The sequence below is a fragment of the Oncorhynchus kisutch genome, linkage group LG12 (genome assembly GCF_002021735.2).
Source record: "Oncorhynchus kisutch isolate 150728-3 linkage group LG12, Okis_V2, whole genome shotgun sequence".
In the NCBI taxonomy this organism is placed as follows: Eukaryota; Metazoa; Chordata; class Actinopteri; order Salmoniformes; family Salmonidae; genus Oncorhynchus; species Oncorhynchus kisutch.
This window is the reverse complement of record NC_034185.2, coordinates 28,572,256-28,695,472: the sequence shown is the minus strand read 5'-3', so window position 1 is coordinate 28,695,472 and position 123,217 is coordinate 28,572,256. Positions and strand designations below refer to the sequence as shown.

The window sequence follows — 123,217 nt, the reverse complement described above, 5'->3', positions numbered from 1 at the left end:
AGCAGAGCTCTCCCTGTCCTCTGCCATGCCTTGATTGTATTACTGCTGATGATATCTGGAAATGTGCATGTACACCCTGGCCCATCTACTGTTACTAGCCCCAATTCTGACTTGTGCTCTGATATCTGCTTCACTGATTTCTGCTCTTGTAAAAGCCTGGGTTTTCTGCACGTTAACACTAGAAGCGTATTACCTAAAATTGATCAATTGAAAGTATGGGTTCACAGCTCCTATCCAGATGTGTTTGTCATTACTGAGATGTGGTTAAGGAAGAGTGTTTTGAATACTGATGTTAACCTTTCTAGTTATAACCTTTTTTGGCAAGAAAGTCTTCCAAAGGTGGGGGAGTGACAATCTTCACCAAGGATCACCTTCAGTGCTCAGTTGTCTCCACCAAGTCTGTCCCCAAACAATTTGATTTGTTGGTTTTAAGCATTCAACTTTCAAATAGCTCTTTGTTGACTGTAGCTGGGTGCTGTAACCGGCCTGTACCCTACCTGCCCTAAGCTATCTCCTGGCCCCTTACACTAAGTCTGAATTTGTCCTGCTAGGTGTCCTAAACTGGGACATGCTTAAATCAACTGACCAAGTCCTAAAGCAATGGGACTCCCTAAATCTTTCTCAAATTATTACCAATCCCACAACGAATGACTCCAAACACCCAGAGAAGGCTACTCTCCTCGATGTTATCCTCACAAATAATCCTGATAGGTATCAGTCTGGTGTTTTCTGTAATGACCTTAGTGATCACTGTTTTGCAGCCTGTGTTCAAAATGGCTGCTCAGTGAAACAACCTGTCCTGATTTGTCATAGACGCTTGCTAAAAACTTTAATGAACAATCCTTCCTTCATGAACTAATCTCTGTAAAATGGTATAGAACACCTTGATCCCCTCTGTCGAAGACGCTTGGACAATATTTTAATTTTATTTTCAGTGGTATTGTTAACAAACACGCTCCCATCAAGAATTGCATTTGGCGAAAGGCTTGGCACAAGCATACTCAGGCTGACTGGCTCTCATTCAAGCAAATGAGAAATAAGTGCACTCAGGCTATCTGGAAGGCCAAAGATAATTTAATAATTCAAAGATAAATTTAATTTAAGGAGCAGTTCTCTCTCTGTGGGTCTAAGCCCAATAAGTTCTGGAAAACAGTCAAAGACCTGGACAATAAACCCTCCTCCTCATAGCTGCCAATGTCCCTTAATGTTGACGATGTGGTTGTTACTGATAAGAAGCACATGGCTGAGCTCTTTAATCACCACTTCATTAAATCAGGATTCCTATAGGCTCAGCCATGACTCCTTGCCCATCCAACACTTCCTCATCTCCCCGTCTAATGCAACTAGCCCTGATGCTCCTCCCTCTTTTTCCCCTGCCCCGCAACACAGCTTCTCCCTGCAGGCGGCCACTGAGTCCGAGGTGCTAAAGGAGCTCCTTAAACTTGACCCCCAAAAAACGTCTGGGTCAGATGGTTTAGACCCTTTCTTCTTTAAGGTTGCTGCCCATATCATTGCCTATCTCTGACCTTTTTAACCTGTCTCTCCTCTTTGGGGAGGTTCCCATTGCTTGGAAGGCAGCCACGGTTTATTTAAAGGGGGAGAGCAAGCTGATCCTAACTGTTATAGGCCTTTTTCTATTTTGCCCTGTTTTTCTCTCATCCATGTATATGCAAATGATAGTCTTATACTCAGCTGGCCCCTCCCTGGATTTTGTGTTAAATCCTCTACAACAAAGCTTTCTTGGTGTCCAACAAGCTTTCTCTGCCTTTAACCTTGTTCTGAACACCTCCAAAACAAAGGTCATGTGATTTGATAAGAAGAATGCCCCTCTCCCCACAGGTGATATTACTACCTCTGAGGGTTTAGAGCTTGAGGTAGTCACCTAATACATGTACTTGGGAGTATGGCTAGATGGTACACTGTCCTTCTCTCAGCACATATCAAAGCTGCAGGCTAAGGTTAAATACAGACTTCTTTTCCTCTATCGTAATCGCTCCTCTTTCACCCCCAACTGCCAAACTAACCCTGATTCAGATGACCATCCTACCCATGCTAGATTACGGAGACATAATTTATAGATTGGCAGGTAAGGGTGCTCTCAAGCGGCTAGATGTTCTTTACCATTCAGCCATCAGATTTGCCACCAATGCTCCTTATAGGACACATCACTGCACTCTATACTCCTCTGTAAACTGGTCATCTCTATATACCCATCGCAAGACCCACTAGTTGATGTTTATTTATAAAACCCTCTTAGGCCTCACTCCCCCCTATCTGAGATATCTACTGCAACCCTCATCCCCCACACACAACATCCGTTCTGCCAGTCACATTCTGTTAAAGGTCCCCAAAGCACACACATCCCTGGGTCGCTCCTCTTTTCAGTTCGCTGCAGCTAGCGACTGGAACGAGCTGCAACAAACACTCAAACTGGGCAGTTTTATCTCAATCTCTCATTCAAAGACTCAATCATGAACACTCTTACTGACAGGTGTGGCTGCTTTGCGTGATGTATGGTTGTCTCTACCTTCTTGCCCTTTGTGCTGCTGTCTGTGCCCAATAATGTTTGAACCATGTTATGATGCTGTCATGTTGTGTTGCTTCCATGTTGTCATGTTGTGTTGCTACCATGCTGTGTTCTCATGTGTTGCTGCCTTGCTATGTTGTTCTTAGCTCTCCCTTTATGTAGTGTTGTCTTGCTTATCGTAATGTGTGTTTTGTCATATATTGTTTTTATTTATTTTTTATACCCGCCCCTGTCCCCGCTGGCCTATTGCCAGGCCGTCATTGTAAATAAGAATTTGTTCCTAACTGACTTGCCTAGTTATAGGTTAAATAAATAAATAAAATAAAACTTGAGACATCTGTGGCATTGTGTTGTGTGACAAAACTGCACATTTTAAAGCAGCCTTTTATTGTCCCCAGCACAAGGTGCACCTGTCATGACCATGCGGTTTAATCAGCTTCTTGATATGCCACACCTGTGGATGGATTATCTTGGCATAGGAGAAATGCTCACTAAAAGGGATGTTAACAAATTTGTGCAGATGGAACATTTATGGGATTTTTTATTTCAGCTCACGAAACATGGAACCAACACTTTACATGTTGCATTTATATTTTTGTTCAGTGTAATAAAGTCTTGTCGCTGCCGTTCCAGTGCTTATCATTGTGTCGCTGATACAGGTAAGGCAGAAACCCATATCCATCACTTTGTTCTGCAGAACACGGAAGAGCGCATCAGTTTAATTGAAAATTCCATCCTAGGCCATGAGCAAAAAGCAAACAGGGTGGCGTCTCAATGGGTTGCTAACTGTAAAAAATTATTCAGCAAAGGCATGTATTAGTTCACATAAACTCAGCGAAAAAAGAACCGTCCTATCACTGTTAACTGCGTTTATTTTCAGCAAACTTAACATTTGTAAATATTTGTATGAACATAAGATTCAACAACAGACAAACTGAACAAGTTCCACAGACATGTGACTAACATAAATTGAATAATGTGTCTCTGAACAAAGGTGGGGTCAAAATCAAAAGTAACAGTCAGTATCTGGTGCAGCTGCAGTACATCGCCTCCTCATGGACTGCACCAGATTTGCCCGTCCTTGCTGTGAGATGTTACCCCACTCTTCCACCAAGGCACCTACAAGTTCCTGGACGTTTCTGGGGGGAATGGCCCTAGCCCTAGCCAGTCTCTCGATGTGCAAAACTGATAGAGACATACCCCAAGCGACTTACAGCTGTAATCGCAGCAAAAGGTGGCGCTACAAAGTATTAACTTAAGGGGGCTGAATAATTTTGCACGCCCAATTTCTCAGTTTTTGATTTGTTAAAAAATTTGAAATATCCAATAAATGTCGTTCCACTTCATGATTGTGTCCCACTTGTTGTTGATTCTTCACAAAAAAATACAGTTTAATATCTTTATGTTTGAAGCCTGAAATGTGGCAAAAGGTCGCAAAGTTCAAGGGGGCCGAATACTTTCGCAAGGCACTGTAGGTATGTGTATGTATATATGTATGCATGTGTGTATGGATATATATACACTGCTCAAAAAAATAAAGGGAACACTTAAACAACACAATGTAACTCCAAGTCAATCACACTTCTGTGAAATCAAACTGTCCACTTAGGAAGCAACCCTGATTGACAATAAATGTCACATGCTGATGTGCAAATGGAATAAACAACAGGTGGAAATTATAGGCAATTAGCAAGACACCCCCAATAAAGGAGTGGTTCTGCAGGTAGTGACCACAGACCACTTCTCAGTTCCTATGCTTCCTGGCTGATGTTTTGGTCACTTTTGAATGCTGGCGGTGCTTTCACTCTAGTGGTAGCATGAGACAGAGTCTACAACTCAGGTAGTGCAGCTCATCCAGGATGGCACATCAATGCGAGCTGTGGCAAGAAGGCTTGCTGTGTCTGTCAGCGTAGTGTCCAGAGCATGGAGGCGCTACCAGGAGACAGGCTAGTACATCAGAAGACGTGGAGGAGGCCGTAGGAGGGCAACAACCCAGCAGCAGGACCGCTACCTCCGCCTTTGTGCAAGGAGGAGCACTGCCAGAGCCCTGCAAAATGAGCTCCAGCAGGCCACAACTGTGCATGTGTCTGCTCAAATGGTCAGAAACAGACTCCATGAGGGTGGTATGAGGGCCCAACGTCCACAGGTGGGGGTTGTGCTTACAGCCCAACACCGTGCAGGACGTTTAGCATTTGCCAGAGAACACCAAGATTGGCAAATTCGCCACTGGCGCCCTGTGCTCTTCACAGATGAAAGCAGACTGTCCAGGAGTTGGCGGATGCTTTATTCCAGGTCTGGGAGGAGATCCCTCAGGAGACCATCCGCCAACTCATCAGGAGCATGCCCAGACGTTGTAGGGAGGTCATACAGGCACGTGGAGGCCACACACACTACTGAGCCTCATTTTGACTTGTTTTAAGGACATTACATCAAAGTTGGATCAGCCTGTAGTGTGGTTTCCACTTTAATTTTGAGTGCGACTCCAAATCCAGACCTTCATGGGTTGATAAATTTGATTTCCATTTTGTTGTCAGCACATTCAACTATGTAAAGAAAAAAGTATTCAATAAGAATATTTCATTCATTCAGATCTAGGATGTGTTATTTTAGTGTTCCCTTTATTTTTTTGAGCAGTGTATTTACCCCAAAAATATGGGGGATTGGAAATTATGCAGACAATTACATTGATGGAACCAATATTCTTTCCACAATATTTATCTGGTCCACCCCTTTAAAAAAAGAGTTTTTTAAAAGACTGAAAATAAACTCCAAATTCATTTCCCACTTTTACTAGTCATAATACAAAAGCCTGACATTTCTAGACAGCTCAGAAACCCCTCTGTCGAATAATAATATTTTTGGACAGCTGCGTCATCAAATCAAATCAAAAATCAAATCAAATTTATTTGTCACATACACATGGTTAGCAGATGTTAATGTGAGTGTAGCGAAATGCTTGTGCTTCTAGTTCCGACAATGCAGTAATAACGAACAAGTAATCTAACTAACAATTCCAAAAAAACTACTGTCTTATACACAGTGTAAGGGGATAAAGAATATGTACATAAGGATATATGAATGAGTGATGGTACAGAGCAGCATAGGCAAGATACAGTAGATGATATCGAGTACAGTATATACATATGAGATGAGTATGTAAACCAAGTGGCATAGTTAAAGTGGCTAGTGATACATGTATTACATAAGGATGCAGTCGATGATATAGAGTACAGTATCTACGTATGCATATGAGATGAATAATGTAGGGTAAGTAACATTATATAAGGTAGCATTGTTTAAAGTGGCTAGTGATATATTTACATCATTTGCGTCATTACACCCCACAAATGACATCACTGCCGAGGTTCCTCGTGTGTGCGTTCCTTATAAAATGTATTTTGCAGCTCAGCCTGTTCCTCTCACACATGATGTGTAAGTGACATGATACTACGTCATACTTCTGGGGTCATCTCCCAGGTCTTTCGAATGGGCTTCAATATTATATAATCAAATTCATGAAAACACTATCATTTAAGATTTACAGTGGGTTTCAACATTTTTGACACCCTTAATAAAGATGAGCAAAACCGACTAAATAAAAAAATTGCTCAAATACTGAGCTACAGGTAACTGCCAAAATAATGGAAACACGAGTAAATGAGGGATGACGTATATTGTAAGCAGGCACTTCCACACAGGCGTGGTTCCTGAGTTAATTAAGCAATTAACATCCAATCATGCTTTGGGTCATGTATAAAAATGCTGGGCAGGCGATTATTTTGGTTACCATAGCTATGATATGATGACAATGCCCCCATCCACAGGGAACGAGTGGTCACTGAATTGTTTATGTAAGCCATATTACATGGCCATATCAGTCACCAGATCTCAACCCAATTGAACACTTATGAGAGATACTGTGAACTTGATGCTGCATTTTTCTACCACCATAGCCGTGGGAAGTAGGTGTAACGGATGTGAAACGGCTAGCTAGTTAGCGGTGGTGCGCACTAAATAGCGTTTCCAATCGGTGACTTCACTTGCTCTGAGACCTTGAAGTAGTGGTTCCCCTTGCTCTGCAAGGGCCGCAGCTTTTGTGGAGCGATGGGTAACGATGCTTTGTGGATGACTGTTGTTGATGTGTGCAGAGGGTCCCTGGTTCGCGCCCGGGTATGGGCGAGGGGACGGTCTACAGTTATACTGTTACATAGGGTTGCTGAGGGTGCTGCAGTAAGATATTTTTTTTGAGCTTATCGGATTGGTCAAAACACCAATTAATAATTGAAAAAAAATTGGGCTGCCTTAGACAAGCAACCCAATTCTGATATTTATTTCATGAATTGGTCTTTTGACCCATCTGACCAGCTCTGAAAAAGACTTGATGTGAAAAGAGCTGATGTGATTGGTCAAAAGACCAGTTAGTGGAAAACATTTCTAAATTGGGCTGCCTGTTAAAATGCAGGCAAAACACAGCCACGCTGACATCCCTGAGCAGTTTCTATTTTCTCCTGTAGCTCAGTTAGGATGGTTAGCCAGAGCCTCACAGCATGGCCGCGGGAAGATGTTTTGGGTTGGTAGTGCTTATCAGGGGATGCTGCAGCACCCCTACTTCCCTCGGCTAAGCCTCACAGTGCCAGGGTGACATGATACGCCATCCACAGATGAATTACCGTACCTGACCAAGCTTAAAGGAATATTCAGTTTCTTGAAAAAAAATTGTAACCTCCCCTAATCTGTGTAAATTGGAAATGTATATTTTACAACAAAGACAACATGGACACGACCAGCGCTATATATGATCTCAGAATGTTCAGTAAATAACTTTATTTCAATCATAGCAAACATCTAAAAATGACATCACATTTGTCTACATTTCTGATATTTGGATATACAAGTTCAAATAAATCCTTCAAACTAACTTTTAAGACCTTGGAATGAGCTTTCTGAAGACATCACCATCTTACATATAAAGCTATAGACAACACAGTCTGTATAGATGGCAGGGGGAAGTCTTTTCAAATACATGTATTCCTTCATCTTACAAATGTTATGCATGTTCAATGAAAAGACAGTGCCTATTTCCTTTAGTGCTAAAAAGAGTTCATGACACAGAACCATTAATGGGTTTGTTCACTTACTTTTAGGCTGTTGTTTATTGACCCAGACAGATTTAAATACATAGTTGGGTATTTCTTGTGTTTCAGCAACCTCTGACTAGCGTTTTAGAATTTCCAAAAAACGACTGCTTTTCCTAGGTAAAGCATTATTCAACAAAAACTATTTAACCAAAACGCATCCAATCTAATCACTGTTCCTAATTGCTCTATCAAACACGACCTAACTGGAAGTATTGCTAACAGAGATTTGATTGGAGGAGAATGAAATCAGGTAGAAACTGCATTTAAGCAAATTCTTATGAAAAACAGATGTCTGAAGTACATTATATATGATATACTAAACCCAAATATTATATTATTACATAAATGTAAATACTCATAAAGGTCTATGATGTAAAAAAATAAAATAAAGTCTACTGCACATAAGCACTTTATGTCAAGTAAAATAATAAAATAACTTGAGATTGTAAATAAAAAAGAAATGCTTACTTATGTGCTAGTGGCTGGTCAGGGAGAACTCTGTCCTCTGTTATTTGTGTAGTAGGCCTACTACTGTGGAGCCTGTGTTTTTCAACCCCTCCAAACAAGAAGGGAAAAATACATCTCTTATTATTATTATTCACAATGATAAAATGTTGCAGAGTGCACATACAGTATAAAAACTGTTTGGGTTGATCGACAACAGCCTAGAGAAGTGTAAAAAAATCATCCAAATGTGTAATTTTGGTGAAACTAACCCTGAACAATGCTGCAGTAGATGCGTACCAATCAAGACAGTTTTATTTAAGACAACAATAATAACAAAGAAAATAGCCTAATCAATTTCTTTCTTTGCATTAGACGTGCTTTAAAAAATAAATGTATATGTTTTGTGTAACTGAGTGCATGGACAGTCTACTATGAGTGCGAATGCAGGATACATAAATTATATTAATAAATACATTACATGAAATTCAATGAGTTATTGCTCAGAGGCATGTATAGGCCAATATGCAGCTAGCCATGTTCTAAATGAGGTAGGCCTAATTGCAGTCATAACAACAATCCCTTTGCTACGCTCTAGATAGAAACCTTGGGAATGTGGCACCATCATTGTGCTAGTTGGTACATAGGATAAAACATTGATATGACAGCTTCCAAGAGCAACCAATCCATTTACACCACAGATCTCCAAAAAACACTGGCCAGCTTCAATGCTACAACATTTGCAAAATGGGATAAACACTAATAGCTCAATGAGCATGGTCCCAAGAACCAATGGGCTGCGACAGAGCCAGAACACATGTGGGTAAAGCAGAGTTTTGAAAATGTGTCATACTCTGATCGGTTAGAGATGATCCAATCACCGATTTATTTTTAACAACACTCCTCATTTAGACATCACCACAAACAACGTCAAAGATGGCAGTCTCAGACTGAAGTATGCAGCAAATGATAAGGCAGCTGAAGAATTCTGATTTAGTCGTCAGGCAAAATATTGGTACCATTGACTTTGTGCCACAAATGCTCAAAAGTTAGCATTTGGAAACAGTGGCCAGGTAAACAAAACTAAAGCATGGATAGCTGTCGAACCTTGTCCATAGACTGATCACAGGTTAAGGAAACCTATATAATTTTGTCATTTGGGCAAACTATCCCTTTAAGTTAAATGGAGCATTGTGTGTCACCTCTTTCTTATGCTTCTCTTATGAGAGTTTTGAGTAATGTCCGGCATTTTCCATGCACCAGTATCACAGATGGAACAATGAGACTGATATTTCACCAGATGTATAAATGTGAAGCATCCGCTTAGTGAGAGGAAGCCCAGTGGCAGGCAGTGGGAGAAGATGGAACGAAAAGGATTTTGTCCGGCATTCTGCTAATTTTCTAATCGGTGAAACATTTGATCTCAATACAGTTTTCTGTTCCCAAAACTAGAATCTACTATGAACAGAGTGGACAAAGTTTTTTAGACTTTTACCCTTTGCCAAAATTAAAAATTAAAAAAGTGTTCTCAAAGGAGTGCAAAGACAAATTGAGTTATTGCACACGCACACTTCACAGTGTAGGCGTTCCCTAACGGAAATACGCTAATTCATGCTAGAATGCGCCAATAGGATCTCACTAGCTCATGCTTGGCTCTGCCCACCTCCTTGCTTGTTCTGCCCACTATGACTCATTTGTTCCCATTTGAAACGACATGCTGTGGTCTACCTTGGTTTAGTTATAAAAAATCTTTGCCGGTATGCTCAGAACCAAAACATCATTACTCTACAATATACATGCATTCAGATGACAAGATATATGCTCAATCTGGTACAGTCCAGAAGTAGTCTGATTAATGAGGCTGCTCAAAGTTTGACTTAATATAGAAATAATACTGAAAGAAGATGAGTTATCTTAAAATAAAAGATTTGGGAACCCCTGAGGTAGGCAACACAAATGTAAGCCAATGTTAAATCAGTGATGGAATTACAATCAATGTCAAACTGCAGTCTTGTAACACACAGGGCAGTTAAACAACATTCCTCTTAGTCTGATCTGTGAGTCTTGCTCTGACCTGAATATGGGACTGGAATGGGAACAGGAACTGGTGAGTAAAGTGAAGGGAGAACATAAATTAAGGATCTGTATCCAACTTTGTAAAGGCCAGGTGGTATATCTATGCGACTGACACTTCTCCCTCCCTGTGCTATCAACGCTCCCTCCGTTACTACTGCCTTTCTGAACTGCCTCGACACCTTGGCCTATCAGCTGTGGAAGACCATCGCCAAGTCAAGACCTGCCACTGCAAGAACCCTGCAAATCATGCCTGAAATGAAAGGCCTCTCTGAAAATTAGCTTTCCTGACAATGACCAAAACAAAGAAGTTAGAATAGCCTAAAGAATGAAACTAACATCCGTTTCTCACTGGTCAGCCAATTACAACTGCTCTTGGACATGACAGTCCTCCCATTTTTACCTGCCCTGCAGCATTCCTAAAGCCTGGGAGGTTTTATGATACGCTGACTGTGATCAAAACCAACAAAGCCCCAGGTTCCGACGGTATGCCATAGCAGATCCTCCAAGAATTTACCTGCGAGTTGAGCCAACCCATGTCTGACATCCTCAACATATCATTCCAGCAGGGGAATTCCTCTCCCAGTGGAAGACATCACGGTCGAACCAATCCCAAAGATACACCCCCTGTCAGTCGACCAACAAAACAAAGGAGTAACAAAACCTTATATTTTGGGTTATGATAAAGACAGACAGTTGTGCTAAGCTCATCATACTCTTTAAGAACCAAAGGGTACATAACAAGAATTTAAATAACCGTCAAACAGCTTTCCAAATTCCAAACTGTAGCTTTAGATGCTCCCAGGCTATTTACTTATTTTTCTTTGTATTGTTAGAATAAGTCCCTTGTCTGCCCCTTCATCAATGTATTTATATAGGCCTATGCCATTTGTATGGTCATGGATTTCTGTTTGTTTTAGAATAGGGGTGTAAATTAACTTTGACTAAATCATGCAGGTGGGGGTTATTGTGTTCAGTGCAAAAACTAAACGCTATCAAGATAGAAACACAGTCTTTGCAACAGGTTGAAACTATTAACTTTGTTAAATCGTGCAGTTGGTACCATGCATGCCAATGTACTACACTTCATGAATATATATATAATTTTTACTTTAAGATTGGGGACCAAGACGTTCATTCAAAAGGTAAAGTAGCCAAATGATGCACAGTTGACGTCAAACTGGAGAGGAAATTACGTTTTTCATTATGGTTGCCTGACATGCAAAAGTTCAACTCAGTGTTTCCCCTAGGACTTTTTTCAGCAGTGGTGGCAAAGTTAGCGGGTGGTGGCCGTGGCCAATGGCGTGGTTTTAGAGGCCCTCCAATTAGCCGCAGAGATAGCATTTAGCTTTTTTAAAACACATTTTCACCAATTCTACACATTTTGTCATGGGGCCCGAGAGAAAATGTACCATTTTAAAGTTAATTTCCTAAAAATATACAAATGTTTTATACACATTTGTTCTTATGCTATCGGAATGACTCAAACATTATAAGAAATTCAATGGGGGCCCCATTCCATTCCATTATTTGAATTTTAGATTATTCCTGACTGTCTAGTTATACTTTTGGTGATTGTTAGTTCTCAAAGATTATCTCATAAACAAATACACTGAGTGTACAAAACATTAGAAATCGCTTCCTAATATTGAGTTGCACCCCCTTTTGCCCTCAAAACATCCTCAATTCATCGGGGCATGCACTCTACAAGGTGTCAAAAGCGTTCCACACGGATGCTGGCCCATGTTGACCCCAATGCTCACCACAGTTGTGTCAAGTTGGCTGAATGTCCTTTGGGTGGTGGACCATTCTCAATACACACAGGAAACTGTTGAGCGTGAAAAACCCAGCAGCGTTGCAGTTCTTGACACACTCAAACCGGTGCACATGGCACCTATTACCATACCATGTTCAAAAGCACTTACATATTTTGTCTTGCCTATTTACCCTCTGAATGGCACACACACAATCCATGTCTCAATTGCCTCGTCAGTGGAAAGAGCATGTTCTGTACAATTACTGTATATTGCTCCATTATATTTTCTACATACTTCATATCTCGCATTGGTCGTTTAAGTTAACACTGAAAATGTTCTAGCATCCCAAAATTATTTTCAAATAAAAATACAAATATTCTAGTATTTATTTTTTTGCAGTGGCGGCCACGAATGCATATAGGGGAAACACTGATTTAACTTCAAAGCAAACCAGCAGACATACAGATACCAATGTAGAAATATAGCATCAGTCTCTGTGACACATTATGCTTGCTTAATTTATCTTAAAAACACAAAGTTGCAAATCTTTTAAAGGGACAATTCAAGATTTTGGCAATTAAACCTTTTTCTACTTACCCAGAGTCAGATGAACTCATGGATACCATTTGTATGTCTCTGCATGCAGTTTGAAGGAAGTTTAAGGTAGTTTCTGGAATTTGCAATATCTCCAGAAATTACCTTCAACTTCATTCAAACTGCATGCAGAGCAGAGGATGTGACTGGAGTGAGTAGCGGTGTGTGTATAATTTCGCCGAAGCATATTTAAAAAATGCTCAGGTACCGCTCATCAACAAGCTCTGGGCATGCTCTGCCCAGCATTTTTTATTTCCTTTATAACTGTTCTTTTAATAATACATATTCTATTGTATTTATTAAGCCTACCCCACCACTAATGAGCAGAGGTGTTGATATGACTCAACCAAGAAATAGGACACACTACCTGAGTAATTGATAGCAAGATAAAGAATGAGCACATTCAGCAGCATCAGAGATATTTAGATGTTTAAATAGGCTATTATTAAAAAAAAATAAGAGTAAGTTTGGAACAGTGTTAAAGAAAGTTGTCTATCAACTGTAAAATGTGAGCACAACAGAGCCACAGTTACAACTGATCATCAATAGATTAGAGAAAAAGCAAGTATTTTTATTTTATTTATTTTTTTACACAGCAGCCGCATATCATCAGGTAGGTAGGTCCTTGTTAAATAGCCTACGACATGTTATTGAAATGCTGAAGCTTCTTACAATATAGCCTACTTCAAAACCAAATGTTACATAGTTACAAAAGTAGATGGGGTGTTTGCTAAATCATCTTTTTTTCTGTGAGCGCTGAGTGATTTTGTTTTACGGAGCGGGGAAATGACATTGTGTGCTGGCACAGTGTGCAAATACTACTTTGTGAGCGATGATTGGGATTTCCAACCGCTCTGCTCACATACTCTGATGCAGAAACATAAAAATGGTATCCATGGGTTGCCCCTGGGTAAAAAAAATGGCTTAATTGCCAACATCTTGAAATATCACCTAGAGAAAAAAAAGTGTTTGACAAACTTGTCATTCTTGTGCAAATAAAATGGATGACTAAGTCAAACATATGCATGCAGAACAAGGTAGCCTACTCCACACTAAGGCAGAGGAATGACACACTAGTGCATTCATTGTCTTAATAAGAAGTATAGGACAAGACACAGCCAAACACCTCTGATCAACCTTTCAGACATTGTAATATTTGTTTGTTCTAAGGTTGGCATATGTGGTATGAGAGGCAAGAATTTGTATTTTTGCTCCAGGAGGTGCCGATTCAAACCGCTAGGGGAACTTGATTTATTTTGTATTTTATCTGAAATAATAACTTGCTTTCATCAGGGAAGGGTTCTAAATTTGCAAAAATTTAATTAACTTAAGGTGAAAAAGTATATAAATACAGGGCACATCAAGTTGTGTTACCTTTTAGTAATAAATTGTGTTTGCTATTCAGTGAAAATGCAAATTATTATTGCTCAAAATATTAGATCATTAATAAGGACATTTTAAAACAAGGCCCAACTTCACCAAAGAAAGTGAAGGCCCACTATTGAAAGAGTAATGCAACTATTTGTTATGATGCTTGCTGTTCTTTATTAAATCACTTAAAGCAATCTCTGGCCTAATATAGAGTGCCTATGGAAAGTTCTCAGACCCATGGACTTTTCCCACATTTCGTTACATCCTTATTATAAAATGGATTATATAAATCAAAATCCTCAGCAATCTCCACACAATACCCCAGAATGACAAAGCGAAAACAGATGAGCAAATTCATTAAAGATTAAAAAACTGATCACATTCACATTAGTAGTCAGACCCTTTACTCAGTACTTTGTTGAAGCACCTTTGGCAGAGATAACAGCCTTGAGTCTTCTTGGGATTGACGCAACAAGCTTGGCACACCTGTATGTGGGGAGTTTCTCCCATGCTTCTCTGCAGATAATCTCAATTTCTGTCACGTAGGAAAGGGAGCGGTGCTGCACAGCTATTGTCAGGTCTCAATTTCTTCAACCTCATGGCATGGTTTTTGCTCTGACATGCACTGTCAAATGTAGGACCTTATATAGACAGGTGTGTGCCTTTCCAAACCATGTCCAATCAATTGAATTTACCACACCTGGGCTCCAAGGATGATCATGGAAACAGGATGCACCTGAGCTCAATTTCAAGTCTCAGAGCAAAGGTTCTGAATACTAAGATATGAGTTTCGTTTTTTTAATGAATTTGCAAACATTTCTAAAAACCTGTTTTCGCTTTGTCATTATGGGGTATTGTGTGTAGATTTTTTAAATCAATTTTAGAATAAGGCTGTAATGTAACAAAATGTGGAAAAACTCAAGGTCTGAATACTCTCCGAAGGCGCCGTATACTCTACACTTATCCAAACTGAAATTCGGACAATTAATTTAGAATTAAAGGCACATGCTTTTAAATGGAATTACTGGAGACTGAAAGCACAATTGTATTAAAAGTATTTGAGCAAATGTATGGCCATCAGAGGGCAGACATTAAAAGAGGGAGTTAAAAAGTTCATAGCTACATACATGTATGCCTGAGTTCAACAGCACTTGGCCCGAAGATAGTCAAAAATGGCAAAACTACATAGTAAGAAAAAGCTAGCTCCAAATTATGTTTTTGTAAGCATTTTCTTCTGGGAGTTTATTTTTAATTGACATTCCTCAAATGACATGCTATGATTTATAACATGATAATATGACAGCATGTAGGCTAAAATTAAGACTTCAGAATAGATAGCCACAGGGAAAACCATACAGAACAATATTTGATTTCAAGAATTTCCCTGCCATCGAGTAGCCGTGCAGCTTTTAAAATAGCTGAGACATGCCTTTGGCGCATGAGAATGCGTACATACGCTACTTTTTGCATTTATTTGTAAATACCCTGTGTAATTAAATATCTGTACAGAGACTTTTGAATATGTGCTAGAGGGGAAAAACATGTGAATGCATGCATCCATAATGACATCCAGCATTACATTTATTATGAGGTCAGTAAGTAAGGTGGGGATGTTTGTAAAACATTCTTACATCTTAAAACCAAAGTTTAGCCTACTGTCTGTATTTAATGTTTTAATTGTGTTCAATTGAACGCAGTATAGGTGTCACAGAAGTTCAGTGATGCAGGCTCTATTATTGTTAAAGGATAAGATCACTTGTTTTTTTCACCAAATCTGTATTTTGGATGTAAATGACATGTATAGAAGTACCCTGACACTTTTTTTTGCAATTTACTTGTTATTAAGAAACTTACGCCACCAGCGATATAATTCCTCATGCTCATTCAGCAATTGCAGGGACATGATAAAACATGAACAAAGGCTCCCACACCTAACGACTTGGTTTTTAAAATGATATGAGCAAAACGTATTCCACTTTACTTGGAATGGCAAGCCAGACAAAATTAAAGGCCTATTTATAATTATTAAATATTAAAGCATTGGACCTCTCACTAAAGGCTTCAGTCATACAAAAACTATTTTTATATCCAAACTGGTTCTCTAGTAGATTAGTAAGAAATAGTTCACCCAGAGTTCAATAACAGCCTTTTTCCCTTCATTCACATTACAACCTCTCACTTTCGGTTATTTGAAAATGAAATCTCCAAAATAATGCTATTTTTAAAACAAGCAATATAAAGCTGGTTGAAATTTCAGCTTAATCCACCAGAAAAGACACACCAAATATTAGAACAAATATTATGGTTAAACTCAAAATGTACTAATTGATTTAAATATATATATATATATATATATATATATATATATATATATATTTGGGTGGAAAAAAAATAATATATATATAATCTTTGTAAATTATATAATAAATTGGACTGGTGTAGTTGTCACACATGCAGTTAACAAACAATATATGTAAATGTCTGCCCTATCCAAAATTACAAACAACTGATTGCAGCATTACCCCAAAAATGGAGGAGACAAGTTGGAAAGGGAAGAAGGTACAAAACTTGTCTGTCAGTCCTGCATTAAAGACCAAAATTGGCTAAAGAAAATTCTAATAAATAAAAGGGTGTATCAGTTTAATTTATGGACAAAAAAAACATGGACAGCTGCGCCATACAGGTTTCAAAATAGCTTGGAGGAGATGTTCTATGTACCGATTCTATGGCACGTGGTCTATGAACTGATACACAAAATGACACAAGATTAAAAACATAGTTTTTCAATGTAAATTATTATACAACAATTTTGCAAACAATAGAATGTTATATGTATGGGGGATACACAAATCGCAGCTCTGCAGATTTTGCTGCGAAGAGTCATCCATAATCATTAGATTACTTCTTTTGGTACTGCCCACATGGAGCTTGTTTTTGGTTGCAGGTTCAGGAATGGCAGAAAAATTGCAACATTTAATTGGAGCCAACTCTGCAAATAGCACTGCTGGGTGTTTGAAAAGTCAGAGTCAATAGTCCTTTCTCTTTGCTTATTTGAGCTGTTCTTACCATAATGTGGTATTTTACCAAATAGGGCTATCTTCTGTACACCACCCCTACCTTGTCACAACACAACTGACTGGCTCAATAGAAATTAAGAAGGAAAGAAATTCCACAAATGAACAAGGCACACCTGTTAATTGAAATGCATTCCAGGTGACTACCTTATGAAGTTGGTTGAGAGAATACCAAGAGTGTGCAAAGCTGTCATCAAGGCAGAGGGTGGCTACTTCGAAGAATATAAAATATATTTTGAATAGTTTAACACTTTTTTGGTTCGTACATGATTCCATGTGTTATTTCATAGTTTTGATGTCTTCACTATTATTCTACAATGTAGAAAATAGCACAAAAAAATACAAATCCTTGAATGAGTAGGTGTGTCCAAACTTTTGACTGGTACTGTATATATTTACAAAAAATATATATGGGGGATTGGAAATTATGCAGACAATTACATTGCTAGAAACCACAATATATCTGCAATATTAAAGCAGTAAAGTGACTATGCGCAACATTACATTCTCCAGCGATACTTCTCTGTGTAGCCCGCACATGCGCACACAGAAAAGTATAGCTCGAGTCACACAACATGGAATATAACGTTGCGGATACATTTCGGAATGACACAATTGCATGTGTATAACATCTAAAGACCTGCATCACTATACGGGTCACTTTTAAAAGGATGTATTTAGGTGTTTTTGGAGCCTTTGTTCATGTTTTATCATGCCCCTACAACTGCTGAACAAACATGAGGAAGTATAATCGCTGGTGGGACATGTTTCTCAAAACCAAATGAATTTATTTTATAGTGTCTCAGTGCTTTTTTAACATTAACGTACATCCAAAACACAGATTTGGTTAAAAAAAAATATTTAAAAAAGTGAACCTTTGTTCATGTATGTAGTAATATAACCTGCCCAGTAGATGGCATGGTTTACACATATTCAAAGCACAGGTCATCTAGATTCTTAACATTTTTATATGTAGATCAGAATGGTCCTTTCCTACCTATTTCAGAAACACTGATCAAAAAAATCTGTTGGATTTATATGATCCTGGAATGCAAAATAAGGGATTACAGAATCCGTATCATTCTGATCAAGATGAAATGTTTTGAAAAAACGGGTCCAGAAGATACAATATTGAGCTTGCTTCATTGGAAAAGCTGTGAGAAAAAATACATTTTGACAATGAATATGATTTTATATATGTATATATGTTAAGCATTCTAAAGTTAACATTTGCTAAATTTCCCTTGAGGACATTTAAGTCCAGGATAAACCATATTAAAAAGTATGTTGCCTATAAAGACACTCAAGTGCCTTCACACTTAAAATTGGGCTTCTGTGAGTACTTTTATATTTAGTTTCTGTTTTGGTAAGTAATAAGTACTACCATAAGTTTACGCAACAACAATCGGTGTCTCGCTCTTTTGAAATGTGTAACATAACTCATTTCTTTTTAGATGCTCCACCTTCTACCCTGCTCTGCAGGTACTTATCCAGCTCTGCCTGTCTCTTCACAGCTTCTTGCGAGATCTTGGGAGCACCTGGGAAACACACCAGCACCACACTCATGTTGTCCCGGCTTCCCTGTTCAGAGAGGAGAGTTGAGCAGAGGAAATGCAAGTTACGCATTTTGCTATAAAACATGCTTTTGTAAAAACTCTGAAATTATGCTTATTTGAGTGGATTTACATGGACATACTGTATGTAGCGTGAACAAAATCACAAGACGTCTCTTGAATGCTTTCAATTGACCCTTCTCCAAGCCCCGCCCCAGAATTTTGGGCAACCAACCGTGAACAAAATCACAAGACGTCTCTTGAATGCTTTCAATTGACCCTTCTCCAAGCCCCGCCCCAGAATTTTGGGCAACCAACCGTAGCGCTCTAAAGGATAGCAACGACTGACACCTCAGACAAGCTCACATTTCGATGGCATGAATGCCAGAGGGCTATGGCAACAAAAAAAACATCCTCAAAAGATTTACGTTTGAATTGCTAAATAATTTAACAGTGCACCAGGAGTACTTGCTACTGTGATTCTTGAAAAGCAGAGCCTGTAGAGAGTATTGTTTTCAAATCTGAAATTATACATTTGTTACATTATTTGCTAGCTCAGCTGGTCTCATTGACAACATGTTGATACGCTAGTTAGCTAGCCACGTAATTGAACTTGTGTTCTCAAAATGTTAGCTAAGTTAGCAATGTTATGAATACAACTCCCATCAGCTATCGCCATCACAACACGATTTGAGAGCACTAGTTAGCTCCAAAAGTGGTTATGGCTTTGACTGAATGCTTACAGTGAATTGTGAAGCCATTCAGTGCCAAGTTACACTACAAACATAATTTTAAGTTACCGTGAAGCAACTTTAATGACAGTCCACCACAACTTACCAAAGACTTTCCTGATTAGAAAGGGGTAGTCTGAATTTAATTTATTTGTGTATTAGTAGCACCGTTTCACCAGTGCTTGAATGGGGAATTGGGCTTTCTGGGAAAATGTTGTCCGAGGTTGCAAGGAGGGCGGGCCTTAGCGAAGGGTCAATTAGTAACTCTAGAATGTAATACATTCAAGGCATATATTAAATATAAAGCACATTACATTTTCTAACTTTTCATTCAAAATTTCAGGCAAACACCAAGCCAATGTTTTTAAGTTGAAATTGTGTGGAGAGGAGTGCACATTTAAATAAAAAAGGACATAGAATTGGGATTGAAAGCAGGGTTAACACGCCTACTCTCGCGACAAATGCCATCGGATCTTTAGTGAAGAGTGGAGGGCCCGCCAACACTACTTCCAACAGCAGTGGGTCCCGTCCTAGGACTGACCAGGCCCAACACTGCTTAGCTTAGAGGCAAGACAGCAGTGGGATGCAGGGTGGTATGGCTGCTGGACATCTAATTTGATATCTGATTTTTTAAAGTATTGAAATTGAAGCTGGCAAACACTTTAATTTATCTTGATAGCTGTGTGAGGTACCACTAACTATCTGTGCTTGACTGTCTGTCTGATTTACAATCATTATTTAACTGAGCCATTTACACTGAACAAAAATATAAACGCAACATGTAAAGTGTTGGTCCCATGTTTCATGAGCTGAAATAAAAGATTCCAGAAATATTCCATATGCACAAAAAGCATATTTCTCTCAAATGTAGTGCACAAATTTGTTTACATCCCTGTTAGTGAGCATTTCTTTGCCAAGATAATCCATCCACCTGACAGGTGTGGCATATCAAGAAACTGATTAAACCATATGATCATTACACAAGTGCATCTTGTGCTGGGGACAATAAAAGGCCACTAAAATGTGCAGTTTTATCACACAACACAATGCCACAGATGTCTCAAGTAGAGGGAGTGTGCAATTGGCATGGTGAATGCAGGAATGTCCACCAGAGCTGTTGCCAGAGAATTGAATGTTAATTTCCCTACCATAAGCCGCCTCCAACATTGTTTTAGAGAATTTAGCAGTACGTCCAACCGGCCTCACAACCGCAGACCAGGTGTGTGGGTGAGCGGTTTGATGATGTCAACGTTGTGAACAGCATGCCCCATGGTGGAGATGGGGTTATGGTATGGGCAGGCATAAGCTATGGACAACGAACACAATTGCATTTTATCAATGGCAATTTGAATGCACAGAGATACTGTGACAAGATCCTGAGGCCCATTGTGAGGAATTTTTTTTAGATGCATATCTGTATTCCCAGTCATGTGAAACACATAGATTAGGGCATAATGAATTTATTTCAATTGACTGATTTCCTTATATGAACCGTAACTCAGTCAATTCTTTGAAATTGTTCCATGTTGCGTTTATATTTTTGCTCAGTATACTAAAAAACAATACAGTCTGCAGCAAATCACAAAGTTGTTTTGTAGTCTAGTCACTAAACCTCGAGTCGAGTCCCAAGTCCCCTGTGCTCGAGTCACGAGTCCCTATGGTTAAGTCCGAGTCGAGTCCAAGTCTTAGTCACCAATGGTTGAGTCACGAGTCCAGTCAAGAGTCCCTATGGCTGAAGTCCAGTCCCAGGGCTCGAGTCCTGGTCCAAGTGCTTTGGAGTTTTGAAGTTCGACGTGGTTCCGGTCTCTTCTATTTTTCTTTTACATATTTGACATTGCGCCACAATCTTTGCACCATCGGTTGAAAAACTTTTGAAAGCTAAACTAATGATTTGGCGTGCTTTAGACATATTTGGCATTTTAGTTACTGCTGTTTTTTTGCTCGCTCGTACTGCCATGTTGCTGTCTCGATGCTCGTCTGTTGCTAGATTCGCGCCTCTATTGATTTGGCTTGGATTTGGTATAAGAAATCTACCAGAACATACTAGTATCCGGCTGGTGAGAAGATTTTCATGAAAGCATTGAAGTAACGCAAATATTTTTCTCCTGCTGGCCAATGGTCATAATTGCCTGCAATATGCATTAGCTTATGAAACAAATACGTCCTTCATACACAAGCTCACACACATTTAATTTTTTATATAATGTTGAAGTTATGTCAAATCAATAATGATGTTTTGAAGGGATGAATGGTATCTAAACAGAATTGGCTATTGCTCCTGTTAGATTTACCAGATTACTATTTACATTAATTGTAACATGCTATCAGCTACTTTTTTGTAATCGGCAACTGATATGTGTGTTTTTTAATGCAGAGGGAAAACTAACAGGAGTCCTGTCAGAAACGGTCTATGGTATGCAGGTGGGAAATTGGGAGGGTAGAGTGAGACAACAAATTCAAAGACAGCCTACTTTTCTATACTCAAGGGAGGAGAGAGACAGACTGTTGTTTTACTATTAAACTCAATACTATTGTTTTCAATTTCGTAAAACAGTTTGTATTTCTTAACCAGGCAAAGATATATAGTAGGCTGGTGCCTGGTGGTTGCGGGAAGCAAAAGAGTAGCTTGCGCGATGTGTAGCTTTTGATCGAAGGCGGAGCGGAGCCTGCCTGTCTGCAAACACACATTGCTTGCTTGCCCCACAGCTCACCAACTGATGTGGGCTGTGTGTGGCGCATCCTTCCCACTGCTAGAGAACAGAACCCTCACTCCACCCAGTAGTGCTAATATTCTGCTTATCATAGTAGCCTATCCAGTTCAAGTGCAAATACAAGTGACAATAAGTCATAAAAATCCAGGAAAACTCTTGGACTCGAGTTCGCCCATAGTGTTCCATCTCTGGGAAATATGCTGTAGTAGCCAATTCAACAGCAAAGCACACTTAAGTAGACTATTCAAATCTCCTCTCCATTGTAAAATCTTATCTAGCTGACCTTACCTTGTATAAACATGTGTCAACAATCTCATTGCACACTCTCTCCAAGTCCTCTGTCACCTCTAGACGTAAACGCACAAAGTCACATAGCTCCTCATTGGCCATCACGTCCCAGATGCCATCACACGCCAAAACAACAAACTCGTCCTCCGCCTCAGATCTTTCAATCTCATACACCTCTGGCTCAGGCGACACAAGCTGCTCTGTGGGGCCCTTGCCATGTACACATTTATAGTCAAAGTCACCAAGGGCCCGAGACACAGCTAGCGAGCCATTAACACGTTGAATCATGACAGAGCCACCGGCATTCTGGATGCGCTCCTTTTCCAATGGATTGCTGGGCTTGTGATCCAGCGTAAAGAAATGGACCCGGCCTCCCCTGCTGAGGAGTGCCCGCGAGTCGCCACAATTAATGAAGTACATGTGGCGAGGTGAGATCATGACTCCCACTGCAGTAGAGCCGCTGCGGTCCGCACCATGCTTACGCTCCGAGATAACTCGCATCTGCTCATCAATCTGCAGGAAGCCAGTGCGAATGCCACTCTTCACACTCTCCACTGATGGCTCGGGTCCATGCCTGTCCAGAATTGCCCTGCCCCCCTCCTCTCCACCTCCTGGTCCTGCACCCCCACCCCTGAAATCTGGGTTGCTGGTGATGTGCTCTAGCAAGTGCTCGCAGCAGTAGCGGGCCACCTGAGAGCCAGCATGGCCATCATACACGGCAAAAAAGGACCAGGGGTTGAGGCCATGGGGCAGGCCAATGACAGCCGTGTGTGTATCCTCCATCTCTACCCGCCAGCCCTGCATGCTGCTCAGGCCATATCGTAGGCCGTTTCCTTCTCCGTGGGCATTGAACTTCTCCATCTTTGGCTTGTCCAAAAATGCTCCCATTTCTTTTTTGGGGTAGCTTTATCCTATAAAATGACAACAAGAAAAATGTGCTAATCAATTAAGTTGCCTTTGCAGAACAATAAAAAAAAATAAAAAAATGTAAGTGATCATGTTTGTAACTATTTCTTTCCTATGACTGTCTAGGCCAGAGGACAGATTTACTTTTGTGGTAGCACAAACATAATTTCTTCTTTGCCTAGAAGGCAATTACTGCTGAGCAAAAATGTGTCAGTAAACATCTGTCTAACGATTAACATGCAGTAAACTAAGCATGTAATAGTTTTGATGTGTGCGCAATGTTAATGCACAGCACAATCACATTCTTCTCTTACTACTGACAACGGTCTGTAAATCAAACATTCAATTGAACACTGTCATTCCACATTCACGCAGTCTGATTAAACAGACTGTAATACAAAATTAATTGGTACAGTATATACAGCCTGAAACTAATGCCTGCAAAATCATATAAATGTTTCTTACAAGCCAGAATGTTGAATAAAATGACATTTAAACATACTCTTCTGGTTGTCTTTGCGGTTTGCCCTTCAACTGCCCAAAATTTTTGACAAAATATTCACAGGAAAGTATTGTACAGTTTTATATTGGATATTTGTTTTCCTCTCGCCAATAGATATTGAACCAAGCATGCCATGACAATAGTATATTCTGATTCAGGGGAGGCTGGAGAACAATCCACACATTTTTTGTTTTGAATTTAAAAACATTTTGAAGATTGAAAAAGGTTGATTGTTCTCCATCCTCTCCTGATTCAGAATATACCATTTTCATTGTCTTGTCATGCTTGGTTCAAAAGCTATTAATTATAGAACCAAATATCAAACATTAAACGTTCTCTCATCAATAGCTAGTGAACCAAGCATGTCATGTCATGGCAATGAAAATGGTATATTCTGAATCTCTTCATATTTATACATTTTTTAAATAAAAAAGTCTGGATTGTTCACCATCCTCCCGATTCAGAATATACCTTTTTCATTATCATGGCATGCATGGTTCAATAGTTATAAATGGGTTAGCTGACAACATCACGAAAATGATGTGTGTGCTTCCAAGATGCAGAAGTCAGCATGTTGTGATTCTGGATGGCCAGATTGCTAGCAAGAATGACAAGAAACTGCCATGTGGGGAATCGTATATTTAAAAAAAAAAAACATTATTTAACTAGGCAAGTCAGTTAAGAACAAATTCTTATGACGGCCTACACCGGCCAAACCTGGACGCCGCCCTATGGGACTCCCAATCATGGCCGGTTGTGATATAGCCTGGATTCGATTCAGGGTGTCTGGAGTGACGCCTCTAGCACTGAGATGTAGTGCCTTAGACTGCTGCGCCACTCGGCTTGATTAATCTTGTTATTGATAGCATGTCTTGTTTTGAGGTGTCTTGACTGATTTCAGGTCAATGCAAATATGGCTAAAATTCGCTAGCTAGCTAACCAAAACCTGTAACGATGTACACTACATGACCAAAAGTATGTGGACACCTGCTAGCCGAACATCTCATTTCAAAATCATGGGCATTAATATTGAGTTGGTCCCCCCTTTGCTGCCATAATAGCCTCCACTCTTCTGGGAAGGCTTTCCACTAGATGTTGGAACATTGCTGCGGGGACTTGCTTCCATTCAGCAACAAGAGCATCAGTAAGATCGGGTGTTGGGCACTGATGTTGGGCAATTAGGCCTGGCTTGCAGCCGGCATTCCGATTCATCCCAAAGGCGTTCGATGGGGATGAGGTCAGGGAACTGCGCAGGCCAGTCTAGTTCTTCCACACCGATCTCGACAAACCATTTCTGTATGGACCTTACTTTGTGCACAGGGACATTGTCATGCTGAAACAGGAAAGGGCATTCCCCAAACTGTGCCACAAAGTTGGAAGTACAGAGTAGTCAAGAATGTCATTGTATGCTGTAGCGTTAAGATTTCCCTTCACTGGAACTAAGGGGCCTAGAGGGAACCATGAAAAACAGACCATTATTCCTCCTCAACCAAATTTTAGTTGGCACTATGCATTGAGGCAGATAGAGTTCTCCTGGCATCCACCAAACTCTGATTAATCCGTCGAACTGCCAGATGGTGAGGTATGATTCACTGCTCCAGAGTCCAATGGCGGCGACCTTTACACCACTACAGCCAAAGCTTGGCATTGTGATCTTAGGCTTGTGTGCTTCTGCTTGGCCATGGAAACCAATTTCATGAAGCTCCCGACTAACAGTTATTGTGCAGACGTTGCTTCCAAGGCATTTTGGTGAATGTTGCAACCAAGGACAGACGAGTTTTACGCGTTACGCGTTTCAACACTCGACCGGTCCTGTTCTGTGAGTTTGTGTGGCGCTCCTAGACGTTTCCACTTCACAATAACAGCACTTAACGTTGACCAGGGCAGCTCTAGCAGGGCAGAAATTTGACAAACTGACTTGTTGGAAAGGTGGCATCCTATTATAGTGCCAAGTTGAAAGTCACTGAGCTCCAGTAAGGCCATTCTACTGCCAATGTTTGTCTTTGGAGATTGCATGGCTGTGGCTTGCATGGCTTGATTTTATACAGGGTTGGGCAGAAATAGCCGAATCCTCTAATTTGAAGGGGTGTCCACATAGCTTTGTTAATATAGTGTATTTGAGAGACAAGTGCTCATTGTGCAAATGTATTTATGTTTTCAATAATTGGAGACTAAATAAAGCTCACATGTTGTCAACAATCTAAGCCAACCCCATCTGTTTTGCCCCATAGTTGCAAATGGCTCAGTTTTGTTGCTAAACAACCAACATGTCTATTGACAAGAGAAAAAATACTAACTTTACCTGGGTGCTGAACCAACCATATACAGTGAGGGTCAAGAACTACAGGAAACGTATGATCTCTGTAATTGCAAACAAAGGTTTCTGTACCAAAAGTTCTGCTTTTCTGATGTATCAAATACTTATGTCATGCAATAAAATGCTAATTAATTACTTAAAAATAATACAATGTGATTTTCTGGATTTTTGTTTTAGATTCCGTCTCTCAGTTGAAGTGTACCTATGATAAAAATTACAGACCTCTAGATACTTTGTAAGTAGGAAAACCTGCAAAATCAGCAGTGTATCAAATACTTGTTCTCCCCATTGTACCTACTGGCTCTCTAAAAAGTCAGGTAAACAATACTTTCCAGTAGATATTTTGTCTCAATTTTCAAGCAGCTGAAGGACAAACTGCACAGACCATTGGTAGAGAAAGTTTAAATGTAATTGTATTCAAAATTATGTCTTGTAAGGGACATTAACACGATTTTGCAGGCATATGTTTCAGGCTGTGTATAACTGTGTATAACAGCCTGTTTAATCAGACTACTACGTTCACAGCATCCTGAATGCACCGCTAGATAGGTGGAGGTTGATGGGAGATGGGTGGGATAAATGGATGAAGGGAAGTTGGAGGGATTTATGGATAAAAACGGGATATAAATGTTTATGGATGTCAGGTTTGAGGGGTTAATGGATGGGATAGAGATTGGAGGGTTATGCTTGATGGATGACAAAGCTTCAGCATACAGTTTAATAAGTAGCTAGCTATGATATTAAAACTGAATAACAGAATATAGGCCTAGCATACACCTAGTGGTGTGTTCTTAATGAAACAAACATACTGATGATGTAATGCACAGCTTCAAATCAAGTTAAAAGTAACGTAGTTAGCGAACGTTAGCTAGCTAATGTTGCTCTCATCATGACTTGTAATGTATTGATAATTAAATATATCAACAGTAATGCTTATTACTGTACCCAGCTTTGAGACGATTTCGAATGCATTTTGCCCCACTGCTTAGTAGCTCGCTAGCTACATTTAACTCTTGCATGGAAATATTACATCACAAGCTCTGTTTTGTCACAACGCCCCTAGCTAGCTCTAGCTAGCCGGTTAGCTAGCTATCTGACGTAAGTTAGTAACCTTACGTTGTAAGGTAGAGCTAGCAAGCTACCTTGGTTGGCATGCAACAACAAAGATGCTGCGTAACGCTAACTAAAATGAACTAGCTACTTACCAAATCCTCTAGTACCTATAGCTATAACGTTAATGAACTGGCAGGTAAACAAACTGCTAACTTATTGGTTAAAAAGCTAGCTAAAGTAGAATCTGGAAAAACAGATAGTAGTGGAATACTGTGAATGAAACGCGACGTCAGTGCCTTGACCACGGTCAAGTGAGTAGCTTTAGCGACGAGGGGCAATAGGCGGTTCGTCTTCAGAATAAAAGTCCCACATTGAACCCAATGACGTATAACCCATTGTCTTCACTGTGAAGGCTTATGACTCATTTTGCTGCATCTTTATTGGCATTGTATTCATGTAAGAAAACTGTGTCAAGACATCAGTAGATTTAGAATTGAACACATTTAGGAATATCTTACACTATTGTGGAGAGGTGTACTGCTTGGATTCTTTACCTACGATATAAATAAGATGAAACATTTTTATGTAATACATTTTATTATTCTTTTGGCCAAATTTCATTTACACAAATGTAAATTTACAAACAAAAAAAACACATTTTCTTACCGTACAAAAATTTATTGAACTGTATTTTAAGACAATTAAATACTCTACTAATAAAAAAGCTGTTAGAATTATAAGGTTCTTGTGTAATGTGATATTGTACCCCCTAGCCCAATGGTCCATTGTATATTACTCATATATACTTGTGTTCCCACATGTACTTCTTGTATTGATTTGTTGTTCATAAAAAAATAAATGGCTAATTTAATCAATATACACATTGATTCACTTTTAATAAATAATTCATAAAAATTAAAGGCATGTAAAATAAATAAAAACATTTTAAGACCAATAATGAAAAATACAATGTTGAAACTGGTATGTTCAGAATATTGGCCTGTAAATGAAAAAAAAGTGCTTTGTAAAGTAGCATTCAAAGTACTCAGTAGAGTCTGTACAACAGATACAGTGGCATGATTTGAATGGGTCATGTTGCCAAGGAAACGGGTTTCCTCCATTCGAATGCAAAATCTATAATTTGCATTCTGGAAAATCTGAAGAAAGATTTAGAATAGCTGCCAGTGGGCAGCTGGAAGCTGTAGTTGGAGAAGGCTACTGTGGTCCAGTGTGCCAGCTCACAATCATGTGGAGGAGGCTACAGCGTATCTCAAGGGAATTATTATGTGGAATATAATCAACGGACATAGGGGTTGATTCATTTCACGTCAGGGCAAATCAAGTCTGACATTTTTAAGTGGAAATTACAAACTTTAGAAGCTTTATAAATCCTTGAATACACTACAAGTTAGCCTAGCGTTGGTGCTCCTACAAACAGCCTACTACAGTATAGGCTAGTGGATCTATGAAATCAGGCTGGTTTAGACTCAAAATAATTAGCTCGCTTGTTAGTAATGCAGTAGTATAAAGCTGTCATTTACAATCAACAATGTAGTTATGAACACAAGTGGTCTGATTTGTTTTTGAGTAACAGAGCGAATGTTTAGTCCATTCACACTTTTCTGATGATGGAATAAATCTTTACTGGTCATTAGTTGGCCAAAATTCGGCTACATGAAAAGTTATCAAAATATATTAACAGCATTACCTTTTTTTAACAGCATTACATTTTTTGGGCTGACTAAGGCTGTGCGCTTTTGCGGTCGACAGACAGCTGTATCATGCAGACATCCTTAGGAAACTGCCAGAGCAACCCGTGCAAGTAGACAGTTAAACAAACCAACCTGCACTTCTCCCAGGCCATCTGGGCTCATGACATCAGAGCATTAATATAAAATGTTAATATCTTCGTCTGTGAGTGATGGAAGAAAAATAGACTTCGGCTACAATTATTTGAATAATTCAATGGATGTTTTGTGCATTAAGGTGATTAAAGTGTCTTATTAGGAAGTTTGACTTCACTATAGGGCCATCTATAGGAATTCTCTTTTTGGGACAGAGTTCAGTTAAACTGCATTACCGAAGCTGGCCTGTAGGTACACTTCAAAGCGTCTTTCCAGATCAGAACCCTGGGGCCTTGCTAGAGAGATGACGTTTTGTTTTTACAAAGTTCTCACTGTCGCAGTGTGCGTCTGTCTATGTGTCATAGCAAATCATGCTGCAAGATAAGTCGCAGCAGACAATGCTCTCTAATGGGTTTAGAATTTGGGAAAATTGAAAAAAAAGTGTATGCATGTGTGCATCTTCTAAATTCAAATTTTGCCCAAAACAGTGGTAGACTCAAGTGATCACTGTCTAACACATTAGCAAGTGGCCACTCGACTGTGTTAAGTTTGAGATTCAGCCTATATCTTCTTTTTTTTAGGAATAGGCATAGAATTACTTCTAGAAATAAATTCCGTTGTAGCAAGTGAAGAGGGTTAATCCAAGTCCTTATACCTTTTAAAGGGTTAATAAATTATGTTTTGATAATCTGTAAGGTCTCCTCCTCAGGAGACCATTCTGTGTGTGTTAAAACCAGTTTTTTGAGTGTTGTGACCTGCAAACACTATCAGAAGGCATCTACATTTAGACTCCCCTTGTCTGGATCCCACTGTGGTTATCTGGTTTTCTGAGAACACAAGGCTGCCACAGACCTGATGAAACCAGCTACCTGTCAGAAGATGCTTACACTCGTTCACATTTGTATGATTCTATACTTGTGATGAAAGGTCAAGTTTCTGTCAAACCCACTTATGTTGTTGCCAGGGAAACTCACACAAGGAGGACTGGGAGAGGATATATGAGGTACAGGATGTCTTAGACATTTTGCAGAACTTGGGGAGAACTATCATTTACTGTTATTCTGTACTCTGTACCGACTTCTGCCTACAATTGTATTACTAAAGGAGTATCTTAATACTTTAAAAAAAAGAGTATGTGTTTCCTTTCCATTACTAATGTATGTTTGATAATTATAAAGACCTGATCCTTTGTTGAAGAAATTGACCAACACAAGTTGGATAAGATAGCAAACATATAGTAAACACATAGTAAACATATGAACAGCAACATTGACACATAAAGGATACAAGTGCAAGATAAATGTGAGAGACGCATTTTTATTTTATTTGAGTCCTTAAGAGTCTATTGACACACATGTGCATCAATCTAAGTAACATAATACAAATATATATATTTTGCATGGGCTGAGTCTCAATCCACTGCATCCGCCTATGTCAGCCTTCTGCAGCTGCTGTGGAAAGGGATCGAGCTACAGCGGTGTTTGTCAGGCCATGAGACATCCCGAAAATTGGTCTTCTCACAAAAATGTCTGTAGAGTCCAAATTGTTTGGGCTACAAACTAATACCCCACTATGAAAAAAATAAGTGTTAAACAAATCAAAATATATATAATATTTTAGATTCTTCAAAGTAGCCATCCTTTGCCTTGATGACTGCTTTGCATACTTTTGGCATTCTCTCAGACAGTTTCACCTGGAATGCTTTTCCAACCGTTTTGAAAGAGTCCCATATATGCTGAGCACTTGTTGGCTGCTTTTCCTTCACTCTGCGGTCCAACTCATCCCAAACAATCTCAATTGTGTTGAGGTCGGGTGATTGTGGAGGCCAGATCATCTGATGCAGCACTCCATCACTCTCCCTCTTGGTCAAATAGCCCTTACACAGCCTGGAGGTGTGTTGGATCATTGTCTTGTTGAAAAATAAATCATAGTCCCACTAAGCGCAAACCAGATGGGATGGCGTAATGCTGCAGAATGCTGTGGTAGCCATCCTGGATAAGTGTGCCTTGATTTCTAAATAAATCACTGAGTGTCACCAGCAACGCACCCCCACACCATCACACCTCCTCCTCCATGCTTCACGGTGGGAACCATACACGCAGAGATCATCCGTTCACCTACTCTGCGTCTCACAAAGACACGGCGGTTGGAACCAAAAATCAACATTTGGACTAATCAGACCAAAGGACAGATTTCCACTGGTCTAATGTCCATTGCTCGTGTTTCTTGGCCCAAGCAAGTCTCTTCTTCTTATTGGTGTCCTTTAGAAGTGATTTCTTTGCAGCAATTCGACCATGAAGGCCTGATTCACGCAGTCTCCTATGAACGGTTGAAGTTGAGATGTGTCTATTAATTGAACTCTTTGAAGCATTTATTTGAGCTGCAATTTTTGAGGATGGTAACTGTAATGAACTTATCCTCTGCAGCGGAGGTAACTCTGGGTCTCCCTTTACTGTGGCTGTCTTCATGAGAGCCAGTTTCATCACAGCGCTTGATGGTTTTTGGGACTGCACTTGAAGAAACTTTCAAAGTTCTTGACATTTTCCAGATTGACTGACCTACATGTATTAAAGTAATGATGTACTGTAATTTCTCTTTGCTTATTTGAGCTGTTCTTGCCATAATATGGACTTGGTCTTTTACCAAATAGGGCTATCTTCTGTATACCACCCCTACCTTGTCACAATACAACTAATTGGCTCAAACGCATTTAAGAGGGAAAGAAATTCCACAAATTAACTTTTAACAAGGCACACCTGTCAATTGAAATGCATTCCAGGTGATTACCTCATAAAGCTGGTTGAGAGAATGCCAAGAGTGTGCAAAGCTGTCATCAAGGCAAAGGGTGGCTACTTTGAAGAATCTCATGTATAAAATATATTTTTTATTTGTTTAAGACTTTTTTGGTTACTACATGATTCCATGTGTTATTTTGTAGTTTTGATGTCTTCACTATTATTCTACAATGTAGAAAATAGTAAAAAATAAAGAAAAAGCTTGAATGAGTAGGTGTGTTCAAACTTTTGACTGGTACTGTACATGTTATGTACATGTAGGTAGGTGTAAAAGTGTCTAAACAACATGCACATGTAAGTAGAGATAAATGTGATTTGGCAATCAGGATAGATAAACAGAGTAGCAACATCATATGTCAGTGTAGTATGTATGAGTGTGTGGGTAGAGTCCAGTGAGTATACATAGAGCCAGTGCAAGTGCAACAAAAAAGTGGGTCAATGAAAATATTTTGGGTAGCCATTTGATTAACTGTTCAGCAGTCTTATGGCTTGGGGGTAGAAGCTGTTCAGGAGCCTTTTGGTCCCAGACTTGGCTCTCCGGTACCACTTGCCGTCCGGCAGCAGAGAGAACAGTTTATGACTTGGCTGTCTTGAGTCTTTTTTTAGGGCCTTCCTCTGACACCCCCTGGAATAGAGGTCCTGGATGGCAGGAAGCTCGGCCCCAGTGATGCACTGGGCCGTACACACTACTCTGTGTAGCGCCTTAACATCGGATGCCAGGCAGTTACCATAACAAACTTCGATGCAGCCAGTCAAGATGATCTCAGTGGTGCAGCGGTATAACTCTTTGAGGATCTGGGGCCCCATGCCAAATCTTTTCAGCCTCCTGAGGGGGAAGAGGCGTTGTCGTGCCCTCTTCACGACTGTGATGGTGTGTTTGGACTATGATAGGTCCTTAGTGATGTGGACACCGAGGAACTTGACGCTCTCGACCTGTCCCACTACAGCCCTGTCCATGTGAATGGGGGAGTGTTTGGCCCTCCATTTCCTGTAGTTGTCCCTCCGTGTACTGTTTTTTAAACAGACCGTTATCAGACAAGCACAGAAAATGATTTCAGACCCCTCCTATTTGTATTTCTATTTATTAGGGATCCCCATTAGCTGCTGCTACTCTTCCTGGGGTCCAAACACATTAAGGCACTTACATCACACATAAAACAAAACATAAAACAGTACATCATATAACATTATTACATCACTACATACTGTATCTACAATACAACATGTATAATACCACCAAACATGTGTAGAGTGCTTGTGCTAGCATGTGTGCATATGCGTGATTGTGTGTGTGCATGTGTGTGTGTCTCTTCACAGTCCACTTTGTTCCATAAGGTGTAGTTTTATCTGGGGGGGGGGGTTTCTTCCGATTTTACTGTTTGCTTGAGTTACTTGATGTGGAATAGAGTTCCATGTAGTCATAGCTCTGTGTAGCACTGTGCGTTTCCCAGAGTCTGTCTGAACTTGGGGACTGTGAAGAGATCTCTTGAGGCATGTCCTGTGGGGTATGCATGGATGTCTTAGCTGTGTGCCAATAAACAGACAGCTCAGTGCTTTCAACATGTCAATACTTCTCACAAAAACAAGTAGTGATGCAGTCAATCTCTCTTCTAATTTGAGCCAAGAGAGACTGACATGCAGTCTTGAATTTTAAGACCCCTTGAAGTATCAAACAAATATATACAAACATTATTTTTGGCCTTACTGCTATTAGCCAATTCAACAAATAGTCCCACCCAAAAATCAAAAGGAAATTTGTTCTGAAGTGTCTGTCCTATATCTGAGAGATATAAGAAAGATCAGGAAACATTTGTTATTGTTTTGGACATGTATTTAACCCCATACTGTATATACTTCCATAATGTTTTTCAACTGGTTCCCGGGGGACCTTCAGGCGAGTCTTTTGAGGCCTGTGGGCATCCTAGAGCAAAACAATCGACATGTACGTTCTGACGCAACAGACAGAATTTGCCAGATTAGCTGTACCAACTTTAGACGAGTCCCAAGACGCTTGTGGGAGTCGTAGAGCAAAACGGACCAGCACTTTATTACTGGACAGACCTCTCCCCATCTTCGTTACCGTTGCATCAATATGTTTTGATCATGACAGTTTACAATCCAGGGTTACACCAAGCAGTTTAGTCTCCTCAACTTGCTCAATTTCCACATTATTCATTACAAGATTTAGTTGAGGTTTCGGGTTTAGTGAATGGTTTTTCCCAAATAAACAGATAGTAAACAGAGTAGCAGCAGCGTGATGAGTGTAAAAGAGTGTGAAAGTGTCTCTGAGTGTTTGTGGTTTAAATAATGCAAAAACAAAGTGTTGGAGAAGAAAGTAATATGTGCCATGTAAAAATGTGTGGTATGTAAAAAAGCTAACGTTTTAAGTTCCTTGCTCAGAACATGAGAACATATGAAAGTTGGTGGTTCCTTTTAACATGAGACTTCAATACTCCAAGGTAAGAGGTTTTAGGTTGTAGTTAATATAGTATTTATAGGACTATTTCTCTCTATACCATTTTTGTATTTCATATACCTTTGACTATTGGATGTTCTTATAGGCACTATATTATTGCCAGTGTAACAGTATAGCTTCCGTCCCCTCCTCGCCCCTACCTGGGCTCGAACCAAGAACACATCGACAACAGCCACACTCGAAGCATCGTTACCCATCGCTCCACAAAAGCCGCGGTCCTTGCAGCGCAAGGGGAATAACTACTCCAAATCTAAAGAGTGACGTTTGAAACAGTATTAGAGCACACCCAGTTAACTAGCTAGCCATTTCACATTGGTTGCCTGCTAAACTGGATTAGTAGTTATAACTAGTGATTATGATTGATTGTTTTTTATAAGATAAGTTTAATGCTAGCTAGCAATTTACCTTGGCTTCTACTGCATTCGCGTAATAGGCAGGCTACTCGTGGAGTGCAATGGTTAGAGCGTTGGACTCGTTAATTGTGCTGTTGCAAGATTGGAACCCCTGAGCTGGCAAGGTGTAAATCTGTCGTTCTGCCCCTGAACAAGGCAGTTAACCCACAGTTCCTATGCAGTCATTGAAAATAAGAATGTGTTCTTATTAACTGACTTGCATAGTTAAATAAAAGGTACAAATAAAAAAATTAAAGAATCGATAATCGGCTCCCAAAAATACAGATTTCCGATTGTTATGAAAACTTGAAATCGGCCCTAATAAATCGGCCATTGGACCTCTAGTCCAAACACACCAAGACAGTTGTGAAGAGGGCACGAATGCACCTTTTCCCCCTCAGGAGACTGAAAAGATTTGGCATGGGTCCCCAGATCCTCAAAAAGTTCCACGTCTGCACCATCGAGAGCATCCTGACCGGTTGCATCACCGCCTGGTATGGCAGCTGCTCGGCATCTGCCCGTAAGGCGCTACCGAGGGTAGTCCTTATGGCCCAGTACATCACTGGGGCCAAGCTTTCTGATACCCAGGTCCTATATACTAGGCCGTGTCAAAGGAAGGCCCATAAAATTGTCAAAGACCCCAGTCACCAAAGTCATAGACTGTTCTTTCTGCTACCGCACGGCAAACAGTACCGGAGCACCAAGTCTTGGACCAAAAGGCTCCTTAACAGCGTCCCAAGCCATAAGACTGCTGAACAATTAAAACTATTTACATTTCCCCACCCCCCTACTGTTTATTATCCATGCATAGTCACTTTACAAATTACATTGACAAACCTGTATTTATTTTCACTTTAGTTTATTTCGTAAATGTTTTCTTAATTCTACTTCTTGAACTGCATTGTGGGTTAAGGGCTTGTAAGTGAGCATTTCATGGTAAGGTTGTATTCGGCGCATGTGACAAATAAAATTGGGTTTGATTTGATTTGGTTCTCTGCTTATATTCCCCCTTTATTTATCCTATGGTTCTGACTTGGTGTACAGGGAGAATACTGCAAGAGCTGCCCATGTTCTGAATTGTGTCGTTGTACATTCCAAAAGTGCTGAACAAATAGTTATATAGACTACGTCCGTTCGAACTGACTCATTAATGTCTTAATCGAAATTACAGATTGCCTCTTATCCACTCATCATCCCGTTATGCCATAGTTTGTACATCTCAAATGGCAGTAGAAACCACATTTGTCTAAGCAAGTCAGCCATATCAGCTATGTTTTTTTTAAAGGCAGTAAATTAGGCTGAATGTTTCGCTGCCAGACAACGCTCCGCGTATAGCCAGGTGTGGCAGTGGTATGGTGCTGGGACTGCTGTTGGGACTGGCATGCATCTAAACCATTTTTGGGGAGTTTGCCCCACCAAGATTTACATGCTAAAATCACCACTGATTCTACCTTATTTTAGCCAGCTCGTATTATTATTTTGGATGTCTAGGTTTTTCATGGAACGACAGATGTGATGATGCCGGTGACCCTTGTATTTAGAAAAATGTAAGTTGTTTTCCTGTAACAATTGCTTGTTTTCCATTTTATTTTAATCAAAACCAAGCCTTCAGTAGGTCAGCAAAAAAAGAAACGTCCTCTCACTGTCAACTGCGTTTATTTTCAGCAAACTTAACATGTGTAAATATTTGTATGAACATAAGATTCAACAACTGACACATAATCTGAACGAGTTCCACAGACATGTGACTAAAAGAAATGGAATAATGTGTCCCTGAACAAAGGGGGATCAAAATCAAAAGTAACAGTCAGTATCTTGTGTGGCCACCAGCTTCATTAAGTACTGCAGTGCATCTCCTCCTCATGGACTGCACCAGATTTGCCAGTTCTTGCTGTGGGATGTTACCCCACTCTTCCACCAAGGCACCTGCAAGTTCCTGGACATTTCTGGGGGGAATGGCCCTAGCCCTCACCCTCCGATCCAACAGGTCCCAGACGTGCTTAATGGGATTGAGATCCGGGCTCTTCGCTGGCCATGGCAGAACACTGACATTCCTGTCTTGCAGGAAATCACTCACAGAACAAGCAGTATGGCTGGTGGCATTGTCATGCTGGAGGGTCATGTCAGGATGAGCCTGCAAGAAGGGTACCACATGAGGGAGGAGAATGTCTTCCCTGTAACACACAGCGTTGAGATTGCCTACAATGACAACAAGCTCTGTCCGATGATGCTGTGACACACCGCCCCAGACAATGACGGACCCTCCACCTCCAAATCGCTCCAGAGTACAGTCCTCGGTGTAACACTCATTCCTTCAACGATAAACGTGAATCCGACCATCACCCCTGGTGAGACAAAACCGCGACTTGTCAGTGAAGAGCACATTTTGTCAGTCCTGTCTGGTCCAGCGACGGTGGGTTTGTGCCCATAGGCAACGTTGTTGCCGGTGATGTCTGGTAAGGACCTGTCTTACAACAGGCCTAAGCCCTCAGTCCAGCCTCTCAACCTATTGCGGACATTCTGAGCACTGATGGAGGGATTGTGCGTTCCTAGTGTAACTCGGGCAGCTGTTGTTGCCATCCTTTACCTGTCCCGCAGGTGTGATGTTCGGATGTACCGATCCTGTGCAGGTGTTGTTACACGTGGTCTGCCACTGCGAGGAAAATCAGCTGTCTGTCCTGTCTCCCTGTAGAGCTGTCTTAGGAGTCTCACAGTACGGACATTGCAATTTATTGCCCTGGCCACATCTGCAGTCCTCATGCCTCCTTGCAGCATGCCTAAGGCACATTCACACAGATGAGCAGGGACCCTGGGCATCTTTCTTTTGGTGTTTTTCAGAGTCAGTAGAAAGGCCTCTTTAGTGTCTTAAGTTTTCATAACTTTGACCTTAATTGTCTACCGTCTGTAAGCTTTTGGTGTCTTAACAGCTGTTCCACAGGTGCATGTTCATTAATTGTTTATAGTTCATTGAACAAGCACCCTTTACAATGAAGATCTGTGAAGTTATTTGAATTTTTGTGAATTATCTTCGAAAGACAGGGTCCTGAAAAGGGGACTTTTCTTGTTTATAACGAAGTTTGGTTCAGCGGCAACGCGTCATTGTGTCTTTTTTATCCTGTCCATGCATTGGCCAACTAGCTTATCAGTAAAATAATTTGAAATTGTCTATTCGTGAGAGTACTTTGAAATGTTTTGGATGCTTTTACAATTCACATGCCTGCATACTTAATTTTGCATGTTCAAGTATCCACCCAATTTCCAAAGATGTGCTCCTCCAAACATTTACATTATTCAGTCCTATAATGCCATGTCAAAAGCGGATTTATCTTGCCTATTTAGAACGAGCCTCGCATATAAAATACAATTTACATTTTTGAATGAAACATTTTTAGTGTAACGCAAAACTAATGGGAGTGTATGGTTGAACGTGCCTCGCATATAAAATACAATCTATAGGAGCCTAGTATTTTTTTCTTACTTCTTGAGAAGCGTGAATCTCTTCTTCTGAGGAGGAGTAGCGAGAAGGATCGGAGGACCAATGCGCAGCGTGGTAAGTGTCCATAATGTTTAATCAAACAGAACACTGGAACAAAACAATAAATGTGAATAAACGAAACAGTCCTGTGTGATAATAAACACTGACATGGAAGACAAACACCCACCACTCAAAAGTGAAACCAGGCTACCTAAGTATGATTCTCAATCAGGGACAACGATTGACAGCTGCCTCTGATTGAGAACCATACTAGGCCGAACACAGAAATCCCAAATTATAAAAAAACGAACATAGACAACCCACCCAACTTAAGCCCTGACCATACTAAAACAAAGACATAACAAAGGAACTAAGGTCAGAACGTGACAACTTGAAACATGCCAAACCTCTTTAGCGAAACTTGGGTGCATTCTAAATAAAATCTTGTTGTTTATTTTCGACTTCACAAAGTTATTGTTGTTTCAGCCAAAACGTTTTAAGTGTTAGCTGGTTATTTAGCACCCTCCATAATAATTTGGCTAATATTTTTTGGAAAGGTAACAATCAAGTTCAAGTTTTATTACAGGAACATGGCATTCAATACAAACTGAAATCCATGAGCATGCTAGTGGAAACGGATTGTATCAGAGTTAGCTGATTTTGAATGCACTGTTAACCCGCGGAAGACACATTTCAGTTGAATACATTCAGTTGAACAACTGACTAGGTATACCCCATTCCCATTAAAAAACCCACTGGACAAAACTGGTTGAATCAAGATTGTTTCCATATTATTTCTACCAAAAACATCTATGATGACATTGACTCAACATGGAAAACTGATTTGCAAAGAATCATCAACATATGGCCATTTCTTTTTTTTTTTCACCCAACTTTTAACCTAAATCCAATGACATGGTGACCTTTTCGTTGATTTCACATTGAATTCACATTAGTTGAAACCTCAACCAGATGTTGATAAGATGTCTGTGCCCATTGGGAACTGATACAAACTGTTTCCACTAGCATTGCTACATTCTCCAAAAGTCAGATTCTGGACATTGCTATATGACCAGCTAACACATTTCTAAATGGTTTGGTTGAAACAACATCCTAGAGAAGTCTAATTAGCTAAAACTGGCTAAAATCAAACATTTTGTTTGAAATATTATTGTGCTTGCTCATATTTCAGAGCACACGGTGAAGGTTCAGATGACACCAATACAGACTAAATGTGTCTTAAATGAGGCCGTGATAAGACCAAATGTCCCAACAAAAATAATTGCTCAATAATCCTTCAGCAAACAAATGTCAAATATGCCAAAATGTTTTCCTCCAAAGTACCTTTTAAATGTCAGAAATATCCAAAACCCAATGGTATATTTTTGTTCCAGTTTCTCTGTCACTTGTGCTCCCTCTCCGGCCTCTAGGTCACCAGGCTGCTCGTTATGGTGCACAACTGTCACCATCGTTACGCTCACCTGGACTCTATCACTTCCCTGATTACCTTCCCAATATATGTCACTCCCTTTGGTTCCTTCCCCAGGCGTGATTGTTTCTGTTTCAGTTTCATGTCTGTGTGCTGTAGTGTTTCTTGTTCTGATTATTTTATTAAAACACTCACTCCCTGAACTTGCTTCCCGACTCCCAGCGCACAGCGTTACGTTCACACTGAATGACCCATAGTCGGGAATTCTATCACACTTATTCTGCAGAAATCACATTGTTCCTGTGCAACAGCTAAAAACATTTTAATTCATGTAATTAGACAAGATAAAACAAAGTCATTCTGATTTTAATGAAAGTTGTACATTTTTGCAAACACAAACAATAAATGTATGTGCGGACTGAATCAGCATCTTGAATCTGGCCTAGTCATGCTTACATAGTCTTTATATAGTGTCGGCTCTGTGTTCGTGTTTGTTATATAAGGTGTCTTATCAAGGCAATTTCTGTAGATATGTTAACTTTCCAAAATGCATTCAATCAGTTGTGAACATGGTAACTCTCTACACAAAGTGGTAGCTAACAATATGATATGGTAAACAATGAGGATGCTTCCATTCATTTCCATCTGGGAAAATAAATCTCAAGCACATGCATGAAAGTCCTCTCTATGCAAGCATAATCCACAAACAGTTTTGTATCTTTGTAAAACTGGAATTAACATTTTTGTATGAATTCTTTTTAGTATAACGAAAAACTAAGGGGAGTGTATGGTTGAAATCACTTTGTATTAAAAACCTCTGCATTAAACAGCTTAGTGAGTTCTAAACACTACCATTTGGTCTATGAGCATAACTAAATCATGTTGTACTGGAGGTGGTAATTGAGAAACTAAGGCACAGATTTAATCACGCAATAATATCAAATTTAGAATACATTTGTGCTAATCATTATCTCATGAAGACTTACCTTAGGTCGGGTTTTTTATTCATCTCTACATGCATAGTTATAATGTGCTTGTAGTTTTTATAGTGTAGTCTGTAGTTTTTAGCTTCATTGTTCATAGTGTACGTACATACAGTATATTCTGTTTGTCTGCCTGCATATTCTGTTTATTGTCTGCCTGTATATTCTGTTTATTGTCTGCCTGTATATTCTGTTTGTCTGCCTGTATATCCTGTTTGTCTGCCTATATATTCTGTTTATTGTGGCAGCACCATTTCAAATCCCTGTTGCAAATTGTGGTGGCAGAATTTAGGGTGAGCTGTTGTAACTTCTCAATGGATATGTTCTGTGTCGGACTGTGATGTTATGCCTTTCATAGACTCCTGTTATGTCTACATCCTAAAAGAATGTTGCTTGTATAAAATAACTGTTGCTTAACATTATGATTGTATTATCACCTCCCACTATATAATGGACATGGAACCATTTACTCTTTGAGTTCTTCCCTGTGAAATCAGAGATACATCTCCCCTGCAGCTGTTTGGTTAAATATTTTTCTATTATATCATTAAATCATCTCTGCCTTAATCTTTGGATCGAGTTTTCCACAGCAAAATGTATTTTTTTGCGAATAAAGGTGATTCTGATTCTGTCAATTAGACAGTCACAGAGGCTATTTGCCTAAACAGGGCCTGTTTGCATGTCATTCTGCATTGATGTACTGAATATTTGATCAATTAAAACAGTTTTAGATCTTATCAATACAGGTTTGTAGTGTTAGACTGTACCTGTGTATCAAGCATTTCTTTGTTTTGGGCCCACACTGGTAACCAACCTTCTGTCAATTGGTACAGTCAGGTTGAACATCTGATTTATTTGTATTTATTTATTTTACCTTTATTTAAACAGGCAAGTCAGTTAAGAACAAATTCTTATTTTCAATGACAGCCTAGGAACAGTGGGTTAACTGCCTGTTCAGGGGCAGAACGACAGATTTGTCAGCTCGGGGGTTTGAACTTGCAACCTTCCGGTTACTAGTCCAACACTCTAACCACTAGGCTACCCTGCCACCCCATAATAAAACAGCTTTAGATCTTATAAAGTTGTGTAATAACAACCAGGAAGTCTACAAGATGATTATTGACTACTCTAAGCATTGCACTTTGCAATCACAATATGAATCAGTGATTTTCAATCTTCTGACCTACTAGTGGATCACGATATGAATCAGTGATTTACAACATTCTGACTTACTAATTGATCACGATATGAATCAGTGATTTACAACCTTCTGAACTACTCGGGGGCCTTCTGTCTGATTCTTATTGTCAGATTGTTCATTATTATATTGACAGATTGCTTCTGTATGGGGTGATCACAACAACCCTTAAATCCAGGGCTGCCAACACAAAAATAAGTCAACAAAATGGAAATCTTTCATTTCCAATTCAAATGCTAACTAAAGATTAACCATGATTAACCTAAATGAGGGAAGTTGCTAAATGAGGGAAGTTTTCTTCGGTAACATGTTTGTTTATGTGACCCAAGCTCTTACAAATCGCTTTACTGCTTAGCTGTTTGTGCTCGGTATAGAAGGTCTATAGACTGGACCTGGGAAGAGCAGACTCAATGTGAAAGTACATCAACAAAGTCAGAAACTGTTAAATCCCTGTGCTACTGTACTGATACTGTACAGTGAAAAATCTGTATCTTAAAATCATTTATGCATGCAGTCAACTGCATAAATGTACAAGCAATTGCAATCCAGAGGTTTCTTTAAAATGTATTTGGCAGGCCAGAATCCAGCTGGACATGCAAATGGTTATTTACACTAAAACAATTTCCCACCTAAATTCTGTGTCCAGTTTCCTCAACTTGTCCATTAAAGAAAAAGATTGGGCACGGAAGTTGGCGCAAATAAATACATCAATGTTTTTTTGTCATTCAAAAAGGTCCATCGTCTCTCTCAATGTCCGGTGTGACAGGTCTTGACACGGTGAAGATGTCCTGGCATTTGATCTTAGCCTTGGGGGTAGAGGTCTGCGGCAGTGAGAGCCTCCTCTTCTCAGACAGCAATCTGAGGATCTCACTAACTTGGGCTTCAAGTGTTGATAAACGGCCACTCAGCATCTGGATATCTCCCTTCAGCTCTAGCTTGGCCTCCTGGAGAGTGGACTGGAGCAGCACCTGTTCAGACATGGGTTGGAAGGGGTGGCCAAGCACACCCACACTCCCAACCCCGAGGCTGTGATCAAAAGGACTTCTCCCCATTGGACTCCGCTCATAGGGGCTTGGTGCGTCCCCTGCCCTGTCGATCCGAAGATCACTCTTGGTAATGCCACTGTCGCAGGAGTCTGTCTTGTGGAGTGCGCTCTTCTCGTCATCCCCCTCTCCTGTGCTGCTGACGCCACCCCCGCTGCTGCTCTCCCCACCTTCTGCCTCCTGGCTCTTGCTGTCATCAGTCAACTGTTCTGAGGATTGGGACACATCACCCCATTCCTCCTCTTCTTTCTGCTGTGGCACTTCAGGTTCATCGGGGGCCAGTGGCACCGCCACTGTAGCATTCTTAAACCTCATCCAGCCTTGACCACCACCTCCACCCCTGGGCCGTACCAGACTGGTGACCCTCAGGCAGTTCTGGTCCACCACACTGGGCTTCAGCTCCTTGACCTCGTGACAACCAGTATGAATGGGCTCCCCAGTGTGGACATAGGCCAGTGAACTCTGCAACGGGGTGATCTGGGAGACAGTAACTACACTGGAGCCACCGCTTGTAGTCCCTCCACCTGTGCCAGGTGCCCCATTCTGCATCGGGGAGCCATTTTGGTGCTGCAAGGGGTGAGTCTGACACTGTTGGTGTGGGAGATTGGTAAGGGGGTGGTGGTGCTCAACCTGAAGCCGGTTGCGCTCCAGGTCAGGCTGAGCTTGGATTGGCATGCGAATCTCTTTCTGCTGCTTGAACTTCTGGAAGAGCTTGCGAACCGGGTGGTCAATAGGAATGGAGAGCATTACTTCATTCTTCTGCTGCCGGCGCTCTTCCTCCTCCTTCTTCACATCGGCGATCTTTCGGAAGATTATCTGCAGAGATATTGCGAGAGGAAGAGAGATCTATGCGTAAGGACAGGCTGGTGAATCAGAACATGCCTTAATCACAAGTATACTGTCTTGCATATACTACGCTTCTGGCAGGGCATGGTTTTCCAACCACCATACAATAAAAAATATAATGCTATAATTTAATGGGATGAACACAAAACATTACAATTGTGATAAATATGTCGACAACTAGCAACTAAACGGAGCACCAAAACAACTCATGCACATACTGAACTGAGCAGTGTTACTGATTGCATGTTCGCTATATACAGTTTTGCCATTACTTGCAAATTAAAGCTAACATATAAACCTGAAGAGGCATAAACTTGTGCTGCATAGACCTAGAGAAAAACAAATCACTGTTAACAAAATAAGACTTAAGTTTATAGATTTTTCAGTACTAACGTCTAGCGACATTACAGACGGACACCAAATTGTATTGAGAGAAAAAAAAATCTAAAATGCACATCTATGATAGTTACAGATGTAGCAGATCTGTAATTTCCAATCACCGTATAGTGCACTGTCAATATTGTTGCACGCAGTGTAAATCTGCTAGTAAACATCTCATAATAATGCTCACAATGCTGATGCACCTGAAGTAAAATGAAAATACAATCATAGCAAATGATAGATCATTTGATCTAATAACTGTTGAGATTGTCACATATATATTTTGTTATATACACAATGGTAACACCTTGAGTTTAAACAATGAAAGACTGACACCTAGTGGCATTTTTAATATGACATCAGCAACGTCTGATGACTCCCAACGTGACATCTGTGATAGGCTATTGGGTAATGCATATCTGATAGACATACATGTAATACAATCGTCTTCACCCCCTTCTCTCCATCTCTGGACCCTTTTGACTCTGGGTTTCTGTGCTGCCCTTAATGATGCTTTGATTACATACAGTATTAATTTGATGGTGTTAATACGTTTTTCAGTCCTCTTACTGAAAACCCAGGCAGGCATAACCAGACCAGCTTCACAAACTAGAGAGGGCACATAGTTGCTCCTTGGCTTTCTACTCTTTATATTAACGAGGATAAGAGCACCTTCTCTAGGAACAATTTGGGATTATTGTATTTGATAATACCACAATAGAACCTGAGGCATCTCATTATGAGGGATTTATTTTTTAAATTTGTGTTAGGTCTCGTTTCTTTATCTATCATTTAAGTTAATACACAGAGGCTACTACTCAAAGTAATGTTTTTCTCACTGTCAGTTCAGGCAACACTGGACTATCTTGGTGGGACCTTCAGGCACTCAAATAGAGGTAAAAATAGAGCAGCACATACCGCTTGTTATCTACTCTGGAGAAAGGGTTCTACAAAACGCCCAATTTTTCAGTTTTTGATTTGTTAAAAAAGTTTGAAATATCCAATAAATGTCGTTCCACTTCATGATTGTGTCCCACTTGTTGTTGATTCTTCACAAAAAATACAGTTTTATATCTTTATGTTTGAAGCCTGAAATGTGGCAAAAGGTCGCAAAGTTCAAGGGGGCCGAATACTTTCGCAAGGCACTGTAGCTCTCAATTTCATACATACAGTAATACATGAAACATGGACTTTGTTTAACCTTACATTATGTATTGGAATCTACCGTCTTTACTGTGCTTTACGTTGTTCTACTGTCAAGTAGTAACAGTAGTAGATAGGTCCAATGTCTGCAGTACATATCTATTATCATTTTGGAACGTCCAGATGATGGACGCTACGGTGAAGCGGCTCAGATTGGGCTGCACTCTCTGCCCAACCTCTCTCAAGGTCAAACCATGGTTGACGACATGGTCCACCACGGTCGCCCGAATTTCTTGGTCTTCCTCCACCTTTACCTCTACATCCATCTCTACCCCTACCTCCACCCCTACCCCCACCTTCACCCGCATGTCCACCTCCAGCTCGATCTCTCTCTGCCAATTTTGCTTCCATTGTTCTCGAAATACAGAAGTACTCCCCTGTGGCCTTTTTATCCATACCAAGGGTGTGATTGCAAAGTGAACATTTACGCATTTAACGTTTGCACATGTGAAGAGTGAAAGTGATCAATTGGTAATTGAACTTAGCTTGTTGAAGAGTGTTGCTTTTCATTTGCACACAATATATTTTAGCTGTGAAGGTTATGCCAAAGGTAGAGAATTGTGTGTTGTGTTTGGTCAAATATTTGGTATAGAATTGCAATCTGAGTGTAAAGCAAAACATGTGCCAGTAGTATTGCAGATCTGGTGTATGGTTCTGCTAAATGAGTTACAGGCATTGTGCCTCATGGGCCAGTTTTAGTGTGTAAAGAATTGAAAAAAAAAACTGTAATAGAGGTAAAGAATAGAGCAGTGATTGTCCCTGGTTATACCTTCACGGTCTTTTAGCACCCCTACATGTTCTGCCATTGCATGTTACTTCTCATCAACCAGGGAGCCTCCTGGGAAACAATAAATTCAGCCCCCCCTGCCACTTCAAATGGATTAAACTGCCACGTTTTTACTTAGTCGCTTTAGAGACTAACTGTGGGAGAGAGAAAGATCAAAAGACAGTGGCTGCCGAGGGTACGTTGGGATAACTTGTTTCTGCATTAAATCGGCGCAATCAGAAACGAGAAAACACTTCTTTTCTTTCTTGTATATAAAACAAATCTACTGAAAAATGGCTTGTTTTTGCATATAAACCCCCAAAATACTTAATCTCCCTTACAAAATAAGAGTTCTAAATCCATTCTATTAATCTATTGTCTATTAATTAACCTATTAATAGCTGTCCATTAAGGTAAGTAAGTAAGTGAGTGAGTGAGTGAGTGAGTGAGTGAGTGAGTGAGTGAGTGAGTGAGTTGCCGTGATGCCCAGGCCCTGTCCAGAAACAAAAAAATTCTGATCTTGGATTTGCTATTCTTTTCTACATAATGCTGCGTTCGTAACCAACTGGGAGGTGGAAATTTACCACCTATGAAGTTGTAAATTCCAGTTAGATGCATTCACGTGCTTTGTTTTATTTTTATTTAACTTTTATTTAACTAGGTAAGTCAGTTTAGAACCAATTCTTATTTACAATGACGGCCTACCAAGAGCCAAAAAAAGCCTGCCAGGACGTGGGCTGGGAAAACTCTTTGAGAAACGTTGATTGGCTAATGGCCAACAATCTGCGTAAACCGTAACTAAAAGTACAGCTATCATTCTTGTAAAGAAATTATAATGAAAAAACAAACATTAATTGATTTTTTTTATAAATAATGTTTTGTTGTTGCATTTAACTGCTTAACTGATGTTATCGAGGTCATTTCCTTAGTAGGCGACGTCAGAGGTCACCATGTGGGAGAAGTGGGAACTCAGGATCCATGTTCCCTCAATTTTTTTCCGGCACTGAGCAAATTTCAGGTCTTCTGAGCACAAACTTGAACATTGTGAAAATTCTGTGCAACTTCCTGCGGCGGTTTACTGCGAACACTGAGGCTGTATTCGCTTTAAGTTACAGTATTAGACCGTGGTCAAGTAAGGTACTGTGGTATTTGATCATAACGTAGGCTGACCAGAGTGGCTTAGCATCAAAAACTATGGAGAAAAATACCTTAACATTTTAAAACCTCTTAAGGATCGGACCCAATATATAAATATTATATATGGGTGGTCCCGGGAATTGAACACACTACCCTGGCATTACAAGCACCATGCTCTACGAAACTGAGATATAAAGGACCACTGTTGTTTGATGCAAGAAACCACTTTACAAAATATAATGCATTATTATTCCCATACCATTATTACAGAGAATCAGACAAAATCATGCTATCCTCTGCCTATTGGCTATTTAGCTTCTTCAAGCCTTTTTAAAAATACAACAATGCCCCTTCAAGACAAAAAAAAGCTATTTTCATACTCACTTGTGAAAAATGTCTAGAAATGTACAAAGGACAAGAACAAATGTGCACACTTGGCTACATGCAGCTCTCACTTTGATCTCAAAACAAGGGTATCTACTCATGACCGCTCATGCTGTAAACACAGTCCAGTTCAACATGAATGGCACAGATCCATATATGGCAATGGTCTATTTGCATATAGTCCTACTGCAGCTCTGATTGTTTTTTCTGCACTGGTCTGTGTAGAGTACGGTCTGAGTCTTGAGTGTCAATGCAATAGAATCCTGCTCTTGCATAGTTAGTTCTGCGAACAAAATCTTGCATAGTTTGTTCTGTTTCGGTATGTTGCATTGAAAGTGGATAATATTGCGTTGATTCCATCACAATTCCCACAGTAAAGGGAAACGTAGTGTGTTCACTAAAGGGGAAAACTCTAGAAAGTTGAGTGAAGTAGTTCAATCTCATGCATTTTTACCTTGTCAACTCTGGGATTCAATCAAGCAACCTTTCGTTCACTGGCCCAAAGCTCTAACCACCAGGGTACCTGCCGCCTCATTGACTCTCCCATTTAACTACCCCTAATTTACACTTTTTTTGCTACAAGTTTTGAGTCCATTGGAGAGGATCGGTTTGAGCAAAGTGAGGTGTAGAATCACTGATCTACAAATAGTATTCCTTGCCTGATAATAGATTTTGTGCAGTCAAGATTCGCAGAGCTATGCCGCCCCTGACCCCGCCAAACACACGCACACCAGGAGGCTGAAAGCAGTATGGGTCAGCCGCAGAACAGTGCCCCTGGAGCAGATTAGGTAGTTAAATTACTTGCTCAAGGGCAAAAGGCAGAAGGTGGCACCTGAAACTCTGATTCCAGCAACCCTCCAGTTGCCAGCTCACTCCCGCCAAATTCTTCCTTGTCCGTTATTGGGTCCAAAACAGCAAGGCTCTGGTTACTGGCCTACTGAAATATCCAACAATTCACAGACGTGACATCTGTGATAGAATATTGAGTAATATATATCTGATGGGCGTACATATAATGAAATCGTCTCCATCGTCTTTTTCTCCATCTCTGGACCCTTTTTGACTCTGGGTTTCTGTACTGCCCTTAGTGATGCTTTGATTATATACAGTATTACTTAGATCAGGGAATTCGGAAAGTATTCAGACCCCTTGAGACTTTTCAAATTTTGTTATGATACAGCCTTGTTTTAAAATTGATTTGTTTTTTTCCTCATCAATCTACCAATACCCAATAATGACAAAGCGAAAACAGGTTTGTAAATGTATTACAAATAAAAATCAGAAAGAACTTATTTACATAAGTATTCAGACCCTTTGCAATGAGACTCAAAATTGAGCTCAGGTGCATCCTGTTTCCATTGATCATCCTTGATATGTTTCTACAACTTGATTGGAGTCTACCTGTGGTAAATTCAGTTGATTGGACATGATCTGGAAAGGCACACACCTGTCTATATAAGGTCCCACAGTTGACAGTGCATGTCAGGGTACCCCAACAAATTCTGCAACATTGAAAGTCCCCAAGAACACAGTGGCCTCCATCATTTTTAAATGGAAGAAGTTTGGAACCACCAAGACTCTTCCTAAAGCTGGCTGCCTGGTCAAACTGAGCAATTGGGGGAGAAGGGACTTGGTCAAGAACCCGGTGGTCACCTTGATCGAGCTCTAGAGTTCCTCTATGGAGATGGGATAACTTTTCAGAAGGACAACCATCTCCATAGCACTCCACCAATCAGGCCTTTATGGTCGAGTGGCCAGCCAAAAGCCACTCCTCAGTAAAAGGCACATGACAGCCCGCTTGGTGTTTGCCAAACGGCACCTAAAGAACTCTCAGACCTTGAGAAACAAGATTCTCTGGTCTGATGAAGCCAAGATTGAAATCTTTGGCCTGAATGCCAAGTGTTACGTCTGGAGGACACCTGGCACCATCCCTACAGTGAAGCATTGTGGTGGCAGAATCATGTTGTGGGGAGGTTTTTCAGCGGAAGGGACTGGGAGACTAGTCAGGATCGAGGCAAAGATGAACGGAGCAAAGTACAGAGAGATTCGTAACAAAAACCTGCTCCAGAGTGCTCAGGACTTCAGACTGGGGCAAAGGTTCACCTTCCAACGGGACAACAACCCTAAGCACACAGCTAAGACAATGCAGGAGTGGCTTCGGGACAAATCTCAATGTCCTTTAGTGGCCCAGCCAGAACCCTGAATTGAACCCAATCGAACATCACTGGAAAGACTTGAGAATAGCTGAGCAGCGACGCTCCCTATCCAACCTGACATAGTTCGAGAGGATCTTCAGAGAAGAATGGGAGAAACTCCCCAAAGACAGGTGTGCCAAGCTTGTAGCATCATACCTAAGAATCCTCGAGGCTTTAATCGCTACCAAACATGCTTCAACAAAGTACTGAGGAAAGAGTCTGAATACGTATGTAAATGTATTATTTCCGTTTTTTATTTTAAATACATTTGCAAAAATATATAATACAATACTCCATATATATGGGGTATTGTGTGTAGATTGATGAGGGACAACCCCAATTTAATCAATTTAGAATAAGGCTGTAATGTAACAAATGTGGAATAAGTCAAGAGGTCTGAATACTTCCCGAATGCACTGTATAGCGTATTTTTCTTAAAGCTTGATGAGAGCATGGTTGTTCAGGGAAGGATGCAGGATAGTTGCTTAGCTTTGGAACATTCTCAGCACATTTAAGGAACTTAACAAAATAAATGTCATTACTTTAACTGAACATTTCCTAAAAGTTCAAATGTGGTTACATTTAATTTAAATGTTGGTAATGTTCTGTGAATATTCTCCCACTGGTTTGACATTGAGAATGTTCTCAAATAGTTCAGAGAACTTTAAGAAACAATGTTCTTCTGTGGAAATGTCATTACTTCAGCATAACCTTTCCTACAGGTTCTCTCATGATTCTATTTAAAGTCATGTTCTCAAATTGTTCAGAGAATGTTAAAACGTTAGTCATCTCCAGGTGTCCTGTAGGCCTGCCACTTAAGGCCTGCCACTTAAGGCCTGTGATCAGTTTGTAATACCTTGTCAATGAAAGTATATTGGCTGGTGGGGAGAGTGGGTGCACCGAAAGGCCAGAGTGAGATGAGTTGAGAGGCACCACATGCCCTCCCAGCTACCCTGTCCCAATCCCTCGGATAGAGCACATCTCCACTCTAAGCAATGACCACCATTAGATCTTAGCTATAATGGCAAAAAATGAATAATAATGACTCAACGTCCTCTCCTAATCGGGCCAGAACTAATTAATTTTACAGGTTTGCAAGTCACAAAAATCAACATAATTACATTGTAGTATAGATACATCCTTCTTTTCGCCCCTCTCCCAAGTCAAGCGTATCCCTCTCCACCTCCCCCTCCCAGTTTTCCTCCCCCCTTTATCTCACCTAAGCCGAGCTTCCCCTCTTCCCTAACTGGATCAAGTACCCTCCCCCTTCCGCCCCCACCGCCTTACCCACCCAAATCACACATACACCGGCACACACATACACTTGAGAGAGTATTTAATCTTTCTGTAATAGAGACCATGTAATATCTAACAAAAGGGTATTTTTTCATTTAATGATCTCTTATGCTTTATTTGTTGGTCCTAGATGCTTCCACTTCACAATAACAGCACTTACAGTTGACCGGGGCAGCTCTAGCAGGGCAGAAATCTTACAAACTGACTTATTAGAAAGGTGGCATCCTATGACGGTGCCCCGTTAAAGTCACTGAGCACTTCATTAAGGTCATTCAACTACCAGTGTTTGTCTGTGGAGTTTGCATCGGCTGAAATAGCCGAATACGCTAATTTGAAGGGGTTTCCATATACTTTTGTATATATAGTGTATCTTAAAATGTTCAGTGATGTAGAATTCACTACCAAATGAGCCTGGCGGGCCAGAGATGTTAAAGATGTTAAAATTTTCACAGGATTGTGGTAAGAATGTGTCAGAATTGCTTATTTCTGAAGATGTTATTTCGTCCCATCTGTGATTGTAAAAAAAAAAAAAAAAACTCTCCAGAGTGGCGCAGTGGTCTAAGGCACTGCATCGCAGTGCTGAAGCTCCACTACAGCCAGGGTTTCGATCCCTGAACAGCTTGCCCCTCAGTGACTGCCAGCAGCAGCAGCTCCGCCTCCGTGGTTAGATGGGCCATGTGAACATTGCTTGGATTCTTTTGCCAGCTATTTGCTATGAGGGAGAACTGACCAAATGAAATGAGCAGATTTTCATAGCATACATTATAATAGCACAATGTAAATAGACATCTTGAAGGTGCTTAAATGTGCATCACTTCAGTCAGAACTTCTGGGTCTGCTCTATTCTCCATCCCAATGAGGCTCTTGTGCCTGACGGTTTACTTCCTCATGTGAGACTAGATCTGTGCCATCAGGTACAGATGGCGCAAAAGCAAAAAACAAATTGTTATCAACTTCTAAAGAAACAATCTTAACAGTCATGGGAGCATGGAACCTGATAAACTGGACAACTAGATCCAACAAGAGTCAAAGGAAAGAGGCCAAGGGATACCCTAGCTAGAACCTTCTCGCGAACGAAAAAGCATAGCAAATTTTGCTTCCCCGTGTTTTTCATCAGGTTCTACTGAAGGTGATCAGGCCACATGTTGTGTGGACTAAAACAGCATGATGAAATGAATTAGCCAGATACAGTAATTTTGAGAAACATTGATAAATACTTTGGTATTTTTTTGGGTCAAATTAACCTTTGATAAGCATAGCTGAAGCTTGCTAGCTAGTCTTTCTAAACAAATATCTGACTAAATCGGGAAATATAAAATAATTTCTGAATTAAAGTTAACTGGCTAGCGCATCATGCTTTGTGACATTATGTTAACTAGCTATCCCCAGTTAGACAATGTAGTTTCACTTATTGCATCTGCATGCTTGTTGCGTTCTCCCTGGTTTCCACTAGTTACCACAAACATAAAGTCAAAATTGGCTAAATCGTAAAAATTAATGAAAACAAAAGTCTTAATTTAAGGTTAGGCATAAGGTTAGCAGTGTGGTTAATATTAGGGTTAAGGTTAGGGTTAGGTTTAAAATCAGATTTTAAGAAAATACATTGTAGAAATATGAGGGCTATATGACTTGGTAGCTGTAGTAACTAGTGCCAACCGTTCTCCCTGGTGCTGGCTGCTCCTTCTAAATAGTATAATTTAATCTGTTCAAAAAAGTGGCAGCATGTGCAGCAGTCATTCGGTTTTTGACATACACCTCCCGCCCTGGGAATTCAGCCAATCAGAGGCCGCAGTTGTCAATGTAAATATCCATTTGATATGTTTGAAGATTCAATTTTGAGTTGTAAAATTCCATAGGAATGCATATCGTAACACATAATTACTCAAAATTAAAATATATTCTTACAATGGGACCATAGCAGATTGGTCTGATACTAGAATACTGAATGTATCAAGTAATATAATTGGCCTCAATAAACCCAACATGGGATTTTACTACATTATAATGGAATGTATGGAGCAGGTTTAATCAAATCAAAGTTTAATGGTGGCGTACACAGTTTAGCATATGTTAAAGCGGGTGCAGCGAAATGCTCGTGTTACTCGCTCCTAACAGTGCAGCTAAAATGTAAAAAAAGTGCACAAATAATCATCAAGAATGTCATAACGAATCCAGTTGACAACCCAAATATCTGTCACACCCTGATCTGTTTCACCTGTCCTTGTGATTGTCTCCACCCCCTCCAGGTGTCGCTGATTTTCCCCAGTGTATTTATCCCTGTGATTCCTGTCTCTCTGTGCCAGTTCGTCTTGTATGATTTTCCAAGTCAACCAGCATTTTTCCCATTCTCCCGCTTTTTGCTATCGAAATGCAATCTATGCATATATACACCAAAAATATATACTAAGAATAACACAGCAGTAGATATATTACAGTGAGCTATGTTGAGAATCCAGTGTATAAATAAGCAGTGAAACAAAATGCAAGATACAGTAGTAGATACAGTGCATTCGGAAAGTATTCAGACACCTTGACTTTTTCCACATTTTGTTACGTTACAGCCTTATTCTAAAATTGATTAAAATGTTTTTTTTCCTAAGCAATCTACACACAACGCCATCTCCTCCCAAGGAGCCACCATTGGAATGTACGATGAGTTGCTTCATGGTCTCATGGAAGGGTTCCAGACCTTGGCCGAACAACATGACCTAGCGTTGAACACATTGCTGGAGCAATTCCGCAGGTTTTCTGTTAGGGAGCCTACCACAACGGGAACCCCACTTTCCTCCCCCAGAACACCTTGATGGAGAGTCGGCACCTGTCAGGGGTTTCTCCTAAGTGTTCCCTCATCATCGAGCTGCAGCCCTCCTCCTTCCCCTCGGACCGCTCTAAGATAGCGTACCTCATCACGCTGATGTCCGGGAGGGCTCTCGCCTGGGCTACGGCAGTATAGGAACAACAGTTGTCCGTATGCTTCAGTCTGGAGGAGATGGTGGGGGAGGTAAAGATGGTTTTCGATGCTCCATTGTCCCGGAGAGAGGCTGCCCAGAAGTTACTCCAGCTTCGGCAAGACTCCCGCAGTGTGGCAGACTATAAGGGGGATTTCCGCATGTTGGCAGCTGAGAATGCCTGGAACCCTGAAGCGCTGTTCAACATGTTCCTGCGCGACGTATCGGAGGAAGTAAAGGACGAGCTCGCAGCCCAGGAACTACTGACGGATCTCGACTCGCTCATCGCCTTGACCATTTGGCTCGATGGGCAACTATGGGAACGAAGGAAAAAGAGGAGATTCAATTTCACTTGCCTGCCCAAGGATTCCACCTCGCCTCCGAGGCATCCCGAAAGGCCCCGACAGCACCGTTGCTGAGAGAACCCGAGGCTACCAGAGGTCCCATGAGAGTCTCCGAAGTCTTCCGATTCACCTCTTCCAGAGCCAAAGCAACTAGGCAGAGCTAGGCTGTCTCCAGACGAATACAGGCTTCACACTAAGAGTTGCCTGTATTGCAGGACTAGTCATTTCGTCTCCACCTGTCCACTAAAAGACCGGGCTCACCAGTAGGAGCGAGTACTCTGGTGGGCCATATGGAGAACATTTCCTCTCCCCTTACTCGCACCCCTTTTCATGCCATTTTGGTATGGGAGAACCAGTCAAAATCTCTACGGGTACTCATCGACTCCGGGGCCGATGAGAGTTTTATGGATGGTATCCTGACGTCCGAGGTGGGCATCCCCAGTCAGCCACTCTCCATTCCCGTGGACATTAGAGCGCTGGACAGGCTCTCTATAGGCCGGGTCACCCACAATACCACCCCCATCACCCTACGTGTGTCAGGGAACCACAGCGAGACAATCCAATTCCTGCTCATTAAGGTTACCGTGATATTGGGATTCTCTTGGTTCCAGCAACACAAATCCTCTTATTGATTGGTCTGCTGGTGCCTTCACGGGCTGGAGCCCATTCTGCCACGTTGAAGTCAGCTCAGCCTGCCCCGGGACGTCTTCCTGGGAGCTCGGAAGTTGCCCCGGACCTGTCCGCCATTCCCGCGGAGTAGAAGGACCGCTTCTCGCTGTGAAGATGGCGTTGGAGGAGTGGAGGCACAGGCTGGAGAGGGCGGAACATCCATTCATTGTGTGGACCGACCACAAGAACCTGGAATATCTCCGCACTGCCAAGCATCTCAATTCCAGGCAAGCTAGGTGCGCCCTGCTTTTCCCACAGTTCAACTTCTCCCTCTCATATCGACTGGGATCCAATAATGTAAAGCCGGATGCGCTGTCATGCTGCTATAGTCCCATGGCTACAACCCCGGAACCCAAGACCATCCTTCCCACCTCGTGCCTGGCGACAGAACCTTGTGCCTGGCGACAGAATAGGGAAGCATGTTTGTGAGGCGCAGCATTCCCAGCTGAACCCCGGGGGGGGCTAGATAACTGGATGTTTGTTCCTGATGGGTCCTCTCCTCGTTCCTGGAGTGGGCCCACTCCTCCAGGCTTGCCTACCACCTGGGCTCCCGTTGGACCCTGACCTTTGTGCAACAATGCTTTTGGTGGCCTACCATGGTTCCTGACATTCGTCACCGCATGCACGATCTGTGTGTAGAACAAGACTCCTCGGCAAGCTCCGGCTGGTCTATTTCAACCTCTGCCTGTCCCTCACCATCCCTGGTCTCACATATCCCTGGACTTTGTCATGGGTCTCCCCTTGTCTGATGGCAACACCGCCATCCTGACAGACAGTAGTGGACCGGTTTTAAGCCGCCCACTTCATTCCTCACCCCAAGTTACCCTCTGCCAAAGACACAGCCCAGCTCATGGTGCAGCACATCTTCTGGATACATGGACTCCCAGAGGACATGGTCTCTGACCAGGGTCCTCAGTTCTCGTCCCGTCGGCCAGCCTGTCCTCAAGGTTCCACCCCCAGTCCAACAAGCCAACCAAGATCTCATTGGAGCGAGCCAACCAAGTCCTGGAGACGACTCTTCGCTGCCTCGGTCCCCACTAACCCCACCGACTGGAGCCAGCAACTAGTGTGGGTCGAATACTCCTGCATCACCCTTCCTTTCTCTGCCACATGTCTCTCGCCCTTTGAGCGTTCCCAGGGTGATCAGCCCCCACTCTTCCCTGAGCAAGAGGAAGAGGTCGGCATACCTTCAGCCCAGATGTTTGTCCACCACTGTCGTCATACCTGGAAGAGAGCCCGGTCGGCCCTTCAAGGCCATCTCCAGGTATTGACAACAAGCGGACCGCCACTGGACCCTGGCTTCCCGGTATCGTCTCGGGCAGAAGGTATGGCTGTCCACCCGGGATCTGCCCCTCCGGGTGGAGTCCCGCAAACTTTCCCCCTGGTTTATCGGCCCTTTTCCCATCTCCAAGGTCATTAGCCCCTCTGCTGTTTGTCTTCTGTTGCCCCGTACCCTCTGTATACATCCCACTTTTCATGTGTCTAGAATCAAACCCATGTCTCACAGCCCTTTGTCTCCTGTTTATACAAGTTTTCCACTAGTGTGTTTGATTTGTACAGCAGCATGTCCGAGTTGGTGGAAGCCAACACTGGCTACACTCATGAACTTTTCAGCCAGGTTTGCTGTCATGACTGACTTAGCGAGGTCATCTACAAACCACAGCACTGACCATTTCTATATCAAATGTCAACTGTATTGTAGAAAATAGTTAAATGCACCCGGATTGAATTACACAGACCAACTCAGACCAAACAGTATCCCTGGGAAGTATTTTTGACAAGTTAAATGGTCTCTCTTCCAATGTGACACACACTCGTAATACTGCAGGCTTTCTGACATTCATGGATTATTTTTGAATCGTCCATGGACCTCAATTTGAAAACATAAACTCAATGCATTCATGCTCGAGTAGAATGTCTTACGAACCGTAGGAAAGGAGACATGAGACACGAAGAAAGACATTGACAGGAAGAGAGAGTACACATTCTGGACACCTTAGACTGAGTTCACCTACAGTAAATGTGCTCACTTCAGCCTAAGTCACTGAAACTTCATAATGTGTTTACAATTTTTTTTAAACAGTTTTGATTTTCTCATAACAGTGTTCTGTAAGGGAGAGAAATTAAACAATGATGTGCATTCATGCATCCCCCCTCCCCCCCCCCCCCGCCAACACACACACCCTTACACACACACATAAATATGAAATTATCAACTGAACCTGCCCCAAAAACTCTAAATGTGCAGAAGATGAATTGCAATATAGAACGTTCTACCAGCTGAGATAGGAATCGGGTGTGCTGCTGTCTTGTCTGTTGTGTTAATGAATGTGCATATTCCTTACCCGTTTGCGCAAATTGCAGGTGAGAATTAGGTTGCGGGAGAATGTGTTGGCAAAAGCTGTGTAGAACTCCAACACCTTCAGCAGAGCATCTCTCCGAATTACGTGCAAGTCGCAGTAGGTGAGAGCCCGCACATTGGCACAAGCATGTGCCAGATTGGCTTCCTTCCAGAAGACATCCCCAAACACATCTCCCTTACCTGGGGAACAGGAAAAGTAGCATTACTTTGGAAAAAAACACCCCAAAACAATTTGTTACTAGTTAGGTTTCCCTGCAATTGGTGACAGATTTTCATGCAAATATTCTAAAATTGGCATAAAGAAAATATGCAAATTCTCCCACCAGTGGTGTGTTTCCATCAAACTGACTTTTTGCTGATAAAAACCATTACCTGATGATGTAATGCACACAAATGTCAAAATCGAATGTTCAATGTGTAATATCGTCACAAAAACTGTTGCATTAATTAGCAAATGTGCCTACTCTGACAAATGATCTGTTTGCATTTATAAAATGAATTGGTTAGTGTCATCAACAAAGTAACTTAAGGAAAAGTGTTGCTTTGCCACCCTCTCCATCCTTTCAAACTTAAAGGCCTGGTGTAGTCAAACACGTTAATAGATCAATAAGAAACAGCGTTCCAAACCTCTCTGGCAATAACATTTTGTTTTCAGTTTTCTCCTCCCTGCTCAGGCCACTCTAAGAGCAAAATTTTTGCTTGAGAAATGATTCTTTGCTCAGAAGCTATAGACAGCTTACAGGTCAATAGACAGCTTACAGGGTAAGGACATTTGGGTGAACTATCCCTTTAAACACTGCTGAACTTTGCCTTGAGAGCATAGTATAACTGTCCTTCCCTATAATAACAAAAATCGATCTATTGCTTCAAAATGTCAATTTCATAGATTGTCATTCAATGAACAGCACTATCAGACAAACTATAAGACAAACATACGTGCCCCTCTCAGTTTAATCCTTAATTGATTCAGAATTAATCAGGGGTGCCACAGATCCCAGCGGTGCTTACCGAGAATGGCAATGACCTCGTCGTCCTGAATAACTTCCAATGACCCGGATACTACAAAGCAAAGGGTGTCCACACTTTCGCCAGCGTGGAATATGAGGTCCCCTGGGGCGCAGTGTGTGGTTTGGAACTCAACCGCTAGAGAGCGCAAGCAGCCATCACTGGCCAGTCGAAATGCTGGGTGCTCATTGAACACCTGTCTATTAAGGTGGACACAGATGTCTGCTCGCATATCTTTGGGACAGATTGACAGGACCTAAAAGAGAGGGTACAAGAGCACAATTTGGTCACACTAACACTGGGATAGTGTTAAAAACAAGTTACAGAGCATCTTCAACAAGAGCAAGCTCAAAAATGATAAATAAGCTATAAGTCAGGGGTGTCTAATTTATATTGCTCCAGGGGCCGCGTTCTTGGCTTGCCACCAAACTGTAAAAACAAATACTCCTGTGTCTATTATTTTGGGGATTTTCAATGCTCCCTGACTGTTTAGATGTTTTATGGCTTGTTAGAGGCTGAGACACAGTGAATAGATATACTGTATGGTTCCCTGATATTACACACTGAAGCCTGTACATTTTACTATGTTGGTGAGAATCACATTGGCGTGTTCCATATTACCACACCAGTCTTGAAAAGAAAACAGTTCAATTCAAGCAAGTTTATAGAACAGTGACTGGTGTAACTGTAACTGACTTTAAATGTACCTTTCGTATTGAGCCGGCATTTGCAGAATTTATCATGAATGAGATCACTGCAAACGCGAGAACATTGCCTTTAAAAGCTTTATAAAAGAATCCCAGCCTATGTTTTTTTTATTATTCAATGGAATCCCAGTGTCCTCATGTTGTAAAACCTATATTTACAGTTATTGATAGTAAAGTGTCAGGAAAGTTGTGCCCAAAATTTAATTGCTTACAGACCTGGGTTCAATTACTACAATATTTGAAATAATAAAAAATACCTCAGCTGTGTTTGATTGAGATTGCCTAGACCAGGGGTAAGCAACAGGTGGGAATTCAGCAATAAAACTTTTTGGGGGGGAAGTCTGTTCCAAGTATTGCCACAAATAAAAAAAAAGATACATTTGATTCTAGCTCGAGTCTCTACTGTTATCCAATGTAAAAAAAAAAACATTTCACATTTTGCAACAGCTGCCCGAGTTACACTAGGAACGCACAGACAGGACTGGCAAAAAAGTGCTCTTCACTGACGAATAGCGGTTTTGTCTCACCAGGGGTGATGGTCGGATTCACGTTTATCGTTGAAGGAATGAGCGTTACACCGAGGCCTGTACTCTGGAGCGGGATCGATTTGGAGGTGGAGGGTCCGTCATGGTCTGGGGCGGTGTGTCACAGCATCATCGGACTGAGCTTGTTGTCATTGTAGGCAATCTCAACGCTGTGCGTTACAGGGAAGACATCCTCCTCCCTCATGTGGTACCCTTCCTGCAGGCTCATCCTGACATGACCCTCCAGCATGACAATGCCACCAGCCATACTGCTCGTTCTGTGTGTGATTTCCTGCAAGACAGGAATGTCAGTGTTCTACCATGATCAGTGAAGAGCCCGGATCTCATTCCCATTGAGCACATCTGGGACCTGTTGGATCGGAGGGTGAGGGCTAGGGCCATTCCCCCCAGAAATGTCCAGGAACTTGCATGTGCCTTGGTGGAAGAGTGGGGTAACATCTCACAGCAAGAACTGGAAAATCTGGTGCAGTCCACGAGGAGGAGATGCACTGCAGTACTTAATGCAGCTGGTGGCCACACCAGATACTGACTGTTACTTTTGATTTTGATCCCCCCCTTTGTTCAGGGATTATTCCATTTCTCTTAGTCACATGTCTGTGGAACTTGTTCAGTTTATGTCTCAGTTGTTGAATCTTGTTATACAAGAATTATCCAAGAATCTTGACATACAAATATTTACACATGTTAAGTTTGCTAAAAATAAACGTGGTTGACAGTAAGCTAAAAATAAACGCGGTTGACAGTAAGAGGACGTTTCTTTTTTTGCTGAGTTTATTTATAATTTTAAAGTATTTATCATGGTTGTAAAGGCGAGGGATGCAAATGCCACAGCAATTCAAGAACATCCCATTTATTTCTGGAATTATTCCTAAAGTTTGGAAAGCAGTACATGTATTTCCTCGTCATAAGGGCGGGAACCCTATTGACCTAAACATCTACCGCCCTATATCAAAGCTTTCATGTTTGACAAAAATATTAGAAGCATTGATACTCTCAACTTCTCTCCTTGATATTTTTTTACCTCCTTTTCTCCCCAATTGCTCTATATCTAATTGGTAGTTACAGTCTTGTCCCATCATAAACAACTCCCAATAGGACTCGGGAGAGGCAAAAGTTGAGAGACATGCATCCTCCGAAACACGACCCTACCAGGCCGCACTGCTTCTTGACACACTGCTCGCTTAACCCGGAAGCCAGTCGCACCAATGTGTTGGAGGAAACAGCATACAACTGGCGACCGAAGTCAGCGTGCATGAGCCCGGCCCGCCACAAGGAGTCCCTAGAGTGTGTTGGGACAAGGACATCCCGGCTGGCCAAACCCTCCCCTCACCCAGACGACGCTGGGCCAATTGTGTGTCGCCTCATTGGCCTCTCGGTCGCGGCCGGCTGTGACACAACTTTTCCCCTTCTTAACCAGGAAGTGTATCTTAAATACAGCCTTATTCTAAAATGGATTAAATAAAACTAATTCCTCATAAATCTACACGCAATACCTCATAATGACAAAGCAAAAACAGGTTTTTAGATAAAAAATGTATTAAAAATAGAAGACCCTTTGCTATGAGACTCGAAATTGAGCTCAGGTGCATCCTGTTTCCATTGATCATCCTTGAGATGTTTCTACAACTTGATTGGAGTCCACCTGTGGTAAATTAAATTGATTGGACATTATTTGAAAAGGCACCCACCTGTCTATATTAGGTACCACAGTTGCATCTCAGAGAAAAAACCAAGCCATGAGGTCGAAGGAATTGCCCGTAGAGCTCCGAGACAGGATTTGCGTCAAGGCACAGATCTGGGGAAGTGTACCAAAACATTTCTGCAACATTGAAGGTCCCCAAGAACACCGTGGCCTCCATTATTCTTAAATGGAAGAAGTTTGGAACCACCAAGACTCTTCCTAGAGCTGGCCGCCTGGCCAAACTGAGCAATCGGGGGACTAGGGCCTTGGTCAGGGAGGTGACCATGAATTTGATGGTAACTCTGACAGAGCTCCAGAGTTCCTCTGTCGCGATGGGATAACCTTCCAGAAGGACAACCATCTCTGCAGCACTCCACCAATCAGGCCTTTATGGTAGAGTGGCCAGACGGAAGCCCCTCCTTAGTAAAACACACATGACAGCCCGCTTGGAGTTTGCCAAAAGGAACCTAAAGATTGGGCAAAGGTTCACTTTCCAACAGGACAACGACCCTAAGCACACAGCCAAAACAACGCAGGAGTGGCTTCGGGACCCGATCGAACATCTTTGGAGAGACCTGAAAATAGCTGTGCTGCGATGCTCCCCATCCAAAAAAACTCCCCAAATACAGGTGTGCCAAGTTTGTAGCATCATACCCAAGAAGACTCAAGGCTGTAATTGCTGTCCAAGGTGCTTCAAAAAGTGCTCAGTAAAGGGTCTGAATACCTGTGTAAATGTGATATTTCAGTTGATTTTTTAAATACATTTGCCAACATTTCTAAAAACCTGTTTTTGCTTCGTCATTATGGGCTATTGTGAGGGGAAATAAACAATTTTCTATTGGAAACCGGTAGAAAAATATCTATATCCACAGTAAAGCGAGTCCTATATCGACATAACCTGAATGGCCGCTCAGCAAGGAAGAAGCCACTGCTCCAAAACCGCCATAAAAAAGCCAGACTACGGTTTGCAACTGCACATGGGGACAAAGATCGTACATTTTGGAGAAATGTCCTCTGGTCTAATGACACAAAAATTGAACTGTTTGGCCATAATGACCATCGTTATGTTTGCAGGAAAAAGGGCGAGGCTTGCAAGCCGAAGAACACCATCCCAACCGTGACGCACCGAGGCGGTAGCATCATGTTGTGGGGGTGCTTTGCAGCAGGAGGGACTGGTGCACCTCACAAAATAGATTGCATCATGAGGCAGGAAAATTATGTGGATATATTGAATCAACATCTCAAGACATCAGTCAAGAAGTTAAAGCTTGGTCGCAAATGGGTCTTCCAAATGGACAATGACCCCAAGCATACTTCCAAAGTTGTGGCAAAATGGCTTAAGGACAACAAAGTCAAGGTATTGGAGTGGCCATCACAAAGCCCTGACCTCAATCCTATAGAAAATTTGTGGGCAGAATTGAAAAAGTGTGTGCGAGCAAGGAGGCCTGCAAACCTGACTTACTTACACCAGCTCTGTCAGGAGGAATGGGCCAATATTCAAACAACTTATTGTGGGAAACTTGTAGAAGGCTCCCTGAAACGTTTGACCCAAGATGACCAATTTAAAGGCAATGCTCCCAAATACTAATTGAATGTATGTAAACTTGTGACTTACTGGGAATGTGATGAAAGAAATAGAAGCAAAAATAAATCACTCTCTACTCTTATTCTGACAATTCACATCATTAAAATAAAAGTGGTGATCCTAACTGCCCTAAGACAGGGGATTTTTACTCTGATTAAATGTCAGGAATTGTGAAAAACTGAGTTTAAATGAATTTGGCAAAGGTGTATGTAAACTTCCGATTTCAACTGTATCTCTGTGATCTGTATCAGAAAGTGGGCTGGCTCTCTCTCACAAGTCATAGAACTTAACATTGGTTTATTTACAAAGTTCTCATGCTAAAACTGCCATATTACCTCACATCGCTCCTAACCTACAGAAGTTCAAAATACCTTAACTTGCTCACAGAAATGGCTAACTGTGGGGGGTGACATTCATCTTGTTGCCACTGATTTACAGGTAACTGACATAATAAAGGAAACACTTCAGTAAATGAGCGATACAATTTATATTTAAAGCAGTTGCTTCCACACAGGTGTGATTCCTGAGTTAATTAAGCAAATAACATCCTGTCATGCTTAAGGTAATTGTGACGAAGCTGACTCAGTAGCACTCGTTACGAATGCTCATTATTTAATTACTCTTACAAATTGTTTAGCGCATTCATGTTTCCCCATATCTAGTAATTCATTTATCATAAATGTTCTGTATATACTGTTGTTCTTTTCCTCTTTTGCCAGCATCATGGCAAGGCTAATTATGTGTTGAGGAAATGTTTAGTCGAGTTGCATTGTGACGCATTTCAGTTTCATATTTAAATGCAGAGATCGACCATTTTGCAATTCACCCAGTGGATGCGATGTTCTGGTGCACATGAACACTTGCTATACTGATGGGAAAGAAGTTTGTTTATTTCCATATTGTAATGTGTGCGGCTCCGTAAGTAATACGTTTTGCCGTCTGTTGGCCTTCAGAACTATTGTTTTTGAAATGTGTATTCATTCATGTAAAGTATTCCCTCCTTGAGGATAAGCCAGGAATGTTTAAGATGTTAATTTAGACGGAATATGTAAATGTGGGTACAATGTTACATGATTTAACATGTCATATTTGGGTAAAGAGCTCCATGGTTAATGATATGGTCCATAGGGAGGAGCCATAGGTATAAAGGTACCTGTTCAACCTGTGAGCAGGAGGGATGTTCTAGCTCTGGTATGTGAGCTGGGTGGGGAGGTTGTCCATAGCCTGGTATACCCTAACTTGATTTAGTTGGTTTGAAAGGGTAGGCCTGATTGAGGCTTAACCTTTTGATTTATATTCAAACCTGCATTTTAGTGTTTACTTTATTTTGTCAGTTACTTGTAGGTGAAACGGCCTTCAGGTTTTATGTGCCGCATACATGGAATGAATTTCAGGACACTCTGAGATCAGACTGCCTAGTACCTTTCAGTCATTTCAGGGCATTGGTGGGAGACATGTTCACAGAGTAGCGTATGTGTTTTTTGTCATTTACTTCTGATATCTTGATGGGCTGGGGAAACTGTAGGGGGAAACTGTTTGGTTGATTCATTTCGTATTAATACTGTGTTGTCATGATCGTTTAGAGATGGATTGGACCAAGATGCAACATAGTATGTTTCCATCCTTTTATTTAGAAGAGAAACTTAAAGCACAAAATCAATAAAGAAAATAAATGAAACGTGAAGCTACATGCTGTGCAGAAAGCAACTACACACAAACATAGTCAAGATCCCACAAATCACAATGGGGAAAATGGCTACCTAAATATGATCCCCAATCAGAGACAATGACAAACAGCTGCCTCTGATTGGGAACCATACCTGGCCAACATAGAAACATAATCGCCTAGATGACCCACCTTAGTCACACCCCGACCTAATCAACATAGAGAATATAAAGCTCTCTATGGTCAGGGCATGACATGTACGTGTTTTAATTTTTTTTTATTCAGGGCTCATTTGTAAAGAGACTTGGGTATCAATATGACTCTCTGTTGAAATAAAGGTTAAATAAAGTCTGGTGAGTTAGCGGATAAGTCAGGTTGCTGCCAACCAAGTGGTTGTGAGTTCAAATCTAAGGTGAGGTTGAGGTCCCAAGTGTGCTCACTGTTTAATTGAACATACACAATGTATGCAAACCAATGCTTTCTAAAAAGGCTCCAGTAACCTAATGTTGTAGGAACTTACTGTTAACTTAACTTCAAAAAGACGTCACACAAACATTAGCCAGTGATGTTCATATGATGTCCTGTCAAAAACAAACATTCTTGGAACTTTCTCTCTCCAAATGTTCTTATATCCATTGTCTGTGTGCCATGCAAGAAATGTTTTTCCAATGAGATTCTAAAAACACGAATGTGATGTTCCCGCAGTAACGTTACTTGTAGACCAAGTTGTAACCTGATTGGAATGTTCCCTAAAGGTTTGGGAGTTTGTCCAAGCCACTACTTAACCCTAACTAACTTAACCGCAATAAACCATCCATTTGATTCATTATGACCATTGGCTGTGCCCCACAGTCCCTCGTCAATCCGTAAACTTAATGGAAATGTACAATATCTACAACCGCTGTTCCATGCGGAATGAGACCATCAGCTGGACAGCACTTTATGTTAAATCAATACTGTCTGTTCTGTTTAATGTAGACTCCTTCAGGGTGGCAATAAAGACGATGAATTAGGAAATCAGTCACATTCTGACTGGATTAATTATGTTTAATAATAAAATCATGACCCAAGAGTTGACCTTACCCTGCATTCAGACACGATAAAAGCGTTCCTGTCATGCTTATCAAAGCTGAACCAGCATTACCAACCATATACAGTAGACTTGGCTATCCGACACCTGCTCCTATTGCCCAGCACAGTGAAATCAATGGCCAAAACGGCCATGGAAGCGATAGAACACTACTGCCTCCACTTATCCAAAGACATTAAACTTATTTTATGATCATGTTTTGTATTTCGTAGTTGTATATTATGTGAATATTTTTGTAACTACAGGGCTCATCTGTAAGAGAGACCATGATCTAAGCATGACTCCCTGTCACGATGTTCGTAATAATAATGGTCAGACCAAGGCGCAGCGTATGTTGAGTTCCACATATTTTAATGAAAGTGAAACTTTAAGCAAACACAAAACAAAATAAAGAATAAACAAACCGTGATGACAATGCAGTGCTAACCAGCAACTAAAAATAAACAATACGCCATAACCCACAGGTGGAAAAAATGTAACTTAAGTATGATCCCCAATTAGAGACAACGATTACCGGCTGCCTTTAATTGGGAATCATACACAAACACCAACATAGAAAAATAAAACTAGAACCCCACATAGAAATAATAAACTAGACTAAACACCCCTAGTCACGCCCTGACCTACTCTACCATAGAAAATACAGGCTTCCTATGGTCAGGACGTGACACTCCCTGTCAAAACAAAGGTAAACATAAAAAAAGAATGATTGATTGAATAGATGTAATATGGTCTTAGCTATCTAATCATATTTTTCCACTGTGGTGCGGAGCTAGAATCAAACATTATGTTTTCATGAAAAGCCTGGTTCCACATCATTCAAAATAAAGTCAAATCATACTTTATTTTTCACATGAGCCGAATACAACAAGTGTAGACCTTACCGTGAAATGCTTACTTACATGCCCTTAACCAATAGTGCAGTTCAAGAAGAGTTAAGAGGGGGGGGGGAGGTGTCAATATAAATTACCAGGACATTTGATTAATTGTTCCACAGTCTTATGGCTTAGGGGTAGAAGCTGTTCAGGAGCCTTTTGGTCCAAGACTTCTCCGGTACCGCTTGCCGTGAAAGAGAAAACAGTCTATGACTTGGGTAACAATTTTATGGGCTTTCCTCTGACACTGCCTACTATACAGGTCCTGGATTGCAGGAAGCTTGGCCCCAGTGATGTACTGGGCCGTACACACTACCCTCTATAGCGCCTTACTGTCAGATGCCGAGCAGTTAACATACCAGGCGGTGATGCAACCGGCCAGGATGCTCTCGATGGTGCAGCTGTAGAACTTTTTGAAGATCTGGGGACCCATGTCAAGTCTCTTGAAGGGGAAAAGGTATAGTCGTGCTCTTCACAACTGTCTTTGTGTGTTTGGACCATGATAGTTCATTGGGGATGTGGACACCAAGGAACTTGAATCTCTCGACCCGCTCCACTACAGCCCTGTCAATGTTAATGGGGCCTGTTCGGCCAGCCTTCTTTTGTAGTCCGCGAGCAGCTCCTTTGTCTTGCTCACATTGAGGGAGAGGTTGTTGTCATGCCACCACACTGCCAGTTCTCTGACCTCCTCCCTATAGGCTGTCTCATCATTGTCGATGATCAGGCCTACCACTGTTGTGCCGTCAGCAAACCTAACAATGGTGTTGGAGTTGTGTTTGGCCACGCAGTCGTGGGTGAACAGGGAGTACAGGAGGGAACTAAGTACAAACCCTTGAGGGGCCCCAGTGTTGAGGATCAGCGTGGCAGACATGTTGTTGCCAACCCTTACCACCTGGGGACGGCCCGTCAGGAAATCCAGGATTCAGTTGCAGAGGGAGGTGTTTAGTCCCAGGGTCCTTAGCTTAGTGATGAGCTTCGTGGGCACTATGGTGTTGAACGCTGAGCTGTAGTCAATGAACAGCATTCTCACATAGGTGTTCCTTATGTCCAGGTGGGAAAGGGCAGTGTGGAGTGCAATTGAGATTGTGTCATCTGTGGATCTGTTGGGGTGGTATGCGAATTGGAGTGGGTCTAGGGTACCCGGGAGGATGCTGTTGATGTGAGCCATGACCAGCCTTTCAAAGCACTTCATGGCTACCGACGTGAGTGCTACAGGGTGGTAATCATTTAGGCAGATTACCTTCACTTCCTTTGGCACAGGGACTATGGTGGTCTGCTTGAAACATGTTGATATTACAGACTCGGTCAGGGAGAGGTTGAAAATGTCAGTGAAGACTTGCCAGTTGGTCCGTGCATGCTTTGAGTACACATCCTGGTAATCTGTTTGGCCCTGTGGCTTTGTGAATGTTGACCTGTTTAAAAGTCTTGCTCACATCGGCTACCGAGAGCGTTATCATACAGTCATCCAGAACAGCTGGTGCTCTCGTGCATGCTTCAGTGTTGCTTGCTTCGAAGTGAGCATAAAAGGCAATTTGTTCATCTGGTAGGCTCACATCACTAGGCAGCTCCCGTCTGGGTTTCCCTTTGTAGTCCGTAATAGTTTTCAAGCCCTGCCACATCCGACTAGCATCAGAACCGGTGTAGTAGGATTCAATCTTAATCCTGTATTGACACTTTGCTTGTTTGATGGTTCGTCTGAGGGCATAGCGGGATTTCTTACAAGCATCCAAATTAGTGTCCCGCTCCTTGAAAGCGGCAGCTCTAGCCTTTAACTCGATGCTGATGTTGCCTGTAATCCATGGCTTCTGGTTGGGATATGTGCAGACGACGTCGTCGATGCACTTATTAATGAAGCCGATGACTAAAGTGGTATACTCCTCAATGCCATTGGATGAATCCCGGAACATATTCAAGTCTGTGCTAGCAAAACAGTCCTGTAGCGTAACATCCGCGCCATCTGACCACTTCCGTATTGAGCGAGTCACTAGTACTTCCTCCTTTAGTTTTGATGTAAGCAGGAATCAGGAGGATATAATTATGGTCAGATTTGCCAAATGGAGGAGAGCTTTGTATGCATCTCTGTCTGTGGAGTAAAGGTGGTCTAGAGTTTTTTTTTTTACTCTGGTTGCACTTGTGAGATGCTGGTACACATTTGGTCAAACTGATTTCATTTTGCCTGCATTAAAGTCCCCGGGCACTAGGAACGCCGCTTCTGGACAAGCATTTTCTTGTTTGCTTATAGCATTATAGAGTTGGTTGAGTGCGGTCTTCGTGCCCGCATCGGTCTGTGGTGGTAAATAGATGGCTACGAATAATATAGATTAAAACTCTCTTGGTAGATAGTGTGGTTCACAGCTTATCGTAAGGTACAGGCGAGCATTGCGCACCAACTGTTATTGACAAATAGACCCCCAACCCTCGTCTTACCAGATGTAGCTTGTTCTCTGTTCTGCCGGTGCATTGAAAATCCCGCCAGTTCTATATTATCCGTATCGTCATTCAGCCACAACTCGGTGAAATATAAGATATTACAGTTTTTAATGTCTCACTGGTAGGATAATCGTAGGTCATCAATTTTATTTTCCAATGATCGCATGTTAGCAAGTAGAACGGATGGCAGTGGGAGATTACTCGCTCGCCTACGGATTCTCAGAAGACAGCTCGACCTGCGCCCCCTTTTCCTCCGTCTTTTCTTCATGCAAATGACGGGTATTTGGGCCTGTTCTCGGGAAAGCAATATATCCTTCTCGTTAGAGGAAAAAGCTTCTTCCAGTTCGTGTTGAGTAATCACTGTTCTGATGGCCAGAAGGTATTTTCTGTCATAATGTTGCTGCAACCGTCTCTTATGAACCAAATAAGTAAAAAAACAAGTCACAAATAACGCAAAACAAATTACACAGTTGGTTAGGAGCATGTAAAACGTCAGCCATCCTCTTCGACGCCATCTTACTTGTATGTAAAAGCAACCAGTACATATAGGAATACAAGCTCAGACTGGTATTCAAAGGCTGCGTTTAGACGGGCATCCACAATTCTGAAATGTTCTCCACTAATTGGTCTTTTGACCAACCACATTCCCAAGACTGCTCTAATTTCCCCACTACAAAATCTACACCTTGAGCAGGAATGAGATGGGCAGTGTTCAGCCATAGTCTTTGCATATTACTTTCACAGTGGAGACCGCCCTCGATGAGCCTTAAGGTAAAGTTTGTGAAATTCCATAACCATTTGAAAGAGGAAAACCATGCACCAGCATAACTTTTTCCAAGACTGCTCCAACAATGATTTAGTTCTAAGTCCCATTCCTTGTAAAGGAAACACAAAAAAAGGACCAACAAATGAGGCTGTGAGTCCCATTAAGATGCCACCAATGTGCCAGTTTCAATATTGGTATCACAGTGGTATCACAATCTCTCTACACAAGACCCTGAAACAGAGACAGGAGATCTAGGACTGAAAGAGCAATATGGTTTCTGCCCACTTACCCTATCTGTGTCAATGCCCTTGGACATGGCCCAAGTAGAGACGATGTAATCCATGACCCTCTCGCTCAGTCCCTTTGGCACCTGGTAAAGTTTGAGAAAGTCACGCACATTGTTGAGCATCTCGTGGTAGCGGTTAGTGTTGGTGTACATCTGCTGGAAGATGGTGGTGACGTTCCCAAAAATGGTGGCATACAGTAGGGCTGGAACACAAATGGGCAGAGGGAGGGGTTATTTGCAACATGCATTGCAAGAATGGAGTGGTGTCTGCTTGAGTGTTCCAATGCTAACAGGAGTGCTGCTTCCATAGGTGGTAGTGAAGCCATTTGTAGTATATATAAACATGTTAGCACATTAAGTAATCATGGGTTATGGCACTTAGCTCAGTCATTACTGTAAGAGGAAGACTAGGTTATAAATAAATACATTTACTTTGGTTTTGGGATCATAATTTGTCTGTAAGAGCTGGATTTGGCTGGAGTTGGCCTAGCTCAGGTCTAAACTCATCGGCCACTAAAGGCCAGGCTTTAGTTTTTAGGCCCAATCAAAACTCTACTCCACTTTTGATTGTCTAATTGAATGTAAAAGGATCCAGTACATACAGGGATACAAGCTCAGACTGGTATTCAAAGGCTGCGTTTAGACAGGCAGCAGAAATTCCAATATTTTTTTGACCAACCACATCAACCACTTTTTGACTAACCACACCAACCACTTTTTCAAAGCTGATCAGATTGGTCATAAGATCCATTTGTGAAAAATATCAGAATTGGGTTGCCTGTCTATACGCAGCCAAACAACCCGTAACAACTGACATCGAACTGCACTTGACTTTTAAAGGCAATTTCCCTGACATTTGTGGAGATACGATCGTAGGTAAACAGAGGATGGCTCAAGCATCAATTACTTTTAAAAATCAGGTGCAGTGTGGTTTTGCGTATTGCGGTTCGTTTGAATCCCGACTTAATGTATTCCTCCCACAGCCAAAATGACTAGCTTTGTTTCATGTCTGCCTGTAAAAATGTTTTAGTTAACCTTTATTTAACTAGGCAAGTCAGTTAAGAACAAATTCTTATTTACAATGATCCCCTGATCCCTGAAACGTTCCCACAACGTTCATGGAATGGTGCGGGATAGTTGTTTGGCTCTGGAACATTCTCAGCACATTTAAGGAACATGATGAAAACATACTTCTCTTGGTATTTTATTACTTTAACAGAACGTTTCCTAAAAGTTCAAGCATGGTTACCTTTCAATTACATTTTTGGTAATGTTCCAGGAACATTCTACAACTCATTTGACATTGGGAATATTCTTAAATAGTTCAGAGGACGCTAAGAATTTCAGTACTTCAATATAACGTTCCCTACATGTTTCTTATGGTTCTATTTAAAGTTATGTTCTCAAATTGTTCTTACGTTAAGAAACAACGTTCTTCTTTGGGAATTTCAGAGAACGTTCTAACAATGTTATTTAAAAACATACATTCCATTCTCAATGTCAACTAAACTCACTCTATCCTCTATCGTGTTAAGTGTGTTCAGGTGTGTTGGCCATGCCCACTAAATGGCCACACATGATCTTAATGAGCGAACATGTGTTTCCTTTGAAATGGGGTCTGTTTGAATACTAAAATGACTAAAATGAACAGCTTTTCTGAGGGGGAAAAAAAACATTGCATGCTAGCGCCATCCTGGTGGCACAGTGGACTGATTCCATGGATAGAGAACAGAAGAGCATTGGGTCAAATCTCACTGACACCGTGTGCTTGGAATTAAAAACAGTTAACCTAAGCAAGCAGTATTATTGAAACATTGTCACGTCCTGACCATAGAAAGCTTTTATTTTCTATGGTAGAGTTGGTCAGGGCGTGACTGGGGGGTTGTTCTAGTTTATATTTTCTATGTGGCGTTCTAGGTAAATTTTCTATGTTGGTGATTTGTATGATTCCCAATTAGAGGCAGATGGTTATCGTTGTTTCTAATTGGGGATCATACTTAACTAGCATTTTTTTCCACCTGTGGGTTATGGGATATTGTTCATGTTCAGTTGCCTGTTAGCACTGCATTGTCGTCACGGTTCGTTTATTCTTTATTTGTTTTGTATTTGCTTAAGTTTCACTTTATACATACAAATTATGTGGAACTCTACGTACGCTGCGCCTTGGTCCGACCATCACTATTACGAACGACGTGACAGTTATTAAAAAACATCACAAAATGTTGAGAATGTTCTCAAAGTTATTTAACTACCTTCAAATAACCTATAATTTCGGTTCTAAGGAACGTTAATTTCACCTCCCAGGAAAACATTCAGGGAACCATAGTAACCTCCCTGCAACCTAAAAATGTACGTTCTCAGAACAAGCTACATTTTCACTTCTGTTCTCAGAACATTTAAAAAAACATTCCGTTTTACCTGTCAGGAAACAAATGGCTTCATTCCCAGAACCAATGGGAAACCAAAAATGTACATTCCCACAACTTCCAAGGAACCAAATGTGATAGCTGGGCATTGTTGTCTATTTGCACATCCTTTGCAATAGGAAGCAGAAGACACAATAACAAACTGCCTCCAATTACATGAGCTAAAATGAGTCAGTAGTGCATTTGCAAGCCTTGAGCATAAATAAACCTCTTGGGAACTGTATTTTAAATAGACAACAATTAGCTTTTCCATTACACTCTGTAACTCCCCTGTGAAGTACAAACAAGTAGCCGTTAGATATAGACATGTCCTAATATGGAATGCACATTTGCTCAGCAGGAATACTGCATGCTGGAAGTTGCAATGACCCAAATGAGTCAGTTAGTATTGCTTATCATGAATTCTATCCACTCTGGGGAAAGAGGATAACCTCTACTCTGTTCTTTGGGTGGTTTATCTATCTAACTTGAGGAGTCTATGTTCATTCATCACATCTAGGCCTCCAGGCAGCCAGGCACAATCCACTTCTGCACCTTATTTTCTCCTTTCCTTCTTTCCTCCTCTTTCCACCCTCACATCTTGCCAGGCCGTCATTGTAAATAAGAATTTGTTCCGAACTGACATGCCTGGTTAAATGCAATGCTGATGACAACTGCCTCTGTGGATTTCTATACATTTGTAATGCTTCGGACATGGGGGACGATAGGTTATTAATGTGCTTGCTGAAGGCAAGGCCACTCTAGATTTCTTACATATTTTTTAAAATTATTATTCTGCCCGCTCTAGCACTTAAAATATTTAAGCTATAAACATGAAACCAACTATTAAATGTGCAGATGGCCCCAGCTTAGATTGTTTAAGAAAATATTTTTGATAGCCATTCTAAATGTTAAAAAACTTTAAATTCTTAATTAATTGATATAATTCTTACTAATAACCCTCAAATACATGCCTAGGGGGGTCTTTGCTTATGATCTCAGTGATCACTGCCCTATAGTGTGTATTAGAGACACTATGCAAAAAAAGTGTGAACCTTGTCTAATAAAGAATAACACTAAAATGTTGCTAGTTTTGTTGCCAAACCCTTATTTATTAACTTTTTAAGGCTGTGAAGTTTCTTTTTGTGTTTGATTAAAAATGACTTTGAGTCTTGCGCTCTGGATCGGTTTGATTGGTTTAGTTACGGACACATAGGGTTGGGAAAGTGTTTCTCTTGTCTTATTCTGATCTTTGAGACAATATCATTTTGAGTTAAGCAAATATTATACCAGTGTGATTATTTTGTTCCGATTACATTTATAAGGGACACAAACAAACAACAAAGGCTTCAGTTCTCTATAGTTATTTTCAGTTTTCTACAGTTTGAACCTGTTTTGAAATAACTCGTCGCCTCCGATTTAGGTAAAACAGCCTTTCGTTTTTAAGAGCCGTACACTTGGAACACATTCCTGAATACCCTACGTTTGGACGCTCTTGTGCCTTTTAGGCATTTTAGGGTATTGGTAAAGGAACTGTTCTTCGACAAATATACCTGTTGAATTTTTTTAAATGGTATTTATGTATTGTTGCAGTTCTCGTGCTTCTGCCTTTGTTTGTTGTAATTTGTATCACTAGTTCCTTATTATGTACCTAATATATTTATTTTTTTGTGAAGCAGGGCTCCTTTAAAGTATAATTTTAATGCTGTGAATCAGGGTGAACATTACACACAGATTGAGAAGACATGCTACAATTGCCTTCTCTTAGCTGGACTGGCATATGACTTACTGATCTGAACTGGCAGAATTACATTCATCCTGCTTTCTTGTAGTTTCAATTGAAGTCCCATTCCAAGTCAATAACACACTCTCATCACAGTGCAGTAACCGGGACCCTGAGGCAATGGAAACTAAAGCACCATAGTCTCAGATTATTGTGCAATTGCTCTGTAATGGCGGATGATTTGTATGGATTGCAGTGCAACTCCTAATACATTGGTGGAGAGTCTTTCGGCACGCCAGTAAAAGTACTCATATCCGCCTTGGACAGACCTCAAGTGGTCCATCAGTAGACGACAAGTGATTGCTTTGAGAATAGAGGCTGTGCTGACTAGCCTGCAGCATCCTGTCTTCCTCACAAAGAATGAGCATCCTTTTAGATTTGGTCAATTGTATTACTCTTTCCGTGAGACCAGAGACGCATGTGACTATAAACTCAGAGAAACTAATGTTCTAATGTAGATGAAACTTGGGAATTTGGGGTAAAGAATAGATTTGGTAAAATGCTCTACTCTTTATGTGAGACCGGAGACCTGTGTCTAGAAACTCCAAGAAACTCAAGAAACCATTGTTGTAAGAGAACAATGGAAATTTGTAAAGAATACAAATGTTGCAGTGAGTATTGATGTTGTAGATAGACCTGAAATAATCAATAGTTCAGTGGGGGATGGTGAGGAAATTGGGTAATAACCTGTCATAATATGATCATAACACTGTCATGGCGCATATATTTAGACCTGTTATGACATATATTGCTTTATTTTATGGCTGGTTATGACCAATACATAAGATTGTAAAAAGCGGCCTCCCGAGTGGCGCAGCAGTCTAAGGCCCTGCATCGCAGAGCTAGAGGCGTCACTACAGATCCGGGTTCGATCCAGGGCTGTGTCCCAGCCGGCCACGACCGGGAGACCCCTGAGGCGGCACACAATTGGCCCAGCGTCATCCGGGTTAGGGGAGGGTTTGGCCGGCCGGATGTCTTTGTCCCATTGCGCTCTAGCGACTCCTTCTGACGGCCGGGGGGCGCATGCACACTGACTTCAGGTCGCCTTCTGTACGGTGTTTCCTCCGACACATTGGTATGGCTGGCTTCCGTGTTAAGCGAGTAGTGTGTCAAGAAGCAGTCCGGTTTGTCGGGGTCGTGTTTCGAAGGACGCATGCCTCTCGACCTTCGCCTCTCCCGAGTCCATACGGGAGTTGTAGCGATGGGACAAGACTGTAACTATCAATTGGATATCACACAATTGGGGAGAAAAAGGATAAAAAAATAATAAATACATTTTTAAAAAGTGTAAAAAGCAACAAAACCTACCACGGTAGTTATTTTATGGCTGGTTATGACACCTACACAAAAGTATCAAAATTTACCACACAAGACAAAACATTCCATTCCACCATAGCCTATAGGGTTCTGAAATTGGCCATATTAAATCATTATTGTACAGTGCATTTGGAAAGTATTCAGAACCCTTCCCTTGTTCCATATTTTGTTATGTTACAGCCTTATTCTAAAATTGATTAAATAAAAACATTTCCTCATCAATCTACACACAATACCCCATAATGACAAAGCGAAAACAGTTTTTGCCAAAGGTGCTTTAACAAAGTGCTGAGTAAAGGGTCTGAATACTTATATAAATGTGATAGTTTTTTTATTTGTAATAAATTAGCAAACATTTGTAAAAACCTGTTTTTGTCATTATGAGGTATTGTGTGGAGATTGATGAGAAACATTTTTTTAATCAATCAAAAATGTGGAAAAAGTCAAGGGGTCTGAATAATTTCCAAATGCACTGTAATTGCGCACACATTGATGTCACACATGCACCTACCCCAATGCTCTGTTTCTGATGGCTGGGATGAATGCAAGAGCAGATTACAGGAGCAGGACAAGACACCCTCTTTTTGACTGATGACTGATATAAGGGCATGTACGTGATAGACCTATCTGGCTTATATGGTTATGATGGTCATGATGCTTCTTGACAGTGTCATAAAGGGCATGTTCTTAGTCAAAGTCAAGTGACACAGAATGGTCATAATGCTTTTCACAAGTTATTTAAAAAAACTGAAAAGAATTCTTCACAACAACAACTAAGGTCTTAAGAAAAAACTTTCAAATGAAAGGAAACTTCTTGGCAGGGAAAAAAAATGTAAATGTGGGTTTTGACATTCTTGTAGGTGTCATAACCAGCCATAAAATACTGCAATACATGTCATAACAGGTGTAAATATATGAGTCATGACAATGTTATGACCAAATTATGACAGGTTATGCTACTGTTATGACATGGTTATGACCATAACCACATAACCACATAAGGTGTTATGACTCTCGGTGTCAAGTAAAGTGTTACCGGAAGTTGATCAAAACCAATGGCCAAACAACCTAGAGATGCATTACCCAACATTAAAAGGTTCAATATGTTGAAATTGCTCCGCCATGAACTGGTTTCTAAAATTCTAAAATGTTCGCCCTATTTCAGGTTATGTTAAAAAACAAGCAATGTACAGAGTAGATTGGGCTTGGTGGGCCAAAATATAATCTGAGTGATGGGCTGCGAGCCAAATAAATAGACATTTTGTATTTAGTAATATAAAAAAGGTAAACGATAACTTTTTAGTAAGAAATCATAGTCACACTTCAAACAGTCAAATTGTAGCCATATAACTTAACACATAAAAACACATTGAGTACCAGTATTAAAGACACAATGTAAAAAATGTAACCATTGTGGCACAGAAACTGCAACCACGTTTCTATGTTCATAAGGCTATTAACTTAATATATGTTTCAAATGACTTGAATATGGGAAAGGTGTAACAATTTGTATTAGCAGCAGTAGGTCACTGAAATGCATCAGAAAGGTATTGGAAAGTTAATAATGGAAGCTCATTGGGTAGAAGCGACTCTAGCCTTTTAGGGGCCCTAGGCAAGATTTGGTTGGTTAGTGAAAGTAAAAAGATTCAAAAACAAAACTTAAGAAGGGGAAGCATAGAAATAGCACATAGAGAATGGATCTACTGCTTATCAGACTTGCTTTCAATGAGAATGACAGACCTATAATTCCCAATTACTGCATATCTGAATTATATTGGGCCGCGCACAAAGCAACATAATGCAGCGTTTGCAAGTTAACATCCGCGTTCCAGACCATCTGCAAAGCTGCACAGTTAACTAATGATTGAATGAAGTCATCAAGATCATCAACTTTCTATTTTCCAGGGACCACCAAATCACCGTCAAAAGCTCATTAAGACTACCATTCGCAGAGTCAAATAATTTCATTACATAAAATGTCTTGCCTATCAAATGTATAGTCAATTTTATCAGTGAATGTAGCAAAACGATTATTATTATAAACAATTGGCATTGCGAAAAGTATCGTAAAATTGCTTCTAATACCAATAATACTACCAACAATTATTATTGTTTGATGAAAAACAATCTATTAAAAAGAAGAATTTGCGGACCACCTGCAGTACCCCGGGTCTGTGGACCACAGGTTGAAAGCCACTGATCTAGATTGCAGTTGGGCATCAGACTGCAATGCCATATTGATGTGGTAACTGACATGTTAATCACTTATCCAGGCATTATGAGAGTTGGGGCACGACTGCAATGTAGGTAGAAACGACCAATCGCGGCTGATCTTTTGAGTGGATCAGGGCTTCAAATCAAATGGACCTCTGTCCTTGTCGGGGCTATATTTATGTGCAGAGTAGTGGGCTGTTCAATGTATAGCTAATGAAATGGGTGGGTTGAAACTCCCTCCTCTCCACCCAGAACATTCCAGCCCCTGGCCTCAGACAGCTCCTGTTGTCTAACTCTTCATTATTCAACTTCCCCTTTCAGTCATTTAATAGACAGCAGTCCTTACACCGCTGTCTAATTACGTCCCATCAGGCATGAAGCATGAATCCAATCATGCCACTGAGAGCTGGAATGTGGCAAGTCACAAGGGACCCAGGGGAACTACTGGTGTCTGGGTCAGTGTGGTGATGATTGGCTGATAGCGTTCTGCATACATGTCCAGAGAATTCAGCGTCAGTGTGACCCACCTTGGCAGGCAGGGCAAGAGAAAATAAATATAAAGAAAATAAAGTGGGAAATTGCTCAGAAGTGCAGACAGTGAAGGTTAGAAGGTGCAATGTGAGAATGATGTGGAGAGAAAATAAAATATTACATTGTACAAAATCTTGAAGAAGCTATGTCTCAACACTGACAGAATTGCCAAGTAGGTTCAAATTTGATTGACGCATTTCATGGCATGGCCCTTTTGGGGTGTATATTGTGGCTCCCCCCTCTCTCACCCTCTCTCCCACATCAGGTTTTTACAAAGGTCATTACATTCCTGCTAGAAACATTCTCTCTTCCCTGCCATGGAGTATAGAGGGAGAGAGCCTATGGAGAACAAAGAGCTCCTCTTTAGAAACTCCTAATATAATATTTATATTTTTGAGAATGTGGGACTGGTCCGTGGCCACTTAAGGGACAGTCATGTCGAGTGTGTTTCATTTGGTGATCTCATGAAGGACAGGAAACACACATACCTATATCTCTAAGAGTGTACATTTCCCAGCTGTCAGGTTTACTTCTGAATGTTGTATAAGATGGATGAATAAGTATAAGTATACTTTTGAAAAGATATCAATGTGATTTAGTCTTCTAAATGAGAATTGGTTGTTTTATGGTAACTAATGCACAGTCAGTAGCCACGCCCAGGTGGGCACAAACATGATAAGACGGCCCCTTTTCTACCCAAATATAAAAGCTCCTGTGACGCAATTCACACCAGACCACGCAAACCACGGTGTAAGCTGCGGTTGCAAATGGTTGAATTTCTAAGACCAAAACATGCCTGGTGACACTGGTGTGTGAAGTGGTTTAAACTACAACTCTACCAGAGGACAAGACCAGAAAATGTGGAGATTATTCCCACGTTGAAATGGCAAAGAAATCTACAAAGTAAAGAATCATTATTCAGACTGCAGCTGAGTAAATACTTTAGTCTGGTAAATGCATCTGATTCTAAGAAGATTTCCGAATGGTGCTCTGACGTAACTATTCCAACAACCTTCGACTTTGATCTCTTATGAACACAACCAGAGACTTTCTGTCGACTCTCTCCAGCAGACGGACCGGCGACCACAGAGAGAGACAACAAGACATACACTCGTAAATATGTAAATTGCTATTTATTTTCGAATGAGTTCATGTAAGGTATTAGCTATTTCTATGAGTTATCAGCTATGAGTTTCCCACTCTTGAGCGGTCCACACCCCATTTCATTTGTCTACCAAGCCATCATATCAGTTTCATCCGCTAGGGACTTTTTCTTTGTATCATGTAATACCCCATGTATGAACTAATTATGTGTGTTTTCATGTATTTCTGTGACCTGATTAGTGAGTTAATAAATAAATAAACCAATTTGTATATAGCTGATTCATAATTTATGGGTTCGTAGAGATATCCAAGGGTTTGCGTCATTCAGTAATGAGAACAGATGAGGTAATAACAATTCATTAATAATCGACTGTGTGATATGATATGAAAATATCTGAAGAGTTATATTCAGGAAATTGACACTCTATAAACAACATCTTTATGTGGTGCCCTGACTTCCTAGTTAATTAAAGTTACATATTTAGTTTAGTCACTTAATTAAATGACACATAGAGAATTGATTTTGATAATATAGTCTTCATATTTAATGATATTTAAATGATAGTCACAGTAAAATAAATCCCCATCAAAATCCATCTGTTTAGGGCCTCCCGAGTGGCTCAGTGGCACTAGAGATTCTGGGTTCGAGTCCAGGCTCTGTCGCAGCCGGCCAGAAGGCATAAATGACAGAAGTTCGCAATTCTAAAACCAAAGATTTTTTGGCAAAACCTTTGCAGTGGTTTTAGTTAAGGTACACTACATGACCAAAAGTATGTGGTCACTTGCTCGTCAAACTTTTCATTCCAAAATCATGGGCATTAATATGGAGTTGGTCCCCCTTTTGCTGCTATAACAGCCTCCACTCTTCTGGGAAAGCTTTCCACTAGATGTTGGAACATTGCTTTGGGAACTTGCTTCCATTCAGCCACAAGAACATTAGTGAGATTAGCCGATTAGGCCTGGCTCGCAGTCATTGTTCCAATTCATCCAAAAGGTGTTCGATGGGGTTGAGGTCAGGGCTCTAAGCAGGCCGGGCTCGACAAACCATTTCTGTATGGACCTCGCTTTGTGCACGGTGGCAATGTCATGCTGAAACATTAAAAGGCCTTCCCCAAACTGCTGCCACAAAGTTGGAAGCACTGAATGGTCTAGAATGTCATTGTATGCAGCAGTGTTATGATTTCCCTTCACTGGAACGAAGGGGCCTAGCCCGAATCATAAAACCCAAACTACCCAAAGATTATTATTTCGCCTCCACCAAACTTTACAGTTGTCACTATGCATTGGGGCAGGTAGCGTTCTCTTGGCATCCGCCAAACCCAGATTAGTCCGGCAGATTGCCAGATGGTGAAGCGTGATTCATCACTCCAGAGAACCTGTTTCCACTGCTCCAGAGTTCAATGGCAGCGAGCTTTACACCACTACAGCTGACGCTTGGCATTGCACATGGTGATCTTAGGCTTGTGTACTGCTGTTCGGCAATGGAAACCCATTTCATGAAGCTCCTGATGAACAGTTCTTGTGCCGACGTTGCTTCTAGAGGCAGTTTAGCTGAATCCACTCATTTGAAGGGGTGTCCACATATTATTGTATATAAAGTGTTGTTGATGCATTAAAAATAACCTCCATCATGCGAGCTACTAGTCTGTATTTTATTCAAGTGAACAAAGTAGTGATGTTGTTCCTCTATGCCAAAATAGTCTGTAATTGAAACCAGACTGTCGTCACAACATCTGCGGATGAAAGAGGCAGTGCTACAGCGGTGTTTGTTAGATCAGGAGACATACTGAAAATGGGTCTTCTCATGAAAAAGTCTGTAGGTCTGAATGGTTTGGGCTAATATGACCCCTCTATGTAAAGATGAGACTCTCATGAATACGATGTTGTTCTCTGTTTTTCTCTAAAACCCCCACAGGTGTTACGAAACTCATCTGAAGGTAACCTGGTACCAGGCCGAAAAATCTATAAAATTGAATAGGGCATTTCCACGTCAAAGCTAACATACGGTTCAAAACATACCTTCTTTTGATTTATTTTGGACTATCTGATTTCTATGCATGAATCTGTTATTCAATGTATTTTTATGGGCTAAAAGCAGTAAGGCCAAATTAAATGTTTCATCAAATATGTTTTATATATTTGTTTTTGATACCTACAGGGGTCCTAAAATTCTAAATCAAATAGCTAAATTATCCTCGGTCTGACATCATAAAACAATTCCATATGTTAGCTTAGTAGAAACTCAGCCCAGGACCCTTAGACTAGGGGGTTCATTTTACTTATTAGGTCATAGGTAGCCTAGTGGTTAGAGCGTTGGACTTAGAGCGTTGGACTAAGAGCATTGGACTAGCAACCGGATGGTTGCAAGATCAAATCCCCGAGCTGACAAGGTAAAAATCTGTCGTTCTGCCCCTGAACAAGGCCCACTGTTCCTAGGCTGTCATTGAAAATAAGAATTTGTTCTTAACTGACTTGCCTAATTAAATAAAGGTAAAATTAAAAAAATAGCCTGGGCATTGGGCAGAAACTATACGATTAGCATCCCCTCCCTGGGTAATTCTCATTCTCTTCCTCTCTCTTCTATTTCTCTTACCACAGCTCACTGAAGAGTCCACACAAAGGAGCAGCATCCCCTGACCCGAGAAAAACTCTTGCATGATGCTACAGCACTTAATTAATGCAGTGCCTTCACCACAGAATCCAATCGACTACTTGGAGCTGATCCTCATTCGAATGCAGCCTGACAGGAAGCACAGTGAAATTGGAGTAGGCGTCTCACAAAGAAAAGACTACAAAGCAGAGTAGGTTATGGACAATTTCAATTAACATGCACTGCACTGATCTGGAAAAACATTTTAAATATATATACTCACTCACACACGCACACGCACACACACACACAGTACACAACTTTGGACACAACTACCCATTCAAAGGCTTTTCTTTATTTTTACTATTTTCTACATTGTAGAATAATAGCGAAGACATCAAAACTATGAAATAACACACATGGAATCATGTAGTAATCAAAAAAGTGTTAAACAAATCAAAATATATTTGATATTTTTCAAAGTAGTCAACCTTTGCCTTGAAGACAGCTTTGCACACTCTTGGCATTCTCTCAATCAGCTTCATGAGGTAGTCACCTGGAAGGCATTTCAATTAGCAGGTGTGCCTTGTTAAAAGTGAATTTGTGAAATTTCTTTCCTTCTTAATGCTTTTGAGCCAATCCGTAGGGTTGGTATACAGAAGATAGCCCTATTTGGTAATAGACCAAGTCCATATTATGGAAAGAACAGATCAAATAAGCAAAGAGAAACGACAAATCCATCATTACTTTAAGACATGAAGGTCAGTCAATCCGGAACATTTCAATAACTTTTAATGTTTCTTCAAGTACAGTTACAAAAACCATCAATCACTATGATGAAACTGGCTCTCATGAGGATCGCCACAGGAAAGGAAGACTTAGAGTTACCTCTGCTGCAGAGGATAAGTTCATTAAAGTTACCAGCCTCATATATTGCAGCCCAAATAAATGCTTCACAGAGTTCAAGTAACAGATACATCTCAACATAAACTGTTCAGAGGAGACTGCATGAATCAGGTCTTCATGGTCAAATTGCTGCAAAGAACTACAGTCCTTTGGTCTGAATTTGAGATTATTGGTTCCAACCGCCATGTCTTTGTGAGATGCAGAGGATTATCTCTGCATGTGTGATTCCCACCGTGAAGTATGGAGGAGGAGGTGTGATGGTGTGGGGGTGCGTTGCTGGTAACACTGCCCATGATTTATTTACAATTCAAGGCACACTTAACCAGCATGGCTACCACAACATTCTGTAGCGATATGCCACCCCATCTGGTTTGTGCTTAGTGGAACTACAATTTGTTTTTCAACAGGACAATGACCCAACACACCTCCAGGCTGTGTAAGGGTTATTTGACCAAGAAGGAGTGATGGAGTGCTGCATCAGATGACCTGGCCTCCACAATCACCCAACCTCAACCCAAAACCCAATTGAGATAGTTTGGGATGAGTTGGACCGCAGAGTCAAGGAAAAGCAGCCAACAAGAGCTCAGCATATGTGGGAACTCCTTCAAGACTGTTGGAAATACATTCTAGGTGAAGCTGGTTGAGAGAATGCCAAGAGATCAAAGCTGTCATCAAGGCAAAGGGTGGCTATTTTTGTTGGTTACTACATGATTCCATATGTGTTATTTCATAGTTTTTATGTCTTATTCTACAATGTAGAAAATAGTAAAAATAAAGCAAAACCCTTGAATAAGTAGGTGTTTCCAAACTTTGGACTAGTACTGTATATTTACAGTACTTCCATCAGGGTGCAAACTGAGGTCTTAACCTCTTAAAACCATGAGAGGCAATAACAGTTTAGCACTGGCATCGGTAGGCTTTTAAATGGAAATAGATGTTTATCTTGTATATATAGTAAGCATTTGTATATGTCATGTGTGAATGTTGCTGTTTATATATTTTCATATATCTTTATCTTATTCGACTTGCCACACCTGACGTTCATTTGGAGAAAATAAAGTATATCAATCTATTTATGGTATAAAAACATTTGCCTCTTTGCCCAACCTTTAAGGGTATTTGACATTTATTTTGGGAAAAATAGTTGAAAATAGTTTAAGTAGTATTAGTATTAGTATTTTTAATAATTCATTCTAAAAATGTATTGGTTTTACAAGTAGGCATTGAAATACTGCAAATAGAAGTATTTGATTTGGCCAGTCTATTTGAAACTACTAAATTACAAAGAACAAGTATTTAAAATACAAATATTTAAATAATAATAGTATCTGAACCTAGGTATGGGCAAAAGACATCACACAACATTGAATGTGTGTGAAGTGCAACTGACCTGTTAACTGATGTGCATCCAAATAAAGAAAGTCGCACACTCCATATATAATCTCCCAGTAATTTATGGGTATTTCCCAACATTTCGGCATCACTGTGCATCCAACATAAAACAAAAAATGTGCTTGCTAAAATCAATTGTGAATATTTTCTAGCTTAACATATAAATGGTCTATAGGCCAGTATTGACCACATATTGACTGAATTAGTGACTGCATCATGTCTACCCCAAAACATGGGGACTGGATTCAAACATGTAGACTCAAGCAGAAATCATCTTTTAAAGTAAATTGCAAAGTACAGGTTTATCTCTCCATTCTTTGTCTCTAAACCTTATTTGGTTCATTATGAACAGAGAACAGCGCAGATACAGACTATATTTTACCTCAACACAGTTTTATTAGGAATTTCAAGAGTTAGCCAACCCTCTGAGTGGTTTTGTTTTCCCGTACTTCTTCTATAAGTTAGTAACAATGTTAGGTAATGAGGGAGTTTTTGCATAAAAGCTTTATAATTTAACAGAATGCATTGTTTCTACCTATTTGATGCCAATGAGGGCCACCTCCCTTCCATTTTAATATGAACAGAGGCTCCTGAGTGACACAGCGGTCTAAGGCACTGCATCTCAGTGCAAGAGGCGTCACTAGAGGCCCTAGTTCGAATCCAGGCTGTATCACATCCGGCCGTGATTGGGAGTCCCACAGGGCGGCGCACAATTGGCCCAGCATCGTCCAGGTTTGGCTGGGGTAGGCCGTCATTGTAAATAAGAATTTGTTCTTAACCGACTTTTACAATTATTTTTTACATTTTTTTAAATAGAGTGCCGTATATTCTGGGCTCTAGAGCTCCTCAGGATAGCACAGCGGTGTCTCACCCACGGGAGCTTTTGATCCTGGGTCTCACTGGGAACAGGTATCCTCTGTCTCACAAAAGATCAAGATGGTGATGAGTAAAAGAACTGCATACGTTTGCAGTCTAGTGAGCCCTGGATTATGCATTATGTAATCAAAACAAAATTATTCAGTGAGCAAAGTAGATGCAGCACACTGATCTAATGTGATTTACAAATGCACAAAACAGGGCCAAAATGAAAATAGAGAAATAAAACAAATGGATGTCAGCCGACAGAGGATACCTGGTCCCAGTGTGACCCAGAATAAACACCCTCTGTGGGTGAGACACCACTGTGCTACCTTGAGCGGCTCTAGGGCCCAGAATACGACTCAGCATACAGTACTCGATTGCCTCTGTTCAAATTAAAATGAAATACTCGCCAGTACCGAGGTGTTGTGCTGAGCCCCAGCCAATTGCCACTGGGCTATTCTGTTCAAAGTGTGTGTGTGTTAACGTGGTGTGTTGTTTGTGTTGGAAGAGGCGAGTTGGGAAGATTGTTACGTAAGGTATCTGTTATTATTAATTAGATAGGACAGGTCTCCTGAGCGCCATCCTTGGCCCAGTGACGTTGGTATTCGCCCACACTTATGTAGACACACACACACACATCTCTGCCGTCCCTGTAGCCTTTGAGAGTGATGGACTAAAGCGGGATCTAAATAGAAACCACTTGGAACGAAAGCCACAGAGCTTTTCCTCACACGAACCGATATGCAATTTATACCAATGCGATTAATGAACATAGTATGATAGCAGGTCGGGCAACGAACGCTTCATCGAATAAAATGTATCTGACGTGCGGTCAGACGGACTCGAACTCTAAGTGTTTGATTAAATCAGTATAGCAGAACTTCAGAGCTATAGCACCGATATAACATCAACTCGCTCGAATGTCTGATTGATCAATGCTACTCATTTGACTCTTAAAACAGTAAACCATTAGCCATTAGATTAGTCATTTAGTATTACCTGCACAACCACACATTGCAGGAGAACAATGGAAAAGTCATTATTTTGGCCGGGATTAAATTCATAGCACGCTGGACAGCCAACATTGAAATTTATATATTTTTTTTTTACAAATATTGTGTTGAAAAAAACCCTGCTGTGTCATCCAGAAAAACAAGTGAGAGAACTTGCGCTTCTTATACATTTTAGTGCATTCCGGTATGATTTTTCTTTCCTTTCCTCCCCTAAAAGCATGAACGTCTTTACAAATCTAGCCCTACCAACCTAACCCAGCCAAACACTAAACACAACAACTTTGGCCTAATGCAACAACTCGGATCCTTCATTAATCTAATCCAAAGCCAGGCCATATTGTATCAGTCCCTCATGGCTTAATTTGCGCTGGGGTTTCAGGCAATCCCCAAAGCCTCTAGCCTTGATGATGCAACTCAAGCGCCTCTTGATCTAATTATTTTTAACTGCTCTGATTCAAATCAAAATATGTTCTCAAATATCCCCTCAGATTACTCCGCTGCATGAAAGATCGTGTTAAACCTACTGCCTATCTCTTAATTTCATGAGTAAGCACAAAAGTGGTGATTGCTCCATAGCTGTATGGATTTACGGTACTCTCCACAGCTCTTTTGAGCTCCTACTGCCCTGAGGTTGTGGCTTCAAAAGTTCCCTGTGCAGGGTATAATGTCTTCATATAATCTCATCACGATCCTGACATAAAACATATTATAAGCCTTACAATAACCCCTTTCAGACAGAGGGTTTTTACCGTTTTTGTATAGGAGGGTAAAAAAACTCAGCACAATACCTAGTCATGGAGCCTGTATGAAACAGGTTATGAGTCTGTCTGAAAACAGCAGGCAAATAACAGGCTGTTTGAACAGGGGACATAAAGTATTACAGTCAATTAGCAAAAAAAGTATCTGTGAAAAAAACTTTAGAAGAAGCTAGGGGTAATACATGCTTATAACAGCAAGGAAAGTGCTATAGTGGTTAGTTAGTGATTAGCATTAGCACATGTGGAGCTCATGTGGTAGGCACATGAGGCATTTTGCAGAGATAAAGATACACAAACTAACAGTATAATATAGAAAACATGTGGATTTATATGAAGAAGCAAAGTTGAAAACAGAGTCGTTGTTGCTTCTTGACTGCGTGCATTGGCCTAGCTAACATAAGCATGCAGACCCAGAACTGTGCCTGATTGCGTGACAGGGGGCGGGGCATGGTGTGAGTAGGAAGCAGCCGCAATAGGAGAAAGAGGGAGACTGGAGAGAGATGACAAGCGGAGTAAACTGTAAAAGGTTTTACACGTAGCTGAGTGAGGTTTCAAAAAAATCGCAGCCTCTTATGATATGCATTTTTTAAATTTAACTAGGTAAGAACAAATTCTTATTTACAATGATGGCCTACCCCGGCCAAACCCGGACAACGCTGGGCCAATTGTGCGCCGTCCTATGGGACTCCCAATCACGGCAGGATATGATACAGTCTGGATTCGAACAGGGACTCTAGTAACGCCTCTAGCACTGAGATGCAGTGCCTTAGACTGCTGCACCACTCGGTGAATGGCATACGGCACATGTCAATATCACCATTTGAAATAAAAATTGATTAATTGTGCAGCCCTAGACTATGTTCCATACTCTATCCGGTAGTTGCACATGATCATTGGTAGTCTTTCTTGGCATGAAATTTAGAATTTTAGTTGGCGAGGAGCCTTTCAACTTTGAACTATTAGTTATTGTAAAAGAGAATAGCCTACCTAGTTTCACAAAAGTCATAGATAAATATGAATACTTACAGCCCACCATCATCATCGCCACAGAGAAGATCTTCTCGCCGTCTGTTGTGGGAGCGATGTTGCCAAAGCCGATGGTGGTGAGACTGGTCATGGTGAAGTAGAGAGAGGAGATGTAGAGTGTGTCCTTGCTTGGGCCACCCTCCCACTGGCCAGAGCCGCTGGCGTTGTAGCGGTAGGGTGAGCCAATGCTCGTGGCCAACTGGTAGAGCCAGCTGTCTGTCTTGATTGTGTTGGTGGCTTCGTCAATGACCTCGTAGTCCCCAATGCTGTACCAGATGCAGGCCAGCCAGTGGGCCACCAGGCCGAAGACACACACCAGTAGAACCAAGACCGCCGCCCCGTACTCCAGGTAATGGTCAAGCTTCCGGGCCACGCGGCCCAAGCGGAGAAGTCGGACCACCTTCAGTGAGCTGAAGAGGCTGCTGAGGCCCTAGAGACAGAGAGAAAGGAGAACGATAGAGGAGATGGAGATAAATGTAGAGAAAGATAGGGAGAGAGCAATTGCAATATGGTCCACTCATACATCAATTTAGACCTAGGTCTGCGAGCTTCGGGCGCAAGCTTTGAACCACTTGTTTTTGGGGGTCACAGGTTAAAAAAGTTTGAGAACCACTGCACTAGACAACACTGGACAACTAGAAATAATCCAACTTTAAAATAAAAAAAATCTGTATGCATGCTAATAGTCACTCTTTTTGTTAAATTATGTGGCACAATTTCATGAGGACAGGGAATTTGTCAGTGAAATCCTCATGCAACTGGGTGTATTTGTAATATTGAAAAGCACTGAAGCCAACTGTAAAAATTGTTTTTACTAAACTCTAATGAGAGCCTTGAATCAGCTGCTACTGAGGTTTACTCAGCCCCACATCTCTAGAAGGGGCCATGATTACACAGCAGAAATCTGATCTAAATCAGTAAACAGGATCAGTAAAAACACATTATTTTTTTTATGTTAACAAAAATTCAAGAAATGTATGCCTTGTTGAATGCACCTGGTGTACTAACCTTTGTATGCACTGCTTTTAATCAGTATGTTGTGCAGCCTGAGTATCACATCAGAGTTTGAAAGGAAATGTGACCTTAATTACAAATTCACCTCATCGTATGAATACCTAGAATATCATTAATGGATTATTATAGGCAATAACCTTCAGATAGCAGGCTGGTATAGGAGTTTTCACAAGTAGGCATTGAAATACTGCAAATAGAAGTATTTGATTTGGCCAGTCTATTTGAAACTACTAAATTACAAAGAACAAGTATTTAAAATACAAATATTTAAATAATAATAGTATCTGAACCTAGGTATGGGCAAAAGACATCACACAACATTGAATGTGTGTGAAGTGCAACTGAGCTGTTAACTGATGTGCATCCAAATAAAGAAAGTCGCACACTCCATATATAATCTCCCAGTCATTTATGGGTATTTCCCAACATTTCGGCATCACTGTGCATCCAACATAAAACAAAAAATGTGCTTGCTAAAATCAATTGTGAATATTTTCTAGCTTAACATATAAATGGTCTATAGGCCAGTATTGACCACATATTGACTGAATTAGTGACTGCATCATGTCTACCCCAAAACATGGGGCCTGGATTCAAACATGTAGGCTCAAGCAGAAATCATCTTTTAAAGTAAATTGCAAAGTACAGGTTTATCTCTCCATTCTTTATCTCTAAACCTTAGAGATACCTTAGAGTTTTCACAACTCAATGTACAGTACAGCTTAATCCCACCGGATCCATAACCATAGAATTCTCACCCTCTCAAAAGGCAAGGCAACCAGGAAGTCTCAAGACGTGTGAGGCAAGTTATGATAGGATTTTACACTGCAATCTCACATGGAAAAAATCCAGCTAGATGGATGGACAGCCCAAAGCTTCAAGGAATCCTGCCTCACTCTGCCGGCCTATGGCTCTTTTATGTAACGACTTTCATGTATTTGGATGGAAATATATGAGTTTATATGGGGACTGTATGGATGAATTCCTCCAACTCCTAGTACTTCTGCTCTCTCTTCATGACAGGTAGCATAAAAAAATAACATGTTTACCCCTGTCGCTTGTACATTAGAGTTCCCATTGTCCTAACTTCTTCAACATTTCCATGGTCAACTATCCTCTTTATGCCTTATTTGTAATTAATGTAGCCTCTAAGCTCAATGGGCTACTTAAATTATATTTTGTGCCATGTCAAATGTATTCCATTACCCATGAAGAATTATCCATTAATAATTACATTCAGTAATAACTCAGCCACTACACCCTCCAACAATGTGTACCACCACATACATCATGTTGACTATTGCTGTAGATGGATAGGTTATTCATGTGCTAGTCATTACCATTGTTTGGGGTCAATCGCTTTAGGGTAAAGAGATATACAGTAGTAGCCCACTGTACAGTAGTAGCCCACAATGACAGAAGACAATACGGTACACACACACACTCCCACACAGCAACATAGTACCAATTATTTTCTTATAGGAGGGAAATGCTGACTTTGCTAGGCATAGACCAGAATCTTTTAAAGCTACAGTCTGCAATTCGAAAACCAATGAAACGGCTACCCCACCACTCTTTTTGGAATACACCACAGGAAAGGGGCTAAGGAAATGTAACACCTCTCAGACTCTAAAAGGACTGACAGTCCATGACATCCACATTATAGTTTTAACCATGTTCAAGCTTTACTGTACATTGTTGGTTCTGATGGGATAAGGCAGTTGTACTAAGCTCAAGTCATATTCATCAATAATCAATGACTATATATCATTAATTTAAAAGTCAAAACATTTTGTGCCAATACCTGGCTGTAGCTGTAGCATAATAAAACGTTCAAAAAAGAAGGTTCTCTCTACATTTTTGATGCTCAAAAAACTAAGCGAAGAAAATGCCGCAATATAGCATTAGCTATGCGTGGCAACCAAGGCCGGGGTCAATTCCATTTCAATTCAGTCAATCTATAAAGTAAATTGAAATCCCTATTACAAGGGTACCACATTAGGAACATTGGAATTTCAGTTGACTTCCTGAATTGACTGACTTGAAAAGGAACCGACCCCAAACCTGATGGAGGAGTTGAGACAAACGCTGTGACTGAGTTCTATATAGCATAGCTGCTTACTAGAAATATAACTTGTGTGTACTAACCATAATACATACCATTTAGAAAATTCTGGCAGTATGTAGTAAGTGACAAATATCATTAATACTGAGGAAGTGATGTCTGTTGTGCAATGAATTGTGTTGTTCCCTGCGATTATTATTATTCTATTTATTTATTTTTTACAGCCCCTCCCTTATGTGATCATCAGCTGTTGTCAGACACAAGGGTCTGAAAAGAGGACTCTATTCCTTGAATGTGGAGTAAATTCATACAAGATTAAAATACCAAAAGTATGACATCCCAGCACTTAAAGCCATACTCCATTTTTTTAGAACTTTTCACTAGAAAATGCTCTATTCTCGCATACTCAAAAAGCCTACTAAACAGGACATACTATACATGCAAGTACGAGAATCCAGTCACAGCCTAAGTGAGGGCATGTCAAGGCCACAGAGGGGAAGGGAAAATCTGCTTACTGGGAGAACTGAGTCTTCTGCCCTCGTGGCGTTCCTCTGCGAACTGGATGACTCTCGCAGGTGCCCCACTGCCAAAGAGTCTGAGATGGAATCCTTCACAGAAACATACAGAAAAAATATTTATTATCACTCGTACACACTTGACATTGGTATTCATATACAAATTCATTCAATAAAAACAGGAAAGAGAGAGAGAGATGAACAGAAAAGCACAAGCTAATATAACAACATACATTAGTAGGACACTACATAAGTTCACCAATTGAGAGGGAGGATATCTTTCTATACATTATCTATCTACTACTGTATATTATCTATTTACCTTAATATCTTTTTTTTAATCTATTGAAACTTTATATTGTTCAACCCCCACACAAAACTGTTTAAATTCACTTGATATGTGGTGACGTCTGCTGGAAAATGTATCCTTCATTAGGCATGAATACCAGTCACTATACACCAATATTGCCATTTCTTCAATAAGGGAATGATTAAGCTTATTGCATTATTAAGACGCCATTTGTATTGATGAATAATATGTTGAGGCAAGGGGATATGCCTCTCTTTAGTGAAGTCAAGCATCTCCTAAGTCAAGCAGGACCCTGAGATGAAGGAATCAATACTGTTAATCAAGAGGTTAGTAGTTCCAATCTACACACGGTATAACTTTCATTTTACTCCAACTGTAACTCATAAAGAGTAAAATCAAACAGAGCACTCCCTCTCAGACATCTATAATTCACTCTTGAGTGGGTTGTCTCTCTTATACAACACTCAATAATGTATCAACTATGAGTTTAACGCCTGTTCCACACCAGGTCTGGAATCAGTGAGTTGTTTCTATAATGCAGCCAACAGAGAGTAGGGAAGCAGTGATTTCACACCTTGTGTTTTGAAATAAATAGAGGACCACGTTTTCAATGTCTGAAAGTGGGTTTTGACAATAGTGACACCTTTTATGCTTTTTACATCAATAGGTGACATCTTCTGTCCACAGAACAGCCTTCACAGTGTACAGAGTAACCCTAACATTTCATATTGATTAGTTGGAACTTAATTCAAAATGGGTTTGTAATGGTTGTGATTGTATGGCATACAACACATTTTAACACTGTATACTATAATATAAATCTACAAATTCATCGCCCCCTCATGGTCACCATGAAAACAAACACTTAATAGGTACATGCTGCTGCAATACAGTATTTTTGCACATTGTGATGACAGCTGTTTGTAAATCATCAAACTAAAATAGAGTACAACAAAAGTAACTCATTCACCATCTTGGCAGAGATCTACAACTATTTACGGTGCTTACATCTTCATTCATGTATATAACCCATGTTATTAAAGGGGCAATCTGCTTCTAAAGCTAGAATCCTTAGTTTAAAGCGTTGTTACAGTTTTTGGTTCTTCCATTTATAATTTGAGGTTTGGACATTAGGCAGTATGTTTTACACCTGTGCTGGCTTGTCATCTCGTTAGTCAGAAGGTGTTTCACCTGTGCTGACACAGGTGATATTTAAGAGCGGCTGGGCCAGTTCTCCAGTTGGCTTGAGAGATGTGGAAGGTTACCACCTTCCGTTGGAACAACAACAATCTAAATAAACAATCCTTTATCTGAACTTCCCTGTTTTTGTTTTGCTCCACTTTTTGGTTTGCTTCTTGTCTTTAAGTTTGGTGTAGGTTTTTATTTTGTTTGCCTCTTGGGCAAATTTAGTGGACGCTCGTGGGTGTCTTTTAGGTCCCAGCTATTGTTGGCAGTGAACTTTCAATTTCAATGGACACCCCATGATTGTCTTAAAACCCCACCTGTTTCATTTTGGATGTTGTCAGTGACTCTGTTAGTTCCCCCTTCTGTTTTCTTGCTGGAGAATGTAACAGCGTTAACCCCGCCTCTGTTTTGGTAGAAAGCTGCAGGATGGGCTTGGAGAAATGTAAACACACTCTCACATTCATATACAGAGCTATGGATGTGGTGTCTCTTGTCTTGATGTGTTTTGTCCTATATTTTTATTTTTAATCCCAGCCCCCGTCCCCCACAGGAGGCCTTTTACCTTTTGATAGGCCGTCATTGTAAATAATAATTTGTTCTTAACTGACTTACCAAGTTTAATAAAGTTTAAATAAAATAAAAATGCAAGGACTGACCATGTTATCAAAATAATAATGTTGAGGCTACAGTGTTTGTTCACAAAGAGTAAAACAAGCTTATATTTTGGGATCTGATGGGGTATAACAGTTGAACTAAGCTCATGAAGCATTTAAGTTATATTCTTCAAGAATTAATGGGTTTATACCATTAATTTACAAGTCCGAAAAGGGATGTAGCTACTAAGTGTTCTAGCTTTAAGTGAATGATATACTGTGCACCCATTGTTTCTTAAACTATTTCACTTATTGTGCCTCATGAGCTTAGTTAAACTGCCATACCACATCAGAACCCAAAATATAAGCATGTTGTACACCATCGTTTGTAAAAAATTGTTTTCTAAACAAACACTGCATAGCCTCAAAACATGGTTCATTTTATCTGATGGATGGTAATTATTTGCAGCCATAGCTCGGTCTATGAATTTGAGAGTGGTTACATTTCTCCAGTTCCATCCCTTAGCTCTTCACCAAAACGGAGGCAGGGTGATTGCTTTGTTGTTGTTTGAACTGCAAATTGCCTCTTAACACTTTAAATATTAAAGTTGACCTCAAATGACTGTGTGTGTGGACTGTTTGAGATTGCCCTATGGGACGCCCTGTGTGAGATTGCCCTACAAATGTGTGTAAGGGATGGAGAGCTCTCAGCACTCAGGACCTGAGGCCTACACTGCTTTGAATTTGCAAACAAACACAAACTAACCCCATTCACATGCATACTGTCACGTGCACACAGAATAGGCAAGAGACTAATAAAAATATGAACAGCACCAAAAATGCTTTTAAAACAATTAATGCACTGATTTTAACATTCACCAAAATGTGTTGTTAGGGAGTGGCAGTTGAAACGACTTGCCATCTCAACAAAATGTGTATAAGCTAGGATGATACATTTAAGGTCGACCACTATTGTATCTGTGAGGGCGACAATAATTGAGGAGTGACATTCTCACAGCTGGTGTGTGCTCCTGGACTGCTGTGGTCTTTTGTATGAGATCCCACTCAGTGGAAACACATCTTGCAGGGCTCTGGATGGACAAAGCTTTGAGACAGAATAACGAGAGGCAATATTGATTTCCCATGAGTCTCCTCTCTCCATTCCAGGGTCCAGTTTCTGCAATGTAAACGATGAATACTCCAATATTCTCTCTCCTTTACACCTCTGGTGCTCTTACCCTTTCCCTCTTGCTCTGTATTTCCACACACCTCTTCATTCCAATCATTCTTTACTCACCCCTGCTCCCAGCTTCCGAATGATCTCCATCCACATTTGTCTCCATCTCTGTCCCTCAGACTCTCGCTTCCTATGTGTCTCTTCCCAGAGCCTATATTGCACTCACACTGATATAAAGGTCTAGCAACAATGTCCTAAGGGGTGCATATAAAGGGTTTCCATGGCCCCAAGGCCTAAGTAGCACATGTCAGTGCCTGTCCAATTTAAAGCAAGCCCATCCATATTTTTATCCACACAAATTATCTTGAATAACTTTAAAAAGGTAAAACGAGTATAAAATGTATTGCAAAACAAAACTTTAAGAAAATTGTGTTTTTCCATATACAGTGGCAAGAACAAGTATGTGATCTCTTTGGAAATACCTGGATTTCTACATAAATTGGTCATACAATTTGATCTGATCTTCATCTAGGTCACAACAATAGACTAACACAGTCCGCTTAACTAATAACACAAAAACAATTATACGAGTTCATGTCTTTATTGAACACACCGTGTAAACATTCACTGTGCAGGTGGGAAAAGTCTCTCCTTTGGCAGCAATAACCTCAACCAAATGTTTTCTGTAGCTGCGGATCAAACCTGCACAACGGTCAGGAGGAATTTTGGACCATTCCTCTTTACAAAACTGTTTCAGTTCAGCAATATTCTTGGGATGTCTGGTGTGAACTGCTGTCTTGAGGTCATGCCACAGCATCTCAATCTGTCTAGGCCACACCCGAAGGGGTATTTTCTTCTGTTGTTGATTTACTTCTGTGTTCTGGGTCGTTGTCCTGTTGCAACACCCAACTTCTGTTGAGCTTCAATTGGCGGACAGATAGCCTAACATTCTCCTGGGAATTCATTTTTTCGTTGACGATAGCAAGCTGTCCAGGCCCTGAGGCAGCAAAGCAGTCCAAAACCATGATGCTCCCTCCACCATACTGTGCAGTTGGGATGAGGTTTTGATGTTGGTGTGCTGTGCCTTTTTTTGTGTGTTCCTTCCAAACAACTCAACTGTAGTTTCATTTGTCCACAGAATATTTTGCCAATAGCGCTGTGGAACATCCAGGTGCACTTTCGCAAACTTCTGACGTGCAGCAATGTTTTTTTTGGACAGCGGTGGCTTCTTCCGTGGTGTCCTCCCATGAACACCATTCTTGTTGAATGTTTTACGTATTGTAGACTCGTCAACAGAGATGTTAGCATGTTCCAGAGAAGTCTTTAGCTGACACTCTAGGATTCTTCTTAATCTCATTGAGCATTCTGTGCTGTGATCTTGCAGTCATCTTTGCAGGATGTCCACTCCTAGGGAGAGTAGCAACAGTGCTCAACTTTCTCCATTTATAGACAATTTGTCTTACCATGGACTGATGAACGTCAAGGCTTTTAGAGATACTTTTGTAACCCTTTCCAGCTTTATGCAAGTCAACAATTCTTAATCTTAGGTCTTCTGAGATCTCTTTTGTTCGAGGCATGGTTCACATCATGTAATGCTTCTTGTGAATAGAAAACTCAAATATTGTGAGTGTTTTTTATAGGGCAAGGCAGCCCTAACCAACATCTCCAATCTCATCTCATTGATTGGACTCCAGGTTAGCTGACTCCTGACTCTAATTAGCTTTTGGAGAAGTCATTAGTCTAGGGGTTAACATACTTTTTCCAACCTCACTGTGAATGTTTAAATGATGTTTTCAATATAAACAAGAAAAATACAATAATTTGTGTTTAATTAGTTTAAGCACACTGCTTTTCAAGATGGCAGCCGGAAAGTTTGGCGTGTTGGCAGCATTTTTTATCCCCGCTTTTATATTAACGTGTATCGATACTAGCCCCTTTTGTACATCAAGTCGATGTCCTTTTGACAAAGTATGCGTTTTTAATCAGAAGATGAGTTTAGAAGACCAGATTGGCACTAGGCATTTTGGCCTCCAAAAGGGCGATTATGGTCGGGGGGAAACGCCAAATAGATGGTACAAACCTAATAATTACCCTATGCCAGTTGCTGTCTGGAGATGTCCATCAGTGCACCGGCCCGTTTTCGAGCGATAAATCCATTCGCTATAATTTAGAGGGTCAGAAGGGAAAGAGCAACAACCATCTCTTTCAAATGCGAGTGCGAATCTTGGAAGGAGCTTCATTGCGGCGATTGGACTGCACAGAGTCAACACTCATCTCAAGTGAACAATTTCAGCTGACAGTTCCAACAGAGGAGGAGAACTTAACTCTAGAAAATGTCATCTCAACATTAGAGGTCTTATTCCTAAGATTGAGGAAATTTGCCTACTCTCCAGTAACTGTAAGGTGGGAGTGCTTTGCTTTACCGAAACATGGAAGGATAAAAAAAAAAGCTGAGATTGAAGTTGAAAATGATGTAGTAATTAGAAGAGACCACAATCACACAGGCGGGTGAGTTTGTATTTATGTAAAATCAGATATTGGGTTCAACTATAGATCAGATTTAAACCATGATGAGATTGAAGCTGTGTGGTGGAACATTTTATTACTGAAATGTAAAGCTATTATAGTGGGTACCTATTATAGACCAGCACAAGTTTGATGAATTGTTGGAGGAGACTTGTTCCAACTGTACAGACTTAAATCAGAGGTTATTGTTACTGGTGATTTTAATACAGATATGCTCAAAAAGGGCCATGCTACTTTTAAAGCTCTTAATAATTGTTGTAATATATTTGCTTTATACTAGCTGATTAATGAGCCCAACAGGGTCTGTCCTTCTACCCAAACCATCATTGACCCTGTGTTGGGTGTCGGATAGATCAAGGATATCAAACAGTGGGGTTGTAAACTATGTGCTCAGTGATCATTTCATCATTTTCTGTAGTAGGAAAGTTCCATTTTTTTTTAAAATTATCATAACTTAATAGAAATTAGGGCTATGACAAATTATAGTGCAGATATTTTTGTTAATTGTCTGAGCAAATTAGACTGGTCTGCTGTATTGAAATGCAAAGAGGTGGAGAAATCCTGGGGCAATTTTAAATAATTGTTTTTACATACTGTAGATAAGCAGGCTACAGTAAAACAGGTTAGAATTAAGCAAAGAACAGAACCATGGATAAATTATAACATTTTAAAGACAATTAAGCGTAGAAATGAACACTTTCTGGAGTTTAGGAAATCCAGGGCAGATTATATATTTATAGACTATAAGAAATTAAGAAATTAGGTCAACAGGATGATACAGGCCAAGAAGGCCAAGAAATAATATTTTAATGACAAAATAGTTGAAAATAGGAACAATCCGAGTAAATTATGGAAGTGTCTGAAGCTGTTAGGTTATAGTAACAGATTAAAGACCAAAGCTCTCAATCTTAGCTTGGACATTGGAGGAAAGGTTACATCAGACAAGACCATGGTTGCAGACAGTCTGAATAGCTATTTTCCAACTAAAGCTAATACATTAGTTAGCAAGTTACCTTGTCAATCAGGTTGCTATGGGGAGAGTCATGTCACAGCAGGGGATTCAAGTACCTGATTTTGCATTTGAAAAGGTGTCTGAGTCAACTGTGCTAGAGAGGCTGAAAGAGTCTTGACCATTCCAAAGCAACTGGCCGTGACAACATTCCTGACAGATTTCTAAAGGATGCTGCGGTAATTATCCCTCCCTGTGTAACTCACATTGTGAATCTGTCTATTGAACTAGGGTGTTTTCCCAGTGAACTAAAACTTGCAAGGGTCATTCCTTTATATGAAAAGGGAATAAGTTAGATCATGGAAACTATCATCCTGTCTCAATCCTGTGTGTTTTATCGAAGGTCATGGAAAAGATTATGTTCAAGCAGATTGACAGTTATATTTCCTTACATAACCTATTCTATGAGCTCCAATCTGGCTTCAGGAAATCCCATTCCACTGACACCTGTCTACTATATCTGACTGATCACATAAGGAAGGAAGTAGATGGAGGGAGATATTTAGGTATTGTTATCTTAGATCTCCAAAAGGAGTTTGATACAGTGGATCATGACATTCTGTTAATCAAACTAAGGGCCATGGGCTTTAACAATTTAGCAGTAAAATGGTTCAGCTCTTACCTGCAAGGAAGAAAACAGATGGTGGATGTGGATGGGACCCTGTCTAAACCCAAAATCTGTGGGGTACCCCAAGGGAGTGTGTCGAGTCCACTTTTATTTCTATTGTATATAAATGATCTGAAATCTGCCTGTACATGTGACATTTTACTATATGCGGATGATTCTGCACTGTTAGTTTCCCACAAAGACAAAAATGTGGTTGAGAAATCCCTCAGTGCTGAACTTCTGAATGTCAGTAAATGGCTATATGACAATAAGATGTCCCTTCACCTTGGAAAAGGTCCATCTTGTTCGGGTCCAAAGTGAAACTGAGGAAATCCCCAGATTTTAAGGTGGTAGTAGGTGACATTGTAAAGCAAAATAACATGTTTAGTATTTTGGATGTGTGCTAGATAACCATCTGACAGGGGAGAGCATGGCACAAAATGTTATTGCCAATGTGAACCATAAAATTAGGTTCCTGGCTAGGACCTCCAAATATCTCGATAAGAATGCAATGGGGACATTGGTAGGAGCTCTTGTACAGTGCCACGTTGACTATGCATCCTCTTCCTGGTACAATAGTGCCCCCCAGATATTAAAAAATAAATTGCAGACATCTCAGAAAAAATTTGTCAGGATTATTCTTAAACTTCCAGCACTTTCGCATCTTGACTATTCCCACTTTGAAAGGCTTAGATGGCTTAAAGTGGAGGAGAGAGTCGCTCAGATAAAATTGTGTCTTGTACATAAGATTGTCCACAGTATGGTCCCCAGATACGTATGTAACTACTTTAACTTAGTAAAGGATAACCATAACTATTCAACTAGAAGGAGTGAAACTGATGTTGTTCCTTTTCGATTTAAAAGTGGTATGGGGAAAGAAACATTTTTATACTCAGCTGCCATTCTTTGGAATAATATTCCAAAGAATTTGCAAATTATAACCTATATAGGTAGTTTAAAGTTCTCACTGAAAAAAATTGCAAGTAGTAGCATGTCTCAAAAGTGAGTGGTAAGATTAAAGTAGGTGGCAGAGAGGGAAATGCTTGGGATAGCATATGGTCTGCATTTGCTCACTAAAGTCGGTTACGATGTCGAACTGCAGTCAGATCGAGACCCTGGTGAAGATGACAAGCACGCAGATGAGCTTCCCTGAGATGGTTTTAGACAGTTTGCACAGAAATCCTTTGGTTGTGCAAACCCACAGTTTCATCAGCTGTCCGGGTGAATGATCTTAGACGATCCCGCAGGTGAAGAAGCCGGATGTGGAGGGCCTGGGCTGGTATGGTTACACGTGGTCTGTGGTTGTGAGGCTGCCAAATTCTCTAAAACGATGTTGGAGGCAGCTTATGGTAGAAAAATTAACATTAAATTCTCTGGCAACTGCTATGGTGGACATTCCTGCAGTCAGCATGCCAATTGCAAGCTCCATCAAATTTTAAGACATATGTGGCATTGTGTTGTATGACAAAACTACACATTTTAGAGTGGCCTTTTATTACCCCTGGCACAAGATGCACCTGTGTAATGATCATGCTGTTTAATCAGCTTCTGGATATGCCACACCTGTTAGGTGGATGGATTATCTTGGCAAAGGAGAAATGCTCACGAACAGGGATGCAAACAAATTTGTGCACAAAATTTGAGAGTAATAAGCTTTGTGCGTATGGAACATTTCTGGGATCTGGTATTTCAGCTCATGAAACATGTGACACAACACTTTACATGTTGTGTTTATATTTTTGTTCCGTGTAAATAGTATATCCCACACATTTATTGTATCGTAATATATGTTTTTCCATATAAGCATGAAGGGAAGGTATGTGGCCAGCTTTGCAAGAGAAGAGAGACTGCATTTATTGTTAGGCTAATAACCTTTCTATCCATCTTCTCCCATTCATACAGGAATTAAAAGGGCAATACTGACAGAGACAAGAGCTTGCCGTCCATGTTGATTCCTACATGCCAAAGCAAGACTCTGTCTATTGGACTTTAAGTGCATCAAAATTGATTGAACAATATCCCAAGCCCTAGATGTCACTGAAAAGCACCCCATTATTGAAATCTTGGCTCAGAGTCATTTTGAAGCTTAATTGCATTCCACCCATGCTGAGGATTCACCTGCTAGTAAGCCTCAGTAGGGAAATGATGCATGTTGCCTGGGAAAGAATCAAGCTAAGACTAAAAGTAAATATATCACTGTGCTTCTCTGACATACTTAGACTTAACAGAGCCTCCCCTTCTACTCTCTGATTTGACTGGGGGACCATAATTCAGACCAATCTTTCAGAGGACAAAAAGGTTAAAAATGTATACTGATTGAGTATGCCCTTGGTCAAAAACTATGGAGAACAACATTTCAAGTATGTTCAGGGCCTACCTCATTTACGTTTTCAAAGGCATTGATGATGTCGTAGGGCAGGCAGGACAGCAGGTCAATGACGAACCAGGTCTTCAGGTAGTTCATTCGAATCAGCTTCGGGTCCGAAATGACCTCTCCACCAGGCCCAACGAAGGTGGTGTGGAAGTTGAGCACAATGTCCACAAGGAAGATGACATCTACCACGCTGTCCAGCACGAGCCAGGCCAAATTGTTCTGCTTGGTCTTGAAAGAGACATTGTAGGGCACCATGATGGCTGTGTAGAAGGTGAGGATGAGGATGACCCAGTCCCAGGTGGTCTTAAAGGTGCAGTAATGGAGGATGATGTGGGGCGGCGTCTTGGGCGCCTCCTGCTTGTACTGGGGGAGAATGTCCGAGCCCAGCTGGAGAGCCTGAGGTCCACATAGAAAAGAGGAAGGCTGTTAAAGTAACCCTTTATATTACAGTACTGTTTCAGATGCTATTTACCTGATATCTATTTGCAGTGCCTATAATAAGTGTTCACCTCCGTTGTGTTATAAAGTGGAATTGAAATTGATTTAATTAGGATTGTCTTTGTCATTGATCTGCATAGACAAATACTCCATAATATGAAAGTGAAAAGTACATTCTATGAATGTTTACAAGTTAAAATTAAATATAAATAACTTAAATGTATTGGTTGTAAAATGATTTACCCCCTTTGTCATGGCAAGCCTAAATTAGTTAATGAGAAAAAATTGCCTTAACAAATCACATAATAAGTTGCAGGGGTCAACATGATTTTTGAAAGATTTCCCCATACATACAACCTCTGTAAGGTTCCTCAGTTGAGAAGTGAATTTCAAGCACAGAGTAAACTACTGTCACGACTTCTGTCGAAGTTGGTTCCTCTCCTTGTTCGGACGATGTTTGGCGGTCGGCGTCGCCGGTCTTCTAGCCATCATCGATCCACTTTTCATTTTCCATTTGTTTTGTCTTGTCTTCCCACACACCTGATTTCAATTCCATCATTACATGTTGTGTATTTAACCCTCTGTTCCCCCCTTGTCCTTGTCCAGAATTGTTTATTGTAAGTGCTTGTGCACGTTATTTCTGGTGTGCGACGGGTTTTGTAACCATTGTATTTGATTGTTTACGGTGATTTTTATTATTAAACTGCGCCGTTGTAACACAGTTTTTGCTCTTCTGCGCCTGACTTCTCTTCCGCCAGTATGCACCCCTTACAACTACAAAGACCAGGGAACGTTTCCAATGCCTTATAATGAAGAACAGCGATTGGTTGATGGGCAAAAGTAACAAATCAGACACTGAATATAAAAATGGGGTAATTATATTATTTTATGCTAATACTGTGAAAGAGATTTTAACAGGTAATAATTATTTTCTCAAAGGTACACCCCTGTTTTCAATACCTTTCAATACCTCACCTGGCGAGGATAACGAAACTGAGCCTTTTTCTAAAATGTTTTATGAGATTGGAGAACAAATTGGGAGGGATTTTACACCATTCCACCATACAGAATCTTTCCAGATTCTTGATATCCTTTGTCTGCGCTTATGGACTGCCCTCTTACAATGTTCAAGTCCGGAGACTGACATGGTCATTGCAAAATGTTCATTTTGTGGTCATTTAACAATTTATTTGTGGATTTTGATGTGTGTCTTGCTGAACATTAGGATAATGTTTTACAGCTTTGTCATTCTATTTTTTAAATTATCTTATTAAATGATTGTCAGAGATGATTACAGACACCTGTGATAATCTGAAGGACCTCAAATGGCCACTAGATGTCTTGTGATAGATTACATCAAATCCTTGAAATATACCAACATTTTGGCAGTTTACTGGTGAACTTCGAAAGTTTCCAGTAATATACCTTTCCTTTGCGACCATACCCAGGACCCAGTGGAAGAAAAATAGCCCCATAACATCAAAGATCCACAACCATATTTTACAGTAGGTGTGGATTTATTTTCAGTTTATGCATCCTTATTTTAATGCAGAACCCACCACTGGTGTGGGTGGCCAAAGAGCTCTATTTCCATGTAATCTGACCATATCACCGGTTCCAATCCAATTGTCAATGCCATTCTGCTAACTCCAGGCATTTACATTTGTTGGATGATATGAAAATAGAGCTCTTTGGCCACGCACACCAGTGCATCCAAAGAAAGATGCATATGCAGAGAAGAAGCCCATACTTACTATAAAATATGGTGGTGGATCTTTGATGTAATGGGGCTATTTTGCTTCTGCTGATTCAGGGGCCCTCGTTAGGGTCAACGGCATCATGAACTTTATGCACTACCAGGTCATTTTAGTCAAAAACCTGGTTGCCTTACTTCCTTTGAGGGTATTTTCATACATATCTATTTTACCACTTAGACATAAAATCACTTTATAAATCTACTGATAGTGTATTAAAATGGTCTGAATGTTCGTTTTGGTCCCATATCGCTTGCACCCAATGACTACATCGAGCTTGCAACTCTACAAACTCATTGGGTGCATTTGTAGTTTGTTTTGGGTATATTTGTAGTTTGTTTCAGGTGTATTTTGGGACATTATTAACTAAAAAGTGATTTTTTGTAATTTACTTTCTAAATAAACAGAGAAGATGCATCTGAACACTTCAATTCATCCTGATGCTGCCATGATTAAGAAAATGTAAATGGTCAAACAGATACGTATGAAAATACCCTCAAATGAAAGGTAACATTCTGAACTGTCGAAAATGCTGTAGTACAGAGACATTTTTTAATGTATCTTGACTGTCCAAATACATATGGTCAGGATTGTATTATTCTTTTCCAGTGAGATGCTCACCTCAGCCAGTCTGGAGTGCTTGTGGCTGACCTCGTTGACTTGGTTCATGGGCGTCAGCTGCTGCATGTTGCTGCGGCTGTTGCTGGTCAGTGCCCGGGTCAGCCGGGCAAACTTGTTCCATCCTGCCAGAGATGAGCAGAAGTCCATTGAGCAAAATCACCACAAAAAAAATAATATTCTCTGACCGCCATTGTCTTAATCTTTCACTGCCTCATATTGAGTCTGCTTCTATCATATATTTACTTAACATCAGAGAGGCCATTAGTAAACTTAAACTGTAGGTCTTCTCTTATGGACAAAAACTTACCGGAAGACCACAGGACACATTTGTGGGCACAATCTGCAGTGACTCTGGTCTCAGAATATAGGGTCTCCCAGGTTCTATAAAGGATATATAGCTAATGGCATACCACCATTTGGTCTATTGCATGGACAAAAGCGAGAAAGGTGGGGAGAATTAGGCTGAGGCAATCTAATTCAGATATAATGTGTGTACTACAAAGTGAGTTAGAGGATATAGTTGCCTGATTTGGTCAACTATGAGTTCAAGTCGGGATAGCAGTTGACACGAAAGTAGCTCACCTTTTAGTAAGGTACATTTCTATGGCAACTAATCCTTAAGAACTAACACTAACCTGCTCTGGGGCAGGCTGACTCAGGGCTGACTCCACTTATCCTGTTTGAACCGCGAGTTGAGGACCAAGGAAATCAGATTCCCTCCCTCGCAATGATTGCATCATCATCCAATTTATTTGATAAAGTCGACTGAATAAATTGTTTTATTTGTGTAAAAAAAATGAAATATTAAAATACATGCATTCATTACACATTTAGAAATGACAGGATGCATTTGAAACTTCATGCACAGGAAAACTTTATGACTTAATAAAGTTATTTTATCAATAGGAGTGGGAAAAAAGGTGCACCAATGCACACCAAAGATGGCATTAACAATAAGTAATAAAATAAACCGGGCACCTCTAATAGCCTATTTCACACCATAGCCTGCTGAATATGCAAGATAATTTTTATTTTCATGTTGATTTGGCAAATGTGGCACTCACTCGCCAATGGATTGCTGTTTCAGCACTGTCTAAATGGCGAGTTCAGCTTGCTGGTCTTATCCCCGTGTGATATGCGAGCACAGTTACAAGCCTGGCTGTAGTTAACGGCAGGTGGAGGATCAATATCCACCTACATCACATGGATGAAGCCTGAGCTGGAATGTGAAGCTAACTGAAGTTGGCTAGCTTTATAAAATCCTGAGTAGATCTAGATGGCATCGTAGTGTACCACTCTGCTCTCCGTCTATAACCTTACATGTCCCTGTCAACAAGCTACAAACATAACCAACGCTCTTTTCTTCTGGAGCTTTTAGGAAGATTGTAATGCCCTGAGGGACCTAATAAGAGTACAAAATCTCCTTTTGACTTCAAACTGAATGGCAGCATTATGGTGTGAGACATGAGAACCCAGCTGAGCGTCTCGTTTGATGCAATCCCTATCATACATTATTTAACAGCCAAACGTTTTCTTTTTAACCACTCTCCCACAGCTTTGGGAGGCTGATGGCTTTGGCCTTTGGAGTTTTGGAAAAGAGAGATGCGCAGAGTGCATAGTTACAAGTCCAGATTTCTCTCAAATCATCGTTGCCTGCTTCTACGCACACCAATGGTAGGTTTCGCAGATAAAATCTTGTTTGCTTGGATAAATAAAAAAGATCATGTTAAAAGTTCCATTGAAGTCATTTTGGTGAATGTAAACCGATAACAACAAGAACATATGACATCACTAAGCCAAGTCCCTTGTGGACCTTTATTCTCTGCCCATCACCCCGACAATGCAGAGAAAAGCAAGCAGAGCAATACTGAAGCACAGACACATTAAATCATTCAAGGGTTAAGGGGGTGAACTCAACCATGTTCAATGATTGGTGGGGCGGATTAAAATAGTTTGCTGGCCTGTCTCAGCCCTTTCAGTTCAGCACGCAAATAAAGTGTGAGCCATATGGGAGGGCAAAAAAAGTAACTTATTCAGGCCAACCGTTTGTTCTGTATACTATGTGTTTCACACAGCAGTGTGCTTGCAAGGAATTAAAGCCCCACTACTTGGTTTGCTATAAAGCTGAGGGATGGCAGTGTTTCCCATTTATGCATTTATAATGTAGATATGCCCCAGGAAGTCCCCATCCGCCGGTTGTTTAGAAACAATGCAGTAAATGTTGGGTTATGATGGGGTTACACAGCTCATGAGACATTCCTCAAGATACAATGGTTATGTCATTCATTTAAATGAGAAAAACTGCTGTCAAATATCACAGTGGGCCTTTAAACAAATGAAAATGCGTGTTACTTAACATTCAGTCATCCTGACAGTTGGTGTACGCTATTTCTCCACATAATTAACAGTTGGCTGTTAAATGAATGAGCATTCCTTTTGTGATGGACATAAGCAGTTGCATCTGTCACTCCATCAAATATGAAGTGAGTTGTCCTTGCCATCTGCTTGCCATTACATACTTAGTCACACTGCTGCACATGATCCCCAGGGATGTGTCGGTGTGAACCCAGGGGGAGACGCACACATCCATCTATTCAGACAAACAACATCTGGGCCAATAAGTACAGTGTGTGGCCATGTCACATGTAGCTAAAGTATGACATGTAAACTAAATATGCTTATGTGAATGTTTCCAGAACATTTCATTAGATTGTCAGCAAAGGTGTAAGAACATTGCCAAAAAGTATCAGTATAAACATAAAATCTGTCCAGTTTTACGCATCATCAAACAATGTTTTAGGGTGCTCAGAACATTCCCTTGATGGTGCAAGAATGTTCACAAAAAGTTATTTTGTTGTTCTTCAAAAGTTCCCAAAACATTCAAACAGACTATCGCATATCCTTTGACCGTGATGAAGCCAAATATGTTTTCCTTTTGCTTGGGCCAAGAGGGTAAAGGGTAGCCTCAGCAAGAGGTGGTCTACCTGGCCCAGAAGAAATATAAAAGTATGTTTAAGATGAGGAACTGAAGATGTCTACAATGTTTGAGATGGTCTAAACCTCAAACCACAAGGCAAATTAGAAACGTATCTTTGTCTTTTTAAATAACCAGTTGGTTTCTCTCAAATGAAACACCTTATATATTTTGATCACAGCTCTCTGTTGATATAAAAACTACACAGTTTAATGTTGCTGCTAGCAAGAGAGACCAACAAGAGAGAGGAAGGTGGGTGAAGGAAGAGATCTCACACTGCACATAAATCACGTATACCAGAGGAGAGCCCTGTTACTCAGTCTTCCATTCTCTAGAAAAAACCAGGGCCAGACATAAGCAGACAGCTTATCTGTCTTGCAACACTCCTCTTCTGCTGAAGTTTGTGGCCTCAAGTGCATAACATGTGATCTCCATGAAGCCCTCTGCTATCAACTTTGTAGTGATTAGTTAAAAACATCTGTGGCTTGTAAGATGCCAGGACATCCCTTACATTATCAAAATAAGGGCAACGTGCAAAGCCTTACAGCATAACTAACGACACCTCTCACCCAATCCATGACCAACGCAAACTTCAGACCTGGATACAAAGCCCCACTTTACAGAACCACCAGAACACAAAAAAATAAACATCCAAGCAACCACCTACTGAACAAGGGACAACAGCATGTTCTATTAGTTGACAGGTAACAAACTCTTAAAGGATGTGCGAGTCATATACACATCCCAAATCCTCAAACAGGTCCTGGGCCAATAATAGATTCTTTGAATACATAAAGAAAGCCCACACACGGTATGCCAGAGCTGCTTGGATGTCATCCACAACACACTAGACAACTTTACGGCTGCAATAGCCTTCATTAGGTTACGTGGGAACACAATATACTTTGTTCAGGCTTTTTACTTAATTAATATTAGGTCTCTCACCCTTGGTGGATTCGTCCTCAATAGGCTGCTTGAAGACAGTTATGTCTTTGAAGGTACACAGGAACAGAACCACCTTGTCGTTCTCGTTCCTGATGGGAGCCACCTGCATGTAGAGCCATATGGGTGTCCCTGCAGGGTAAAAGAGGAGAAGGGAACCAAGGAAGGAGTGTAAAGGCTACATAATAGGAAAATATGTGGTATCATTAGGTCATCTCTGGTACTTCTTTCTATTTAAACACAAATGGTAACTACAGATGTAGGCTCTTAATTTGAGCCAATTTACTACAGCAGGAATATAAACCTGCAGCAACAGAAAATTATTATGTGGACTATAATTATGAGGAAATTTTTTGTCATGGTTCATACATTTTTCATAAGGGGAAATCAATTCTGAAATTTCTAAGTGGAAATTACAAACTTCAGAAGCTTTTTAAAACCTAATACACTACAAGTTTTAAAAAATCCTGCATTGCACAAAAGTTTTCCTGCAACAGGGTGATCAAATAAAGATCCTACATCTGTACCTGGTACTAAATGGAGCCTATTGGGGCTTATTGCAATAGATCCCAATGAATAACAAAGAAACAAACAAGTGTTTTGTTTATAAACTCAGCAAAAAAAGAAAGGCTAATTCGTAAAAATCCAAATAACTTCACAGATCTTCATTGTAAAGGGTTTAAACACTGTTTCCCATGGTTGTTCAATGAACCATAAACAATTAATGAACATGGAACTTTTATTAAGACACTAAGAGCTTACAGACGGTAGGCAATTAAGGGCACAGTTATGAAAACTTAGGACACTAAAGAGACGTTTCTACTGACTCTGAAAAAACACAGAAAGAAAGATGCCCAGTGTCTCTGCTGATCTGCGTGAAATTGCCTTAGGCATGCTGCAAGGAGGCATGAGGACTGCAGATGTGGCCAGGGCAATAAATTGCAATGTCCGTACTGTGAAACGCCTAAGACAGCGCTACAGGGAGACAGGACGGACAGCTGATCGTCCTCGCAGTGGCAGACCATGTGTAACAACACCTGCACAGGATTGGTACATCCGTACATCACACCTGCGGGACAGGTACAGAATGGCAACAACAACTGCCCGAGTTACACCAGGAACGCGCAATCCCTCCGTCAGTGCTCAGACTGCGCGCAATAGGCTGAGAGAGGCTGGACTGAAGGCTTGTAGGCCTGTTGTAAGGCAGGTCCTCACCAGATATCACCAGCAACAAAGTTGCCTATGGGCACAAACCCACCGTCGCTGGACCAGGCAGGACTGGCAAAAAGTGCTCTTCACTGACGAGTCGCAGTCTTGTCTCACCAGGGGTGATGGTCGGATTCGCGTTTATCGTCAACGGAATGAGCGTTACACCAAGGCCTGTACTCTGGAGCGGGATCGATTTGGAGGTGGAGGGTCTGTAATGGTCTGGGGCGGTGTGTCACAACATCATCTGACTGAGCTTGTTGTCATTGCAGGCAATCTCAACGCTGTGCGTTACATGGAAGACATCCTGCTCCCTCATGCGGTACCCTTCTTGCAGGCCATACACCAGCCATACTGCTTGTTCTGTGCGTGATTTCCTGCAAGACAGGAATGTCAGTGTTCTGCCATGGCCAGCGAAGAGCTCGGATCTCAATCCCATTGAGCACGTCTGGGACCTGTTGGATCGGAAGGTGAGGGCTAGGGCCATTCCCCCCAGAAATGTCCGGGAACTTGCAGGTGCCTTGGTGGAAGAGTGGGGTAACATCTCACAGCAAGAACTGGCAAATCTGGTGCAGTCCACGAGGGGGAGATGCACTGCAGCAATAAATGCAGCTGGTGGCAACACAAGATACTGACTGTTACTTTGGATTTTTGACCCCCCTTTGTTCCAGGACACATTATTCCATTTCTGTTTGCCACATGTCTTTGGAACTTGTTCAGTTTATGTCTCAATTGTTGAATCTTGTTATGTTCATAAAAATATTTACACATGTTAAGATTGCTGAAAATAAACGCAGCTGACAGTGAGAGGACGTTTCTTTTTTTGCCGAGTATATATAGTATATATATAGTTAAATAAATAAAGGTAAAACAAATAGTGCAATTACAATTTTACCAAGTTAATATCTGATTATTTCTATGTCAGAGAATAGATTGCTACCAATTTTGTATCCCTTTACTTCTACATATATACATACCATTGATACTTAGGAATATTCAGGTGGAATTGTTGCATAAAGCACCTTTAAGTGTAAAATCATATAATGTCAGTGAGAATAGAATACTGTAGAATAACGTGATTTTCCCCAGAGGGAACTTCAGTAATAAAATGTTTCTAAAAACAGTAGGCACTTTAACCCCATCCTTACAGGGGTAAACCCCTAAGCTAAATTGACAAGGATAGTTAGTGACATCTTTATACTCACTGTTCTTCTTATAAAGCAGCACTTCAAAGCAATGTGATTCATAGTTATCAAAGGTCTGCCTGACTTCATCTATTGTGTTCTTGTCTGTCAGGTCCCCATACATGAAACTGCGGGAGCCAAAGAAGGAGAGGGTCAAAAAGGCATGGTAGGTAGGGCTAGTTTGAAAGGCAGATGGGGAACACAAAAGAGAGAGGGTTAGTCGTGCAAACCTATGTGGCATAAACATTCACACAACAGACACCATTTTATCACTCACTGAACTGTAATTTTTCTCATGGGAACGTGATGACGTTGACTGTCAAATCCTATTGATACAGTGTTTGTGTTGAACAAAAGAGAGGCCTGAGTAAACAAGAGAGGGCTGACAACACGATAACCTCCCAACCCTAGGTGAACTGTGGATGAACATGGAACATTGATGCAACATCAGAGTGATGACCCTTTTAAAAGCTGTGCTTTGAGTGTTTGAGCAGCATTTCCTAAATGTTGGTAGTTGTATCACTCTATATCGTGATTCAATATTTCAGATTTTGATTGCAACATTAAATTCTAATTCTAAACATCCTGTGGTAAGCCTAAATCAGAATATTATCTCCCATGTAAACTATTGCCATTGTACCCCTGATCAAACCCTAACCTGCTCTGTGGATGACCCTTTGCTGCTCCCTGCCTGCGGTGGATGTGTCCAGTTATACACATCATCACACAATTTTAGTTTAAGGGTGCACAGAACATCCTTCAAAAGTTCCCAAAACATTCAGACAGACTATCACATATTTTTTTGACCGTGGTGAAGCCAAATATGTTTTCCTTTTGCTTGGGCCAAGAGGGTGAATGTTTACCCCAACAAGAGGCTGTCTACCTGGCCCAGAATTTTTTTTGATTAAAGTGTGTTTAAATTGAGGAGCTGAAGATGTCTAATGTTGAAGATGGTCTTAACCTCAAACCACAAGGCAACACCTCAATTAGGCTGATATAAATCCTTATTCTTTTGTTTGATGATTTAGAATGTTAGTGTATTTTTTTCTATATAGCCTACACTTTCTCGTTCTGAACTTAGTGCCTTCAGAAAGAATTCACACCTCTTGACTTTTTCCACATTTTGTTGTTATTGGGATTAAAATTGATTTAAATTGTCTCTTTTTTTTAAACGATATACACAAAATACTTTGTTAAAGTGGAAGACAAATGCTAAAAAATGTTTTTTTATGAAAAATAAAACACTAATATATATATTGATTAGATAAGTATTCAACCACCTGAGTCAATACATGTTAGAATCCCCTTTGTCTTTTTGGGTAAGTCTCAGAGTTTTGCACACATTATACAATATGTGCCCATTATTCTTTTTTAAACTCTTCAAGCTCTGTCAAGTTGGTTTTTGATCATTGCTAGACAGACATGTTCAAGTCTTACCACTTAGTTTCAGCAGGCCACTCAGGAACATTCAATGTCGTCTTGGTAAGCAACTCCAGTGTATATTTGACCTTCAGTTACATGTTATTTTCCTGCTGAAAGGTGTCTGTTGGAAAGCAGACTAAACCAGGTTTTCCTCTAGGATTTAGCCTGTGCTCAGTTCTATTCCATTTATTTTTATCCCCTCCAAAAAACTATCTAGTCCTTGCCGATGACATGCATACCCATAACATGATGCAGCCACCACCATGCTTGAAAATATGGAGAGTGGTACTCAGTGATGTGTTGTGCTGGATTTACCTTCAAATATAACACTTTGTATTCAGGACAAAAAGTGCATTTCTTTGACACATTTTTAAAATAGTATTACTTTAGTGCCTTACTGCAAACAGGATGCATGTTTTGAAATATTTGTATTCTGTACAGACTTACATCTTTTCACTCTGTCAATTAGGTTAGTATTGGGTAGTAACTAAAATGTTGTTGATCCATCCTTAGTTTATCAGCCATTAAACACTATAACTGTTTAAAAGTCACCCGTTGGCCTCATGGTGAAATCCCTGAGCAGTTTCCTTCCTCTCCGACAACTGTGTTAGGAAGGACGGCTGTATCTTTGTAGTGACTGGTTGTATTGATACACCATCCAAAGCGTAATCAATAACTTCACCATGCTCAAAGGGATATTCAGTGTCTGCTTTTTTTTGTTGACCCATCTACCGATAGGTGCCCTTCTTTGCGAGGGATTGGAAAACCTCCCTGGTCTTTGTGGTTGAATCTGTATTTGAAATTCACTACTAGACTGAGGGATCTTACAGGTAATTGTATATGTGTGGGATACAGAGACGGGTAATCATTAAAAAACCATGTTAACCACTATTATTGCACACAGAGTGAGTCCATGCAACTAATTATGTGACTTGTTAAGCTCATTTTTACTGAGCATATTTAGGCTTGCCAACACAAAAGTGTTGAATACTTATTGACAAAAGACATTTCAGCTTTCAATTTTGTATTAATTTAAAAAATGTGGGTTATTCTGTGTAGATCAGTGGCACACAATCACAATGTATTCTACTTTAAATTCAGGCTGTAACACAACAAAATGTGGAAAAAGTCAAGGGATATGATAACTTTCTGAAGGCACTGTACAACACGGGTGGGATATAAGGATGGGTGGGGTTTCGTGACAATGACCACAAGAGCCGCTCACCAATTTGACAGCTCCAACGTGTTAAAACCTCCGACATCGCCTAAAGAAAAAAAACAATCATATGCTATGCGATTGTCAATTACCGCCGGTTAACACTGATCTGATCTAGGCCTAAGTCTACAAATTAAAGCCACTTCCGTCAATCCCTCCCATCCTCTCCAACTTTTATTTCCTATCATTCTGGTTACACTGATCATTATCAGGTGAAAAATAAAGTATTTTTATCTTTGTCTGTCTATTTCTTAGGAAGGGCAGTGTGCAGCAAGTGGGGGTTATTTTCAGAAGCCTCAGTACTGTCAGTGTCTGCAAGTTCAGTGTGCCCAGCTTCAGTAAAGAAACGTAAGCACTCTTGCTGTGTGTCAAAGTATCTATTTGCTTCTGTGAGCATGCATTGACATAAAGACATGGCAAAAATGAGGAAGGAGGGGTGTTGTAAATTTCATGGGGACAATTTAACGCTCCATCTCCTGCATGACAGCAAATCCCACTCATTTGGGCATTACAAGTGTGCAGGACACCCTAATTAAAATACTTTCAATCGAGAATGTATCACGTCAAAGATATCTCACCATTTCCTCTCCAACAGTTTATAATCCATTAAAAGTTACTATTTATACTGTATGAATAACGCCTCCCTCCCACTTCAGCACAAGCAGGCTGATGTTAGACTGTTAAATTGCCAATCCTTATATACAAGGACAAGCCAGCTGTTTCGGCCATGCAATTGAGCCTTCTTAATCGTATTGATTTGTTAATATTAAATCCTGTATACAGGGCCCCCAGGACTGGAGCAGAGAAACCTTAGATTATAACTGCACAATTTGCACACTTATTATCAAGTATTATCCACAGAGGAAATTATTCAGCATTGTCAGTACATTTTTGCATACACTGAGCGTACAAAACATTAGAAACATCTGCTCTTTCCATGACAGACTGACCAGGCGATTTCAGGTGAAAGCTATGGTCCCTTATTGATGTCACTGGTTAAATCCACTTCAATCAGTGTAGCTGAAGGGGAGGAGACAGGTTAAAGGATTTTTAAGCCTTGAGACAATTGAGACGTGTGTGTGCCATTCAGAGGGTGAATGGGCAACATAAAAAAATGTAAGTGTCTTTGAACGGGGTATGGTAGTAGGTGCCAGGCGCACTGGTTTGAGTGTGTCAAGAACTGCAACGCTGCTGGGTTTTTCACGGTCATCAGTTTCCCGTGTGTATCAAGAATGGTCCACCACCCAAAGGACATCCAGCCATCTTGAAACAACTGTGTGTAGCATTGGAGTCAACATAGGCCAGCATCCCTGTGGAACGCTTTCGACACCATGTAGAGTTCATGGCCTCAACAAATTGAGGCTGTTCTGAGGGAAAAATGGGGGAGGGGGGTGAAACTCAATATTAGGAAGGTGTATTTGTATTTGTTTACAGATTTGTAAACATAAAAAATGAAAAGAAAAGCATGTGTGGAAGGGGTCAGGAATATAAGCACTACATAGATGCTTCACAAATCATCTATAACTGTATATCATGCTGTATAAATGTATGGGTATTTCACATTATGATATATCATAATGTGACATACCCATACATTTATATGTTTACATTTATTAATCTTTTATAGAGCATGAAATAAGGTTATAGATGATTTGTGATTTATGCAGTGCTTACGAAGCCTATATGAATGCTTTATGAATCAAATCAATCAAAGTATAAAACCTTGCAGCAGATGGGTTATAATTAATTTCTTATTCAACTGTTTTTTTTCATGTGATCACAGAGCAGTTGGATATTCTACATATACCATGTGTGTGTACTAAAACTGGAGTGTGTCTGGACCTGCTTTAGTCCTTTTACCACTGTCAACTCACATTACATGCATGTGGAAACCGTCAGTGGATGTGTTACGCTTCTGTGAACAGTGGAAATAAATGAATGACAGGACAGGGACAGAGGCCCAGTTCTTACCTGCATGTGCTGCTCCTTTGCATGACTTCTGCCCTGTGGTACCCCGACAGCTTACAAAACCCGTCATTACTGTATACTACTGGCCATTCCACTATCTGGGCATTCCCCAACAGGAAACTTGTTTCTGAAAGACAGCCATGGGAAAAAGCAGAAAAACTAAAGAATTATAGAAAGTGAGTTCAGTCCCAAATCCCAAAATGTAAACAATTGTAGATAAATAACAAGTAAGCCCACATTGCGGTTTAAGAGGTGAGAACTACTTTAAAACTGACATACCTCTCAAAATGCTCCAACTGTGGTCATTGTTATTGGATATTGACATGAAACCACACCTGCCCTTAAAATAAAGTGTTAACATGTGGAGCCTGCGCCGTAGAAAAATCCCATCGTTCCTTCACCACTTTTATTGCTAAATATGGAAATGGTAAATGGGTTTTGGGGGTATTTTGGGGTTGTTTTGAGTAGTTTTGAGTTATTAGTAGGACGCCGTAAATAACCTTGTTTTTGTTTACACCCTGAACATTGTCTAATTAATCACAAGGCTAAACATAATTTGTTTTCTATGGTGCAGGAGAAATTGTATAATGCCTGTGCAGATTTGTCTCATATACAGGTTTGATCATTTGATCTCATCTCTTTATCCTGCAAGGCAACTTTTGAAATAGTTCATGTGGATTTAGACTACAGTGAGCAATAGTTTTCCATTATTGGTTCTGGTCCTTTAAATGGTATACAACTGTGTGAGAGATGAGAGGTTCCTTGCCCTAGATTGCAAACTGCCATCTGCCCGAAAAACCATCCTACTTAGATCACAGAAATAATACCAATAGGCCTATTAGTAGTGTCTACAATGCATATAGGGAGCTGTAACATCCTGTACAGTATTTGCTACATAGGGCATCATATTATGGTGCCACACTATTCATGTTCTCTGTTTATTCTGACATCCCGTTGCTGTTACAATTAGCTATGAGTTGCTACAAAGAGATGTGTAACTACCTCTGTCATCTCCCTAATCCACCCAGACTTACTGTTTTATGAACCCTAAAAGCGCCAACATATTTATATATTTGAAAGCTCCAAATTGGTAATGAATGCAGAGACACTGTCTGTCAAGCAGTAGCACTTTTCATTTTATGAATCTTGTAACACAAGCAAATGGTTTAAATCCCCCATCTCCAATGTTTTTTTAATAATAAATATTTAGAATAAAAATAATCAATAATATATTTTTTCAATGTTCACACATTTGTAGTTACATTTGATGTTTAAAAATATATGTTTTTAAAAGTTATTTTGATCAATTTCATCCACAGTAACTTGAAAGTGTTGTGTTTCTGTGATACTCAGAGGCTGAGAAATTGGCAATATAGCTAAACTGACCTGAGAGGAAGAGGCAAAGTGAGAGGGTTTACTCCGGCTAAAATCTGTCCACGAAAATAAGCCCACAAAGTGAATATTTTTTTTAGGGAAGTCAATGAGTGTCAAATCTGGTCAACAAAGAATAGAATTGCTCATTTTCTACGTGAGGCTTGATCTAATAGAAGTTTCGGGAATAGTTAGGTTCTTACTAGCCTCGTTGTGATGCTTCCCTAAAACGCTTGCTTGGGCAGATCTCCAAAAGTGCTCACCAGATTTGTGCGTGAGCACAAAAAATGTCAACAAAACAAGCACTGGTGACAAAACCTTTCAGTGTTTGCAGCATGTTGGTTTTCAAAGCATTTCTAATATTTTGAGATGAGCTATAGCTGCAGCAAGAATGGAGAAATGGTCTACAATGCTGGCCATATCAATATTTGTATGTGATATTTGACTGTAAAGGCTAGCACGAAGGACAAAAAGTATCTCGTCACAATGAGGTTTGTGTATAGAAAAGTCAGCTAACCTTGTACGTTACCTAGGTATAACTAACTAGCTAATAGCTACAGTAGTTACATTTCTCTCACGATTATAAAGCCAACCATTTTTTAAATAAAAACAGCATATTATTATTGACCTAAAAGGTCAACTGTGTTAGCGCAGTCGCTAGTGATTTATAGAGCACCCATGTACTGTCTGTCCGTGGGAATAACTAAAAAATCATTTTGCAACCAACATTGCTCAAATTAAACAAATACATTTAAATCAACTTCATAAAATGTTAACTGTAACGCTCATCTCCTGCAGGTTAATTGTCACCCTTATTTTCATACTGTACCTAAATAACAAGGGTTGGATTTGCACTTAACAATGTTATATGTCATCACTTCAAAGGGATGTACAAAATATGTTAGCCTCATATACATTGTCTACTGGTATCATTTTTTATTGAGAACATACACAAAATACCCAAACCATTAATTAAGAACACCTGCTCTTTCTATGACATAGATTGACCAGGTGAATCCATGTGAAAGCTATGATCCCTTATTGATGTCACTTGTTAAATCCACTTCAATCAGTGTAGATGAAGAGGAGGAGACAGGTTAAAGAAGGATTTTTAAGCCTCGAAACAATCGAGACATGGATTATGTATGCATGCCATTCAGAGGGTAAAAAAGATGTATGTGCCTTTGAGCGGGGTATGGAAGTGGGTGCCAGGTGCACTGGTTGAGTGTGTCAAGAACTGCAACGATGCTGGGTTTTTCACGCTCAACAGTTTCCTGTGTGTATCAAGAATGGTCCACCACCCAAAGGACATCCAGCCAACTTGATACAACTGTGGGAAGCATTGGAGTCAACATGGGCCAACGTCCCTGTGAAACGCTTTCGGCACCTAGATTTGAGATCTTACACCTAGACAAAAATGAAGTGTTTATTTGAGAAACAGACACATTAGAGACAGAACTTCTTCCTCTTTATTGCAGGATTGTGTTAAGTGATTAATCAACATTGACGCAAGTTCATTTTGTTTAACAATTAAAACAAGTTTAAAAACTTGAATCCACATTTTATCACTTTAAAATGTACAAATAAGCTAACTCGTATGTCAGTGGAGGCTGCTAACAATGGCTGGAATGGAGTCAATGGAATAGTATAATACACATCAAAGATGTGGTTTCCATGTGGTTGATACCACTCCATTGACTCCATTCCATCCATTATTATGAGCCATCCTCTCCTCAGCAGCCTCCACTGTGGTATGTAAAGATTGGTCTAAACAACAATAGATAATTTAGTACTAGTATCATGTAGGCCATTATTACTAAAGCATCATTTCAGGTGAACAAATCTTCATAACAGCGGTGACCAACCTTGCTCCACCGATCCCTGATCTACTGTATTCTATTCCTGCCCAGCAATAGCAGACTTGTTTTTAAACTCATCTGATGTTATACGTTAAATCAGGTGCATTATTGCTGGGTTAAAACAGAACCCTGCACACCCAGGAGACCTCCAGCAGGGTTGGCCTGCTCCAATTGTAATAGATTTGTCCATCGTGTGTGATGCATACAACATTTGCTAACATAGGTAGACCTACACATATAACATATAGGATATACTCAGTCTCATTTATTGGGACCTTTCTCTTCATCTGCTAACAGGCTTTCACAGCTTTCCATATCTGAGGACAGAAAATATTATAATCAAATTAGATAGCACTGAATATTATGTTGCTATTATCTCTCTGTCCGCAAAGTTTTCCCCTGTAGGGACTCGAACTGGAGAATCTTTTCATAATGTCCTCCCAAAAAATGACCTGCTATATTCAGTAGCCTACACTCTCCCTTTACTGCCAGGTGGAGCTGCAATTTCACCCTCTTCCATGGCTGTTATCTACAAATGCATTTGTACGGTGTTTTTAATTTACAATGATTACATCAAGATAGCTAGCTCATAGGAAGTTAGCTAGCTGATGACATTTAATTCACTTAGTTAAACAATGTGTAAAGTTAGCTAGCTAACAGCGATCAGTTAAGTTAGCCTTCAAAGTGGTCTACTGTCACCAGCTAGCTAGCTAATAATACATACTTTAACATTAAAAACATGTATTTACTTACTTGAAGAGGTTCTCCCACTGCCTCTGTGTTTTTTGTCCTTACAAAAACAAAATAATGGACAATCTTCACAATATTTTCGGTGGTAGCAAAGTGCAGATAGCAGCCATGTGGATGAATGGAGACAAGGTAAAAGGTGTGTTTGTCATAAGAGCAGTTTAGAACGTGTTGGGAGACTCCAAGATGGCGTCGCTTTGAGAGGGAGTGTTTTCGCGCTCTTCAAAACAATATTGAGGGTTAGGTGGTTAACAGTCAAATATTGGCTATTAATATTGAAAGAAACTAACTATAACTTTTTTATGGACATGGGATAAGTTTAGAGTTTTTGTCAAGTTGATTGGGAAGAACAAGACAGAAAGACAAAAGTAGACGAAATATCCAAGTCTCACAGAAGATGGCTGACATGCTAGCTAGCCACAACGAGGACCAGAGCAGCATGGATACACAAGAAGCCACGATCTCAAGCAAGAGAAAGCACAAAACTGACCAGGATGAAATCCTTGCAACATCTTTACCTCAGACCCCAAGTAAAAATCCACTGGTGAAAAAAGTAAAAGACATTTTCATGTCGGAACTTTTCTCTGCAATCCAGTCCCTGTCTACTAAACAAGACGCCACGCTCTCCAAAGTGTCCATCACAGAAGAAACATCAAAAGAGGATCAATAATCTGTCAGAAACTGTCAATCAACTACACAAAATTGTGTGCGAGAACAAGGAAAAGATAACGTTCCTAGAGAATGAGCTGAAGAAAATGCAATCCAAAAACAATGAGCTGTGTGAGAATGTAGCTGAACTTCAAAGGTACTCTCGCAGGTGGAATCTGAAAATCCAAGGTGTAAAAGAGGTAGAGGGAGAGGATATTAGAGAAGTAGGGCGGCAGGGTAGCCTAGTGGTTAGAGCGTTGGACTAGTAACCGGAAGGTTGCAAGTTCAAACCTCCGAGCTGACAATGTACAAATCTGTCGTTCTGCCCCTGAACAGGCAGTTAACCCACTGTTCCTAGGCCGTCATTGAAAATAAGAATTTGTTCTTAACTGACTTGCCTAGTTAAATAGTGGTGTGGGGGCTGTGCTTTGGCAAAGTGGGTGGGGTTATATCCTTCCTGTTTGGCCCTGTCCGGGGGTGTCCTCGGATGGGGCCACAGTGTCTCCTGACCCCTCCTGTCTCAGCCTCCAGTATTTATGCTGCAGTAGTTTATGTGTCGGGGGTCAGTTTGTTATATCTGGAGTACCTCTTCTGTCCTATTCGGTGTCCTGTGTGAATCTAAGTGTGCGTTCTCTAATTCTCTCTTTCTCTCTCTCGGAGGACCTGAGCCCTAGGACCATGCCCCAGGACTACCTGACATGATGACTCCTTGCTGTCCCCAGTCCACCTGACCTGCTGCTCCAGTTTCAACTGTTCTGCCTTATTATACGACCATGCTGGTCATTTATGAACATTTGAACATCTTGGCCATGTTCTGTTATAATCTCCACCCGGCACAGCCAGAAGAGGACTGGCCACCCCACATAGCCTGGTTCCTCTCTAGGTTTCTTCCTAGGTTTTGGCCTTTCTAGGGAGTTTTTCCTAGCCACCGTGCTTCTACACCTGCATTGCTTGCTGTTTGGGGTTTTAGGCTGGGTTTCTGTACATCACTTTGAGATATCAGCTGATGTACGAAGGGCTATATAAATAAATGTGATTTGATTTGATTTGGATTTAAATAAAGGTTATTTTTTATTTTTTTATATCCTGGGAAAAGTGGCACCATGAATCAAAGACAGGCTAAGAGACGTGATTGATGTGGTACATCGACTTGGGAAACAAAGATCTGATGGACCCCCTCGCAATATCATCTTGCACTTAACTATGCGCCATTACAGGGACATCATATGGAAAATGGCCAAGGGGAACAAGTTTCTGGACGAGAAGAAACTCCGCATCAAAGAAGCTCTGAAACCACAGGATCAGGCTGCCAGAGAGAAACTGTGGCCGCTTATACAGATGGCACGACAAGAAGGAACGAAGGCGGGGTTCAAAAAATTTAAGAAAGGAATAGATACCATTATTCCTTTCTTAAATTTAAAGATATAAATAGTTCTGTGCTACTAAACCTTAATACTTCCAAAAGATTTAGTATCAACAGAAGTGTACGACAGGGATGCCCAATTTCGCAATTTTTATTCATTTTGGTTGTGGAACTTCTATCTCTAGATATTCTGAATGATGCAAATTTGCATGGCTTAACCATTTTTAACAAAGAAATCAAAATTTCCCAACTGGCTGATGATACTGCTCTTTTCTTAAGAGACAAAGACCAGGTCGCACATGCCCTTAATGCTATAACTGCATTTTCTATTGCATCAGGATTAAAACTGAATGTTTCTAAATGTGAAATCTTATGTTTATTTGACTCTGATGATAAAGAAATTGAAAATATTCTGTTAAACATTTAGGAATACATCTGTCAAAAAACCACTTTGTCAGACAACATTTGAATTTCTCTCCTAAAATTAAGAGAACTCAAAATATATTTAATAATTGGCTACAAAGAGATCTTTCTATACTTGGGAGAGTACTTCTGTCCAAGGCAGAGGGACTGTCTCGTTTTGTGTACCCCTCATTATCGTTATGTGTAAATCCAGCTACTTGTAAAGAGATCAATAAGACCTTTCTTGACTTCATCTGGAAAAATAAGTCTCACAAACTCAAAGAATATATGTCCTTTCTAACCAAAGAGCTGAAGGCGGTCTAGAAGTGTTGGACTTTGTTGACATAAATAACACTTTCAAGATAAACTGGTTGAAAAAATGTTTGCTCGATACTGATTCAATATGGTATTTCATTGCAAATAATGTGTTTAATAAATTGGGAGGTCTTCAATTTTTACTGAAATGTAATTATATTCCTGAAAGATTACCTGCTAAATTGGCTAGGTTTCACCAACAAGCTTTACTGGCCTGGAAAATATGTTTCCTGCACAATTTTTCCCCTCATAAAGCTCTTTTGCGGAATAATTCAGACATAACTGTAAGGAATAAGTCATTGTTCTACCCCAGCTGGCATGAGAGGAATATTGACTTTGTTCTTGATATTTTCGACAACAAGGGTAATATTCTCACATATGAACAATTTATAACATTGAAAGAGTTTCCAATACATTTCAGAGAGTTTATTTCTGTGATCAAAGCCGTTCCCAGTGGTCTAACTACACTTATGAAAAGTCATCTTAATTTTGGGAATGATCACAAAGTTTATCCAGAACTCAGATTGGAAGGCGTGGGCTTACTTGAGAAAACTTGTTGTAATAAATATATAAGACAAATTCTTCATTCACAAAACCAACTTACACCGAGAGGAAAGTTTTTCTGGAAAATGCTTATTCCTGACATTGTCTGGAAAAATGCATGGTTAAGACCTTACAAATACTGTATACCAAACAAAGTTACGGAAGTGCACTTCAACATTTTGCATAAGATATATCCATGTAATTCTATGATGTCCAAATTTGTGGCTATTGATGATATCTGCGTTTTCTGTGAAAAAGAAGGTGATAATCTGTCTCACTTGTTCTTTGAATGTAAATTTGTGTCCGAATTTTGGGAAAACCTTGCAAAGTACTTATTTACCATTATGAACACTGCCTATAATTTTAACATAAAATATATAATATATGTTACTATTGCAATGATAACAAAACCACTGAAATGATTGCTATTTTTTTTATTCTTGTTGCCAAATACTTTATACACAAATACAAATAAAAATTCAAAAATTCTACACCAAAATTACACATTTTTCTGATTGAATTTAATTATCTTATTAAAACACTAACCCTAGTGAATAACACAAATTATAACATCTTCATGAATCATTATCATAAGATATTTTCAGAGTGAATATAATTGCACTTAAATTGTTTCTTTTTTGTATTTTATTTATATTTTTGGTATGTTTGAGCATTGTTAATACCTGTGTTTGGTTTGCTAGACATGTTTGATGTAGCAATGTAATTTGATTTTTGTATTATGAATAATAAAAAATAATACAAATAAAAATATATATCTTTTTTTAAAGTTTAGAACGTGTTGTGACATTTGTCGTTACCAGAGTAATCCAATCTAAATAAAATTAAATCGCAGACTGTCGGCCACACGTGATAATTTGAAAACTAGCACTTGAAACTAGCATAGGCAACAACTACCACAACGAAAAACAGTGATGCATATAACACACAGCACCCCTTCAACGGGCGTGTGGGGTGAGGGTTCTTGAAATGTAACAGCCAATCAAAATCTTGGCACTGGGAGCCAGTGGACCATTCAAACCGTTGTTGCAATACAAAATCCTCCAGACCTTCAAGGGAGGTGTGACAACAACGTGATCTTGGAGGTATGGCAACGAGAGACTAGGTTGT

At 40.5% G+C, this 123,217-nt stretch overlaps 2 protein-coding genes across 3 annotated transcripts; both read right to left on the bottom strand.

Annotated features, from left to right (window-relative positions):
- Positions 1-12,073: 12,073 nt before the first annotated feature.
- Positions 12,074-27,353, bottom strand: ppm1ab (protein phosphatase, Mg2+/Mn2+ dependent, 1Ab). Of its 2 annotated transcripts, XM_020496687.2 has the most exons (4): positions 27,192-27,353; positions 22,262-23,172; positions 18,442-18,559; positions 14,751-18,132 (listed from the first exon to the last, which is right to left on the bottom strand). In XM_020496687.2, exons 2-4 carry the CDS (start codon positions 23,147-23,149, stop codon positions 17,981-17,983), a joined length of 1,158 nt encoding a protein of 385 aa, XP_020352276.1. In that variant the 5' UTR covers positions 23,150-23,172; positions 27,192-27,353; the 3' UTR covers positions 14,751-17,980. The 2 variants fall into 2 exon arrangements, with proteins under 2 accessions (XP_031693201.1, XP_020352276.1); XM_031837341.1 differs by having other exon boundaries at positions 12,074-18,559.
- A 27,186-nt stretch (positions 27,354-54,539) lies between these two features.
- On the bottom strand, positions 54,540-122,794 carry LOC109901384 (potassium voltage-gated channel subfamily H member 5-like). Its single transcript, XM_031836677.1, has 12 exons — positions 122,773-122,794; positions 114,845-114,968; positions 110,257-110,363; positions 107,849-107,977; positions 103,930-104,051; positions 101,120-101,512; positions 91,336-91,428; positions 87,742-88,171; positions 69,845-70,044; positions 58,214-58,466; positions 57,189-57,385; positions 54,540-54,701 (listed from the first exon to the last, which is right to left on the bottom strand). The coding sequence occupies exons 1-12, from the start codon at positions 122,792-122,794 to the stop codon at positions 54,540-54,542; spliced, it is 2,232 nt and encodes a 743-aa protein (XP_031692537.1).
- Between the last annotated feature and the right edge of the window lie 423 nt (positions 122,795-123,217).

Coding starts and splice junctions, on each gene's coding strand:
- ppm1ab (XM_020496687.2), bottom strand. CDS start 23,149: ATGGGAGCATTTTTGGACAAGCCAAAGATGGAGAAGTTCAATGCCCAC. Junction 18,560..22,261: donor TTGACACATGTTTATACAAG/GTAAGGTCAGCT, acceptor CTCTCTGAACAG/GGAAGCCGGGACAACATGAG. Junction 18,133..18,441: donor CCTGCAGAGCAGGGTAGAAG/GTGGAGCATCTA, acceptor TTTTTCTCACAG/CTTTTCCAATGAAGCAAGCT.
- LOC109901384 (XM_031836677.1), bottom strand. CDS start 122,794: ATGTCTAGCAAACCAAACACAG. Junction 104,052..107,848: donor TGAGGACGAATCCACCAAGG/GTGAGAGACCTA, acceptor CATCTCTGGCAG/GATGGAACAAGTTTGCCCGG. Junction 101,513..103,929: donor AGCACTCCAGACTGGCTGAG/GTGAGCATCTCA, acceptor TGTGGACCTCAG/GCTCTCCAGCTGGGCTCGGA.